Source organism: Ammospiza nelsoni, chromosome 10, assembly GCF_027579445.1.
Source record: "Ammospiza nelsoni isolate bAmmNel1 chromosome 10, bAmmNel1.pri, whole genome shotgun sequence".
Lineage (NCBI taxonomy): Eukaryota > Metazoa > Chordata > Aves > Passeriformes > Passerellidae > Ammospiza > Ammospiza nelsoni.
In genome coordinates, this window is record NC_080642.1 from 9440578 (window position 1) to 9562473 (window position 121896).

The 121896-nt window shown below is 46.9% G+C and overlaps 4 protein-coding genes and 3 non-coding genes across 8 annotated transcripts; 5 read left to right on the forward strand and 2 right to left on the reverse strand.

Annotated features, from left to right (window-relative positions):
- Window positions 1-3669: 3669 nt before the first annotated feature.
- On the forward strand, window positions 3670-6791 carry NMUR1 (neuromedin U receptor 1). The gene is made up of 3 exons (XM_059479654.1): window positions 3670-3843; window positions 4284-5180; window positions 6400-6791. The coding sequence occupies exons 2-3, from the start codon at window positions 4286-4288 to the stop codon at window positions 6789-6791; spliced, it is 1287 nt and encodes a 428-aa protein (XP_059335637.1). The 5' UTR covers window positions 3670-3843; window positions 4284-4285.
- A 17898-nt stretch (window positions 6792-24689) lies between these two features.
- On the forward strand, window positions 24690-32456 carry NCL (nucleolin). Its single transcript, XM_059479772.1, has 15 exons — window positions 24690-24919; window positions 25637-25744; window positions 26330-26600; window positions 26928-27080; window positions 27456-27647; window positions 27788-27871; window positions 28119-28254; window positions 28490-28626; window positions 28965-29091; window positions 29308-29441; window positions 29787-29910; window positions 30017-30162; window positions 30647-30773; window positions 31220-31440; window positions 31678-32456. Exons 1-15 carry the CDS (start codon window positions 24902-24904, stop codon window positions 31758-31760), a joined length of 2061 nt encoding a protein of 686 aa, XP_059335755.1. The 5' UTR covers window positions 24690-24901; the 3' UTR covers window positions 31761-32456.
- Window positions 27970-28039, forward strand: LOC132077895 (small nucleolar RNA SNORD82). The gene has a single exon (XR_009419156.1). It is a non-coding gene; the product is annotated as a small nucleolar RNA SNORD82 (small nucleolar RNA).
- On the forward strand, window positions 30263-30339 carry LOC132077896 (small nucleolar RNA SNORD20). Its single transcript, XR_009419157.1, has one exon. It is a non-coding gene; the product is annotated as a small nucleolar RNA SNORD20 (small nucleolar RNA).
- Window positions 30957-31097, forward strand: LOC132077892 (small nucleolar RNA SNORA75). The gene has a single exon (XR_009419153.1). It is a non-coding gene; the product is annotated as a small nucleolar RNA SNORA75 (small nucleolar RNA).
- Window positions 32457-34096: 1640 nt separating the features above from the next.
- B3GNT7 (UDP-GlcNAc:betaGal beta-1,3-N-acetylglucosaminyltransferase 7) lies at window positions 34097-41754 on the reverse strand. The gene is made up of 2 exons (XM_059479317.1): window positions 41608-41754; window positions 34097-37477 (listed from the first exon to the last, which is right to left on the reverse strand). The coding sequence occupies exons 1-2, from the start codon at window positions 41616-41618 to the stop codon at window positions 36277-36279; spliced, it is 1212 nt and encodes a 403-aa protein (XP_059335300.1). The 5' UTR covers window positions 41619-41754; the 3' UTR covers window positions 34097-36276.
- Window positions 41755-58841: 17087 nt separating this feature from the next.
- Window positions 58842-117825, reverse strand: ARMC9 (armadillo repeat containing 9). Of its 2 annotated transcripts, XM_059479563.1 has the most exons (26): window positions 117721-117825; window positions 117084-117171; window positions 116448-116567; window positions 115796-115966; window positions 114628-114783; window positions 112864-112956; window positions 112210-112234; window positions 107334-107491; window positions 105411-105509; window positions 98948-98983; window positions 93854-93888; window positions 92608-92719; window positions 91594-91686; window positions 90342-90432; window positions 89311-89434; window positions 87660-87799; window positions 86799-86875; window positions 85833-85907; window positions 84682-84772; window positions 83314-83372; window positions 78612-78716; window positions 77446-77561; window positions 73066-73190; window positions 69576-69699; window positions 65991-66160; window positions 58842-61959 (listed from the first exon to the last, which is right to left on the reverse strand). In XM_059479563.1, exons 2-26 carry the CDS (start codon window positions 117132-117134, stop codon window positions 61937-61939), a joined length of 2469 nt encoding a protein of 822 aa, XP_059335546.1. In that variant the 5' UTR covers window positions 117135-117171; window positions 117721-117825; the 3' UTR covers window positions 58842-61936. The 2 variants fall into 2 exon arrangements, with proteins under 2 accessions (XP_059335546.1, XP_059335547.1); XM_059479564.1 differs by lacking the exon at window positions 117721-117825 and having other exon boundaries at window positions 117084-117277.
- Between the last annotated feature and the right edge of the window lie 4071 nt (window positions 117826-121896).

Here is a 121896-nt window from a genome sequence, read left to right on the forward strand (position 1 = left end):
TTAACCCCCTGGTGCCAGCAGGGGCAGGCTCTGCCCTGGGCTTACAAAGGGAGCCTCACGGTGCCCTGCTTGTCTTCTTCCAGCCTAACCCAGAGGTGCTCTGGCCATGGACAGGGCTGGGCTGTGGCAGACCATGAGCAGGAGCAGGTTTTGGTGTGCAGCTTTTGGTGGCCATCCTCCCTGCCACCTCCCCAGGCAGGGTTAATATAATAAAATCCCTGATCAGAGGAATAGGCTGAAGGATCAAGCTCCAAAGTGCAGTTTACCCTTTTTTCAGCAGTGGGGGAGAAGTAGAGGAAGAGGGGTTGTCACCTCCTGGTTGTTTTGTTTATCGGAAAATTAAAACAGAGAATGGATCATTCTAAAGGACTGTTAGATTTGTGAGGACTTAGAGGTGGGATGCAGGAAGAAGGAGACCCAAGAGAAAGAAGTGATAAGCAGTCAGTCCCTGAGAGCTGCCAACTCTTCCCAGAGAGATATGACAGCAGGCAGGGTGGGAGCAGCTATTGGGGCCACAGTTGTGTGGGATGCTCCAACAGGCTGATGTGGGTGATGAGGGAAACGAGGAGGCAAAGGGAGAAGGATCCCAATGTCCTGTGATTCTGGTGTCCCACAAAAACTGGGGCTGCAAACGGGGCAGAGATCTGCCACCACCTGGAATTCTGGATCTGGCAGCCTGGTGGGGATGGAGGGACTCGTGGGTCATTTTGGAGAGAACCAAGCTTTGTCTTGTCCTTGCTCCTTGCAAACCTTCCTTCCCACATCCCTGTTGTCCTCAGGAAGGAAAGGAGGGTTCAGAGAAGCAGATGTTGAAGTTTATCAAGAGCTCAGCAATGTCTCCACTGCTTTGTTCCAATCCAAGCAACCTCCAAACACGCTGGTGACTGCAGATATCCCCTCATCCTCCTGGGAGTGCAGGACATGTGGGCTCCTGCAGGGACAGGGACAGAGAGCAGAGCTCAGGGGGCTCCCCAAGGGCTGCCTTGAGGCAAAGCCTGGACAGAGATGAGGAACAAGAGGGTTGAAGGAATTGTGTCTGTGTGCAGGGAACAGCCTCTGCCCCAAGGATGGGGAGGTGGCTGTGTAACAGTGCCCAGAGCTCGGGGAGCACCTGGGACTGTGCTGGAAGCTGTGTGTCACTGTGCCCAGAGCTGTGTGTGACTGTGCTCAGCACCTGGGACTGTGCTGGGAGCTGTGTGTCACTGTGCCCAGAGCTGTGTGTGACTGTGCTCAGCACCTGGGACTGTGCTGGGAGCTGTGTGTCACTGTGCTCTGGGAGCTGGCTGTGTGTCACTGTCCTCATCGGGGCAGTCAGAAAACAGAGGAGGAATGGAAGGGAGCAGAATGCTTCTTTCCATGCTGTAATCCCTGAAGTGGGCTCATGCTGAGGCTCCTTGTGCCTCTGCACTGGCACAGATCTGTTCCCTGCCTCAGGCATCCCCCAGGGAAAGCAGCCTGTGCACAGTCTGGAGGCAGGGGAAGAAATCCCTGCCTCATCACTTACTGCTTGTAGCTCTGCCACCCAGGGGCTGTGACCTGACATGTACCACTTCCCTGGCATTGTCACCCATCCTGGCATCTGCAGAAACAGCCCTGCTGAGCTCTTGCCAGCATCATCCTGCTGCTGTCCCTGTGTCCTGTCCCAGCTGTCACCAGCACTGTGCCATAACCCTGTTTTACCGTGTCTCCATCCCCAGAGGGGATGAAGTTTCATTTCCTCACTTCCATAGAAGCAGGCAGCAACTCTTCTCCCTCTCCCTCCCAGTTTCAGACACTGTTTCCAGTTTGTTGATTTCTTCCTTTGAGTAATGTCTTGTTTACACTCATTTACCCTCCAGGCCTTTGGCTTCAGCAGTTCCTCTCCTCTGGGGGAAGAGATGGTTTCCTGAGGAAAGTCAAGGCTCAGAGCAGCCACAGACCCTCTGTGCCTTTGGAGTGTTTGCTCTGCCAGCTCCCCTCTGATTGATGCTTTTGTGCTGCAGGGAGCAGAGGTAGGGCCAGCCCAGGGCTTTGCTGGCCTTGTCCTGTGATCCCTCACCTGCTCTGGAATTTCTTTGAGCAAAGTCAGGGGGAGGGAGCGGGGCTGCTCCACCTGCTGTGTGCTCTGCATCAGGAGGAGCACTGGGCCGTGCAGGACCCAGGGGCTGTGTCCTGGTGCTGGAGGCCCCCAGATCCAGGGATCTCCTCACATCCTGGCACAAGCACCAGGCAGGGCAGTGCAGCCGCTGTGCAGGGCTCAGCCGTGTGGGGCTGGCAGCAAGGGCTCTCCTGGCAGGGCTCTCCAGGTTCCTTCTCCAGATCCCTGGGGGAGAGCCCTGCTGGGGCTCCTTCAGCTCAGCCTCTGAGCAGGTGGGATGTGCTGGGACAGGCAGAAGGAGGCAAGTCCCGGGATGTCCCCCCTGGGGGGGACCGGGTCCAGCTGTGCCCTGCCACCCTCGGGGGGATGGAGGGGCCGGTGCATGTCCCTATGCCCAGGGGCGCCTCCCGGTCCCGCGGGGCGGCAGTGCCACCAGTGGAACGACCCCGCATTCCCCGCATCCCCTCCCCAGCTGCGGGGCTGGGGCTGGAGAGCCGGAGCCGCGGAGCCCCCACCCCGCAGGCGGAGCGGGAGCCCGGGGGCTTCTCGGGGCTCGGACCGGGCCAGCGCGTCCAGCACGTCCCGTGGAGGAGAGAGGAGCCGCGGGCGGAGCGGTGACACGCAGCCTTGACACGTGTCCCTGGGGCTCAGGAACCGTGAGTGGGTCCGTGTGTGTGCGACAGGTCCGTGTGTGTGCGACAGGTCCGTGTGTGTGCGACAGGTCCGTGTGTGCGCGACAGGTCCGTGTGTGCGCGGGTCTGGAGCTCCCTGGCACGGGGGTGTCCGCACGGAGGGCAGCGGGAGCGGACACACACCGGGCTCAGGGAGGACAGGAGGGAAGGGACAGACACCGGGCACGGGATGGACAGACGGGAGCAGACAGACAGACACCGGGCACGGGGAGGACAGACGGAAGCGGACACATCGGGCACGGGATGGACAAACGGGAGCGGACGGACAGACACCGGGCTCAGGGAGGACAGACGGGAAGGGACAGACACCGGGCACGGGGAGGGCAGGAGGGAAAGGACAGACAGACACCGGGCACGGGGAGGGCGCTGAGCGGAGCACGGGGCGATGCTGCGAGCGCAGCAATTTCCTCGCACCCAGGCGTGCCGGGAGTCGCTGGAGGCACCGGCTCCACGGGCCAGTGATTCGGGTGACCCAGGGATGGCGCATCTGGAAGTCGGAGACCTCGGGAAGCCGCTGGGTCCATCCGCACGTCCCCGGGATGAGCCCGGACAAGCGGGCGCTGCACAGGCTCCCGTGCCGGGGCTGATCGATGCTTCACTCACCAGCGAGGCCACGCCGATGACAAATGCCGGCGTTGTGACGGCTGCCGGAGGGGCAGGAGACGTCTGTGCCGCCCTCCCCTGGGACTCTCAGAGTCGATGGAGTTTATTACCTTAACGTTATTTCCTCTCTCTGAAGGGCAGCTTTTGGGCAGCGCTGCCTTGCAGATAAGGAGCCAGCCCCTGTCAGGGGCAGGGTGTCGGCACCGCGATTTCTTTGGCCAGCGGTGGGAAGGGAACCCCTGGCACAGCCCCCAGGCTCTCAGCTGACAGCGGACCAGAGGCAGAAGGTGGATACGGGCAGGCGGCTTCTCCGAGCTGAGCTCCGAGGGGAAACCAGCGGCAGGATTTCGTTTGCCTGCCTCTTAAGGCAGTGAAGTCTCCATCCCCTCCCACGTTCCCTCCCCAGCCCTGACCCTGTCCGGCGCAGGGGTGGTGGGACCTCAGCGTTCATCTGGAGTTTCCCAACTAGCCGTAAGTCTTTATCATGTTGGAAAATCAATTTTCCCTCTGGCTGTTTTATTGGTTGCCCTGCCAGCCCTTCTACATATCCGGTAGAATTGCTGCCAGGAGAGATTTTTGGGGCTGTATGCCGCTCTGCTTACAGAGCAGGCAAAGTGGACAGCCCTGCTGGCATTCCCCTGATGGGGCAATGGGGCTGAGGTGGACTGGGGAGCTGCCAGGGGTGTTTTTGGATGGGAAATGGGGCAGGAAGCACTTGGGAAGCCTGAGGGAGTTTAGGTGGAAGTTTTGTGTGGTTTTGCAAAGGAAAGGCGGTGTCTGGGGCAGGATGGGTGTGGGAGTGCAGAGCCCTGGTGATCAGCACCCTGACACCAGTGGGGAGAGGGACAATGGGAGCAGGGGGAGCAGAGAAGTTGGGAAAGCATCCCACAAACCTCTCCATCTCTCCACAGCCATGAATCCCTATGTCAACTGCTCTAGTTCCGAGTTCCCCCTGCCTCAGCAAGACTTCTCTGTGGAGCCCATCAGCCCTGATCTCAGCAACAGGACTCACCCAGAGACCTTTTTCGACCCTAAGGATGCCAACCTGACAGAGGAGCAGCTGCGGGATAAGTACCTGGGACCTCGACGGTCCAACTTCTTTGTCCCAGTCTGTGTCATTTACCTGCTGATCTTCTTGGTGGGGGCTGTGGGCAACACGCTCACCTGCATCGTCATCCTGCGGCACCGCTTCATGAGGACACCCACCAACTACTACCTGTTCAGCCTGGCCGTGTCTGACCTGCTGGTGCTGCTGCTGGGGATGCCTCTGGAGCTCTATGACATGTGGAGCAATTACCCCTTCCTGCTGGGGGCCAGTGGCTGCTACTTCAAGACGCTGCTCTTCGAGGCTGTCTGCTTTGCCTCCATCCTCAACGTCACGGCCCTGAGCGTGGAGCGCTACATCGCTGTGGTGCACCCGCTCAAAGCCAAGTACGTGGTGACCAGGAACCACGCCAAGAGGGTCATTGTCACCATCTGGGTCTTGTCAGTCATCTGCTCCATCCCCAACACCAGCCTCCATGGGCTGCAGCCTCTCTACGTGCCAGGACGGGGGCGGGTGCCCGATTCAGAGATCTGCACCCTGGTGAAACCACGCTTGACCTACAATCTCATCATCCAGGTCACCACCATCCTCTTCTTCTTCCTGCCCATGGGGACCATCAGTGTCCTGTACCTTCTTATTGGGCTGCAGCTCAAGAAAGAAAAGATGCTGGAAACCTTGGGAGCCAAGAACGGCAGCAGCCGCAACTGCCACAGCCGCCAGGGGCAGAAGAAGGTCAAGAGGAGGCAGGTCACAAAGATGCTGTGTGAGTCTGGGCAGGGCAGAGCCAGGGACTGCCTCCCAAGGCTGCATTGGGAGGGTGCTGGGGGGAAACTGAGTCATGGGCAGTCCAGAGCACCATGGCTGGGTCATCCCAAAGGAAAGTTGTGGGTTTGGCTTGTGGGGTGCTGGGGCAAAGGCAGATCTGGTGATTCTAGTCCAGCAGTAAGGACTGCCCAGCTCCCTCCAATCTATACTATATCCCCTCCTTGAGGGAAGTACAGGGTGAGAAAGAGAAAGGAGGTGGGTTGGGATGGGGAAACCCACTCCCCATCCCTCCACCCAGACCTCAGATGCTGGTGGCTGTGGTGGGGTTTCCCAGAAGGGCAGCACTTCTGCCCAGCCCCACAGCCTCTGTGACTCTAATGGGACAATGACCCAAGGCTGATTGAAACATCCTCTTTCCCACTGCTCTTCACTCTTGCTCCCTCTCCACCATGGTTCCCAGAGCCCCTGGTCCCTTTCCAGGAGTGGGAGCTGCCTGCCCTTGGGTAGCTCCTCCACACGCTCCCAGTCCCATGGTAGCACAGCCGTGGCAGATTGCCCAGCCCAGTCCAACAGCACGGCCGAGCTGCTTCTCTGCCACCTCCCAGACAAGGGGTAACTCTGCTTTCCAGTGCTCCTGGGCTGGGGACAAAGGGGGACGTGCCCTGCATGCCACAGAGATGCATTGTGGCATGGGTATGGCAGAGGACCCCAGGACTACCTGTACATGTACATACCTACACCCTTTCCTTTCCATCAGCAGAACTGGGTTACAAAACAAAACAAAACAAAACAAAAAAAACCAACCAAAATCAAAACCAGAGCACAAGGAAAAGTCTCAAATAGCTTGTGCTCCTTGGACTTTGCTGGTGAAGGTGGCAGGTTTCTGGAGGCTGGATGCTAACTGGGGAGTGAGTTCCCCAGCTGTGCTGCATGGCTGTGACAGGCCCAGCTGCCTGCCAGTGGGGAATGGAGAAGTGCAGCACAGAAGTAGCACTGGCAGGAGATGGAGGGAGGAGATTCTGTCCAGACCTCCAGCCCTTCCATGACAAGTCCAGAAGGCACTGAGGGGACCTTTCCCCTCTTCTTCTTCCTCTCTCTCGTGCTTCTCTGCTGTGGCCAAATCTGAAATGGGGCAGTGCTTGGCCAGGGGCTAGAGATCTCTGTGGGGTTGGCAATCCCCATGCCCCCAGTAACACCAGCTCCTTGTCTCCCCACAGTCGTGCTGGTGGTGGTGTTTGGCATCTGCTGGGCTCCCTTCCACACCGACCGCCTCGTCTGGAGTTTTGTATCCACCTGGACCAGCAGCATGCTCCACATGTTCCAGTACGTCCACATCATCTCGGGCGTCTTCTTCTACCTGAGCTCGGCCGCCAACCCCATCCTGTACAACCTGATGTCCAGCCGCTTCCGGGAGATGTTCCGGGAGGCGCTGTGCCGGCCTGGGCGCCGCCCGCCCTGGGGACACTCGCCCAGCGTCACCCGCACCGCCAGCCGCAGCACCGAGTGCGAGCCCGCGCCCGGCGCGCTGCCCCTCGCCCACGCCGAGGAGTACGAGCTGCAGGACGTGCAGGGGGGCCAGGCCAGCAGGCACGCACTGTCCCTCTGCTGAAGAGTGGGAGGACAGGGACTCTGGGGCCAGCTTTCCTCACTGCTGGCTTCCATCTGACTGTGGCACTCAGGCTGTGGTGGGGAGCACGGCAGGAGCAAGGGGGGTCCCTGCCTCTCTGTGCTGTCCCACCAGGGACATGCTGGCAGTGACCTCGCTGTGCCCTGGATGCACAGAAATGCATCCTCAGCACCAGGCCTGGGCATCCCTTGTGGTGTGGGGACACTGACTTCTGTCAGGGACATGTCAGCAGTCCCTAAAAATATTCCATCCCTCCTGGCCCAGTGGGGTGAACCCACAGGTATTGGAGATGGGGGCTTAGGCATCCCAGGCTGTTTTGGGACACAGGGATGGATGGGTGCCCCCAGAGGTGCCTGCACCTGGCCAGAGATCCCAGATGTCTGCATGGGATTGTGGAAAAACCCCATTAATGGGGGAAAAATGGTATGTGGGTGCCTTCCCCCTTGAGACTCTTCAGAGCTGTCTGGCACCAGTGTAACCCTGATTTTGTGGCACATCTCCTCAGTGGTGCCAGCTGGTGCCTGGCTGCAGGGTGCTGGTACAGCTCTTTGCTCCCAGCCTTTCCATGCCCTGCATTCCCACCCTTTGAGGGCAAGGGAAGGAGCACGGCTGCTCCCTCCAGAGATGGAGTCCAGGGGGGACAATATGGGACAAAGGGATCTCCAGGCTGTCTGTAGTGCCAAGGCAGAGCTCCATAACTGTCTGTGTCACATGAATATGCTCCCCTCTCCCCTCTCTGACCAGCATGTGCTGGGTGCCAATCTCTTCTTCCTCTGCCCACCGTGGTCACCTGAACTTGTGGGGAATGTGGGGAGCCTTCCTCCATCCCTGCCCTGCATGGGCTGAGCCTCACTGAGAATTAAAAAAGCCACTGGCCTGATTTGTGCCCTGCTTGTGTCCCTGAGCTCCCAGCTGTGGTCCCAGCATGGGACTGAGCCCAGGCCATGCTCCTGGGCAGGGTGGTGGGTGAGCCATGTGCAGGGTGATGGACACCAGGGCTGCTTCACCCGATCTCCCTGGGGCTCTGCTGCTCTGTGGGTCTGCAGGTCCAGGGACACTGAGGGCATGGCAGGGAGGGTACAAATGGGATACCTGCACCCTTTCTGAGCTCTCAGCTGAGCTGGGGCTGGGGCCTGTGCAGAGGGACAGCTGCCTCTGGACCTGTGGCCATCAGTCCTTGCCCAGACACTCAGATTGGGAAATGTCACGAAAATGCCAGGGAGCGTGGGCTGGCTGGTCATGCTCCCCAGGCTGGAAGGACCCATTGATTTCCTGCCTGAGATCAATGCTGCTGCCTTCCCTGTGCACACCAGCTCCTGCAGGATGAAATATTGAGGATCTGAAATGGGAGCTGAGGGACCACCCAAGCAGTTTGAGCTCTTGTTGTGCACTACTTGCTCAACCCCAACTCCCTCACAGCCAGCTCTGGAGGCTCCCCTGGCTCAGCATCACATGGCCATGCCTCTGGTCAGCATGGGCTTGCCTGGGGCTTGCTTGAGCAGAAATACTGGATGGGCAAGCCCAGGCAGAGCAGTGCCAGCTGCTGCTCTGCTTCCAGCCCCTCCTAAGCACATTGCATGGGACCACAGCTGAGAAGAGGCAGGGTCTGGGGCTTACACACTCTCTCCTGCCCCATCTACCCAGTGCCTAGTTCAGAGGCAGTGCAGCTGGCTTCCCCTGCTCCCCATCCCACAGCCAGGTCTGCCATGGGCAAAGCCCTTCCTTGGCCCTTGAGGGGTCCTGGTGGGTGCTGCAGGGTGAGGGTGGGTGTTGGGCTGCAGTAACTTCATGTTTCAGGGTCCTGCTGACTGCTTGCAGCCTCTGGAGGAGGTCAGTGTGACCGAGGGCACTGAGATCTGTCTGTTTCATCTTCTGTCTCTCTCCTGTTGGTGATGGTCCTGGCAGGGCACAGCACCCTGGCAGCCCTGTGGGTGGATGTGACTGATGCCTCCTTGATGGCCATTACTGCCCTGTCTCACTTCACCCAGCTGCTTCCTCAGCCACACATCTCCAGGGAATGGCTTTTTAATAGGCAGTCAATAGTATTTTATAACACAGTGACAGACGCCCGTGTGTTTTGGATCCCTTGTGCTGCACGAGGGCAAATTTGTCCTGCTGTCCCTGAGCAGGCAGGCTGTGCAGGGATACAGCTGCAGCTCCAGTGCCTTGGCCAGTGTCAGACTGTGTCAGAGTGTGTGTTCCCAGGGCTTTTCTACAGGATCCTTGGTTGTGGCACACCTGGGATGGGGTTCAGAGCAGCCACAAAGGTGAGGCACTGCCTTGGTCTTTTCCCAGCCTTGTGTTCCCAGCTGCCAGAACCTGGCACTCCCCACCCTCCTTGGTGACCCCAAATTCAGACATCTCCTGACCTGGGACTCCCCATCCTCCTTGGTGTCCCCAAATTCTCCTCTCTGAGACACACAAGGGGAATATGCAGAACAAGCCCTGATATATTGGGTGGTGGTGCCCCACCATGCACTCCACGTGCACAGCTGGGCCAGGATCACCCTGCAAAGCATCCCAAACCTTGTCAGACATGTAGCTGCAGCATGGCTGGTGGCAATTCCTGGGTGGAGATGTATTTGCTCCCCTGGCTGGGTTTTGATGACTTCCTGGGTACCAATGCCAGCCGGGCTCCCAAGAGATGCTGGGCAAGTCCTTTAATCCTGTAATTAATGAATGCATGAAACCTAATAAAGAAGGAACTGATCTCCTCAGGGAGAATGGTTTCATGAAGAGCATTTTACACCTCTCCACCACTGGGAAGGCAGTGGTTGAGGAGTCCTTCCTGCCTCAGGCTCACTGCAGCCCCTAAGAAGGGAATTAGGGAGCTTCGAGAACAATGCTCCCCACTGCCCTGAGCCCTTAGGGCCAGCCTGACCCTGCCACCTTCCCAGTATAAATGAGAGGGATTATCCCTCCCAGGGAGGTGATTTAGAAGCAAAGGGCCCTGTGGGATGGGGAAGGAAAGGATGGGCAAGCTGTTCCCACTGCTCCCACCCCTGTAACTGGCCTGGGGGAGTGACTGGTGCTTCAGGATGGCTGGGCAGAAGGAGCATTCCAAAACACAGCCTGGGAATCCAGTAAATATTTCAGAGCCCAAGGGACCCCAGATGGGCCAGAGTAGAGGTAAATTGAGGGGCCAGGAGATGCAGGGAGTGTGTGCATGCCATTGCTCTGTGTCTTTGCTCAGAGCAGGGAGAAGCATCTCTCTGTCCCTGCAATATGGAGCACGTGGTCAGGTTGGGCTCCTTGCCACCATCTCCTCTCCAAACCCTTTGCTTCTGAAGAGCTGTTCCCCAAAACTTGCCCATCTGTCCTCCCAGACTTGCAGCAGCTTCTGTCCCACTGCCAGCTGCTGCCCAATCACCTGCTCCTGGAGCAGGAGCCCTCCTGCCCCCCGTGCCAGCTCAGCTCCCAGAGCTGTTCCCCCCATGCTGCTGCATGCCCTGAGTGACACCGTGTCTCCAGAGCTCCCAGGGAAAAGATTTATCACCAGAGCTTTGGGGATTAAAAAGCAATTCATCTATGAGGCTGCCCCAGCCTTGTAAGGCTTTTTTTTTGTGCTGTGATTATTTGCAACAAGCATGGGGTGGGATTTTTTTTCCTTTGCACAGCCAAACTCAAGTTCTACAGCAATTGCCTTGTATATTTGTAGCCGTGATAAATGGCTCCAGAGTGTGCCAGAGGATTTTTTGCTGCCCCTTTTCAAGGGAAAATGGTTTCAAGGGAAGAGTTGTTTTTCCTTTCCTTCACATAGCCATGGGATGGGGAAAACTGCTGCAGTGTGAGTTTGGCAAAGCCCTTGTGAGCCTGGGAATGAGCAGTCCTTGTCTAGGGCTGTGCAGGGGGGCAGGTTTGGGCTGCCCAGCCACGGATGCAGCACAGCAGCCTCTCCCAGCAAGATCCCAGCCTTTGTTAGGGGAGGAGGGAAGCAGGAAAATGTAGGTGTCAGGAAATTGTGCTGGGTTTGAGCTTAGGCTGCTTTTTGAACCATATTTCATTTGTTCCCCTTATTCCAGGCTGGTGGTGGTGGTGAAAAGCCAACACATAGTGCCTGCAGATGGTGATGGGCAGCACAAGATGGGCAGGGACACAAACAGACAGCAAGAAATCACAGAATCATGGAGTAGTTCAGGTTGGGAGGGACCTCTGAATGTTTTTTAGTTCAGCCCCTGGTGTGTATATATAGAATTTGATTCTGCTCCTCAGGGACACCTTTGGGCTCAGTTTTTAGGCCCAGATCAGAGGCAGCCCCTCTTCCTGGCTGGCTCCTCAGTGGATTCTCACAGCAGTCTCTCAGCTCCCAGGCAGGCCCTGCAGGAGGCTGGGCAGGGCAGGGTGGGGAGCACAGCCCAGCCCAGGGCCCTGGAGGAGCTCAGGTGCAGCTCTGGGAGCTCAGGCTGGCTCAGCAGTGCTGCACTGGGGCTGCCACCTGCACCAGGGACAGTGTCCTCCATGTCCCAGCAAACCCAAGAGCCCTGCAGGGGTGAGGCCACGGGCAGGGAAGTGGTGGGGCCCTTGCACCCCACCTCTCTTGGGGCACACGGGGTGGGAAACACCAGAGCCAGAGGGACAAAGGGCATCTCCAAGAAGTGAAGGACTGTGTATGGTCCTGTGTAAGAAACCCCACTGGATTTTCCACCTGCCAGTCCTGCTGGCAGGGTGGGGGGAAGGGCACTGTGCATGGCACCACTGCCCTTCCCACAGGCCAGCAGGGACAATTAAAGCCACTGGGCACCTTCACAGTGGGCAGGGTTAAAACCCCACCTCATTGGGTTAGAAGAGAGAGAGGGATTAGCCCACATCTTCTCCTGTAGCAACTGTGGTTGCTAAAGATGGCAGGATTTATGTCAGAGAAGCCTGTGTGATGCTTAATTTTGTTCATGGGGACACTTTGGTTAAAAAATGAAAGTGAGGAAAGATAATTAGCCTGGCAGTAAGTGGACTGAAGCCGGCTGGATGGCTGAGCTCCGGGGCAAGGGGCGCTGCTCACAGCTGGCTGTGAGTGCTGGCAGGACTGAGGGATTGGGCTCAGGGCACTGACCCTGAGGACAGCAGTCTGCAAGGGCTTTCCTACAGCCCCACAGGCCGTGCTCAGGGCCCCAGCACACACAGCCCAGGAGCTGCCCGGTGCCCTGGCTGGGATGTGGTGGATGAGGGGGCATCAGCCCTCCAGCTCTCATTGGGGTGCAGCAAATTCCAGAGTGAAGAGGAAGGCTGGGAAGGCCAGACTGGAAAAAGTTAGCTTTTATCTGGTGTTCTGTATATTCAGGACCAGTGAAAGTGGTCCCTGACCAGTCCCTGTTGTCTCTGCCCAGGCTTCTGAGGACAAGGTTGTATTACCTCAAGGGGAAATGCCTCCTTATGAAACTTGTGCTTTTCTATAAGGTCAGATCCTCTTCAAATATGGTTCTGAGTGTGTTTACTTCTGCAAAGGACTCCTCTGTGTTACAGCCAGGAAGGGAACAGCAGCCACTCCTGGCTCCTGCACTGCTGCATGCCCAGATGGCATTGCCCTCCCTCCTGGCACTCAGCGGTGCTTGGGCTGAGTCTCTCCAAAGTAAGTTTGAATGAAAACAAGTAAAACCCAAGGTATGGACCCAGGCTCAGGGTAGGCTCCAGCTGTCTCTGCTGCAATGTTATTGCAGTGGCAGACTTTAATTACGTGGGTTTATCACTCTTTGTGCTTATCAGGGCAGTCAGGGCGAGTTTGTCTTCTCAGCTCAGGACTATTTAATGTGGCACATTGGAGAAAGCTGTCTGAGACGACTGGGAGGCCAAACTCATCTTTCTTGTTATCTTTCCTGGGCGGGTGGAGTGACTGTGTCACATTAATGACCATCTCACATTGAGGATGCTGAGACTGAGCCTGAGACATCCCCTCTTGCCCACCCCTGAGCCTGCACCAGGCACAGGATGGCTCCAGCTGGCCCTGGGGCTACCAGCCAGGTCAAAAGCTGTATTTCACACAGCAATCAGCCTGGGGCTGCAGGATGGGAGCACACAGGTTCCCAGCAGGTATTTGGCAGAGACTGATGGACTGGCTCTCCAAGATTGTCTCCATGCCCTGGCAGTGCCTCAGGGCCAAGAGCTGCCAACAGGTGGCAGAAAATGGAGACACAGATCTGTTTGTCCTCAGTTCCTGTGCCTGGCCTCTTCCAGGACAGCTGATAAAAAATCCTTGCTGCCTGAGACCTGCTTGTATCAGCTTGCAGAGAAGCTCAGCAGCACTGTCCTCCTTCATCCCCAGGCAGGGAATGTTCCTTGGAGGGGGAATCCCTGAGGGGCTCCCATGTGTCCTCTTGCATGGCAGCAGCCTCAGCACACACAGGACTGTCCCCTCTCCAGACAGACCTGACTGTGGCAGGCACCTGCTTTTCAGTGTCCTGCTTGCAGGGAGAAGCACGAGCCCTGAGCCCATTTCTCCCTTCCTGGCATTTCCAACCACCCCCATGACCCCATCCCCATCCCCATCCCCATCTCCATCCTCATCCCCATCTCCATCTCCATCTCCATCTCCATCCCCATCCCCATCCCCATCCCCATACCCATGACCCCATCCCCATCCCATTCCCCCTCCTTGTCCATCTCTGGCCCAAAGCACCCCCTCCCCTGCACACCAACCCCTCCAGCACTTGGCTCATTTAATTCCTTTTAATTTCTCATCCCTTGCTCAGAGCAGCTGGGGCCAATTTGCTGCTGCTGTCACCAGAAAGAAATCAAGTTAATGATAAGAAAGACATGATAATTTAGGAGACCCATCAAGCCTCAGTGCTGTATTAATAAGGAGCAGGAGGATATTGCTGCTGCCTGCTCTGCTCTTATCTCCCACACCTCCAGCCCCCAGCCATCCTGGGAGCCAGCCAGCAATGCCAGGCTCAGGATGACTTTTTGCCCCTCTGGTGTTTTCCAGTGATTTCTGCTCTAGCTAAAGGAAGATCCACATCTCTCTACAGCTCTTCACTTCTCCAAACTTATCCTGGCATCAGCTCCAAACCTCTCTGTATTTCAACAACCGCCCTGCACAGATGGAAAAGCAAATGGCTGAAACTGGGTTTGGTTCCTATTTTTCCGTGGCAATCCCGGCCGACAGGCGGTGAGTCCATCTGGCAGGACCCTGAAACACAGCAGCAAGTGCTGTGCTTCAGCATCATCTGCAAGATGAGGGCTGGGTGAGGACTCCTTCAGCCCTTCCCATGGAGCAAGGGAGATAGATAAGATGCATTTCTACTGATTCAGTCAAGGATGGTTGAATTAGATGTACAGCAGCAAAAAGCTAAAAGAAATAAACACAGTAAGAGGTAATAATAGGGCTGAAAAGCACCCATTTGCACCCAGTGGGGTGAGGTGAGTGTGACACGAGGATTTAAAGGTTTTTCTCTCTAGTGCGATTTTTGTCTCTGTGCTGATTGTCTCTGGGCAGACATAGCCAGGAGATATAACAGTTTAACCCTATTTCAAAAGCCAGTGGTTGCAGTAGGAAACCACCTACCCTTGGAACTGAGATTGCTCTGGAGGGGGAGCATCTCCTATCTTATCTATCTGTATCTGTGAGCATCTCCTCAGTTGCTGGGAGAAATTCTCTGTCTCCTCTTGCTGCCCCTCCCAGTTCCTGGCCTGCTTCCTTGCCCCAGGAGTTCAACATCTCCCCAGCCCAGCACCTACAGAGCTGAACAGGTCCTCTGGCCAACACTGGTACAATTTTATTCTGCAGGTGTGGGAGAGGCTGGGGTCAGCAGTGAGGCATCCTCTGCATCATCCATGGTTTTCTCTCCAAACCTCCTAGAAACAGGTTTGGGGGTCTTCAGCCCCATTCAGGATGTCCCAACACTCAGCTTTTCTGTCACAGTGATGATTTTGGTCACTGTGCTCGAGCCAGGAATTGGGAGAACAATTTAAAACAACAGGAGAGACCAGGCCAAGCAATCTGGGATCCTTTTGATTTAATAGCCAGAGGGAGCCAGAGCATGTCCAAGCACAGACATGGTCCCACTGCAGTCCTGCTCTGCTCCAGCTGTGTCCCCTCCCCGCTGCTGAGGGCAGGTCCCCTCCTGTGCTGCAGCACCAGAGGGGATGATTCATTCTGACCTGTGACCTGAGCTCACAGGTCACCCCACAGCAGCTGCCTTTGGTACCTGGGACACTCATGAGTGTGCTGTGGCCAGAGGGCACTGTTGGCATCCTCAGGACCTTCTGCTCTAATTGTCCCCCCTCCAAGAGGCTGCTCTGTGCCCTGCAAAAGCAAGCTTATCCCACAAGTGAAGGATTTAAGTTTTTTTCCCATAAAACCTTAAGGCATTTTGCTGTGAGCCCCAGGTAGCTGCTGTACCTCTGACCCCCCCTGTTCACTGCCTTCACCCCAGAGCAGTGGTGGCAGGAGCAGGATCTCCTTTCTGCAGGTGAGAGCAGCAGAGGTCAAAAGATGGATCCTGATTTTGTGCCCCTTTGGTCTGAGGCACTGGGCAAAAGAGAGGTGGCTCAGTATGAGTGAGCAAAGTGTGACTATTCCTGCTCGGTGCATTTCTGCACCCTCCAGTCATTTCTGTGCTAAATGCACCTTTCAGTACCAAGAGGGTTGAAGCTCAGGCTGCACAAACCCTGCAGTCATGACACAGTGTGGTGGGGCCAAAGAAAACCCATTAAAACAGAGAAATCTGGCACCATTGTGGCTGGAAATGTTTGGACTTTCCCTTAAATTTCCCATTTTTCTTCTGGACCTTTCTCCCAGTGAGATCTCCTTTTGCAAACAGGTTTGCTCCCTCCCAGGCTGTGGCTCATTCACTTGGGATCTTTTATCACCTTCAGGGTCTGGAGGAGGCTGGCCCTGCAGCAGGAATCACTTTGTGTGGAGCAGCTCAGTTTCCCTGGGAGTGATACCCAGAGCAGGGTGAGATCAGGCTCAGGATGAGCCCCAGCAGGTGGCAGGGCCAGTTTGGGCACTCCCCAGCCCAAAGGCACAGGGTGATGCCACCTGCACCAATTTCAGCAGGTTTAGGCACAACGCTGTGAGGCTCCAGCCCAGAGGGTGAGGGTTTGGCACCCATAGTGGGGAGGATTCATTCTGCTCCTGAAAATGGGTGCAGAGCAAGCCCTGCTCCACAGCACAGCCCCCAAGCTCTGCCCATCACTGCACAGGCACATCCCAAAGCCTCAGAGCAAAGCACTGGAGACAGCAATGTGTTCCCTTGCCCTCACAGCATCCTCAGGAAATGCTTCTTTCCTAATAACCCAACAACAATCCCTTACTGAGGCTGCTGTACACACATATGTACCAACATAAGTGTGTATTGTCAGTCTCAGAGAGGCTTTTCTAGAGGAAATGCAGCAGCTCACCCAGCCAGGGCTGCCTCACCTGGGGAGGTGGGACACTGGGAGCACCAGTGCTCCTTCTCCCCAGGCTCAGCTGTATCCAAGCACCAGAGGCACCTTCTTCCTCATCCCTGAGGCTGTAAAAAAAGCACCTTCCCTTCTTTCTTTCTTTCCAGACTTATTTTTCTTAAGACTCTGTAAAGAAATATACTTAGAGAGGTTCAATTTCAAGCCATGAATCAAATGTCTGGGAGAATTGCAACCTCACGAAAATAAATCAAGCTACAAACAGTGCTCAGAGGTTATTTACCCCACTGACAATGACTGTAAAATCCACCTTTTCCAGTCGGCAGTGTACCCAGGGAGCCCGCCCTCCCAGACAAGGCAGGAGGTGCCAACTACTTGTAAATTATATTCCTGGACCTTTTATTGGGCAGATGCTGCATTATTGGACTATGGCACAGGGCAGAGAAAGTAATGAAGGCAAATGGAGCAGAGCCACCAGAAAAACAAATCAAATAAGGATTTGACAGCATGATCTGTACTTGGATTTGCTCAGAGAAAATTGCAAGTGCTTTTGGTTTTCATGCTGCAGGTCAGGAAGGGCTGTGTGGGCTCCCCTTATCCTTGGGCAGGGGGTTGTTGACACGGGTTGGAGAGCTTAGGTGGAAATTTTGCCTCTGGTGGCTTTTTAGGCCATGTCTGTGTCCCTGAGGTGGCTGCAGGTGGGGAAACCCAGCGTGCCATGGCTGGAGGGACAATGCCTCGATCCTGGGGAGGTGGAGAAGAACTCAGCAGAGGATGGTCTTGAGAAGGGTTGCTCTCCTTGTGATGCTGCAGGTCCTTCCTTCCTTCCTTCCTCCATCCTCTATAAATGGCCCTCGAGCATCCCCCCTGTCCACGGGAATGGGATTCCTGGCCTGTGCTGGGCTCTGAGGTCCCTGCAGGTGGGAGGCAGTGCAGCCTCCATCCTTCACTGGTGACGCCTCCCCTGGGGAAGGGCACTGTACCCACCAGCACAGCACGTTCTGAGGGCTGACTCTGCCTCTCCCAGCAAGCAAATCAGCCTCTCCAGCTTGGAGCAGTGCTCACTCAGCTCACTTTCATGTGCTTAGTGCCAGGCAATGTGTAGGCTCTGCCCTGTGCTCCACATCATGTGCATAATAAACAGGCTAAAGCAGACGGCCAATTACCGGGAATGGAGAGCCCGGCAGGAGGCGGGCAGATGTTCTCTGCCTTTGCCATGGCTTGTTATCAAAGGCTTGTACTGCTCAGATTCATCTTCCTGATCCCATGGCTGACAACACCCCGGAGCTGTGCTGGGGGCAGCACTGATGCTCAGACTCCCCTCCCACTGCCATGGCCGGGGCATTTCCCTGGGGTAGGGGCTGCCCCCTCCTCCACGGTCCTTCTGGCCCTTCCCTGCTCCCTGGGATGACTCTCATTCCTGAGGCTGTCACGGCACTAATTCAGTCCCTGAGGTTTCTCACTGTTGCTCCCACCCCATGTAACTCTGGTGCTCCTCAGGAGCAGCTCGTGCCCCTTCCCAGCCATGATATAAGTGATTATTAATGCATTAGTGTTGGGCTGCTGAACCATAATGTCTTTATAGTCAATAGCATTAAGCATTTAATTACCCAGCGGGATGAATCGATGGGCTGCTTTCTTTGCTCTACAATTAAAACTGAGCAGGAGAGATGCAGTGCAATTCTCAGTGTAATTTTCAGTCTGCTTTAAACTTCCTCTGCCTTTTTGTACACAGGGAGATGAGCTGATGGCTTGCACAGGATGGGAAGGAGAGGACTTTTCCCCAAGAAACCATGTTCTTGCCTCCCTCCCAGGATGCAGACATCATGATCACAGCTTGCCCAGCTACATGAGACACCACTGGATCATTCAGGACTAGGTTTTTCAGGTCTGAGGCACCAACAGTGGGGAAATTATTGCTCTGAGTCTTATTTTTAACTTGGTAATAGGAAGTTTCAAAGCAATGGTTTCATCTCACATCCTGCAAGTGGGAATTTCTGTGGTGAGAGCTGGTAAGTGAAACAGCCCAGTGTGCTGCTGGGATGAGGCACAAACAGTCTCAGAGTGGTCTGGGCTGGAAAAGCACTTTCAGCAATTACTTTTGACCTCCTTTTGATGGAGCTTGCTGCAGGGGGGCAGAGGGATGGTGAGATCTGGATGGGCTCAGTCTCCCCAGCTCCCAGGCTCTGACCTCCCCCAGGCTCACAGGTGCTCTGTACACCTTGACACCTGCCCAGGTCCCTCAGCTCTGCAGGCACAGTCAAGTGCAAAGTAACCCTTTCCAAAAAGCTCAGCCCATGGCTGGACCATGGAACCATGAGAGTCCTTGGGGTGGCTGCTCCCTCCCAGCAGGAAGCTGGGACAGGGCCTTTGTAAATTCCGTGGATGAGGCTCAGTGGGAAACTTTAGCTGGGAGAGCACAGGACAGAAGCTCTCAGGGGGAATGATAGAACATTTTCCACTGAGCTTAAGAAGCCAGCCAGCATTTCCCATTGGCACTGATGCCTGTTTCCTAGAGTAGTTTTGGCTCTTGCTCCCTGGCAGAGGCTGGGACATGCTATCCGGGGACATGTGTGTGTTTGTGTGTGTGGCTCTGCTCTCCCTGATGTTATTTGGCTCTGTTCTGGGGCTAGAGGTGAGCACATGGGGCAGCCCCAGATTCACCATGCCATGCTGCCCACTGCCTTTGCTGAGGATGGCTCCCAAGCAGGGATGAGCTCACCCCCTCACTCAGATACAAACACAAAGATAAACTGATATCACAGAACCTTCTGAGTTGGAAAGGACCCAGAAGAATCATTGAGTTCAGTTGTTAAGTAAATGGTCTATATGGGGATCAATCTGGTGCCCTTATACGGGGAGTGAGGAGAGACTCCTGCTTTTCCAGTTTGAACTCAACAAAGATATTCCATTTTTTTTCTTTTTTTGATTGAGAAGGGAAGAAAAGGAAAAAAAATCCCCTGGTTTGGGTTTGTTCCAGGCAGACCGTCTGCCTTGCGCTGGCCTTGTGCCCAGGAGCTGCCGTGAAATGGAAATAGCCCAACACAGGCCTGGGAGCAGAGGGAGCTTCCAGCAGGTAAAATGGGAACAGAGACAAAGCCCCAGGTCACTGCTCTGTGGGGCTGTGCCACGGGGCAGATGTGCTGAGCCACAAGAGTGTGCAGATGTTTTACCTGAATGCCTTGACAGCCATCCCTGGAGACCCAGTGCTTGTCTGGGTTCTATTCCCTATTGCCCCAGCTCTGGGAGATGAATAGGATGCACAGAAATGCCCATGCAAAGAGGAGCTTCCTCCTCTGGGCTGTCTCCACAGAGGTCCTGGAAAGCCTTTCCAGATGCTGCAGGGCAATGCAGGAAGAGTTGCGTGGAAGTGTGATGTGTTCTGGCTGCTGGCCTGGCATTGCTGAACTGGGATCACCTGTAGCTTCCCTCCAGATTGACCTCCCCTGGCTTATAAAGGATTTGCATGCATTGCTTTGAATGCCTGCCCATTCCCATCTCACTGACTTTCTCCACTTGGAGTTTCTCTACTCCAACGGAGAGAGAAGGGTGCTCCCAAGGTCTCCTCTCACCACCCAAATTACTCCACATTTCCCTGGTTTGTCTTTATCTCACACCTACTGCAAGTCCTCTTCTGGTCCCACTTTTCCCTCACACATCCTTTTTTCCAGGGCTGCACTTGTCTCCTGTTGAGCAGATCCAGAGGGGAGCCCACCTGGCTGGGGGGCTCTGGGTGGCTCTGTGGCCTTGCTGGGGGCTCACAGGAGGACCACACGATCCTGCTGCCAGCTCCAGGCAAGGGGTGTTGGTGAGAGGAACTGCCCTGCCAGAAGGGAAATCTTAGGGGAATTGGCTCCTTCTGGAAATAAACACCTCCTTTTCAGTGTACCAGAAATTATCACTACAGGGAATACTTGGAGGTCACGTGGAGACTAAATCTGCATGGACAAAACTCCCTGTGGGAGTCACCTGTGGGCTTCCTCGTCCATGAACCCCAGGAAATGGCACAGTTATCACCCAGCATCTGCCAGAGTGACAATGGGCATGCCTGGCTCCAGGGGCCCATGCCAGTTCCTGCAGCATCCCACCTCAAGAAAGGACACTTCCCAGAGAAGAAATCCCATGCTCTGCCAGGCACTGCTGACTTTCATCTCTGCAGGCCAGCGTGTCCCAAGCTGCCCATTTCAAGGCAGAGGACATGCACTTGTCTGTGACTACTCGAATTAAGTGCCATTTGTCACAGCAAGCCCTGCACCCACTTCATACTCATCATCCTTGAGGACTCTTCTCTTGGCACAGATGGGGATAATGAAGAAAATACTTAATTAGACTGCTACACAGCCCTATCTCATTTTCTGCCCTGCATTAATCAGGGCCTGGGGAACTGTGCAGTTGGGAAGAGAAAGGCCAACTCTGAGTGCTGGTGCTGCTGTGTCACCATCCATCAGCTGTGGTACCTGCTGGCATAGGAGCACCATGGTGGGGTGAGGTGGGCACCAAGAGGAGAAAAGTATCTGCCACTGGAACATGGGGCTGTTCAAGAGGTTTTTGAGAAGCACCCAGACCTGGGATTTGTAAATTTGCTTTTATAGTGGGTTTTGGTGGTTTTTTGGTTTGGGTTTTTTTTTTTTTTTTTTTTTTTTTTTTTTTTTTGTTTGTTTGTTTGTTTGGTTTTTAATATTTTTTTTAACCTTTGCCGTGCCAACAGATCAGGGCACTGCTCAGACCACATAGCAGGTAATGTCAGGTTGGGGTGCTCAGGGACAAGTTTCATTGGTTTTCTCGCTGGTTTCCCCTTCTCTGAGCACCCTCTGGGTGTTTCCTGGTGACAATTTTTTGGCAGCAGACGCCTGCACCAGCCACAGGTAAAACTTTTCCCCTCCCGCCTGCCCTTGGCTGCTGCTCACACCAAACGCACCCCGGGATGTCCCGGCAGGTTCGGAGGAGGCAGGGCGGGCTGTCCCGCTCCGCTGCGCCCCGGGATGCGCTGGGGGAGCCGGGTGTCCCCGGGTTCTCACTGGGGACACGCAGCCTTTTGTCACCATCTAGTGGGGACACGCAGCCGCGGCCGGCCACAGGCTGGGCAGGGCGTTTGGGACTCACCTCATCGGTGACTCCTGCGGGGCTCCCCCTCGGGCTGCCCACCCAGCTCTCCTGGCCTTGGGGGCCGCGTGTGCCCCGCAGCCCCAGCCCTCGGCAGCAGCAGCAGCCGGGTAAGGCGCTCCCAGCGCTGCAAGGCTCGGGAAAAGCACGGGGTGAGCGTCTGCCATGCCAGAAACTGAGAATCCACAGCAAATCCCTCCTGGGGTCTCCACTGAACCAGCTAAATTCTCTTTAACTGTGGAATTTTGTCAACACTCCCAAGCCACTGACATGCAACAACAAGAGACGGCCATAAAAGGACCTGAAGTATATTTACTGCACAAATAGAGCTGTCAAACCTGCTCTTTTGGCCAAATTACCCTTCTCACTGATGCTCCTCTGTGAGACTCCCCTCGGCCTTGAAATTCCCGGAGCTGCCTGCAGAGGAGCTGGGCTGTGCAGTGTAGAGAGCCCTGCAATGTGGTGTGTCCCAGAAAAAGGCTGGCCTTGCTCCACTCTGGCATCATCCTGCCCAGTGCTAGGGCTGAAAAATCCTGGCCACACGTGGGATACAGGGAACAGCCCAGCCTAAATCTGGCATCTGCAAAGTCCTGGCTGCTTTCCTCTCTGCAGTATCCTGGGCCCTTTTTGGCCATAACAGCAGCTGGCAGGGCTGGGCCATATCCAGACCTGCTCAGTGGTGTGTGGATAACAGTGCATGGATTGACATGGAGCATGGATTGATGCAGTGCATGGATTGATACAGAGTATGGATTGACACAGTGCATGGATTGACACAGAACATGGATTGATATGCAGCATGGATTGATATGGAGCATGGATTAATCCAGAGCATGGATTAGCACAGTGCATGGATCAACACAGATTATGGATTGACACAGTGCATGGACTGACATAGATTATGGATTGATCCAGAACATGGATTGATCCAGAGCATGGATTAGCACAGCCCCGAGGGCAGTGCTGGTTCTCACTCTGCAAAGGGTGCTGTGCTCCTTCCCCCAAACCCTGGGTTCTGCTGCAGCCTCAGAGATGCCAGAGGCAAGGAGAACCTTCCAACACACTGCTGGGGAAAGGCACAGAACACAGGCCATGCTGAGAAATCCCCTGCCAGGTTTGGGAACCAAGACTGGCCAGCTGCCAGCCCAGCCCTGTGCAGATCCCACTGCTGGCACTGCTACTGGACACATGCAGTGTCCGAGCTGCCAAAACTGCTCCTGGCTAAAGCAAAGCAACAGTTGTACCTTTCTCATGACAAACCAGCCTCCCACAGCACGTGGAGGAACCAAGGCCAGCCCCAGCACAGGCAGCAAAGCTGTTCAGGCAGTCATGGTACAGATTTTGTTGCACTACATGCATGGTGAGGAGAGTGCAATCAGCTCTTGCTTCAGACAGTTAAAAATCACTTTCAGGTCTCTCTGTCTTCCATTCCATCCCTCTGCATTCCCTGGGGCCACACCTGGTCTGTGTCACTGCTTCCCCCATGCAGGGTCCCCACCTGGGGACAGCTCCTGCAGCACACAGTGGGACAGGAGCCAGGCATTGCTGTTTCACAGGCAGGGCCCAGCTGCCCTACACCAGGGGTTTTCCCAGGTGGGATCCCCATCTCCTGCATGCCTGTGACCAGGGCTGGAACAGGGCACTATCCCCCTCCATTCCAGCTCCTCCCTCCCCATACTGGCTGATGGTGGCAGGCTCTCCACAGGCTTGGCTTACTCCTGGAGAGGCTGATTGATCCCATCACCTCTCAGTGAGGTGCCCTTAGCTCAGCTTGCCTGGAAACTGCCTCTCTTACCCAGCAGAGGAGAAAGAGGCACCAGAACAGCCTAGGGCCAGGGATGTTGCCTCACCCACAGTGTGTCCCTTGCTTCAGGTGGCACTGAACAATCCTGGGGTGTGCCCTCAAGGACAGCATTCATTGAGAGTCTGCATTTTTATTCTAGGGCTCACCAGGACCTCATGCTCCCCAAGTCAGGTGCTTATCTCAAGTAGGCCTTGGAAGAGCAAACTGCTCGAGTCACCCCTGGCTGAGTCAGCAGCCCCCAGGAGCTGGCTGGGTGCCCAATCTGAAGTGGTAGGGGAGGTAAGGCACTGGGGAAACCCCAGCAATGGAGGTTGCTCTGTGTCAGGCAGGGGCAAGGCAGCACCCAGCCCTGCCAACAGTGACAAGTGAAACAGGGGTACCAGTTCTGCCCTGGGGCCATTTCCATCCCGACTTTATAAGCACTGGGAAAAATTTCACGGGGAGAAAGGTGGTGTCTTGCAGTGACTGAATTCGAAAGCATCCATCAGGCAAGCACAGGCTTATTTTTTTCTACCACTTTGGGCCTTTTCTCCCAGCCTGAAGCAGCGCAGGCTGGCAACTGCAGAGCGCTCCTGTGCCAACTGCAACCTCAGCCGCAGCAGCGGCAGCAGCACACTGACACTGACCGGCTCCTGCGGACGCTTCTTTGAGCAGTCCACGGCGGCTCAGGGCCCAAGGGTCGGGGAGGGGACGCGGGGCCAGGCGGAATGGGTGGCAAGCAGAAAGGGACAGCACCGGGACAGAGACAGCGCCGGGGAGAATCCAGTCCCAAAGCGGAAAGCAAAAGCGTGCCCGGGCACAGTTGCACGCCAGATGCCGAGCTGCCGCAGGGCCGGCCGGGGCAGCCGGGACTGCCGGGGAATGGCAGCGTCTCTGCCGGCGCCGGGACCCGGCAGAACCCCCGGGACCCGTCACACTCCCGGGTCTCTGCCCGGCTCTCGGGACCCTTCACACCCCCGGTCCCTGCCGGCCCCCGGGACCCGTCACACCCCCGGTCTCTCCCGGACCCCAGGACCCGTCACACCCCCGGTCCCTGCCGGACCCCGGGACCCGTCACACCCCCGGTCCCTGCCGGACCCCAGGACCCGTCACACCCCCGGTCTCTCCCGGACCCCGGGACCCGTCACACCCCCGGTCCCTGCCGGACCCCGGGACCCGTCACACCCCCGGTCCCTGCCGGACCCCAGGACCCGTCACACCCCCGGTCTCTCCCGGACCCCGGGACCCGTCACACCCCCGGTCCCTGCCGGACCCCGGGACCCGTCACACCCCCGGTCCCTGCCGGACCCCGGGACCCGTCACACCCCCGGTCTCTCCCGGACCCCGGGACCCCCACCCGGCCCCACCACGTGGCCGCCGCCCGCCACGTGCTCGCCCTTGGCCCGGCCACGCCGCCCAATCAGCGCGCAGGCGCCGAGCTGCCTCCGTCCCATTGGCTGCGGCCGAGTCTTCCCGGGCGGGCGCTGCGTCCCCCCGTGCTCGCCCCCCGCCGCACGGCCCCGGGGCTGGAAGGCGCCCTCCGGTTGGCCGATCGCAGGGCGCCGGCCATTGGCGCGGCGGCTCGAGGGGCGGGGGCTGCCATTGGCCGGGCGGCGCGGCGCGCGCGGCGATTGGTCGGGGCGGGGGCGGTGGGGGCGGAGCCTGGCGTGGGGCTAGCAAAGGGGGCGGAAGGGGCGCGCGCTCGCTCTTTCGTGTCAGTGCCCGGCCCGGTCGCCCGCGCGTCCCCGCCGCTCCCGCCGCCTGCCCGCGGCCCGATCCCCCCGCGCCACCGCCGCGCCGGACGCGCCCTCCCCGCTCCCGACACAGCTCGGCCGCCGCCCCTGCGCCGCCAGGCACCGCCGCCATCATGGTGAAGATTACCAAGGTGAGGGCGTGGGGCGGGGGGGCGCAGCCGCCGGGCGGGCAGCGGGCGGACGCCGCCATGACGAAGCGGGCGGGTGCGGACGGCGGCGGATCGGGGAGGGAGCCGGGCCGCCTTCTCGCCGCCGTGCGCTCGGGCCGCGCGGTGGCTCCAGGCCTGCTTTCGCTCGCCGTGAAGATGGCGGCGAGGGGAGGGGCCGCGGGCCCGGAGGCAGCGGATTCAAACACCCCCTTGTCCCGCTGTGCTCCGTGCGCCGGCTACGGGCGGGGGCGCGGGACGGGAGGGGAGCGGGCGGCGGGCAGTGGGGAGCGGGGTCCGGGGTTCCGGCGTGTGAGGGGCGCGGGTGGGCCCCGCGTGTGAGCGCGCGCGGATGGGGGGGCGGGGCTACGTCACGGAGCGGCCACGTGGGGCGCGGGGACAGCGAGCACGTGGGAGCGCGCCCTGCTCCCGGGAAAGGCCCCGCGCTCCCGGGAAGGGCCCCGCGCTCCCGGGAAAGGCCCCGCGCTCCCGGGAAGGGCCCCGCGCTCCCGGGAAAGGCCCCGCGCTCCCGGGAAGGGCCCCGCGCTCCCGGGAAAGGCCCCGCACACTGGCCGGCGCCACCCCGCAACCACCGGGCGGCCCCCTGAGCGCCGCGGGGGCCGGAGGGCGGCCACGTGGTGGGGACAATTGCCCGCCGGCGTGAGCACGGGAGCTAAACTTGCTGCTCCCGCTCTCTTTCAGACCCCGAAGAATCAGATCAAACAGAAAAAAATGGCTCCTCCCCCGAAAAAGTTCGAGGAAAGTGAGGAAGAGGAGTCCTCTGACCTAGAGGAGAGCAGCGGAGAAGAGGTGATTAATCTAGAGATTGAGTCAAAAGGATGCACGTGTTACAGAAGTGTCGTGGGGGTTGTGGGTTACACTGTAACAGGGTATCAGTAAACTGTCCGTGTTCCTCACTAAACTGTGGCTAAAGAATAAACTGGACTTCTTAAGGCTAAAGCTGCGTGAGGAAAAATAGTTCAACTGCTAAGTCTGTACTTCCAGGCTTTTGGAAGTACTGGTGGGGTCTTAAAACTGTCCTAAAGCAGATAAGCAAGTGGGTACCTAATTACCCTAGTAATGAGCAGTATGATATTTGTCACATGTGGTTAATGTGCAAGTGTAAAAGTTCCAAGATGCTGAAGGCTAATATGCACCACTGGTCTTGGTTCAGGACCAGGGAATTTAGAGGTGCTTTGATGTTCCCTAAGTGGGCTCCTGAAAGCATGAAAAAGTTGAGTTTGAGCTTTATTGATTCATCAGCGTGGGCATTTGAGTTAACTTAAACTGGCAAAAGGATATTCTTTAGATTTTACTGGCTGTATGTTTGTCTCATAGTGAAGTAATGGTAGATTAAACAGGCCAGCATGAGTTTTACATTAATGTGTCTTTCAGATGATCCCCCAGAAGAAACCACAGAAAGTTGCTGTTACCCCAGCCAAGAAGGCTGCAACTCCTGTCAAGAAAGTTGCTACTCCTGCAAAAAAGGCAGTTACACCTGCAAAGAAGGCTGTGGCTACTCCACAGCCCAAAAAGGCTGTTACTCCAACTCCTAAAAAGGCTGCTGTCCTAACCAAAGGAGCAAAAAATGGAAAGAATGCCAAGAAGGAGGAGAGTGAAGAAGAAGATGATGAAGATGAGGAGGAGGAGGATGAAGAAGATTCTGGTAAGTTATCTTTGAGATACACATGGACTAAATATGGTTCAATCAAGTCATTAAATATGAGTACCTTAAAAATTTAAAGATTTGTTTGATTTAATACTTGAGGGGGTGTTCAGTGATTAAAGAGGGGTTATGAAGGAGAGGTGGGCAATTGGTGAAGTTTGGAGGAGAGCTTGGGCTGCAGCTGCCTTACACACAGCCTGTAAAACATCTCCTAGTTTCTTGATTGCTCTTTCCTGAACTTTTGGACAAAATTTGGGGAATCTCTCAGTAGTTTTTACCTGATTCATTGCACCTTAGTAGTAATGACTTGTGGTACTGTTGGTGCAGATGAGGAGGAGGAACCACCGATGCCTGTGAAGCCTGCAGCCAAAAAGCCTGCAGCAGTACCAGCCAAAAAGCCTGCACCTGTGCCAGCAAAGCAGCAGGAGTCTGAGGAGGAGGATGAGGATGAAGAGGATGATGAGGACGATGAAGAAGATGGTATAAGATGTTTATTATTAAACACAGGGACCTGGGTGAGGGAGGAAGCTCAAAGGATTGTGGGAGTGATGCAGTGTGTGCTCAGCTGGTTTTAGGTGGTTGCTGTTGTCCATGTTGCTGAATGGGTGTTAATTTCCCTGTTGTCAGTAAAACTTTTTACTATTGGTGAACGGGTTTTGTTTGGATTTTTTAATGCAGTAAAATCCAAGGGAAAGAGACATCTTTTGTAAAAATCAAGTGTATTAAACTTTTTTTCCTAAGAGCATACAAATTTCAGGAGGCATGAGAACATTTGGCTCAGCAGCATTTTGTTATCTTAATTTCAAAAGGCACTTAATGTGGAACTGTCTAAATACTGTGCTCATCTTGTTTCAGAGTCTGAAGATGAAGCCATGGACACAGCCCCTGTTCCAGTGAAGAAAACCACTCCAGCCAAGGCTGCGCCAGTGAAAGCCAAGGCAGCAGAATCTGAAGATGACGAAGATGAGGAGGAGGAGGAGGATGATGAGGATGACGATGACGAGGAGGAGGATGAAGAGGATGCTGAGGAGGAAAGTGAAGATGAAAGTGAGTTAAAGTTTAAAATCTTACAGCTGCTGAGTAACAGGACGTTTTTTGTATGACTGGTGTAAAGATTAATGCTCCTGTGTTGATTCAGTTTAGGAAAAGTTCTGTATTTTTCAGTTGTGTTTTGTTTTGTGGCACAGAACCTGTCAAGGAAGCACCTGGAAAGAGGAAGAAAGAAATGACCAATAAAAGTGCACCAGAGCCCAAGAAAAAGAAAACAGATGGTAAGTGGTGTGGGATCATCAAATGATGTGTGTTTATTGGACTGTGTTGCATAGGAATGTAACTGTGAAGGTCCAGGATGTCAGGGGTGGGGTTTCTCAGCACAAATGATGATTATAAGGGACTTAATACTGAGATATGATGTTACTTCTGAGCAAAAACTGATGTGCTAAGGCTGTCTAGACTCTGGCTCTCAGTTTTAAAAACCGCCTTTAAAAAAATTCCACTTTACTGTCTTTTCATTTAAAGGGCCCACATCAGCTTTCTCTGTATTTGTTGGAAATTTGGTCTGCACCAAGGAGTTTGAGGAGCTGAAGACTGGACTCAGAGAATTCTTTGGGAAGAAGAATATTGAAGTTGTAGATGTCAGAATCGGTGCTTCCAAGTGAGTTCATGAGTAGAATTTTGCTGCTAATTTTCTTTTATTTGGCACTAATTTGTTCATGGGGTCTAAGTGTGCTGGTTCTGGTTCCCCTCAGGATGCTGGGATGGTTGCTTGGTAGTGGTGAGGGTTTAACTTGCCTGGAACCTGACCAGCCAGGACCTCTCTGGTGTTAGGTTTGTGTTTGTGGTCTGCTGCCAGAGATGGAGCAGAGACCTCAAGGATGCTGTTCTTTCAGGCGGTTTGGCTATGTGGACTTTTCATCTGCTGAGGATCTGGATAAAGCTCTCCAGTTGAATGGAAAGAAATTTATGGGTTTGGAAGTCAAGTTGGAAAAAGCAAAGAGCAGGGAAGCTATGAAAGAAGACAAGAAAGGTATGACCCAATTAAGAGTTTCTAAGACGCTTACATACAGATGTACAAGTTCAGACTGGAATATCTGCAAATGTGATCCCAAGAAATAGTGTGTATTGGGAAAGCTGAGGAAGAAATAGGTTTCTTTCTGAAACTTTAGGACCTGTTTTTTGAACTTGATGCCCTTAAGAGAAGCTCAGCAGTTTCATTAACTTTTGTTACAGTTGCTTTTGCGGCTTCTGAAAATGGGAATGCTTGCTGTTAATTTCTGCTGGATCAACTTCCTGAGTCTCACTGAACTGGCAGTGTAGATGAGGATGGATTTTTAGCTGATAACCAAAAGTAACTTGCCTTTGCAGTGAGAGATGCCAGAACGCTGTTTTTGAAGAACCTGCCCTACCGCATAACCGAGGATGCCATCAGGGAGGTGTTTGAAAATGCAGTGGAGGTCCGGATAGTGATGAACAAGGATGGGAGCAGCAAAGGGTGGGTAGCTGAGAGGCCTGTTCTGTGTTTGCTGTTCCTCTAGCTCTTGGCATATTCTGATAAGCTTACATGTCCTTTGGCTACCTTAAGGAACCTGCTGCAATAGCTGTCCTACTTTTTGCAGCATTTTTCTTTTACATCTTCCCCCCCCCCTCATTTGCATACTTTGTTGTTCTTTGAAGGAGGCATTTGCTTACATTCTTTTCTGTGTTGCAGGATGGCCTACATTGAATTTAAAACAGAAGCTGAGGCAAACAAAGCTCTGGAGGAGAAGCAGGGCACAGAAATTGAGGGTCGTGCCGTGGTCATTGACTTCACTGGTGAGAAGAGCCAGCAAGAACATCAGAAAGGTACTTTCCATACTGATACCATGCATACGGATGGCATTCAGGATTCATTTCCACTTGCTTCACAAGTTCCTGGGGGTATGCCAACTTAAAACACTGCAAGAAGATTAAGATACCAGATCTTTTGCCTCACTTGTGCTCTGCATCCTATGCACTTTGTCTCTACTGCATGTTTCAGGCAAGGGGGGCAACTGGTCTTGGTGAATAAAACAGGGTTAGATTTTGCTTTGGGCTTCACCTTGAGGTGAGGAAAGGGCAACAAGTATTCTTAATCTCTTGTCAGAGTCTAGAGAACAAGAGCTCTCTCTCTCCAAACCTGCACTTAACAGCATTGACTTTTCCCCATAGGAGAGTCGAAGACCCTAATTGTCAACAACCTCTCGTATGCTGCTACAGAAATAACTCTCCAAGAAGTGTTTAAGAAAGCTTCTTCCATCAAGGTGCCACAGAACAACCAGGGCAGGCCTAAAGGGTAGGTTGTGCCTTCCACCTGACCCACAGGCTGGCATTGCAAGTGACTTGCCTCCAAGGTGTCCCTTGTTGTTCCCAGGCTGACTGGAATCTTCTTCTCCACACAGGTATGCATTTGTAGATTTTGCCACAACTGAGGATGCCAGAGAGGCATTCAATTCCTATAACAACACAGAGATTGAAGGCAGAACAATCAGACTGGAATTCAGTGCGCAGAAAGGGAACGCAAACGCACGAGGAGGAGGATTCGGTCGTAAGTGTTTCATGTTTGATCTCCAGCTGTGGCAGCATCCAGGCAAATCTGGGGCTGCTTCAGAAAAAAAAAACATGCCAAACATTGTAAGCAAATGTGCTGGATATGATGACTGATTATCTGAAATGCTGATGAAACTATTGTTAAATTCCTCTAGATAGTCAAGTGCTGATCCAGCAGTGTCTGTACAGTTGGTTGTTGTCATTGCTGATAAGGTCCAAGCATCTATTTTTAAAAAAGGAGTGGGGCAAACTTAATTTGGCAATATCAGGTTGGCTGATGGAAATCCTTTGATGTCAGGCTCTAACTACAGTCCTAAAAAAGTTTCCATGGACTCCAGGTGCTTGAGCTGTTCCTTGAAAACAATCCCTTTATCCCTGAGAGCTGTTCTGGGAGCCAGTAATGCAAGCTGGATGTGATGTTATGAAGCTGAAGGCTGCCTTTCTCAGGCTGAATGAATTCTGAATGTGCTCCCTTTTCACAGAGCAAAGCAAAACATTGTTTGTCAGAGGCCTTTCTGAGGACACCACAGAGGAGACGTTAAGAGAATCGTTTGAAGGTTCAATAAGCGCAAGAATAGTCACAGACAGGGACACTGGATCATCTAAAGGGTGGGTTAAACATCACCTGGGCTGGCTGCAGGTGCTACAGAGCACCTCACTTTAGCTGATCTCTGCAATACAGGGTGTTTCTCATGCTCATGTGGGTGGTTCTATGGAGCTGGTAAATGGGGTGGGAGCAGAGAGCACAGCTTTGGGTCCACTGGTGGAGGGCAGCACGTGCTCACTTCTCACCTCTTCTCAATGAGCTCCTCCCTGCCAACAAACCTCTGTGGCAGCTGATGGATTCGCACGAGAAGAAAATTACCTGTACAGTACTGGCAAACTCACAGTGGGGCTCCATCGATTGTGATTAGCCACTGCTGTCCTACAAGTGACACATCTGTGGGATGCAGAAGTGCTGGTGTTTGATTCCAAAAAGATTTCTGTCAGGAGCCTGCAGGTGGTGCTGCAGCTCGTGAAATGTGACTGACTTGGTCTTGCAACCGGTTTCCTAGGTTTGGGTTTGTGGACTTCAGCTCTGCAGAAGATGCCAAAGCAGCTAAGGAAGCCATGGAAGATGGAGAGATAGATGGAAACAAAGTGACCCTTGATTTTGCTAAGCCAAAGGGTGACTTCCAGCGTGGCGGTGGATTTGGTGGGCGTGGTGGCAGAGGAGGTGGCCGAGGAGGAAGAGGTGGATTTGGTGGCAGAGGTGGTGGCAGAGGTGGATTTGGAGGTAAGAGGAAGCCAATGCTGCTGTTTGGGGGGGGTGTGCTCCAAAATGAACCCAAAGCCATTCTTGGGGTTATGGTGTAGAGCTACTAGGGAATATTGAATGTGAATTTATTTTCTGTCCTGTGCCAGGATGGGTTTGGAAGGGCAGTGGTATAGATATACCACTGCAATATATTTGTGTGCATTTAATATAAATACTGTAGTGGTAACTCTGCTTTTTGCAATAATTTCTTTCTAGGTAGAGGAGGAGGTGGCTTCCGAGGAGGCAGAGGAGGAGGTGGAGATCACAAGCCGCAAGGGAAGAAGATCAAGTTTGAATAAACTTCCCCTTTCCTTTCCCCTTTCCTGCTCTCCGAGACTATCTGAAAGGACTCCGGGGGTTTTTATTCTCCTTTGATCTTGGCGGAGCCTTCGGAGGACATTCCAAGAAGCGAAGCAGTACTGTGAGCCACTTGGAAGATAAAATTCTCATTTCAAGGAAGAGAGAGCAAGCCATTTTGACTGCTTGCCTGTTCAAACGAACTTTTTAAAACAAAGAGTGATAGATGTGGGAATTTACTCCTTGTCTGTGAGTTGTCTTGAATTTATAATGTTTTACCCATGTAAAAATTTTTTTTTTCCTATAAACTTCTGTAGCATTTTTGCTGTAAAAATGCAGAATGTTTTATCATTTGTGCTTTAGCACCCTGTCTTGGACAGATTAAAGGACCTAAACTGGTTCGTGTTACTTCTGTGCCACTAAATGAAGCCAGGCTGTGAGAAACAGGCAGTCTGTAGCCTTCCCTCTTTTGGGTTAAGGTCATTGGTGTCACAGCAGCAGCTTCTGTCCTGCTCCGCTCCAGCAGTGTATGCATGCTGTTAGCAGGAAGTAGGGGAAAGGATTATGATGGCCAAGGTAAGCTCTGTAACCACTTTTTTTTTTTTTAACTGAAGATGCTGTGATGGTGCTTGCTAGCCAGTTGCTTTTCTACTTTCTTTTTAAACAAAGTAAATCAGATCTTGTACTAAGGCCCTGCAGTTCAGTTGCTCTCTCCTACAAGTATTTTCTCTTGTGCTTCATTTCAAATTGTCTCTTCTTGCCCCTAAGTGTGAGCAGGAGTTTAGGCTGAGTGGCTGCCTTGTTGTAACCAAATTCAGGCCTCCTTTGTTTCCTCATGCCAAGGTCTGCAGTCTGGGGATGAAGGGCCTCAGTCCTGTGGCATGGTCACTGGCTGGTTTTTCTAGCCAGGCACAGCGTGCTGCCATGCAGTGGCAGCTGTTAAGTTTTACATGGTTTTCCCAGAGTGCTGGTTGCAGAAAACAAGCCCAGAAAGCGGGGCTGTGTACCTGAGCCTTCCTGGGCATGAGGTCCCTTGATGTCCTCTACTCCTGCCCTGGCATTTGGTCCGTGCCAGCTCCAGCCGTGGTCAGCCTGTTCCACCCTCCTGGCACACGGCCGCTGCTGTGACCTTCCCTGCCCTGTCCAGCCGCTCATGCTGCTCTGGCTTCCCAACATCGAGCCCTGCCAAAGGCCATTCCCTGTGGTCAAAACTAACCCAGTGGAGTCTGGGGTCGTTTCAGCTGGTGAGCTGTGCGGTTTGCGTGCCGTGTGTCATCCCCCCCCACACCCCTTGCCCAGTCTCTCCCGGCCCTTCGCCATCGGCCATTTTGGAGCCGCACCCGCGCCCCGGCGGCAAATGGTCGGAGGGGCGGGCGCGGCCGCCAGGGGGCAGCACCGGCCCGCGCTCCGCTTCCTTCCCGCCCTGCGTGAGGGGGCAGCTCTGAGGACGCTGCCGGGGAGCCCCGGCCGGAGCCGCCTCCACACCGCTCATGGGCCCTGCTCCTACCGCCGGACACGTGGCACACGGTGGCATGTGACAGCGTGCAGTCCCACTGGAGAGAGAATGGGCAGGAGTGTCCATGAGTGCCTCCACTGAGCGCTTGTGTTTTGTCCATGTGTATTAAATTTTTGGTGCCCTGGGGAAGCCAGGCCCAGTGAGATGGCCCAGCCTGCCAATACAGTGTGTCCTGGTCCCCTTTGCTGACCTCTCTGCTCCCCAGCACCAGGAGTGTCCAAGCTGGGTGCCAGCTCTGGAAACAGCCCCTCGGTGCCCAAAGGCCAGAGTGAAGACCCATGGGTTCACCTGTGGCTTTCCTGCTCTTCACCCCAGCCAGGCTGGAATCTCATGACCAGGGGCTGTGTTACCCCATGGTGCTGCTTGGGCTGTGGAAGTGAGTAAGGTCCTGCTGTGGGGAGGGTAGCAGGGACAGGAGTGCCCATCTCCTTCTGCACAAGGAGAGGATGCTCAACAAAGCCAGTGAGTTCCCAGCCCTGCTGAGGTGGCTTTTGCCACAGAGGTTGACATGAGAAGCTCCTCCCTGCAGGGCACCAGGAGGATCTGAAGTTTAGTTTGACATGAAGGTGGAGGAGTGCATGAAAGAGAAAAAATACCCACCAGCCTCGTTACCGTGCCCGGCTCCACAAGCAAGCTGTGCCAAAAACTGGAACAGGGCAGCTTCAGTCCCAGTTGCCCATTCCAAGAAGTCAGTTTTGTCAGTGTAGCACTTTGCTAGGGTTTTTTCCCAGCAGAAACTCACTAGTAATGACATGAGGTGAAGGCTTTTAGGATTTTTTTATTCTTTTAACCTTTATTTAGAAACTAGAATATTTACCAAACTCTACAAGGTTTCTCTGTACAGGTCCCACCAGATGAAGAACACTGAGAGATGTCTGGACACAGCCCTGGCTCACCATGTACATTGCTACAGAGAGCAAGAGCTGACCCTGCATCCAGGATAAATGTACAGCCTAAAGTACTGTACTTGACATAAATTATGGAGGTATCAATTTGGAAAGTGTTTCTGAACTCACTCCTGTTGGAAAGAGGGAGGAGAAGGGAAAAGTAAAGAGTTGTGTGCTGCCTAAGCCCAGTGAGTACCAAAAATGCCCTCAGGACTCTGCTGAGGGACCTGGTGCATTGTACATCCAGTTTCACAGTATCACCACCAGCTGAGCCCTGGGCAGCACTGGCTCTTTCTCTTCCTTCTCTTCAAATCTGCATCTCATCTGAACAGGACCATTTTAAGAGTGGTGTGGCTTGGCGTGTGGGTGCCATTTTTGACTGGTTTATGCTCTTTTAGATTTTCTAACCTGGGAAATGTATTTGGAGTAAATGAAACAGGCCTGTTTCCAAAACGCATTAAGAAAATAAGAGAAAGGGAAAAAAAAAAAAGGCACTGCACAGGGGGACCTCTGAGGTAGTAAAATATTTTTCCTTTCAATGTCCGGCACCAGAGAGGGAGAGAGAGAGTAAGGGCGTCTGTGCTCGTGTTTCGCTGTGCGTGGTCAGGGCCATGGGTGTGGCTGTGTGTGTCCAGCCCCTGCAGGGACATCTGGGCATGCCAGCCCTACACACAGGGACATCTGTGCGTGTGGAGCCTGTGCCTGGGAGCACGTGTGTGAGCATGTGTGGCTTTGCACATTCCTGTGGCCTTTGCTCATGCCTGCAGTCAGTGGCTGGAGAGCATCCGTGGCCCTTGTGTGGCCACATGTCTCTGTGTTGGGTGGTTTCCACCAAAGCAACTAGCCCAGGGCTCCCCTTGAGAGCTCGTGGCCCTTTCAGCCTGAAGAAAAAAGGCAATGTCTTGTGACCCCATTTCCTGTCATGCTCCAATCTCAGCCTGTAGAATAAATACTGCAACAACCCTGAGAGGAGCAGACTTGTGAAACACCAGCTTTTCTTCACTTTGTCCCTTTGAACCCTGCTTCTCATGCCGGAGCAGAGCCAATTTCTCCAGCCTACCCTGGAGCATCACAGTTGCTGACAAACCAGGCTGAGCCCAAAGCAGCCACACACAGAGCCTTTGGGGCTGTTCTTCCCCTGCAAGGCAAAGCCATGAAGGCAGCTGTGCAGCACGGAGAGGGTCTCCCACAGCACCCCCTGGGATGCCCAGGAAGTTGGGTCCCAGAAGTGACAAATGCCCCCCTGGGGAACTCCAAGGGGGATCACCGCTTTTCTCCACCTCTTCCTTGGCCACAGGCAAGGGCAGCTGGCCTAGTCTCTTTCCTGCCAGGAGGAACAAATCCCTGAGGAATTTCAGCTGGGTGCATTCCTCTGAGGACACATGCAGTAAGGCTGCAGAGGGGCTGGGGAGCCAGGCACAGCCCAGGCTGGTGCTGGGAGCCACCACTGCCTGGGACACTATGACGGGGACAAGGACCCCAGGTCCCCACCTGCCAGGCTGAAACCCTAACGGGGACTCAGGGCTGTTGAGGGCCAGCCTCGGAGAAGAGCCCCTTTCCCCAGCTGCATATGGGGACACACAGGACTTTGGTGGGGTGAACCCAATGCACACAGGGTCAATGTTACCAAGACCTTACATAGAGGAGAAATTTGAGATAACAAAATCCCATGATTTTTGAGTCCGGGGTGGTCGATGCTCTTGTAATTGGCTGAACTCCCTTGGAGCAGCTTCCCTGGATAGCCAGACCCTGAACATCTCCAAAAAATGCCAGTGCCACATCCCTCCCTGCCTCCCTCCACTCCTCATGCTGCTGTGGAGGAGGTACCTAAAGCAGAGCACAAACCTCTTTGCCCTCTCTCCATTTTGTGCTAGACTTGTCATGTTTTGTTGTTTTTTTTTCTCTTTTTCAGCAACCCCCAACCCAGCTGGAGATACGTGAACCACAATACAGTACAGGAACAAACCCTGCCCGTGAGTGCAGTGTCTCTGCCCCCCTCACCCTGGAGGGCATTGCCCCTGAAGGATTTATGTGCCCCAGCGGAGGCTCACCCCACCCCAGAGCAGGGATCGGTTGTCCCAGCCCCTGCAGTCCCAGCTCTCCAGAGAGACTGAGCTAAAGGACATTGAGTTTTCTTGAGCATGTCAAGTTACTGTGGACCAAGTCCCACATTTGGAGCAACTCTGGAGGCAGCAGTTTATGAACCACCAACATACTCCGGTAAAAACATGGCTCCTTGTTCATCTTGCTGTTCTTGTTTTTCACAATACCAAAAGTCTTGAAGCCCTCGTGCCCAACAGGTGACACTTTAAGGACCTCCAAGCACATCCCTAGGAAGACATCATCGATGGGGTACAGCTCCAGTGTCTCTGAGGCCTTATGCAGCCTCTTGGCCAGAGCTCCATCCATGATGAAGCCCCCACCCCCTGCGTAGGGTGGGTAGATGTTTTTGTTGTAGAGGGCACTGGGGATGTAGTATTTGTTCTCCTTCTTACGGATTGGCCTGGCCCTGTGGAGGACATCCCCCACAAAGAGGTCCTCTCCCTCCTTCTTGTCCTCCAGGAACTCCAGGATATTGCTGGGACTCACAAACACATCGTCGTCACCTTTGAAGATGAAGTGGACATTGTCACAGTAGATGTCGACCCACTTCAGGAAATGGACCTCTTTGAGGGTGAGGTTGAAGAAGCTGTCCAGGAAATCCCACTGCAAGATGTCCCCATAGATGTGGTTCTCATAATCCAGCAGTTTTTGGTGGTTGGCTCTCTCCTCCTCCTTGGAGGCGGTGCCCAGCAAGAACAGCGTCCTGATCCTCTTGCCCTCCACCTCCTTCTCTTGGCCCCAGGTCCTGCGGATGGCCTCGCGGCGGTCGTGCTGTGTGATGATGGACTTGACCACGATGAGCAGGTAGACATCCCCACTGCACTTCTCTGGGTGGTTGATCAGCATGGGGAAGTAGCGGCAGTGCCGATAGAGCAGGAACTGCTGGAAGTTGGGCTCCAGCCCTTTGAACCAATCCACCTTGCTGAAGTTCTGGTTGGCTGAGCAGTTGGTAGTGGTGACATCCCAGGATTTTGTTTGCTTTGCCGTCACGCTCTCCTCCTTCACAGGAGCTTTCTCCTTCTTGGTCTTCCAGAAGCTGTTGCTGATGGAGAAGGCGTTGTCTCTCTTCTGTGATTTCAAGGGCTCTGAAGGGGGCAGTTCTTTCTGCTGCTGGCCCTGCATGAACTGGTTCGGGGCCATTCCACGCTGCAGCACCGTTACTGTAATGATCAGCAAGAAGGAGAGACAAACTGTTTTGTAGATGGTCTTCTTCCTAAAGGGAAGAGACAAGGGGTTAAGGAGAAGAATATACAGGCTTAAAGAGGCTTGTCTGCAAAAGCACTTTCTTGAGAAGTCATGGGATGCTCATAATCTGTGTTCCATCACCTTTTGAGGAGTAAAAACCTTGTGGGAAGAGCTGCAGGACACCTCAATGCATACTCTTCCCAGGTGTATCCTGCTTGTGGGGTGGCTTTGGGGCCACACTTAATTGTAGGGACAGGCACAAGGTATGTGGGGGTGATTGCAGTGTCCTCTGGTAACCCCAGTACGAAGATCAGGGAAGGTTTACAGAAGAAATTAAAATGGGCTGAGAGAGAGAGAAGTCAGGATGAGAGTTTCAGCAAGGCAGCTGTTTCAGGAGAAAATCCCAAGAGAAACTGCTGTTTCAGCCATCTGAAAATTGTAGTTTAGGACAAGAGCAGGAGGGAATTATCTTTTCCATAAAAGCCTTAGCTGCAAGACAGACATACTGTCCATGGCCTAGACTGGCATCACAGGTTACACAGCACTGAGAAACCAGAGCTGGGAAGACCATAAGAGTCAACAGGAAACTAGCATTGCTATTTAATTTCAAAATGGCACATCAGGACGAAAAAAGAAAGCCATTTGAGTAAAATTTCATGGTTCAGTGGGAAAAAGACATCCCTAACCCTACAACCACCTTGGGAACCAGTATTTCTGGGGGCACTCCTGGGCATTTGGGCAGCTCTTGGGTCCCATTGCTTCCTTTGTGGTGATAAGGAGCAGTGGATGGAGGGCAGATTGGGTGGGCAGATTTTCCCAGCCTGTGACAATCCAGGTGTCTGCATGTCCAGGGTGTGCAGGGCATGAGTAGATCAAACCCAGCTCTTCCTGGGGCCATCCTGCTGCTCTCCTCTGCTGCAGACCTATAGCCCTGGGAAGCTGCTGGCTCGGACAAGCCCTGCATGGAGGTCATGGGGAGCTTAAGCAGGATCCTCCTGAGGTCCTTGGGACTGCAGGAAGGCTGGACTTGGAGATTATTGATGCACAGTTCCTCCCCAGCCAGCTTTTCCATTCAGCTAAAGGTGGGTTTCTCATCCCCCTGGCACAGAGGAGGGGAACTGCTCTCTCTGCTCAGCTGCACAAAGTAGCTCCTGAGCACTCAGCTTCTCTCCACAGCTTGCACACTGCACCAGCTTCCTCCTGCCTCAGTCCTGCGTGTTCCAGCTGCCTTGGGCCATCTCCCTGGGGCAGATGAGCTCCTTGTCTCTACTCCTAACAGCTTCCCAAGGGCAGCCCCATCTCTGTCTGCTCTGACACAAGGTGCTTGGCAGTCCCTGAACACCCTTTTCCTGCCACTGCATTGTGGAGCTGATGGAGACAGATATGGCACTGGTCTTGGGATGCCCCTGTGCCTGTCCTCTTCATGTCAGAAGCACATCCCAGCCTAGGTGACACCCACTGGGGAGACCCCTCAGCCCCCTCTCCTGTCAGAGCCAGAAAAATCCAGAATCATCTCTAGCAGGCAGATGGCACCTTCACTTCAGGAGACACAGAGAAGGAGCTTGGGGCTGCAATATGAAACATTTAACCCAAGTATTTTCCAGATAGACAAAAAAATCCCAAAAAGCCGAAAACTCTCCTAGACTGGATTGTGATCAGAACCACCATGAAGCTGCTGGAGTTTTCCTCAGGCTGCACCAAAACACCTATGGGACACTCCATAGGTGATCAGACTCCCCAGGATAGGAGACAACACTGTGCTAGGGGATTCCACTCACCCTGAAATGCAGAAATCCCAGAAGGGAACCAGGAGCTCCTGTCTCTGGCTTCGCTCTGAAGCACAAAGAACTTTTGAGCTCAAAGTTGTCGTGGGAAAACTGTGATCACTAGTGTGGACTGTGGGAGCCAGCGTGGAAATAAGTAATTAAGGATAAATGGATAGATATTCCTCATCCGGTTTTGTATGTGGCCACTCATCTGAGACTGATGAGGGAGCAGTTCTGATTAGATCTCACCATTCCCTTAACCCACTCCAGCCCTGCCTGCACAGCTCTGAGCTTATTCTTACAAACCCTTCAGTTCTAATACAACTTTACTCCAAGCACAGCCAAGCAATGCTTAAAACCTCTCATCTATACCCGGCAAGAAAATGCTGCAGAATTTCTGCTGCAGAAATAACCCCTGTCACCCTGTATAGTAATTTTATTTGCATCAATCCCATCCCATCCTGTCCTGTCCCACCACATTCTTACACTCCCCACCATCCAAGGACAACAAGTGATAAAATACTCAGCCTGAAGGATGGTCAAAAGTTACCCAGAAGCCAAAAGACAAGGAACTACTGATACAAATTTTAACAATTTGCATAGGTAGGGCCGTCACTAACTGACATAGACGGTCCCAGCCTTGGCAGACTCTGCCTGACAGTGTATGGGTGCACTGACGCCCATTACTCTCCTTGGGACAGAAGGTTCTGACCCAGGGCTGAGGGGACAACTCCAGCTTTTATTAAAAGGTGGAGTGTTAAGTGGCCTGGGTATGTTTATAGGTGAGGTGTTGCACAACAGCACAGAAATTTATTCCTCCTTCCTTCAGTGCACCCTGTTTCCTAGTTCTCACCAGTTCAATTTCTTTTTTGTTACAAGAACCTATTTGGGATTTTTCTTACTGGTCTGACTGCAAACCACAGGGTCCCACCAGGTCCAGCAGGAACCAGGAGACCCACAGCCACCTCTGCCCTGCAGAAACCCTGTCCCTGCACTGCCAGGAACGCGGCGGGGACTGGGAGGACCCTGAGCCACAACCGCAGGCAATTCCCATATCAAACCAAGGATTTGGGGGGGCTGCCATCGGTGCCAGTCAGATCTGTCTGCCCCAGCTGCTGGTGTTGGTGCCATCAACAGAGCTTTGAAAAGGTCTTAACACGCTCCTTCTCTTCCCTTCTATCCAGCAAGGAAACTTCAAAAGCCTCCTTGTGAGGTGGCTTTGCCACCAGGCAGTTAAACATAAACTCCAAATTAGAGGTGGGCAGTACCCCTTTCAGGTATTGATGCTCGAGGGCAGATGAGGCCCCGGGAGACAGGGGCTCCCTATCCCTATCCCTATCCCTATCCCTATCCCTATCCCTATCCCTATCCCTATCCCTATCCCTATCCCTATCCCTATCCCTATCCCTATCCCATTCACTTCGGATTCGCGTGAAAACCTTTTGGATCCGCCAGCGCTATATATTTATGTGATAGGGGCTTTTGCTGGCCCCTCAGTTAGACCCAGTCACTGGAGGCACCGCCAGTATAGAGTCCTGTCTGTTGGCAGCGCCAAGGATCTTATAAAGGGGCAGATGCTGGGCAGGAAGAACCCAAATGTCCCCAGAAGCAGCCTGTGCAATAGCTGGGGACAAGCACCAAGCGGGGCCGCAGCTCGCCATGCGGGTGCCCGGACATGCGTCCCCTCCTCATAAAAGTCTGGTTTAAATACAAGACCGTAAAACCACGCTTCTGGGGAAGGGGCAAGAGCCGAAACCCCGAGTACTGCCCTGGACGAGGACATCTGCCCCCAGGCTGGCGTTGTTGTGGGACGGGACCCCACCGGGCAGGGCTGGAGGCCCTGCTGCCCCCGGCCCCTCCACACAAACCAGCTCTTCTCAGGGAAAAGCTGGGAAAGGCATCCCCAGGGATTGGGGGGCACCAACCGGCCGCCCCTGCCCGTTGCCCTCGTCCTGCCTCCCGCCGGGCCGGAGCTCCGGTGGCCCGGGATGGAGAGAAATTCGCGTCGGGAGCGGACCCGCAGGGAGCCTTCTCCGGGGTACCGCGGCCAGCGAGACCCGGCCTGGGAGCCCCGCGGAGCCGCGGCGGTCGCTCCAGGGATGGGGACAGACGGACAGGGGACAAATGACACACTCCGCTCTTAGTCGCTTCCGCATGCCCACCGTCCCCACCAGAGCTGTCCTTCCCCGGCCGGCCACCCCCGGGGCGACGAGAGAGAGGGAGCCGGTGGGGAGGGACCCTCGCAGTCCCCCGGCTCCGGGCAGCGCCGGGACGGCAGCGCCGGGCAGCGGGAGCGGAGGGCACGGGACGGCGGAGCCAGGGATACCGGGACTCGGTGCGGGAGCGGCGCAGGAGCGGGGCTCGGGCTCCGCGCTCCCCGGAGATCACTCACCACTGGAACATGCTGGGAGTGGGACGGGGCGGCCGCTCCGCTGCTGGCCGGGCTGCCCGCGGTCCGGGCGCTTCTCTCTGCACTCTTCCTCCTCCTCCTCCTCTTCTTTTTTCTTACTTTTTTTTTTTCCCCTACTTTTTCTCTTTTCCCTCCCCTCTCTCTCCGAGGTGGAGCCTAGAGATGGATGGCAGAGCAGGTAGGTTAACTCTTGCCCTGCCCCTCTGTCCCGTCGCCCCCGCCCGCCCCCGCAGGCAGACAGACAGACAGACACCTCCCCAGTGCTCCCAGGGCAAGGAGTTTAAGGGTGACACCCCACACGTCCCCCTGAGGACCCTCCCCACTGCTGATGGCACTCTCACCAGGATCTGGGGCGTCCTAGCCCGGCTCCTGGTGTACTGTGCCCTCTCTGGGGTGCATTAGCTCTGCCCCAGAGTCTTTAATGCGCCTCCCGGGATACCCACCTCTCCTGAGACCCACCCTTCCCCTACGACGCACATCTTACTCAAGGTCCACACCTTGTCAAGGGCCAATACTCTGTCCAGGACTCCAGTCTCACCCAGACATCCATGCTCTGCCCAGCACTCACACATTTTCTAGGAACCACAGCACACCTGGGGTTGTAGGGAGTTGGCAGGGAGTTGCTGCAGCAGGAAGATTCCTGCTCAGCATACTGGGACCTCTCATGGGTCAAATTTCCAACAGCATCACAGCCAGGTGAGGGGTCCTTTCAAGCTGTTCCTTCAGCCCTTGTTCAGATGCATTTTCACCAGCATTCCTGCTAGAGCCGAATCAGTATGGGACACCCCATTGCCCATTAAGAAGCAGATTAAAGACCTTATTTTCCTTTTAAATGTAACATTTCAGTTGCAGGTGTTTTTCAGCCATAAAAATCAGTCCTTCTGATTTCTGATATCTCCCTTTTTTGTCATCCTTCCAATCCCACCAGCTGCTCATGTTTGCCATGAAGCCAGGCTGGGAAGCCTGCAGGAAATTTGCAATATTTCCTTTCCTGTCCAGCAGAGATATCCCAGCCCCTTTCTGAACAGTTCCTCTGCATTTTTCATGATGAGGGTCAGGGTCTCCTACAGCTCTCACAACCCCCTGGACACACTGAGCTTCTTATGGGAAAGGCTCTTCTTTCAAAGACTGGACATGTAGAGGGACCCACAACCTCTGCTACTGAAACAGCACCAAGAAAAATCCACGTCCAACTCAGTTTTGGGAGGAAGATTGCGCTGCTTTCTCCAGATCTCTTTCTCTCTCCTTATCTCAGCTTATCGCTTTCCCAGGTGCCCTGCAGCTCTGTGTCCTGGGGCCTGTGAAAGCTCCCCAGGAAACATTGCCCAAACAGGCTGCACCAGCTCTACAGCATCCCATGTCCTTATCATCACCAAAAGTCCATACATACCTTTCCTGATTCCTTTTTAGCCTGTTCCCAGTGCCTATAGGAAAAACTGTATTTGTTGCATTCATGGCCCCAAGAAAACCATGGCCATGAGATTCACTGAGCATCAGCTTGACCAGAATAGGCTGTGAGAAGGACAGCCTCATCCCTGTAGCACAAGGGATGGTTTGGTGCATGCCCGCCCTTGGCTGGGAATTCACCCCGCTCTGCAAGGAGGGGCTCACAGTGGAGGAGGACCCCACTGGAGGATGGCCCTTGCACAAAGGGATGTGAACAGGAAAGTCCTGAGAGCACAACAACCATTTCACCCCTGCAATTTGCCCCGGGACCATGATGTGGACAGGGATGGCAGCATCCACTCGTGGGGAGCTGCAGGAAATCCCAAACCACAGCTTGGGGTGACTGCTGCCCCCCTGGGCACCCTGTGCTGTGGGTGTGCTGCAGTCTCCCAGGGCGCTGTGGATGCCCCAGCAGCAGCACATCCAGCCCGTGCTGCAGCCTGCAGGCTGTGCTGTGCTGCTCCAGCATGGAAGGGGCACTGCTGCAGGGTGAGGAGGGCTCCTGGCAGCCTGGGGCAGGGAGCGGTGCCAGCCCTGTGTCCCGCCTCTCCAACGGCTGCCTCCGTGCAGGAAAGCTGTAGGGCTGCAAGCATAGCACTTCCCGGATGATTCCATGCTGCTGTGCAGGGTTTTGGTTCAAATAACCCCCTACTTCCCGCTGTGAGGGAAAAAGATGCACATCCCACTGCATGGGTGTGAGGGCTGCACAAAGCTTTACCTCTGATAATCATTAAAGGCTCAAATCCTGACAGGTCTTGGGCTTCTGATGCCTGGGATAAACACAGAACCGGGCATCCCTGGCACCACCAGCTCCTGTTTCAAGGATGAACCCAAAAATGAAGCAGAATTTTTTATTATTTTTTTTATCATTACATAAAAAAGTTTAGGATGGAACCAAGTTTTCAGCTCTTCAGATTCACCCTGGGAAAGCAGAAAAGCAGCAGGAAGAACAAAATCCAACTAAAAGGATATTTCTTTTAAAAAGTCTTACTCCACACACATTCCCTTTATCTCTTTCCAGCACCCAGCAAGAACAGGTTTCACATGAGCAGCTACAACCACTCTGCTGAGAATGAAACAGGAAAAAGAGAAACCTGAATATTTTTATTCACCCCAGCAGACTCAGCCAGCAGCATATCCCTGCCATTCCTGCCCAGCCCTGCCTTCAGCAAAGCAGCTGAACCTGTAGCCTTGCCCCTCCTCTGCAGCACCCATCATCTGTATTTCTTAGGTCTCAGCCATTAGACTGAAATTTGGAGGCACTAGGTGCCTTTTTGGCACTGTGGGCAGAGCTGCAGATTTCTGGATTAGTGCTCTTGGGTGGCAGGTGCTGCTTGAACATGCAAAAGCCGAGTTCCTCTTCCTTGCACAACACCAGTGACATTGAGGTGTGCCAGGCCACTGCAGCTCTGGGAGAGCTGGCAGGGCACCTGTGAGGAGCAGCACTTGGACACGCTGGGTGCATTGGATGAGGATGTAGATGGGAAGGCAATGCATGGATCTTCCTGGGTGACACCCGAGTGACAGCCAGGGTGACACCAGTTCCTGCTGGCAGCAGCCATCTCCACATCTGATGGCTCCTGTGACCCATTTGGAGAGAGCCAGCCCCAGTGCTACACACTCACTCGCCACCCAAGCATTATCCCAGCTGGTGGCACTCCAGAGATGGGGAGGGTGACCTGTAGGGACAACAAGGCTTTGGAGCTGGCATCAAACAGGGCTCCAGGACATTGTCTGGGTTAAGGGAAAGGACAAGGACTGGGGTGATACCCAAGTGGCTTATTTAGATGTTCTCAAAGCTAACCACAATGGTTTTTTTGTTGTTGTTGTTTCAAGAATCTCCTTTCAATTTCAAAGTGGACCTGAACTAAAATGTTTTATTTTTAAAAATAGTACAAAAAAATAACTGAGCTTTTTTTATTAAGTTTATGTAATCCCAGAAGACTGGCTAGTGGCATATTGACCTAGCCAGTGTTTTCCCACTGATGGTTTGGAATTTGTTTCACTGGGGAAAGCTGCACTGGTTTCTTTGATATGGTTTTTTTTGTGTGTGTGTGTGAGTGTTGTTTTCTGATTTATTTTCATTCCAGCAAATTATACATACACAGAAAAAAACTCTCACTTCTTCTTCCAGGAATTCTCACACCTCCTGACCACTTGTGCCAACACTGTGGTCCCTGGGCTGGGTTTCCCACACAAGCCAAGGTCCCGTTGCCCTGTGGAGACACACAAACCAGCCCTCTCTTCCCCAGACCTCTGAGTGCCTGGAGCAGCACCAAGGGCTCAGCCTGACCCGAGAGCAGCTGCACAGGGTGGTCACACTTTTAGGTTTTTCTTTGTTAAACCACTCACCTGTGGTGTACCCTGGAGCAGGGAGGGAGGTCAAGGCTGCAATTTGTTTGGCTGAGCCAAACTCGCACCACATCAAGACTTTGCACACACTCAGGAGCAAACATCCTGGATGTGATAGGACAGGGAATGTTCCTTTCTCCTTCCATGTTTGTTTTATAAGCACCTTTCATGATGCTGTGGTAAAGAGCAGCTCTGTGAGACTCACCCATCATTGTGGCTCTCACATGGAGTGCTGGGAGCTGGGAGCGGGACTGGCTCTGCCTCAGTCCCAGGGAAGGTTCCCCAGGCAGTTGGGATTAATTATTTACCTGATTTATTGCTGCGTCTTGGAAGGTGAAGCAGACGTCACGGGCTGACCAGTCTGACGTGGGACACTGGGAAAGACATCCACCCCCGCAGAAAGCTCCCTCTGTTTGCCCATGCTAACAGAGCCATAAACCAGACCCCAGGCAGGGTGAGTTATTTTACTCATTAACCCCAGTGCCCCGTGGCTGTTTCCATCCCAGTGCCTCTGTCAGAGCAGGACCATGCTGGCACCCAGGATGCAGGAGGAGGTTTTATGCCTATCCACAGCCAACTGCTCCATCCCACTCCATTGGCCTCAGCACCTCACACACTGAAACACTGAGGGCTGCAGAAACACCTTGAGCCACAGCTGAAAGCCACACCCTCTGTCCTGCCTGGAATCAAACACTCTGGGATTTGCATGATTTCTTCCAAAAAGAGGGGAAGAGTGTAAGCTGCTTTGCAGGGTGATGGCTGGGCCAGCCCCCGTGCTCTGGGGTCCCCAGGCTGCTGTTGCCCTTTGCAGACCCAACTGTGGGATGCAGCTGGGGCTGGTGGGAAGTGCTCTCCTGGTCACTGTGCCAGTAGCCACAGGAGCAGGGCAGAGGGAAGCACTCTGCAAACCTGGGTGAGCAAATCCCAAACCCAGACCCACCCAAGAGTTTCTGCCCTTGGGCTGCCCCTTTCTCATTTTCCCCAGTGAAAAGGCCCCCTCCAGCCTCAGGGCTGCTGCCCAGTGAGGATGCTGTCTTCTCTTCCCACGGGATTTAAACCCCTGGCACACCTGGGTGTCCTGGGAGCCCTGTGTGGCTGTGCTGTTGCTTTAAAGCAGCAGCTGGATCCAGCTGTGACTGCAAGTAACCCTCACCGCAGCCTTGCCCAGGCCCTTTATGCATTTTCCAGTGGTTCCAGAGGCGCTTGGCGGCAGCCGCAGGGGAAACCGGACTCACTGGCTGCTGGCGAGCAGAATGGGAGGGGAAAGGGAAAACATTTCCCTTCCCAGAGGAGCAGGGGGAGCCCAGAGCTGCAGCTTGGGCAGCAGGCACAGAGGGGGCAGGCTCTGGGGCATGATGCAAACAGCCTGAGGCTGGGCACAGTGAGCCACAGGCCCTGGCTTTGTCTCTCCCAGCTCAGTGTGCCCCAGCGAGAGGTGCTGACCCCAGAGTGCCTCAGTTTCCCTTTTGCAGGAAGCCCCAGGGTCTGGGTTTTTCCTGATAACCTGTGGTAGCATGGCATCCAGGCACTGAAACAAACAAGCCCATGAGGACATAAGATGGAGAAATCTTAGGGGACATGAATGTGGGGTTTGAGGTGGGAGACACTCTCATGCTGCCCAAACGCAGTAAGGAAGGAGGAGGATGGGGTGCTTGGCCTTGGGAAGGGAAAGACCTGTCCTGGTGCTGAAAGAGAGTCATTTCCATCCTGGACCCTCCAAAGAGGTGGAGAAGAGGAAATCAGGAGTGTTAGGAAAGCAGTGTCATGCCAGCAGTGAAATCAGGAGCCCTGCCTGTAGAGATGCTCCTGCCCATCTCAGGGACCATGGGCCTGTCCTGCCCAGCCCTTGCCACCCTGCCTTTTCTGCCACACCATCTGTGGGCACAGCCTGAAGGTAAAGCCCTGGCTGGGCATCATCTCATGGAGCCGCTCTCCCAGCTCCAGCCTGGGAAGAGCTGGGCTCCAGGTGCCAGCACAGCCCTGGGAAGCTGTGCTGCCTGGGGACTGGCACGGGCCCAGAAGCCATGAGCTGCAAGGAGACAGGAGACGTGTTTTCCGTTGGGCAGCAGAGCACTCGCGACGTCTCTCATGAGTCAGATGGAAAGGACGGCTCAGGAGTCACCTGAGCCCGGCGGCTGCCTGCCCACGGCCCCTCTCCAGCCCAAGTGGAAAAACATACAGCCCCATCCATGCCTGCTGAGACCCTGAGCTCTGGCCGAGCCCCCTCCTAGGCTGGCAGATGCAGAAATGCTCACATTAGCCTTTTTTGGCCAGATTGGTTTAGGAGAGAGGCAGAGACAACTCAGAAGTCCCTGGCTCTGTGGCTCTGCTCAGCATTAATCATCACTCTGCTGCTGCTCGGCGCCAAAACCTGGGCTCTGCTACAGCCACTGGTGGATCTGTCTCCAGCAAGAGATGGAGAGAGGGAGAAGGAGGGCATGTGGAGTGCAGACTTCCCCTCTTTGGCTGGGGCTACTGGACTGGAGCCACAGCAAAACTCCCTGCAAGCGCACGAAGGGAGGGCAGCGCACGCGGTGCCACCCCCAGGCAGGCACCCCCCGGGCACAGGGGATGACCCTTGCATGGGCACTGCTCCCCACCCCAGCTCAGAGAGCTGGTGGGAGAGGTGACAACAGCAATTTGCTAGCCTGGGAGTAGCTGAGACATAAGAGAGCCCTCTGGAGAGGAGAAGAGAGTCGGCACACCCAGACGCATTCCTGAGGTTTGGTTTCCATGGTGGGATGTTCACCCGACGGTGAAGTCATTCTATGCTGTGAGCTGAGATGGCCAGTGAGTTAATGCATGGATCCAGCTCCTTCCCTGATTCACAGCAGGCGCAGCCACAGCCACAGCCCCTGCCATCCCTTGGGCTGACGGCTCTCACGTGGCTCTGGCATTTCCAGTGGCTCGGTGCAGGGAGGCTCCAGACACTGCTGCTGGGTTGATCCCTGCCTCACCATGGGAAAACAGTTCCTGCACAGGGTGGAGGACAAACCGATGGCTCTCCTGGGTCCTTCCAGCCCATTTGTATCATCACCCTGTGCTCCCCATCGTGGTTTACTTTCCCTTCATCCTCCTGCTGTCACTGGTGACTACAGGACAGAAATGCACCACCCTAAGAGGTCATTCCTGCAGGGCCAAAGCTTTGAGGATCTGCCCAACACTACAGAGAGAGGTTGGGAAGGATGGACAACTGGGCATCATGGAAGGAGCAGGATGGAAAGCCCATCAGTGCTTGGGGCGAGGAGGCAGGGACACTCCCTGGCACAAGCAGTTCATGGTGCCAACACCGAGCACGGGGGTGCAGAGTTCAGCCAAGGGGCTCCACAGATCAACAAACCAGAGGTGTGATGGGTGAACTAGCCCTGAAATGTCAGCCAGCAAGTTGATAGGATTATTCCCAGCCTCTGGGGTGGTTTTCTGCAGGTCTGCAGGCACAGGGATGTGGCCAGGCTGCCCAGAGCCATCAGCTGCCATTTGATCCCTCTGCTTTGGGCCACGGCTATTTGTGCAAAAGGGAAATATCTCTCTGACTTTTCATCAAAGTTCTACTCCCTCACAGTCCAGTCAGCTAAATCCCATTAAAAAGCATATCCCTTTAGGATGCATCTCCTGATCAACCACCACTGCAAGGGCCTTTTGCACACCCTCTGCACCACTGGTCCCCTCCTGCTCTCCCCAGCAGATGTGGGCTCCAGGACAGGGGAAAGCTGAACCCCAAGGGTTCTTCTTGCTGGTGTCTTACACGAGCACATGATGCCTCTGGAAGACAGCAGGACATGCCTAATCCTGAGATACATGATGGGGGACCTCTCTGGGTGGTAGCACCACCATGTGCAGAGCTGTTTGCTTTTGAGATAAAACCAGACGTTCCCATAAACGCTTGCATCTAATCTAAACCAGAAATCCCTCCGTGCTTCTCATCTCACATGCAGCCAGGCACAGAGGTCCTAACTGGGACCACCAGGAAGCCACTGTCCCTTTGGGGCTGCCCAGAGCTATGAGCAATGTTGCCTGCTCCAGGAAGTGACAAACCTCCTGGCTCTGCCCCTGCAGGTGACATCCCTGGGGCCCAGGAGCTGATACTGGGATGTGTAAGGTGCTGGCACAGCCCGGCAGCTGCCTGGGTGTGTGTCAGGCAGAGCGGGAAGTGCAAACTGAGCCAAAGCAAACCGGCACTCCAGGGATGTTTTACACCAGCCAGGATGGAGCCCCAGCCCTGCAAGCCAGTGCTCGGGGCACCAAAATGTGACACAAGCCAGCTCCATAGCCCAAGGACCCCAAGGATCTTCCCAGGGCTTTCCCAGCCCTTGCCCAGGCTTTGACTCCCAAGGTCACATCAAAGTCCAGTGATGGATGCAGACAGACCCAGCCTCCACTGCCCCTTCCCGTTCTCATCCCCGACCCCTGGCAGACACCCAGGTGTGGTGCAAGGCTCCTCAATCCCTCCTGAGCCACCACCTCAGCCTCCCTCCTTGCTCGGGCCCTTTGCCTGCACTCCGCGCTAATGAGCTCCATTTCTCCTCCTTTCCCGGGCAGCCGGCCCCTCCTGCGGCAGCTCTGCTGCTCCTCCCGGCTCCCAGCTGCCCTCCGGCCGGGCTGACTCACGCTCGGCGCACACTGGGCCCTTTCAGAGCCCTGGGCCCCGAACACTGGCCCAGTCTTCCCGCGCCGCCGGGCCCGGCTCCCGGCCAAGGGGAGCCATCCCCGCCCTCAGAGAGCGCCTTTCACCGCCGGGAGCCAGAGCGCTGCCCCGGGAGATCGGGGCCAGGATGGGGCACAGGCGGGAGCTCCACCGAAAGGGATGGACACACAGACCGGGTCGCTTTGAGCAACGGCCAGCAGTTAAAAAAATAAACAGATGTGTTTGAGAAGAAAGAGGTTTACAAGCTTCTAATGTGACCATTCTTGGCTTGGACAGATGAAACCTGTCAGGAATCTTTTCCTCCTTTCTGCCTTGCCCAAATTTCCTCCGACCAACAGCGGGGCTCTGTCTGTGCGGGGATGGGGCCGGAGAAGGGGCTTCTCTGTTCCCAGCTCCCAAACCAGCAGGGGCGTGGGCACCGCCATCCAAACCGCCCCTCACCTGAAAACCGTGCAGGATCCTCCATCTGAGGAGCTGCTGGAAAAGCCACTTGCACGTTCTCAGAGCTTGGGCTGTGCAGAGTGGGCTGGAGCCACTCTGTCTGCAGGGCAGCACCAACCCCTGGGCCCTGCTTGTGCAAGGGGACATGCTGGCCCTCCCCAGAGTTGTGTCTGATGGCCAGGGGTGCTCGAACCTGGGAAAGCCCATGCATGGAGTTGTAGGGGAGGGTGGTGCTCAGGTGTACCCCAAAAGGAGCCTTACCAACCTGCCACAGCCTAACACCAGGGCTTTTCAGCTGCCAGGGCCTCTCCAGCAAGGCGTGCATGCCTCAGGGGACACAGAGAGCAAGGTGAACTCTTGTGACCCTGGGTGACACAGCGGGGATGTGCACGGACACAGCAGCAACCTCCGGGCATGAGACAGCACAAGTATCTTCTGCCTCTTTCCTTCCTGCCTCTTGCTGTGGTTTTCACCTGCCATTTTCTGCTCAGTTTGCCAGAATGCCCAAAATACCTGACAAAACAGATTCCTCTGTCTGTCCAGGGAGATCACCTTTACCACAGCTCTCAGTGCAGATGACACAAAGGGGACAAAGGTGTGTCACTCACCCTCACACCGTGGGCAGTGTGGCAGGGTCACCAGTGCAGCTGAAGCTGTGCTGATTTACACCTGTAGAGCATTTGGACCTGCACCAAGCTCAGCCCTGGGCTTGGGAACCCTGCAACCCTGCCTGTGCTACATGCAAGAGGCAGCTGAACAGGCTCAAGGGGAATCTCCCCCAGGAGTTTGCTACTGACTGCCTGACAAACCTCTGCTCTTGCCCAGGCATTTCTCCTTGGAGGGTTTGTTTGTCCTCTTCCACAAGTAGGGCCAGAGAGAGGAAATCTCAAAATCTTGGTGGGAGGAATGCAGTAGCTGAAGGGCTGAGATGTGCATCAGAGCCACCCTCCCCTCTGGGCACTCGCCAGGTTTCGGTTGCAGTGAAGTCCCTCTTCAGCTCCTGAAATGAAACTGCAAATTAAACCACCACAATAAACAAGTGAGTTTTATAAGCCTGGAAAGAGGCATGAGGTTTTGCAAGCTGTGCTTAACCTGTGAAAGGTCACCTGGGAGCTGCACTCGTGGCGGTGTGGGGTGACGCTGTGTGTGTGGACAGCAGCAGCTGCCCAAGGGGAGGGACGTGTCCTGTGCACGATGCTGTGGTGAGACAGCCCACAGGCTCAAACTGCCTTGGAGCAGAGAGAAGTGCTGCTGCATCAGGCTGCAGAAACCTTTTCCTCTCCTTCTCTCCTCAGTTGTCCTTCCAACATTGCCTGGTTTGGTTAAGAAGGAGGGGGATGGATCCTGTGGACTCCTTAGCACAGCCCAAGGACTGTGTGGGGAGGACAAGACCCAGCTTTCAGGGAATGGTAGCTGTGCCAGATGTTGCGATGCTGAAGGATGGTGATGGCAGCCACGGGGGACAGCTCATGGATGATGTTTGAACATATACAGAGCCCTGGGATTCCTAGAGCCCAGAGGAACCCCATTTCCCAGGCCTAGTGTTGCTGGAGTGGAGGAAGGGCCAGTGAGCATTTCCCACGCCCAAGCCCTGCAGGGGCAGGGCATTGTGTGCTGGGGTCAGCAGGGAAGGAGGGGAGCCCTGCCCCTGCAGGCAGCTCTGTTTTGGGCTGCAATCTGCTCACAGGGCTGACACAAATATCTCCCCTGCTCCTGCTGGCCTTGGGATCACCCATCCAGAGGCAGAGCCGTGGGCCAAGCCATAGCTCTGCCAGCAACATTATCTCCACTGCTTGCAAAGGGAGAACCAACACATTGCACACCCAGGAAACACAGAGATTCTTTTCTCAATAATCTGCGAAAGCAATTGATATATGTGTGGAGGAAGGGGAGAGGCAGAATAACGTATTTATGGAGCTTTATTCGTCACTGGTTCCTGCACGGCCAGGCTGGACAGCTCTAACCTGCTCCAACCTGCTCCTTTGTGGCAGAACACATTGTTTGAGTAAAACCCAATACCAGCAAACTCACTGATGCAACAGAAACCTGACCAGATGCTGCCTACACAAAACAATGCAACTGGAAAGAGTAAAATTTAGGCTCAGAGGGAAATGAACAGTGCATGAGGAGATGTGTAGCACTGGTATTTTGCACCCCATTAACTGGGGTGGCAGAGCAAATGAAAACCTGGGCTGGGCGTGCACAGCCCCAGTCTTTGGCCTTTGGTGGGGTTGCACGTTCGGTGGATGTGGAGAAAAAGTCAGATCCCACATAACAGCTTTTAGCTGATGTAGGCAGAGCATGGGCTAAGTTTAAGCAGAAGCAGGATCAAAACTGTTTCAATTTCACTGTGAAGTTAATAGTATGTAGGAGCTTCCCTCCTGAACCACACCAGTGGGGGAGAAATGAGGCTGTCCAGACAAACACCGTCTATTTCTCACCCTCAGGGTCATGCACGTTAGCTTCAAACTGTGCCTGGAAAAGAAAATAAGAAGAAGCCAGTAATGATCATGTTGACATTTTAAGTCTCCAGACAATCTCAGCAGCCCCCATAAACACAACACTGCTGCTGTTCCCCAGCTGCAGCCTCCCTATTCACAGAGCAGTTCTTGCATCCTCACCCTGCCCAAATAATTTCACTTTGCTGCAAGAACACAGGAGACAGCACTAAGGGATCATAGGAATCACCCCTACCACCAAGAAATGGGACCCCCAGGTTAAACAATAAGGATTAAAACAGGACCCTTCCTAAAACTCACCCTCTGCCTTTTTGGGCTGCTGGGCCCCGCAGCCTCCCAGCCCCGCTGCCCACACTCCATGGAGGCTCAGGGGGCAGCCCCACATCTCCCCTGCTTTTCTCTCCCAGTCTCCCATCTCCCCTGCAGCAGATGCAAAGCTCTCTCTTGCTTGAAGGAGTTAAAATAAAGAGACACTTTTAAACTATTACATTTGCATTTGAGACAACGACCCACCACAAAGGTTTTCTTCAACTTCTTTGTGATGTGCAAGTTCTGAAAGTAGGTGTGGTGGTGGTGGTAAAGTTTCCATTCTGGAATCTTTACAGGCACAGCTTCAATTTCATAGTGATTCAGCCTTTACTGCACCAAGCCTATTGTATGACCTTCTCCATGGTTAAGCCCAATACAAACTGATTGGTATATCCACACCTGAACGCTGGTCAAACTCCAGGTTTGAGCTGCTGTAAGAGAATCCTGAATTCAAATAGCTCTAAATAATAACCCAGGCTGAAATGCAGCTGGATTGTTGATTTGGTGCTACTTTAGCAAACCAGAGGTTTTAGCTTCTTTTCTCTCCCCTTCTTTTTGCTTCAGAGCCCGGGGCTGCACAGAAAGCCAGGCACAGCAGCAGCTGTTTGGGGCAGTTACAGATTATGCATCAGTTCATGATGAGACACAGAAGAAAAGGTCTTAGTGATTAAAAAACTGATATCCTGATCCATGGGCTGAAAAGGAGCCTGCAACAGCTCTGGCACAGTCAGGCAGTGACAGCCTCACTTGGAAAAGCTGCTGCAGTAGCTTGAACCTTTCCTGAAGTGGTGAAAAGCAGCAGCTCCCAGTTCAGGATTGATTTCTTCCCTGCTGTCCAGCTGGGGGTTTAAAGGTCCCTGCCAGCAACTCCCTGGAGATGGAGCAGATGATCAAGAGTCTCCTTTCAGGGTTGTATGCCACATCTCAAACACTCCCCAAAAGTGTTCAGAAAAACCCAGTTTCTACTCTCTAACCAGTTTGTGTCCAGTAACGGGGTGCCAGCCCTGCTGCCACCACCCAGTGCCATGCAAAGCACCACAAGAAGAGCCCCCTGCCCTGCCTGGGGCCAGGCCAGAGCTCCTTCTCTCTCGAGCAGCTGCTGTGGGGCTGTGTTTTGGATCTGGGAGCAAAGCAGAGCTGATAAGGCAGGGGTGTTTTAGCTGTTGCTTACACAGCACAAGGCCAGCTCTGTTTCCCACGCTGCCCCAGCACTGAGCAGCCTGGGGGACACAGAACAATGAGGAGGGACAGAGCACAGAGTCCAGCTGGTCAAAGGGACAGCCCAGACCAGGTGCCAAAGTGCTCAGCAATAAAACCTGGGAGAAAGAAGGAGATGTCTGTATTCCCAAATAAGAGTCATGCAGGATGGAGTGACTGTTCTGGCTTTCCCAGAATGGCTGAACACCTGCCTGCCCGTGGGAAGCAGGCATGAATTCCTTATTTTGCTTTGCTGGTGCACACAGTTTTTGCTGTACCTATTGAACTACCTTTATCTCAATCCACAGATTTTCTCACTTTTGCCCTTCTGTTGCTTTCCCCCATTGCTCTGGCGAGGGGGAAGCAGATGAGGCTGTGTGGGGCTGAGCTGATCCCCAGGGTTAACTCACCACACACCCCAAAGGTTGAGCTGGTAACACCCCCTCCATCATCTCCCACATGCCTAAGCAAGAACATGTTTCCCCAGGAGCTGATTTCCTAGCAAGGACAGGGTATTCCCAGCACAAACCACACTCATAGCCCAGAGAAAATTAATTCAAGGCAGCACGTGGGTCACACCAGAACCTGTGCCAAGCTGCAGGACCAGTCAGCCCTGCAGAAGATAAGGAAGCTTGAGAGTTTACTTCTCTGCCCAGGACAGCTGTCTGTGTTGGGAGAAAGAAGCAAAATATGCCAGCTCATGTGTCCTGACACTGTCCTGTTCCTGCTGCCCAGAAATGTTTGAGGGGTGTCTCAGGAAGACCAAGGTCTCACCTCTGGACAGGTGACACTGCAGGGCTGAGTTGTCCTGAACTTTTCTTACTAGGGAATGGCTTTGCATAAAGTCCTGACGTTAGCAGGTAATGAGAGATTTTAATCAGCCCCAGCACAAAAGGAAGGGAACTCCTGCTAATACCAGAGACTCTAATTTGGGATCTTTTTGGATCAGGTCTGTTTGCAGGAAGAGGCTGTGGCACAGATGAAATGGGCTACAACCAGCAAGCACCAAACACCCAGCCAGTTCTCACAGAATTCCAGCTTGAGACAAGCATCTTTCAAAGCCTCCTTTGCCTCTGTAGTGCATGAACATGATCCTGCTCCATGGAATAATTCCCATTGCAGGAAAAAATAAGGCAACCCCCACTTCAAACAAAACAAAAAGAGAGAGGGAAGGAAGCAGAGACAGGAAAGTGCAAGGACACTCTTCAGAGAGGCCACTGCTGCAGGATAAAGGGACAGAATTTAATGAATGTACTGAGGTTCCCTCTGAAACTTACTTTAGGCACCTGAACAAAACTTACCAGCTTTGTGCAGGAGTTTAAACAATCCCCTGCTGCCAGCAAGGAGCAAGTGCTTGTAGAAAAGTAGCTGCTTCCTCAGAGCTGCCTGGGGGAAGCTGGTCGGGGTTGAAACACAGGAGATGTTTCCATCTCACTAGGAACAAATAATGAAACAATGAGATGCAGAGCAAGAAAATCTCTTTTTCGGATTGGGCTTGCCAGACACAAATGCGTTACTGCCACCAGAAAGGTGTCAGATCACCTGGGTTGGTTTTGGTTAAGAAGCCTTGGTCTCTGCCCTGTTTATGGACGTGACCCAGGAGCCAAATCACTCGAGATGAAATTGGTTCTCACTGCTTCTCACTTTCTGGGTGACTTAAGCAGTGACACAATTGCTGACACTGCTTTAGTTGCTGTAATTGAGGTTTCAGGGAACCTTAGGAGCCCCAGCATGGTCTGAGATTTGTGGAAGTTTACAGTCCTGCAATGCTGGCATGGAGCTTTTGGTACAGTTAGGGTGGAAATTCTGGCTGTTTCAAACAGCCCAGTTTCCACAGGCCTTGAGGGTGGCAGGGGCTTTATCGAAACAGAATGGTTTTCCTCAAGTCCCAGAGCTGCCACATTCCATTGCCCAGCTGCTCACTTGGATGAGGAAGAAATAGAAAGGAGCCAGTTTCATGGAAAATCATGGTAGGCCACAATCTGCAGAATTAACAAAGAGATGTCATCTGCTTACCAGGAGCCAGTCCCCTACAATACTGCAAATTTGATCCTGGGGGAAGGCTGCTGGAGAAAAGAGTAAAAATTTCAGGGAGACTGTGCTGCTTGACAAAGAATTCATTTGGTGCTAGTGGTTCTGCTTCTTGCAACAACATGAACCACGCTCCCAAAAGGCAGTGCATGAGCAGCCAGGAACAATAAAGTGATTTGTTCTCAGGAAGGATTCAACCTCTGCCAGCAGGCAGCCGGATCCAGGCGAGGGCTCGGACACAGGCCGGCACACGGCAGCCCAAATGAGGAACTCTATCACTTGGCACACAGCTGCTATTTCCAGCTCTTTCATCCCATCCTCACTCCAGCTCGACTTTTTCACTCTTCAGAGGAGGAGAACTAAATCTGGATCTACAAAGGACAGAATTTTTCCTTGAGATCAGGAGAAGGAGGTGTCCTTGAACTCCTAAAATCCCTCTGCAGGTGGTCTGATCCTCAAACGGCCTCAGCATTTGTAGCTGTCAGTTACAGCCCAATGTAAAAGGCACCTTAAACATTTACAGAATAAACCTTATTGTTTCAGGTATTCACTGCTTTTATTTGTCCTGTTTATTTGGTTCCTCAGAAGAATTAGCTCTCAGCATTATTAAAGGAAAAACAAATAAAATGAAGTAACACTTTAAAAGTCTTTTAAGATGAAAGCCAGCAAGGCATATTGAAAACCATTTTTGAAATTAAAAGCAGTCCTAGGTCACTCACATGCAGAGTGAACAAAATAATTGACACTCCCAAATCTGTTGCCTTAAAATTATATTAGAATAGCATTTCCCATACTTGAAGATAAGAACAAAACATTAAAGTTGTCACCTGGATTTCTTACTGCTTATGTGAAGCATTCTCGCTTTCACTGCCATCAATTACTGCCCTAGTTTTTGGAAACTTGGACCATATGCCAAGGGCTGCTGACAGAACTTGTACCAAAAGGAGGACATGTTCCAGAAAGTTATTAGATGTCCTAGGGTGTGCCACTGAGCCTGCTGCTCAGAGAGCACCAGGTCCTCAAAAAGTGGAAATTTGGATTATGATGCTGTTACTGAATACAATGTCACTGCAGGGCAGAAAGGAACCTGGAGCTGGGAGGAAATCTGCTTTGAAATGTCGGATCCCAACTCCTGACAAGATGTCAGGCTACAGAATTACAGGTCTGGTTACAGTAGGACAATGTTCTACCTTCTGCATTCAGAAGTTGGTTTCTTTTTAAAATCCATTAGCAGCAGATTGCCATAGCTTGGCCACAACAGTCTGGTCTTAGTCTCTTGTGTTTGTCTTGAAACATCTTGCTATTTTCCACCTGTCAATAAACTCTCAAGAGTCTCCTCCTTTCACAATTTCTATGGATAGGTTGGGAAAGTGCAGCCCATCCCAGAGAAGTCCACCTGGTTCAGTCACAGAGGTAATTTGGCACAGGGTTCCCACAGGATCAGTGGAGGTTTGCAAGGCTGTATTATAGAGAAATCCTCTATTATAGAGAAATTATATAGATATAATAGATATCCTGCGTGCTTGCCATGCCCACACCCCTCCTCGGGCTCACAGAGCACAGGAGGTGCCCAGGGTGCCTGGCAGGGCTCACACACTCCTTCCTTACATTCAAGCAAGGAGCACTCCCCAAGCTCTCCCACATTTCCTCTCATTGGAAAGTGCTTGTTCCAATATTCAGTCAGACTGCAAGCAAGTGTGAGGATGGTCCAAACTGCCAGGAGGTTCTGTCTCAAAGATAAACTCAAGCCCCCAGCTAAAAGTAAGTCTGATATACTTAAACACCTGTAAGGAAGGCAACATGTTTGGGTTTTGGCTACCACCACACCAAGATGTGCATGAATACCATGCAGAGCTCCTTATCTCAGCACTGCCATCTCCCCCATGATTTATAAAGATTAGTGAAACTTTGTTTAAAGGGACAACTCAAAGCCAAACCAAACCACTGTCCCTTCCCATCACAGCAATATTTTCCTTCCAGAGAACTTCCTTGCTTGTCCTCCCTTACACACTTAAATTGTACAACAAATAATCCTTCTGACAGCAACCCAGTGTGGCTGGTGGCATCCCACATGCCTGGGCTCTCCTCATGAGAGACCACAAACAATGAGTGGTTCATGGCTGCTTTGCAACACTTCTGAGTAAACACCATTACCTGTGCAGAGGCAGGCCAGGCTGAACTGAAGGCAGCTCAGTTTCCCATCAGATATAGATAAAAACTGCTGGGGACAGAATTTATCAATAATAAACCAGAATGAAATGTAAAGAAATTCATACAAAAAAGATGTATGACCCCCAAACCAAATATATCAGAAAGAGAAAGAAGGAAAAAAAAACCACTTTAGGAGCATTTTTATTTAGTCATGGAAAGATAGTACAGAATGGGCCCTCTATGCAAACTTCAGTAGCCTTACAGAGACTCAAATAACATTCTGCATAAAGAAAATTACATTGAATATACAGCAGTTACATCCCAAAGGCATGGTAGCATCACTTGGGACTTTGGTCCCAGAAAAACTTTCCTTGCAGATCTGTGGGTCGTTTGCAATAATTTTATTTGCTCTTTGTGAAAGAAATTACAGCCACTCTGAGTGCAATCACACCCCTCCCACAGGGGCAGCAATTTCCACTGCTCCTGTTATGAATTTCCCAGGAAGGTGTTGAATCTTGCAGCTACCTCTTCATGGCACATGCAAAAGACACCCAGCAACTTTTCAGAGTGAGGTGCTGAATTTGCTATGTGTGTGCTACTGACCTCCATTCAGGGACCTTCCCACCCCAAAGAGTGCAGTTCTATGAACAAAGGCAGAATTGACATTTTTTATTAGCTTCAAATCTCCTGACTGCCATCACAGGGGCTTTTTTTGTGAAGACAGAGGAAAGGAGGACATGTTACTTCCTCAGCTTCTCAAATTACTGTTCAGCTGATAACTTATTTCTAAGCACATCCATAGTTTTTCTCAGGTATTTGGAAAATCAGGATTCTCATGCATTAATATAAAAATAGTCTTGGATTTCAAGCTCCATACTCTCACAGCTAAGAGAACATGGGGAAATATAGAGTTCTGCAATGCAGCAGGCCTGAGCAAGAAACACTCGAGCACACACACTTCAGTTGGTTCCTTTCAGTCCAACTCAGCAAGGTGCATTTTGGTTTTCATGAATCTTGGTCTGCTGGAGCAGCTGCCACACCTACCAACCACCTTGGGGTGTCTGGCAAGGGGTGGTGAAGCTTTACCTCAACTCACAAAATCAGTGAGGTTTTGGGGTTGTTGTTCCCCACCACCCCAAAAAAATTAGTCTGCTCTCAGCACTTTTCAAAAGCTGCTCTCCATCTTACATGATCAGATCTATCATGAACACAGCACAGATCCAACATGAAACTCAGCACTGCTGTAAATAAAAGGTAAATAAAACTCAGCTGCTGGAGCATTCTGTTATTCATGTATGCAAATGAACTGCCCAGCACTTCATTCACAACTTGGCTGTTGATACTACAGTGCTGGAAGAAAAACAATTTCAGAGGAAATTCTGCCTACCCTGGAAAGCCAGAGGTGAACTTTTATGGCTGTTTTCCATTACTGCCTTTTTGTGAACCAGAGGACATTTTCCCATTAGTTGTGTTTATCAGCTCTGAGAGGAGGCAGATGACTCTAAGCAGAGTCAGAGATTTTCTGTGACTCCTTTGTCTGGCAGGGGGATCTGTGTGACAGAGGCTAGCAAGTGTCCGGAGTCACTTCATGTCCTGAGCAGTCTGGGAGCTAAAGCAACACCCATACTCTGCCTGCTTGGTGTTACTGAGTAGTAAATGGTAACTTCCACATGAATTGACTGGATTTCAAGCTACAGGAGGTTTTCTCCTACAAAACACCCCCATTCTGATTTAATGTCTATCCAAAGGGGTTTCCTGAACCTGTGTGTGGGAAACACAACTTTCTGCAAACATTTGACACAGCTCACTGATCTCAGTGGGTCTGAAGCAATGACATCAGTGGCCTTGGCTCTCCAGTTGCCACCACAGAGCAAGAGGCCCAATTCAATGTCTTGTCAGAAGCACAAAGCTTTCTTCTGGCTCTACAGAAATGGCTTTACAACTCTTTACTTTAGGGGAAGGCACTGTCACTACAGGAGTTGCTTTACCTTTCAGGCTGTGTTCCACCTGCTTGCTCTCCAAAACCAAAGCCTCACCTTCCCCTTTTTCATACTCATTCAAACATTTGTTTCTGAAGTGTGACTATGGCAAATACACTGCCAGCTTTTGCACATCTCTGCCTCAGCAGGAGCCAAGTCCCAGTGTAAACTGCATTTATGTGTCCTAGCAGCTGTGACGTGAAGGGGTGTTACTCAAAAGCCAACCCCCAGTGAAGACTTCAGTGTTTCCTGGTCACTGTTACTGTTGAGAGAAAGAACAACAAACAGCACTGGCCTTGTAATTCACTGGCAGAACTAACTGCTGCTTTTTATTTAGTGGAAGGATTCCTGATATCTCTTGTCTAGCCAGCACTTCACATGCACCAAAGACCAGCACAAATTCCATAAAGACATAAACAGTCATTGCTCTGAAGTGAGGAACATAAAAAAGCCAACAAACACCAAAGATGATGGAGCACAGTTACATGTAAAGAGAAAGTTGCTTCTGATCTGTTCACATTCTCATGGTTTCTTCTATGAATGAAGAAGCAAAGCTCTTCATTCCAGGGAAAAAAAGGAGATTTTTCATTCCACAGATGTTAAACAAAAAAATGCAGAAAGAAGTAATAGGAGTAATCGCTGCAGATAAAGAGCTCAGAGGTGAGCATGGATGGTGCCTTGGGCACTGTAACAGTGTTTTTCATCTGCTACAGGTCAACCAGAAGCTGATAAAATACCTCCTCTTCAGGGTCAGGAAGATCTCACCCCACACAGGAGTGCTCTGGGCTGCAAGGCCCTGCACATGTGGCAGACACTGTCCCTCTTCACACAGATCCTTTGGACACAGACACCGCCCAACCCAGTCACACGGGCAAAATTTTAAAAAAGCAATTGGCAGGCTGCTTCAGGAAGCAATAAGTAAAAAATACAGTTTCTTGGTAAGAATCCTGGGCTGAGCCTACATTCTGTTTCCAAAGACATTTACACTGACACAGAAGGTAGAGAGCAAGAGTTCCTTCTCAAGGTGGCAATGTCACTTTAGAGCAAACAATCAGAAAATATCCATGTCCTCTGTCAGTCCTGGGCTGCTGCTGAGACTCAAATTCGAATAACAAGGCCCTTGTCTTAGGCAGTTTTAGAGGCCACAGACACATCCCATCAGATAATCCCCAGTCCCTGTGCAAGGCCTGCAGTGCCAACAGCCTCACTCTCCTCTGCAGGTCACCAGTGAAGCTCATTACAGGAAACTGGCTCTGTCCTTCAGCAATGTGACAGGTGATTCTCGAGGAAAGGAACTGTTCTCACTTCCTGTAGGACTGGCTGCCTGCAGAAAAACATCCAGAAAGGGTCTGTCAGCTGAGAGCAGGATTTATTTACAAGACAGAAGCTGCCTGAGGGCAATGCTTGTTCAACTTGTACAGGCACACAAACATCACAAAAAACATTCAGAGAGGCACTTTAACTCCTTTAACTCCTGATGCTGCAACTCAGAACTGCAGAATGCATTTATGGCAGCCCCTTTTCAGGGGATACTGAAAGAACTGAAAGGCATCACCAGGGCCCAGTTACACTCCTAACAAAAAACATTCCCCATTCTTCTGGTAGAGATTTTTGTACTGCCCTAGCTGCAATGTGCCTTGGTACACTGCAAACAGCTTCAGCACACCCATGCTGAGCTGCCTGGAACAGACAGAGAATGAGGATCAGAGTGGATTAAACCACACAACCATGTCCACATGGAACACAGTTGAAAAGGTCTACATTTGGAGGTACCTGTGCTCCCTGTGGAATTCTATTTTGCAGCCATGCTGTCAGTGTCATCCCTGTACCAGCCTGGAAGTGGAAATCACAGAGGATCTCAACATAGCTGATTTTATTTCATATTTATTATATGAAGAGCTTGCTTTTGCTCTAGAGTTCAGCTAACAGCAGGGGCTGCATCTCAGGCAGGAATCTGGCCCCAGGCCTGTAGCTGCACTAAGTACCTGGGCTTCCTCTGCATTCCTCAGGCATTCCACACACTCCATGCTCCAAGAGGAGCAGTCCAGTTGGTTCAGGTAGGTTTACATAAAATCAACTTGTTCCCAGAAAACACACCTGTAATAAACACTAAAATCAAGCTAAAAATGTGTCTCTAAAATAAGTGAATGCAGCGAGTAAAATCAGAAAGTCATCTTTTTCTCATCATGTCCATCAGCTATAAAAACTTGCATTTCTTCAGAAATACTAAGAAATCCACAAATTAGTCTTCCACTGGAACAGAGTCTCTTGAGATGTAAAATTCTACATAGCTATGCAGCAGGCAAAAGGGAGGCAGCAACTGCTGGAATCTACTGATTGCTGATATCTGTGCATCTGATACCATTTTTGACCTACAGATGAGTCAGCTAGGAAATTAAAGGAGCAGTAAGCACAGAGCTTTACTGGGGAAACATTAGGGGCTCACTTGCTTCAGATCTCTTCCATGCATCTCTAAGTAACAGCTGAAAATTACCTTTGAGAAACTCAAGTTTCAGTGTGAGTGCTTAAAACCCTTTTTAGTCCTTAAAAAATCTGGTCCTTACAACCTTCATGTAACTCTTCCCACCTATAAACACCTGTGAGAAAGTTCCTGCAGGAAGGACAAGAACTAATTGGTGCTCTGTGACAAGAAGGCTGGACACATGTACACAGAGTGAGTGGAAGATTAGTTGTTTGCAAAATAATTTATTTGCTATTTTTAGCAGGAAGAGCTTAACATTTAATTGCTGACACTGTCTCGTGGCACATGTGGACAGATAGAAAATGATAGCCTGGATTCCCCAGCAAAAAACTGGGAGAAATGGTAAATGGACCATAGCAAGTTGGAATGCTTGCTATACATTCAGCATACATTCCCAGCAAAGAGGTATAGTGTAAAACAAATAAAACAATAAAAGTTAGAAGAGCTCAAGTATCTGGACTAACAGATCACATATACTGAATCCACAGAGGACCCCAAGTGATCTACTTTAGAGCAATTTAAAAATAAGATATATTTAACACTGTGTCCCTGGAAAAGGATCTTGCTCCAGAGCCTCCTGAAAGCAACACTGGTCTGTCACATCTTTCCTAGGACACTCTCCCCAGGAGTGCAAAGCTGCCCTGAGAAACCAGAACATGCAGAAGATTTTTTTGTACACACACACACACACACACACACACACACACTCTGTACTTTTCCTGCCCTCACTAGGGCTTTCTTTTCCATGGGCCAATGCTTTTGGAAATGAACCGAAACAGGAACCAGGGACAGACTCCTGGGTGTTAACACCAATTCCAGTCAGGGCAGAACAGTGCTGCTGTCACGGGAAACAGAGAGCACTCGTGTCAGAGGTAAAACCCAGGGCACATGCAGCAAAGGTAAAGCTGAAAGAGCTGCATTACCTCAGCACAGGAGTGTTGAAGCAAGGAGCCTCCAGGTCAAAACCTCCTTTCGCCACCGAGAACATTCCCTTCCAATGCCTCACCTGTACTCCCTGAACGAAACCACAGCACTTCTCTGCATGTGCAACTGTGTGGAACAATGAATGAGCAACACAGAAGGCTCAGCATGCTCTTCCCAGCTCTGTTACTGGTTTACTGGGTTATTTAAACTCTCTTCATTTCATTTTCTCTATCTGTAATGAGTAGCTAATGATATACACACATTTCGAGTATCTTGGGAAGTTATTGACTTACTATGGTTTTGTCAAATGTTTCAAGGTAACAGTTACAGCTAAAGAATAGAGCTAATGTTGCATTGTGATCAAATAATCATCACTAAACTTGTTATGATGCCACGTTCCTGCCATTTTCACTGATGATGGACACAGAGTTGTATTGGAATCCAGTTTTTCCTATCCACACACCTGAGAAAAAGTTTGTTCATTACTGAAGAATGCACTTTTCTTCCCCCTCCACCCCAAAAAACTCCACAGCTGACACTCCACACATGTTTACTGATGTGTGAGCATCCAAGATCCATTTTTCCTCTCTACTGGGCATGTGTTGCCTGGCTCAAAGCAAGAGTCCATCATTTTCCTCCATCCTCACGTCGAAGCCACCCTCTCCTCTGAACCCCCCACAGATGAAGTCCTTCTTATAAACTTCTGCAGGCCACAGCATGGCCACATGGCTCTGGAGTAGCAGTCTCCAGCAGAAAGGAGACTGCCAGAAGCAGCACACTGTGCTTGGCACCCTGCTTACCAAGCTGCCCTGAGCCATCTCCTGGGCTGCCTGACATCTGCTCTACATTCAGCTGCAGTGCAGACACACCCAGGGATCCAACTTCAAGTTACACCCTAACCCTAACCCTAACCCTAACCCTAACCCTAACCCTAACCCTAGGCAGGTAAAGCAGCCTAGGGATAGGGATGGTCCCAAGGAAAAAGCTTGGAATAGGGCTTTGTGAGATTTAATGACCAGTCTGCAAATCCAGAAGACACAAAAAACCTGAAGAAAAAAATTCTAGATTTCTTAAATGAGAAATTTTTAATCACAGTCTTGAAGTTCAGCTGCTACTAACCAGCTTCTCATCTTATTACTGTATTTGCTCATGCCTCTTGTTCACATCAGCATTAATTTAAAGATTTAGACAGTGTTATGCCACCATCCCTTCTATCTCTACAGGAATAAACTTGAAATACTTCTATGAATTGGTTCAAGCCTTGAAGCAGGTTCTGTTACAATTCCTGTCTGGGTACCCTGAAATAAGTTTGGAACACTGTACTTGATGATCTGTGTTAGCTGGTTAAAGTCACAAGTGTCACACCAATGTGCTTAGAGGGAAAATGTGGCCTACTTGTGATTGCCAACTGAAAATGTCCTGACTCATATCTGGAAATTTCACTCTTGCAAGTAAAAGGGCACTTCTACTGCACTGATTGATCTCTAGGTGTTACTGCCACAGAAAATATCTGCTCAACTTTGCCAATGGTAAAACTTGCCATAGAACTGCACTTGGAGGATGCCCATAGGCAGAGCAATGACAGATTCAGGTCCATTCAGTGTGATGAACAAGTGTCTAAAGTAAAGGAAAAACTCTGATGACATCTAGAGAAGGTCTAATCTGAGACTCATAAGCTTCCCCAAAAACTTCTGAGAATTTGAGGCACTTTTCTCCACCCAGAGACAGGGAAAAGCATGTCTTTTAACTGCTCACATGACAGCCTGGAAATAGGAGCAGTGTTCAGCAGGATATAATTACATGGTTGTACATCCTGCAGACGACAAGCACGATGTCATATACTCCTGGCACATTTGTAGTCTACCACTTCTTTCCTGAGGAGTTTCTACAGCGCTCCCTCCTTTCCCACCCAAGGAATGACAAACAGAATGATGGCATTTTCCACTTACTCTGTCTACTCCTTGCAGATCCTGAGGAGCTTGGATGGCTTGCTTGTTGGGGTCCAGACTGAGAGAACTGGGGGGCAATGGCCGGGACCTTTCCCTTCCTGGGGCTGCTGCTCTGCCCGTCAGGAGTGCGCGGGATCTTGGGTTTGCTGGTGAAGGCCAGGGCAAAGTCACTGGAGGAGGAGAGGGAAAGGGTCAGCAATGCATGGAGAAACACATCTGCATAGTGAGGCTGCAACCAAGTGAAACCTGCAGTACGTGCTGGGACAGCCTGGCAGGTGCTCAAAGCTCAGGGAGGCTGCAAATGGAAAGGAGCATGGCACCCTGGGCACTGCCTGGGCCCTGTGCTCACTGCACAGCCTCCAGCCTGGCTCTTGACCTCTCCATCCTGCCCAAACCTCACTCTGCACAACAGGAGGGAACACGGGCACTTACATTCCCTGCAAACCAGGAACTGAGCTTCAGCTTGTTTTCTGTTGTGTTTATCACATCCAGTGACTCGTTCTGGGGTGCAAAAAATACACAGATATGCTACAGCACAGGAACACATCCTTTTAGGGCACAGACACCAGGATTTCTTCCAGTTACAGGGCAGTCTTGGCAGACATAGGCAGCCTCCCTGGCTCCTGTCTGAGATAAGATTTGTAGAACGCCCTGAAGGCTTTGTCAAGAGAGCAAAAAGCTGTGATGGCATCTCTAAAATAAATTCCTTAAACACACAGGTTCCTTGCTGACACTGAGAACATAAAGCAGGTGCTGCTATTTCACAGTCTGCAAAAATACCATTCTTTAAAATTTTGTCAATAACTGTGTGAGGATACACTGCCCTTCCTTGCCCCCAGCATAAATATAGCTTTTCACAGTTAAAAAAATGTAGGCTACCAGGAAATAGCAAGTCTCTAAAATAATTCTGAATCTAAATTATTGTTTGCACTAGTGAGTCGATTTTCTCTTAAAAGGAGAAAAGGTTAAACTAAAGTAACTGCTACATGAAAACTTCACCATATTTAAAAACGGAAATAAAAGAGCCAAAGGCAGGACATGGAAAGGTGCTGTCTAAAAATCGGCGATTCAAAAAGAAAGTCCCCGTGTTATTAGCTCCATCAAAAGAACCCTTTGTGACCATCAGAAGGGGTGATTAGGGAGATTTTCAAGATATTTGATCTCCCCTCCTCCCCTGGGAATGCTGCTGAGTCAGTATTGATTAGCCCTTCCATAGCCCTGCTTCACCTTGCAGGGAGATTTGAGCAAGTGTTCCTTTTGTATTTTAAATAGCATCATTGTCTGTATTTCGCATATGTATATGCTGCTGTTGAGGGCAGAGAAGTGCTAATTGCTCTGCTAAAACCATCTCTGCAGCCCTCTGCCTATGACTATTACAAGTGTTAATACTTGTCTCAGCTTCAAAGGAGGAGGTGGCAGATGGCAGCAGAAACAGATTGGTAAAACAACCAAAAAATAAGACTGCCTAGATAAAACCTCAAGGCGTGGACCACGGAGATATTTAAACATCTTTAGCTCCATAGAGCAGTGTCATTGTTATTGCTTATTTTGTCATTTAACTCAGTTTGACCTGCATCAGTTGGAACAATCATTTGTTCCAGTGAAAATAAAACAGCTGCAGCAGAAATGTCACTACTAAGATCTCATTCTTCTCTCCAATTGATTTTGCATCCTTTCACTCAACTCTGTGGAGTTAAGTTCCCAATTTACACTGCTAAGGAAGAGGGGAAAGAGAAGTGACCACTTCCACAGCCCGACTCAGCCCTCCTTTTCTCATACATACCTCTTCTAGGAAGGTCTTGGTATTTGCCAAACAGGTATTTGCCTCCAGGAAGGAGGCAATTCTTACAGTGGACAAAACTATGAGCAAAGAAGTGATTTATTAGTCCTATTTGTTTTGCAAACAAATTATAGTCTGCGTCCAGGAGTGAAAGAATGAAAAGGCAGGTCTAGTTGCAGGTATTGCAACACCAACATATTAACAAAAGACCCTTGACACAGAAAACCCTGTGCTCTCTTCAACTGAGAATGGCTGCATTCCTGTATCTGTAACTCAAGGCTGTGTTTGGAAATCCAAATTACTGCATGCATGCTGAGGAAACACAGGGTGAAAAGATATGATCTTCCTCTGCAGGACACTGCACCCGTGCCTTCACTCCTATAAATTCCCTCCTGAGATTTATACATATGATTGTGAACAAATATTAAAAATTACTGGGAACACACCTTTTAAATAACAGGTTATGTAGAGAAGCAAAGCATCTCACTAAGGTGGGGGACAAGATGCTGCCAATTTTACTTGCTTCCTGGAAACAAAGCCTGAAAAAGAATATCCCTATCTCCACCACAAAGCAAACAATTTGGTCATAAATTTGTATGGTCTATTTGTACTTCTATTATGTGCTTAGCTACTGTTACAAGAGACAACAGAAAAAAAAAGAAAAACAAACCAGCAATGCTGGCCCAGAGGTATGACTCCTAATCACTTCAGCTGAAAACAGTATCAGTTTGTTGACAATGTATAATTGCTCAGATCTCCCCATGGAAACAGTACAACTGGGGAAAAAAACCCAACCAAACAACCAGAGCCCCACCAGTCCCCCCAGAACCCCCAAACCACACACTGGCATCTGTAGGCATGAAGGAAACAAAGTTCTAGACACACAATCTTTCTGAAGTGCTAGAGCTGTAATTGACACAAATAACCAAGCACTTCTGAAAAATCAGATGCATAAAGAGCTTTAACACATCTCCACCCATTCTGTGTTTTAGTTCTGGAACATATTTGCTTTTAAAATTTGTCTACACTATTTAAAACTTGGCCCAATCTAATTAGCTATAGGAAAAAGCTGTTAATGTCTGAAGGACAAATGCAGGCTCTGAAAACTTTGGTAGACTTTAGTCCAATTGCTAATTAATTCCTTGTTCTCATCCAAGATATAACATCACAGCTGTACACGTGACAAAGGCTTCACAGAGGGCCTGAGGTGAACAGGATAAGCAGGATAAGGAAAGCAAGACCTTTCATTTTACAGGAATGATTTCAAGGAAGAGTTGAAACCCATTGCTGGGTGACCTCATAACTTTGCCTCCTTTGCTATACCCATCTAGTGGATAAATGAAGGACTCTGGTGAGCAGTGCTAGCAACTCAGCATGTTTAAGCACTCTTCACCCACTTAAATGCTTCGTTTTTCTTCCTTCTGCATGTTAATTCCTGTCCTGTCCCCACAGTCCTCCCTATTTCTTTACTAATAAATGATTTTCATGGACTACTGTTGAGTCATATAAGGAAGCAATCAGGAAGTTTTATTTTCAGAAGGCTGCATTGAGCATACATGTGAAGTTCATTAATAATGTCTTGCTTGAGACTTCTCTCATTCTGAACCAGATGCTTAGAAATTGAGCAGCTGCCTCTGGCACAGCAAAGGGTATTTTGTTTGGCAAGCACAACCACAGCTGTCTCAGGCCAGACTACATCACACATCAAGTAACTTCACAGATTGTCTTTACAGCAGCATGGAATTAGCTGGTAAACCCTGTCAGACTCCTCTCACAATTTTAGGGATTCTCTGGATAGATCATACCTGTGTGATGGACCATTTACTTTGTCCTCAGTGAAGCCAGCAGATTGAGAAGATAAAGGATCTGGGATGCGTTTGTCCATTCTATGGCCTGATGCAAATGCTTCAGATGACTTCATTTCAACTGCTGCTTAAAAAAGAAACACAGTTCAGTGAGGAGTTGTCCCCTTACAGTTTTATTAGAAATACAATCAAGTCTCAACTCCTGCTGTATGAAGGAAACTTTGAGGTTTTGGCAGGCTACTGAGTTTGTGTGGCAGAGTGTATTAGGGCTCATCACCTGAGCAAAACAGCTGCAAGTGTGGCAATTTAAGCCCTCTGCAGTTGGAAAATAAAACTGGCTGCACTGTGCACTTGCAATGGGATAGGAGCATGCAGACCTGCAGTTAACACCCATCAGCTACATCCAATACCCCATTAAAGCCACAGGAACACAACCCCTTGCAGTTGTCTGTACATATCCACAGTAACGGGGCCACTGCAGGCAAAAAGAAATGTTTTACACTTCTGTCAGACTCAATTTCTGCCTTACACTAATGGGGAAGTGAAGGACACTCAGTTTGCTTAGAACCACAAGGCTACAAAGATGTGCAAGTTCAATGAAAGTTTAGGGAAAATCCCTAGCTCCATTCCTGCCATGCTCAGGACAGGCTGCTGTCCTGGTTTGCTCTCTCATGCTGATAAGAATGCAGATCAGGTCACTCTCAGACAGGCCTTTTGCTGCCCAACACATGTTCTGTCTGGCATTCAGCATAGTAAGTATAGGAAGATGACCAGAGCTCATCCTTGGTCCACAAGTTTTCTGCCCACAGGAGACAAAAAAGAAAAGAGTGCAAGAATTATTGATTCTTAACAAAGGATAAAGGGGGAGAGGATGGACCCAGACAAAATCAGACCAATTCAAGAACAACCAAATATTTCTAGGAGGACATTAAAGAACGATGGTCATTTTTGGTAAACAAAAGAGGATCAAGGTTCCTTGAGGCTAAACTTAGCCTCCTTGAGATAGCCCCTTGAGGATGCTAATTGTTCACATGAAGTTTTATTCTGTTTTTTTCACTCATTGTCTCTTACTATTAATTTCATGACTTGGCTGCATGAAACTCTGAGTCCCAAGGTACTCATGTGATGCTGGGAAACAAATATTCTGAAATAAGCAGGCTCCTGGTACTGCAGAATGACCATCAGACCAAGATCAGAAGTCAATAAACAGCGTATTTATTGCACAGCAGAGATGTTTGGCAGAGCATCATGAAAGCCTCTAGAAGCAGTACCATTATTTTTACACATTTCTGTTCCCTACTGTATCTTAGAAGGCAACAGAAGAGAAAGGGCTTATTTTCCATTGTCTTCAATTAAAGCCTTTTTAATTTAAATATTACAATCCCCAATGCCTTTTGGAAATGTGGAGATGTTCAAAGACCCAGCTCAATTATCATCCTGCAGAATTAAGTCCTGTCACTGACATAACAACCAGGGGCTCCAGCAGTGCAGTCTCTCTTTTCTCTTCTTTTTTTCTTCCACCTCATTTCTAAATCTCAAAAGATAAGAAAGACAAGCACATATGTCACTGCTACTTGGAAAGACCCAAAACAAACCTCAGGCCATCTTTCAAGCAGCTCAGTGTTATTTAATAGCCTGGATTAATGCTAGAAAAAAATTTCCTCTGTCACAAACAAAAAATTATTTGTGTTTTTACATGTATAATGCATATAAAACTAGCAATATGTTGTATATTCTGACCTCAAAGATTTTTCTACAGGAAAATAATAAAATCTAGTAGTCTTATTAGTAGCCACCTGCATATAATTTTGACTGAAAGCAGCTAACAGAATGTTTTAAACAGAGGCTACAAGCAAAGTTCTGACAAAATGAAACATTTAAGTCGGCAGAAATATCTTCATCATGAACACTTTAAATCAATATTAACAAAAACTAACAACATTTGCTTTGCTGACTGATCCAGGCTGCCTGTTTAAACCTCTTCACAAATCTCTACAAAACAAACTATCAGACAGCATCAGTAGCACAGCAAAAGTGACAAAGGTGAGTGCATGCATCTCACTGGAAAGAGATCAAAATCTGTTCACTTGGGCTCTGGATGGCTGCAAAATGCCTCAGGAACTGCATCCAGTTACACTTTAAAACACCAAATAGGAGCACCCTTGATAACTACTTGGCTTAATTTCCTTTACAAAGCACAGGTATGTTCTTTTTTTCCTTCTCTGCAGGAGCACTGCCAAGTCAGTATGCTTTCACTTGGTTTACAGCCTTTGCTGGTGTGAGTTGCTGACCAAGGGCAGCCAAACCCCCTGAGCTGTACTCAAGGTGTTACTGTGCACAGTGAGGCTGAGAACAGCAGCTCCCATTGCTGCACAACAGCAAGAACCCAAGAGCCCATCGCGGACAGGAGCTTCTCCTGCTCCTGTCCTCCTCTCCTTCAGCATGTTACATTTATCAGCTCTGGGCATTACGCAAGTGAATTCCTGTCTGCAAGACCTTGGTTACTTTTCTCAGAATCCTTTTCATTTCCTTTAGGAAATTTAAAAAAATAGAAGAGAAAGTAAAAAGTATGCTATTCCTTTACTGCTTCAAAGCATATTTTTCAGAAAAGAAAAGGCACACTTTGCCTGAACTTATTAATAATTCTGTTCCGGATATGCTGCAAGATCCTTTATCTATGACTGCTGAGCAAATTGCCTTAGATCTGTAATTGCAAATGTTAATGAATCCCTGCAGGAAGGTTGAAATTCTAACATCCAAAGGTGCAGGATCTCGTGGATATCAGAAGTTTAGCAATTGAGTATTTCAGAAGGCTATAACCTTTTAAATTCCATCACACGTTTCTGAGCTCTCAGGCCCAGCTGAGTTTGCATTCATTTCTGCTGAAGCTGCAAGGGCAGAATCTTTAGCAGCATTACCCACAATGCAGCCACACAGCACCAGGCTGCCCATCCTCCACAGCCCTGGATGGTCTGAATGCAGTTGCAAATCTCAGCAGATAACTGCAGCTGCCTTCGGCTCTAACACTGAGATCCAGCCAAGAGAGCCCGCAGGTGCCAGCAGACAGTGATTCATTTAGATCCAAACAAGGGATATTTGATCAAGCCAGGGCCTTTGCCTGTTGGGAAGTGCACTGCCTCTGGCTGCAGCTCCTTCCCTGGGCAGGGGACACTGCAGAGAATCCTTCACACAGCGGAAGCCCTGGGTCTGATCCTTGGCACTCCCACAGGAAGCAAGATGGAGCGAGGTAAGTGACACCATTGGTGTTTGCTGGCCACACGTTCGTTCCCTTCTGTGGCCATTCTTCAGCTGGAGCTGGAGCCTGCTGGGTGCCCCAAGGCACAGTGACCCAGGCTCTATAAACAGAGGGCCACTTCCACACTACACTAAGAGAATCCCCAATCTACAACACACAGTCCAGGCCCCCCACACCTGCCCCAGTCAAGGAAGATGTCAGCAATTAAGAACAGCACCCACAGGCCATCCTTACATGAGGGGGAAATGCAGAAGTCAGAAATGCTGGACTGTCTCCCACCACAAGTGGAAGAGGCACCACTTGCTGGAGACTGCAGCTTCTCATCCCTGTTGTGACAGGAACTGGAACCGTTTTCTGGCCTGGAGGAGAAAGGAGAATGCAAGGTGAAATAAAAAGTACAATATAAAAAGTTTACTCAGAGTAAATTCTAATTTCTTCTAATTGCCTGTAATGACATAGTACACATTGAAGTTATTTTAATTTCATATTGCAAACCAGTATTAAGGATGTAATTAAACTGTTTGACTGTAGTTCCCCCAAACCAGCTGACATCAAACATATCTGAAATTAACATTTTTTCCTACTGCAATAAAAGAACTGAGGAAAGGAAACCATAACTCCCTACAGTCTGAAGACCCAAAATACCACCATGACACTTACAGAAAAAGACTGTAAAATGGGCCTGAAAGATCTTCAATACTCAGCTTTTTCAAAGATTTAAGATTTGCTTCTGAATGTTCCAAGGATTTCACTTTAAAGAGCAATATGCAACACTGACTTAAAGTAGGCAACAAACAGAACTTTTGATTTCACAAGCGAAGTGGATCAGTGGGAAACTGAAGCAGCTGAAGGACAGAACAGGGACACAATTGCTTACTAGTAAGCCATAAAACACAGCACAAGTGAAAGGGTGTGAAAAGTGTGTGAAAAGAAGAAAGAAGTTGGCAGACATGGAAAGTTTCCCTGCCCAGGTTAAGGTAACTAAACCACATTTCTAGTAAAAAAGATGCAGTCCAAGGAGGCAGTTAATGATTCCACAGCTAAGGAAATAGCTAGCAGAATATTAAGTAGTTCAGGCCCCCTTGAGTGATCTCAGCCAGCGAGTCTTTAAAGAAGGAGGGAAAAATGAAAAAAAAGAAAAAGAAGGCAGCTTTCCAGTATTTCCTGACTCCCTCAGCTCCATACAGCAAGAGCTTGTCCATACAGGGATCCCATGACAATTCATCTGAAGTAACTAGAGCCTTGTCTGCACTGGGAAGTCATAGAAAAATTAGCATGAAATGGCTGCTTCATGTGCAGTGGCTATTCTGCATTAATTTTCTGTGTGAATACTTCTATTCAGCACTAAAGATCTTCACCCCCCTCCCTTTTTGGAGGTATGAACCAACAACTCAAAGAGACACGTTATAGTATCTCCTCAACTGCTTCCTCTTTCATGATGTTTTTAAATGGAATAGATTACATTGAGTCTCACATGAAGAACTTCAAACAAGTTATATTCACTTCAATTTTGAATGGCAGCATTTACAAAAATTTTTAATGCAGTTTAACCACTGTGCCGAATACGAGACTCCAGATAATTCAGATGAACTGTCCTGGATTGTATCTGGTAGACAAGCTGTGTCCAGGGCAAAAGTGTCTAACATTTTTCATGAGATTTCACATGATACAAGCCACTTAAATTACTTAAACTACAAAATACATCCAGTTCAGATATTGCTTTCAAATTAAGTCAGCTAAGTTTTTATTGTCTTCCTCCTGCAATAATTTCCAAGTGAGTATTTCCTTATTTTGGTAAATGAATTTGTACTAAAATTAGAACAGCATAAAAACCATCAAAGCTTGTCGTTTTTTGCTGCAAAATGTAGTTTGAGGATGTCTTCATCTACTCACTGCAGTTTCCTGCACACAAATTAGTTAGGTACAAAGGACAAACTTCTCATTCAGGGTGGTACTGCTTGTTTCCTGTTTAAAACATAGAAGCATCAAACACTCATAGTATTTTCACCATTTGGGCAGAGCAGGAGGGAAATTAATTTTCACGTATTTTCACAGTGTTGGATTTCTGCTGTTTATATTTCTCCTCTGTAGTCTGCATAGTGAGGCAATCTGTAAAGGCTGCTTCACACCATCAAACTAACACTTCTCTTAGACCAAGAGCTACTAGAACCAGCATGATAGAAATGTGGTTTTAATTTGTATCCAGCAGTGACCTGCAGCCATCTTGCAGAGGCACAAGCTGCGCAACTGAGAGGATTCAAGTTGTGCCAAATCCAAGACTCGAGTCACTCCAGGATCCTGGGACATTTAAGTAAACACCCTGCCTGGGTAGATGGTGCTAAAGAGAGGCAACAATCACTTCCAGAGATTATTTCTGATGCAAAAATTGCAGTGCAGTACACGACATAGGGAAATAAAAGGCACTCCCATGGGTTTGACACAATTTTTTTGTGTTCATTTTCACAAGCTTGGTTTTATCTCCACTTACAAAGCAAGAATGCAAAGTTTAGACACTCCAGTGATAATGATGAATTATTCCTGAAAATATACTTTCTAAATAGGCTGTAAGGCTGCCTGTTAGGGACTAAAATGGTTCATGCCTTAAACATTGTGAGGAAGGAGTTTTGCCCTATAGCAAAAACAGTTTAAAGACCTTCCCCCCCCCCCCCCCCCCTTGAAGATGCCTGGCTGGAACTTTGAACCCTGAGTTAAGTCACCTAGATAAGATAAAGAGATGTTCAATCATCTCAGATCTAGGGAGAAGCAAACAAGGCTGAGAGCAAGGAATGCATTCACAAGAAAGCCAAATGCAGCAGAGAATCATCCCTGGCTGGGTTTGGGGTGAAGGAGACCACAGCCCACAGAGGCCAGGTTTACAGACTCCCCTGAAACGAGAGGGATAGTGGTTTTGGGTGTAGCCTCTGGTCAGAGGCACTGAGCACCCATCCTCACTTACACAGACTGTAAAACCCCACAGGCCACATCCATGGGACACTGATGTGGGAGGCAGCTGAGGGGGTGTCATAATTCATCCAAGACCCCCAAAGCATTCCTCAGACTCATTCCTAAGGCCTTGCACCACAGGACTGCACGTGAGGCAAAGTGATGCAACAGCCACAGAGCCTGCTGCAAGAGACTGAGTCTAAGTGTCACCCCAGGGGAGGTACCTGGGCATTCCCACCTGGCCTGGCCATGTCCTCAACCATTGCATTCCGAGCTTTTTGGGGCACCCTAAGCACCAGAGCTGGAGAGGATCAACAGAACGTCCTTGGGATCCATGGAGTGGTGAGACTTTCTTTAATCTGCCACTCTCTTTCTGTACTCCCACCTCTTTTCTGTTTCTTTCTCTTCCTTCTTCTCCCTCTCTCTCTTATATTTATTATCAAATAAAATGCACAATATTGACTTTGGCATATTGGCTCATTAGCACATTAATTTAGGCAGAGGAATTTCTAGTAACTTTAAAGACTGGACTGTAACACTGCCCTAACAGCCAACTCCAGAGAATCAGTCCAGGTCTCCAAGCCCACCATAGGTAAAAGTGGGGAAGTGGGACCTTGAACTCTAACACTAACCCCACAGTAAAGTGGCAATGTCTATTTAGGCATAGATAGCCAGTGTATGTATATTTAGGCATAGATTAACCAGTCTAGATTTTTAAGGCCTGCGGTTCTTTTGGAGAACTGCATGAAAATTATTCGGTAATCACTATTTTACTAACATATTAATTAATTGCTGCTTTCTTCTGACACACAAACACACCTATTTAATATATATGGGGAGAAGTCTTGCATAAACTGTGGATGTTGTGGTGGTGCAAAAAGTTGGCCCCCGTAAGAAAGGACCCAAAATCAGAACTCCAAATCCACACGATAAACATGCCTGTATCATAGCTACCTGGACTTGATCAAATCCAAAACTATGCAACTGAAAGTTAAAAAATAATTTAAATTTGGGATCTCATTGGCATTTTACTTCCTCAGTCAGGACAGTGAACAGAACAAATCTCATCTCAGAAATTAAGATATACTTGTTCTAACAGAAAGCAGAGAATATTCAAGGAGCTCTACATGGTAAGATTCCTCAATTCCATTTACAATAAGCCTTCTACTCTGACCCAAATCACACCAAGAGCAAAGTGCCATACACACTTCTGATGGAAAATGTATTTCTTCCAAAGCAGGGAAACACAACATAAGAAGATTTTTATCCTATACATTTTCTTTTTCATCTGTCCTTTAACAAACCAGCTCAGAGCAAATACACTTTGTTGCTTGTGAAGTGGAAGATCCCAGGCATTGTAGATGTTCGGTGCAACTTTCCAATAGAATATTTTACAGAAGATGCAAGAACACATGGGATATAATCTAAATTCAAATCAACCTGATCAGTATATATTAATTGAACTATTTTAAGAATGTGACCTCAGCCAGTGGACCTTTCTCTGTGTTTTGCACCTTTTTTTGAAATTATCCACAATGAATGACAATGGCAATGCACTTTTAGATAGAGAGGGTTTAGCTATTAGGCATTGTTATGGGCTTCTTTTCATTGTTGTTATGCTTTCTAAAAGAGCTTAAAAAACCCAACGTGGTCTCATTTGTTTGGACTTACATTAGATATGCAGGTCTGTGATAACCTGGTGTCACAGGTCTCTGGAGTGGCTCATCTATACCCTGATGGACACCAGCAAATTGCTTCTTCTTAGTTTTTGGAGTGTGAGTCATTATCTGATATACAGGAAATGAAGAAAAAAAATAATGCAGTGCAAAACCAAAAACATGGTATTTGAAGCCATAGAGAAAATTCTATAGAAACACTGCAGCAGAAACTTAATTGCATTCTGGTGTCACTGCATAAAACTTCCTGGAATCACTGAAAGCTCTTTCATAACATCTTCTCTCAGGTCACTTTTCCATTGCCAGGATTCTGGACTCTTGGATCCAGAAGGTGCACATTTATAATAGAATGGGTTGGGTTGGAAAGGTTCATAAAGACCATCCAGTTCCAAGCCCCCTGCAATGAGACACTTGTCACTACATCAGGTTGCTCAGGGAAGAATTTTCTCCTTATATATAATCTAACCTACCCTCTTTCAGTTCAAAGCCATTCTCCCTTGTCCTATCACTACATGTTCTTGTGAAAAAGATCCTCCCCAGCTTTCTTGTAGACCCTTTTAGGACTGAAAGCCCACAATAAACTCTCCCTGGAGCCTTCTCTTCTCCAGGCTGAATAACACCGCTCTCTAAGCCTGCTTTCACAGGAGAGGTGCTCCAGCCCTCTGAATATCTCAAATTAGTCACAGCACACTAAATGGCATTCATACATACTTTATGCTTTTTTACTTAATAGCTTTTTGCTGCTTGAAGTAAGGCAGACAATACTTGATCCGGCACAACGCCTGCAGGAGCAGTTGACTTTTCAACTTTTCTTTTTTCTAAAATAATTTCAGACCAGCAGAATGTTCCAGTTATTAACCTGCTCAGTACTTTGCTTTGTGTGCTCAGAGTCACTGGTGTAGCACCAGAACCCTAAGGCTGCCTGTAGCTTATTATTAAGCCACAGCCTGACCACCCCCTGTGAAAGGGTAGCTCCTTCCTCACACTGCTTCTGCCTCTCCTGAGCAGCAGCTCATACACAGACTGTGAAAGATCCACACTGCTCTGCAAGTAGCACCTGCCTCTTCAAGCAACAAACTGAATTAAGTGGTGAAACTACTGAAATGAAACCCTTAACCCAGGAATTTAATTTATTTTAAGATTCTAAGGAGTGGTACTCACTCCCAAGTACTCCGTTGTTAGCAGCTTCTCTCCGGAAAGCTCCCCCAGCTGAGGCAGCAAAACCTCATCTTTGTCCAGATCAGGCTCCAGGATGTCATTGTCCTCCTGCAAGGCAACAAGAAACTCACGTGTGCAAGGAAGCTTTAAAGCTGGTAATTTAAAAAAAAAAACCCAAAAGCTGGTACAAAAAGCTTGGAATCAGTATTTCAGGATAAAAAGATCATACAACAAGGCAACAGCCCTCTGTTGATTTTATTCCAAAAACCCAAATGTAACCAACTTCAAGTAAAAACTACCAAGAATTCACTCTCTGGTGCCTATTTCTAGAATAGCTATGGGTGATTCATCTTTCATGGCAGCTCTGCAGCTTCTACACATCAAAAAAGCCAGGAAATTTTGAAGCTTGAGGGATTCCTCCAGCAAGCCAAAACCAGTAGTACAAGGACAAGACAGTATTTTTGCTTGTGTTTTGCTACTAGAAAGAATCCTCTTCTGTCCTGCACACGATATCCTAAGACAGACCCACTCCAGATGAAGAAAATGTTCTTTGCTTTTGAAACCTGTTGTGACAGTAAATGTAAATGACCGTCAAAACCAGTAAATGAGAAAAAGTAAAGGAATAATTATAAAAAGGTATATTGCATAGTTATGTAGAGAGTCTGGTATAAATTCCACTAAAAACAATGTGCACTGGACTCTGGTGAACTCCAGAGCACAATGAAAATGAAAAGCAGTTTTACTTTTGTGAGATTGAGACTCAGTTTTAAATAGTCACAATCAGCTCTTCATTACCTGGCAAGCTGTGTGAAAAATAACACAGATGATGGCAAAAGGACAAACACTTGTAGACTAGGCAACAATCGTCTGTACCAAGCAAAAAACAACCCATCACCTGCCACCCCCCACCAAGAAACCACACTCCAAAGTCCACAATATGGTGTATTTTTAGGGGAGGGGGGAAGTTGCAAAGATAAGCTCTATAAATAGGTCTGGGGGATTTTTTTTTTTTACAAGGTTTGTTAATGCAGCCAATCCTGCTCCCTGACATTATTTAACCTGCCAGGTAACCGAGCCTGAAAGTGTCCCCCTGTCCTCTGCCTCCTTGTACAAAATAAGGACTTTGCCCATGTGCCATCACTCTGCTGCTGAAGTAACACAATTGGTGCCCTGTTCCCCACTGCTCACAGGCTGCAGCAGATGTTGGAAGCCAAGCCCTTCAGGGTAATGGCTGGAAGCCCTGTGATTAAGCCCTTTCTTTTGATGTGCTCTGTGGCTGAAGTGGATTTTCACACACAGCTCTCTGATTTTATTGCCAGGTGCTGAGTGACAGCGGATCAGAGGGTGTCTGATAAATCCTCACTGTACAGGCACCTCACACAGCTCCAGCTTGTAACCAAGCTTTGGATAACAGCTACAATATCACATATTCACTTTAACAAGCAGCTTTTCAAGATGGTCCAAGTCAAATAAAAAAACAAATGCAAAGATCAAATATTGAAGATAAATTAAGTTAGTATTTAACAGACCAGTCAAGAGAATGTTGAGCACCAGGAAATACACACTGTGACTGTGGGTGTCAACACACCCCCGAAGGTTGACATCTCAGGGCTGGGTATGTACTCCAGGAGCCAGTATATCTTAAGCTCTACACTAGTTAATTTAAAGCTTACCAGCCAAACACAAAAGCCAATTTATTTCTGAATAACAGCACACACAGAGACATTTTTTACATGGTTACATGCTCCAGCGTTACACAGTACACAGAATCTTAATTTTCTGAACATATGATGCCCTTAGAAATCCTAGAATTTTCCTCTAACAGGCTCAACTGCATCTTAGCTACAGTGTTTAGGAGAAAGTAGTCATTACCACAAGATCTGCTCAAAGCCAGGAGAGAATTCATCAACTCTAAATTAAACACAGATAAAAGCAAAAAACCCCCATGAAAGGTAATAGTAACAGCACTGGGAACATTTGCAGGCTCTTGTAAACAATTAAAGCTGGAGCAAAACCTCCAAATTAAGGCTGCATGAGAGTGTTTTTGTTGTTTCTTGAGTTCTAAAGGTATAAATAAAGGTATTGAGCAACAAATTCTAACATCAGTAAGCAGTCTGAAAGCATGTCACTAAATTGACAACATTGGCAATATATGGACATATACTGAAATGTATTCAGTCTGTAGTGGTTTAAAAGTTACATAAAAGCAAGATTTTGGATAAAATTTTTCAAAACTTTCTGTTGCCAGATCACATCAGATGTTATCACAGAACACCATTGAAAACAATAACTCACTGCAATTTTAAAATACAAAAGAGTTCCAATTATTGAGGTAGTGAGTCAACAAATCTTTGTTTATTTAACAAAGTAACAACATTATGCATTACTGCCATGATATTTGTAAACTATATTTTCTAAACTGAGGGACTAAGAAACCAGATGTCCTTGTAGCAGAACAGAATTATAGTTCCCAGCAGCAATAAGGATTCAGAATGTGTTGCAATTAATGTTACACTAAAAACAGTTTCAAATTTGGCTTTTCTTTTTAATATAATGGCAAAGCTAATGAAAAACTGGAATTGGACACAAAAGCCTGCTGTTGTTTTTTGAGTCAAATAATAAGAAATGCCAGAAGTCCATCTTAATCACATGATGGTCCAGTGGCAAAAATACATTTCAAAAGGATCTGACCTAGAGCCTTTGCTGGGACTGTAAGCAGCAGCAACTCATTTAGGGGGTAGGACTGAACAGGAGAATTCACCTTCCTTTCATTCCCAGGAGCAGGTGACGTGATGGAAGTGTTGAACATTATCATGCAATTCAATACCACACCTTTCAGGAAGGAGCTCCTTATCCATGTGTTTTCACAACAAAACACAGTATCCTTTAAAAAACTATACTGAAGTTCAGGCAATGGTATTGTCACCTTGGATTCTCACCATACACCCAAGACACTCAAATCCTTGAAATGTCAGTTAAAAGGAATTAAGCAGAATTTTAAGCAAAGGGAAGTTTTAATGATTAATCTCCAGGAAGCCCATCTTGCACCACAAGCATTGATTTTCAGTTGGAGGGGTGGAAAGATTATAAAAAACAGACTTCAGGATTGCAGGAGGTGAAACAATTACAATAATCTAATCCTACAAGAAAAGAAAAGTTTACTGTATTCCCTTAGAATTAACTTAGAACTCTCCCCTTAGAATAAAAATGGGAGAGTTGATTGTCAAATAAAACTTATTTTCTAGCTCTAAACTTAGAATTTCCACATAGCTCTAACTTTAGGGAAAGGGATTATTAGTTTACCACCTATTGTGCCACAACACAAAAGGTATACACAACACAACACAAAAAATGAATAAATAATGCAACCAGTGCAAGGCTTCCCTGGATACTGGCAGGCAAAAGCTGCATCCTGCATGATGCTGCACCTCATAGCAACTGAGAGCACACCACACCTGTTGCAGTCAGGATATTTGCATTTTTATCTGCTCCCACAACAGGAAAAGGTCAATGTGCACTAGAAAATCCATTCTGTCACACTGCAGTAACAGGAAAAATTTTAGATTTGGTTTTCCTCAGTCATTGTCATTCTCATTAATGTGCAATGAGCTACTAGAATGTGGACACAACTACGTTTTATCTGTCTTATTCTCCATTGGTTCAGGACAAAAAACTTATATTTAGTCTAAAAGCATGGTTTTCAGTGAATCTGTTCTGCAGTAACACTTCTAATACAAGAACATTTTGCAGTTCACTCACTCTCCATGTCACTGACTTGTTCAGGGCCCAACACATGCTATGAATGTATTTATTTGCACACATACACACACCGAAGCATGCACAAATACTGTTTCCAGGACATCTACTACAGCTGTTCTTTTAAATTTCTCAAGCAAGGCTTCTGAATAAAATAAAAATGCAGAGGGGTAGATTTCCTCAAGATAAAACTCCCACATAACTGCTGACACTGTATTTTCAAGCTTCCACTGTGCACTTATGGCAATGCAGAAATGGCAACACCACAAGTGAAAACTGGGTATAACATTTCCCTCACAAGATTTACATATTGCTTTAATTTAGGTGATCCAGTATGTTGTGTTGTCTACACCCATGGCTCTATGAAGACAGCTTCTTAAAAGATATTGAAATACTGGTGTAGAATACATTTATTAGCAGAGAAGGAAATGCAAAGCTGATCAGCTTATATTTACTATGATATAGTTTCTCATGCTTATTTTATTTTATTTTCTCACGGGACTTATTTGTAATAACCTTTTCCCTTTCTTACATTCCAGCAATTTAAACAACAAATAAAGTCACACCCTGAATAGATAATGATACCTTAAGAAAAAGTGATAACCTGTTTATAAACTATTCTGGTAATATACTTTTTTTTAACTGCATCCAATAGATCTGCTTGAAAGCAAGATTCCTACTTCTACAGTAACTCCTCATCTCTTCACTTACGTCCAGTCAATCCTTTAATTATCACAGAGGTGGTGAGTTACTAAAATAAAAGAGTAGGACTTCAAATGAAAAAAAGGTAATGGAAAGAGATCCAATTTTCTTGTTAATGCAAGAATAATTAAGCAAACGTAAAAACCAAAACCAAAACCAGAAAACAATGTCTGGTTTATTGACACAAATATTTTCTTTCTAGAAGATTAAGGATTTTTCTAAAAGGCGCCAGAAAGCTTTTACTTACTTCCTCATACTCCTCTTCCTCATCATCATCAGACACAATATTGTCATTGAATGGCTCTTCTAGAAAGAAGCAAAACAAAATGGTGTCAGATAAGTTGCACATGTACACCTTGACAGAATCTCATTATTTCCTCAGTTTTACAGGAGCAAGATTTAACCTGCTTCTCATACAGACATGTCTTTTTCAGGACAGCTATTGTAATAATTTGATCCTAAAAGCATTCTACTAGAAATCACTGAATTCAATTCATATTTTGGAAAATGGCAGAAAGAGAAACACTCTGGAATAGTTACTTTCTCAGAAAATCCACAGTGACACCTCACTGTATTTACTGACTAGACATGAAAGTGTGTGCACTTGCAAGTTTGTCTATTTTTCAAATATTTTTGAATAAGAGACTCTACTTCTCCCTAAAAGTACTTTAATATTATACTGCTTTTGTACATAAAAAGTTAGTACTCCTGCAGAATACTCATTGTAAGTTTTGGACAAAATTATTTCCTCAGGAAAAGAGTGGCCAGGCTTATACTGGAAATCTGAATCATCAATGACTCAGACAAAAGCTCTTAAAAATGCCATTTTCAGGTAGAAGAGGAGTGGTTCAAGAACAAAACCATCAAGAACAAATACTGTATAGTGGCAATACAGTACTTAAATATTTTATTTGTTCTTTTACAAGGCAGAATTAGTAAAAGTTCTAGCTTGTAAAAGAACAAAAAAAAATATGACAGGCTCTGTTCTTTCCAAAAGCCAAACAGAGCAGTTCAACTTGTTCTATGTTTACTGTACAGAAAGATTCAATCACAACTAATCTCCTTTTCATTATTTGTTTTATCTTTTTTCAGTCTTCCTTTCAGTCACAGGCAACAGAAAATGGAATTCCACCTTTTCAGTCTGTATTAACAGCATCTACCACTCTGATAACCTATCAACATCCTCTCCAAAAAGGATGGTCTCTGCTCCCTATTCAGGATAAGCCATTTCACATAAAGCTACACCTCAATACAGCAAGAGACAGATCTAGTTCCTAAATCCTATTTTACAAATTTCTATTGCATTTTTGCAGCTGGCAGCAGTCTCTCATTACTATCAGACCACTGCCATGAAAGAAAACAGCAAAGGTAATTTTATTTATGATCCCCAAACTTTGGAATTGTGTCTTACTCAGCCTTTTATTTCTTCTTTATTACTAGAACATAAAGGAAAATTTAAAATACATTACTTTAAAATCCTGACTTTCATTATTCACCCTCTCTCAGACCATCACACTATTTTTATTCTTTGAGGTTTCCAATGCCAAGTAAAAACATGAGTTTTTTATGGTTTTTGTGAAAGATTTAAAGCTCTGATAGCTGCCTGTGTTCTGACCTGAATTGAGTTGCTTGATAACAAATTCCATCTGTCGAACCATCTCTTCATTTCTTTCCTTGATAAAGCAGCGCAGAATTTCTTCCATCCCCTGGATGTAGCAGAAAACATTGGAAGATCAGTGTTTCATGTCACCACAGTGACAGAGATTTGTTAGCTAAAATTTTTTTTTTTTTTTTTTTTTTTTTGTTAGGGAAGACAGAGTCAGTGCGAAGCAAACCACAGTGTCCAGCTCCAAGTGTTGCACAAACAAAAAAAAAAAAGTTTTCTAGATTGCTTTGAGGCTTAAACAGAGACACGTCCATGATGAACAGCAAAATTTTACAACAGATCTGTTGCTTTTGCCTTCTGAATTCAGTACACAATAGTCATCAGAACAGGGTAAAATTTACATCCACAGAGACAACAGTGCAAGGTTCAGAGAAAGGAAGCAGAAAACAGAACCAGCTTTAACTTTAAACTTGGTCTCTCTCTTTATGGCTCCTTATAGCCTTGATGTTGTGTCTTTATGCATTTATGATCACTTGCAATCCTCTGTGAGATAGAACATCTGATAACAATTATGTCTCCATAACTCTCTGGGTTAGTTCTTAAGATACAAAGACATGCTGCTATCCCAGGAACAGCTTCCTCAAACACAGAAGTTGAAACACAGTCATTACCATTAGACTAACTTTCACAGGAAATCAGTTCCTAGTTCTGATACCTTCCTCCTGCTCCTTCCCCAGATAACCATGTCTACAACAGGCAGAAGGAAAAGCAGCAAGAAGTCCTTTCAGTGGCTACTCACTGGTGCAGAATAAGGGGAAGAAGTAGCAGGTGAGATGAAAGCATCTCCTGGGACCACAAGGAGTCTACAAAATGCTAGAAGGACACACAATTCTAAAAGAACACCTTTAATTTATAATTCAGACTGAATCCTTCACTCTACTGGGGCTCCACTCCTGGGAAAAAGACCTGGAAATTTGGCAGAAGTGTTTGAGAAATAATTCATACTTCCCTGAGGATCAAAGGGGAAGGGCCTCTTGTGGGTTCCCTTCTCAAAATGCTCCCACTTCACAGCCCTGCTGTGCCCTGCTCAGCAGGTCCCTGTCTGGGCCATCTCTGGTAGAGATGTTGATTTTCACGCTCTGCAAAGCAGCACTCCTTACCATTTCTCTGGCTTCTTCTCGGACAGAAGGGATGGCCAGAATACTGTACAGTACTCCATTCACATATGACTGGACCTAAGAGGAAGAAATAATAATACCATGAAGAAAAACTCTTCCATTCCTCCTAGCTGACTATCAAAATATAAAACCAAAAGTATAAAATTACTATACTTCAAAGAGTTTAACCAGGCTAGACTGGACTTGCAAAAATTCCCACATGGGAAGCAGAGAACTTTTAGGATGCAAATATACTGTGATATGGTTGATCTAAACCAATGTGCTGCATGCCAATTTCCCAAACAACCCCTCTGTATCTGATAATGTATTCTTGCAAATTGACCTAGGCATAAGAAAGAAAAAAAAATAAGAAAAAGAAAGAGAGACAAGCAGAAAAAAGGTTAATTTCTGACAAACACTAATAGCAGTACAAAAAACAGGACAAAGAACAGGGAAAAGTCTCTGCCAGCATGAACTCAAGACAGACTTCAAGCATTGTAGCCTCAGGCAGGATGATAAAGCCAAAGCAGCTTCATGAATGTCACAAGTCTTCTACTTTCTTACAGCATTCCTTAAAACCACAGCAAATGTGTTCCCCTGCACCTGATGTTTTGCATCACACATTGTTCATCTCATGAACAGTCAAGCTTGAGATGAATTGGTGTATGACATTCAAGCAGCATCAGAAACTGCAATCAAGGCACATGGACTGCATGGTAACTGCATCCAAAGCTGCCATTCTTAGCTGCCAATGTTTGTTAAAGCAAGACGTGCTTCTGTCTAGAAAGATCTCTGCTCACCAAAATAAAATATACGCATTTGTGAATTTTAGGCAAAATTCATGCAACTTAATTTACAAGGATCTAATAAAGGAAACAAAACCCATTTACTTTTTACATTTTTTCCTTTCTTATTTTTTAAATTTTTCTTTCCACCTTTTCATTAACCCAAAGTTTGATGTACAAATACCTTAGGATTCTCGTGGTCAAGAAGACCAGAAAGAACTCTGAGCATGGCGTTTGGGATACTTGCACATATTTTCTTCCCTGCAAAGGCAGAACACATAAATATGCTTGAAAAACAGAACAGATAAGAGCAAGTTTCTTTTTTATTTTTTAGAATCAGTATTGAATATAGTTTGCACAGAGCAATATTGTTTCTTGTTCCTGACAAATGCTGTTCAGCATAACTGAGTTCAAATCACTGAAATTACTCTGGATTTATGCAGTTGTAGTCTTGGACAGGATGCAACACAAAGGGGATTTAAAAATTTACCAAAGGCATTTTTTTGCTTACAAGAAGCAGATGATTTTTCACCCTTACCTTACTTTCCTTTTCAAAAGGAAATTTAATTTATGCTCTTTTTAAGTCTCTTGGACACAGAGAGGATCTTATTTTCTTGGGGGGAATGTCTGCTTTGTAGAAGTCAAAGCAAGGTGAAGGTTAAGCTCCTCACTCTTAAGCTCCTCAACCCAGTTCTGTCTGTTTACAAAGAAATCTCTAACACAGAGTCTGTAAGTGGACACAAACAAAGTGTCCTTTGAAAAGTGGGCCTGAATGTAGCAATGGCAGCCTTCACATGCTAATATAAAAAAAAAAATCAAATCTTAAAAGGGTGCCATTGCTTAATTCTTTAGAATTCCCATAGCTGGAATTCTTGGGAAAGGAGATTTGCTCAAAAGCATTGGTTATAACACTCAAATATCTCTGGTTGTTGTTCCTGCTGCTGTTTGTAGCCACTTGAAAGACTCCTGGTAAAACAGGAGAAAAAGATTCACAATCTTCTCTATCTATTTCTTGGAATAAGGTTGTATTCAAAATGTAAGACACCTGCACTCCTCAGACAAAGATTCATGAGCAAGGCAGCACAATACTCCAGGTTGTAATCAGACAGGCAATCTGGGTCTATTAGAACATCAACCAGCCAGAAAATGAGCCCATCCTGGATCATTGCTGACTGCAGTGTGCGCCTAGGATTAAAAAACAAAAACAGATCAAAAATCACAAATGTCAGATCCCAACATAAATAGTTTTCATATACATTTATAGCCAGTACAAGCACATTAAAAATACAATAGCCTGTCCAAAAAAAAAGAAAATCCCTAAACTACCTGTTTTGGCAGAATCACTAAACCAAGTAATTAACAAAGCCTGAAGAAACTGAAGATGGAGATTCCCATATGGTTATAGGACTAAAACATTGTTGGATAGATTGGGAGGTTTTGTCTTTTGTTTTATTTTGTTCTTTTTAAACCTGTGAACTGCTGAGGTAAATTTCTTCATTGTTTTCTAGGGCTTCATACTCCAGCTAAAATGGCATTTTCAATTGTCTTTTTTAATTGGTTTAAAAAGGCAGTTACACACAACAGATCCATAAAACAAATTAATTACTTCTTCTGTCACAGGCAGCCATAGCACTGTAGCACTTTTGTACTGCCAATTTGACAAATGATGTTTTTTGCTTGAATCTATTTGCACTTTTCTCTAGAGATTCTTAAATCTCATGCTCTTTTAACTCAACTTGTAGTTGCCCTCAGAGACTATGGTGAATAAAATGCCAGGTGGCCAACCATGGTCTACAATAAAAATTCTACACCTTACAATACAAAAAAAGAAGTATGTACTGGTAGAAAAGTCTTACTGAAGAACAGAATTTTTCATAACATTGTTTCCAAGAGGCATTATATTTAAATTGCAAAGATCAAAGCAGGTGCTTTCCTGGCTTTGGTCCTGAAAGTTCATATGTTTCTTAGTGCTGGATATTGCAGCAGGTCTGTGGCATGGACTAAGCAAAAGAAGGGAGCATGTGACCACATACTAAAAAGTTTCCCTTATGTCAAGTATCTGGAATTAACCTTCTATAAGATTGTTACTTTTTAGAAAATAAAAAACTTTCACATTTTCAATATTCTTCCTGCCTGCTGGGAAAACAGAGCTCCTAAGATCATACTTATTTGATAACTAGAGCACACCCTTTACTGCTTTTGTGTATTTCTTTTGGGGTGGGCACTTGAGTCAGACTGCTAATATAAAAGTAAGAAACAAGACAGCCTGTGCATAGACAGCTCCAGGAAAGGGGGTCAACAGGATAAAGATGAAATCCCTGAAAAATGTTTGCAGAAAGGATAATGAAAACCTTATGCTTTGGAATGTAACACAACTCTTTTTTCCGTGTACAATTGTCAGAGCTTTCTACATTAAGATTTTCACTTTCTTCAGTTAAGGAACACATACAAAGCACACAAGGCTGTGGCAGGAGATGCATATTTACTTGGGCCTTGACAGCTGGTAGGGAGTCAGGTTAATTCGGTCAGCAAAACTGAATTCTCCTCCATAATAAGTGACATTGCTTTCATCAGCCATCAGAGGTTCTGATGATTGTTATGGGAAAATCAGGTGCTCTTCTTTCCTCCCTGAACAGAGCCTAACTAGCCTGCATTTCCTCCCCTGCTGTCACCACCACACGCTGTACTTTCATCACCTGAGGCTGAATTTCTGCAGAGCCCCCAGAACATTCTCCCATGTAAGGGAATCCTTGTCTTCAGCTTTCAGTCTGTCCTCCAGCATTTGCAGCAATGTTGGGTTCTGAGAAAGGTAGGCACGACCTGGTGCAAAAAGCGATGAAAGAACAGATGCTGAGATAGCAGCTATGACAGAAAACCTCCCTCTCTTTGGAAAAGGTAAGCAGGATTGACCTCAGTTTCCTCTTGACAAGCCACAAACTTGTGCCAAGATCCAAACAAACCTGCACAAAGTTGTGTAGCAGACCAGTTGCATTCAATCCAGACACTTGGGGTATTAGAGGTCCACAATTGCAAATCAGTACCACACAGAACCCACTTTCAGTATATGCTTTCTGATCTAGCAGTTTTGTACAATCAAGAAAAAGAACAGAAATGTCCAAAGAGCTTGGGAAAGTCAGGTGCCCTCCTGCTACTGACTTCAAATGAGATTTCAGCACCTAGTAATACTTAGCTCCAAAAATAGCAGTAAACCAAGAGCTAATTTGGGACAGGCAGAGATACAAAGCTGGATATATATGCAGCTGGATTGTTAGCAGTGATGCACAAAGATTTATTCAGGTGAGGACCAGGAAAATGCAGGAGCCACAGTAGTTACTATTGCACAACCTGGTAGCAGGTCTGCCCACGGGAAACCTAAATAATGGGGGAAAATTAATGGAAAAGAAATCCCCTGATTAATGGGGATTTTTCGCTTTAACCCTCATGGAGAAACTGAAGACTATATTAAAGGCAGTATCTGAGTAAGTTCCCACACAGATCACAAATCATCAAAACAAGTCAGAAATACTGAATATAGAGTGTCAAAATGAAAACATTCCAGATACTGAAAAGCTGTTTTGAATGCATGCTACAAAAGATAGTGAATCACTAGAAAAAGGGTGCAAATAAGGCTCTAAATTACCACATGCACTGACATGCACTTGTAAAGCACCAATAAGAAAGCATTATATGAAAATATTATCTTATTTTTTTGCAGTGAATCATTTACCTTCTATCAGTGAAGCAAAAGCATTGATGAGCCTTGCCATATACTGTCTGACTACCTCACTTTTAGAATATAATAATTGGAGGACACTTCTCTGAAAAAGAAAGCAGATGTTAATAAATGGCAAAGAAGGAAAACACAAAAGTTTGTCTTCTATAATGTTTTAAAAGCTTCATTAAACTTACACAGGAAAAAACCAAACCCTTTGAATGCATACTGATTTGTCAATATGATGTACAGTTTCTTTTTTTATTGGCAGGGGGCTGAAGGAGAGATGGAAAATGAACAAATAGGCAAATTACAGCTTCTCATCTGAGTCTGTTAAAACTCCATTAAACTTTATGGTGTAGAGTGGAAGTTATATTGAGCCAACATAGTCCAGTTAAAGCTGGTACCTAAAATTAATATTCAGTCAGTGACAAAAAAAAAACCCACAAACCAAACAACTTAGCTTTGTTGATAAACTTAAATGCAGTAACATTATCTGAACAGGAATGCTTTTCTTTGACAATGAAGAGTGTGGCAAGCAGCTCAGTAACTTACCAAAACCACCACATTGAAATTATTTCTTATCTGTTTTATTTCAGGCTTTACATATAACTTCCCTCTTACAGAAATTCAGAGGGAGGAAAAATTGATTGTTGATTTAATAATCCTTTACATTTCCTAGTGGTACAAGAAACTGTTGCAAAGACAATAAAGCCACAATAAACCAAGTAGGCTCAGTGCCTCAAACCCCTGGGAAACTCAATTATGCACAGAAGCCACTAAAACCAATGAAAGAAGTTGTGCTTTTCTTAACTCTGGCTTATCAGGGACTGAAACAACTTTCCAAAATCAACACACCAAAATTCCCCTTTCTAAAGAAAGGTGTCAATCCACCTCAAATTCACAGAAACACAGTTGATCACTGCAGTTGCACAATGACACATTCCATGGCGGCATTGGGACTGAAGTCCTAATTTAGTTCTTATCTTTGATCAGTGAAATGAATTGAGTGTATTATTTAACAATACACAATCACTCAAAAAGAGGCACAGCATCTGATAAGCAAGACTTAGAGGGCCTCAGGCTTTGGTTCAACTCACAGAAGTGAAGCACAGGGAGCTAAATGTGTCACCCAATTTTGGCACTACTACCTTTTTTTCCTTCTCCTCTTCCAGAGAACAATAAAATTTTATGATTAGCACTTCATATACCCAAGTGAGCAATATCACACAGAAGTTGGACAACTGACAACTCAGTTTCACCTGACCTGACAGTTGCTGTGGCAGTCCAGGAGGTCATTATTGATGTAGGCTTGCATGATAGTGTCTCTCTGTTCACCAGGATATGACGTTGTCAAGCGCTAAAACAAATAACAACATAAGTAAACAAGTCAAGAACATAAAAAGCCAAAACTATGGATTGATGACCCCTGGAGATTTTAAAGGTGTTGATACTCTATAGCTGAGAACCTCTTTCATGGGGAGCAGTAATTCAACCTCAGTGACATAAGGGAAAGAGATGAAACGAACTGACCTGACCTCAGCTCTGTGATCCAGTACAAAATTGTTACTTGGGAGCTGTCATGATGTCCATACAGGAAAGACACAGAATTACTTCCCATTAAGTTAAAAAAGCCCCTCTATTAGTTACAGATGTGATGCTTTTCTTAATCATTAGAGACAGAGCATTGGGCAAGAAGTACTTTTGGTTAAAACAAACAGATTGTTTTTATGTGAAAACGGACAGTGAAACTTGATCAGAATTTCACTGTTATCAACTTTCATGACTGTCACTTTGAAGACATCAGCTTCCTTTTCAGCAGGAAAATGTAACTTCCTGTTGTCACCTGTAATTTTTCTTAAATGTCATTACATGACACAAGTCAACCAAAAGGTAGGTTTCTGTAAAATATTGATTATAAAGGAAAACTGGTGATTAGAGTCAGGTATGTCTTGGATACAGCAGTATTTATATAAATATAAACCAAAATGATATGTGGAAAAGGGAACTGCATAAAACAACAATTTATTTGAAAGCACATCAGAAATTATTTCCTCTGAATATCCCAGAAATCTGGGAAATCCTTGTGTGAGAAATCTGTCTCTCCCCAGACGAGAAGGACACTGCTACAGTACAAATAAACCTGCCTGGGGTGCCTTCATCATCTCAACAGCCTTAGAAAGCTTCACCAACAGGAATTTGCCTGTCATGTTGAACTCATCACCAGAACAACCATCTTGTTTGCTAAATGGATCTTAGTTTGGGTGCCTCCTGTCCTTACCCAGCGCAGAGCCTGCAGTAGGAGGGCCTTGAGACGATCACTGCCTGTAATCAAATCTTTCTTCAGCTTCTCATAATCCAGAGAGGGCAGCAATGGCACATCCTGCACCTTCCTAAAGGAAAAGACATTCATCAAAACTCTCTCTCCTCATTCAGTGCAGCTGATGTTACTGAGGTGAGAAGAGCCAAAACAGGAAGTCTGCTTCAGGAAAAGAACTTCCACATTTTCACACTTTTATTACTTTTGTTACCATTATAGTGTTAGAACAACAGACTTGTTGAATTTGGGGTTATTTCTTTCTTATGCATGCAGCTTGCTTACCATCATAACTTGCAGACAGTAAACTGACAACAAGACAGCTGATGATCTGAGATTTTTACAAAACAGTACAGTAATACCCTTTTTCCCCTTCTCTACTGGGCCACAAGGGCATGAGGACAGTTAGATGCAGTAAAAAGCTGCAGCTCCATCTCCACCTCCAAGCCCTTATGCACACAGAAATGTCTTCTCCAAGGCAAAGGTGGTGTGGGCTGAGTGGGTTTTTATAGCCTGGAGTATGCTGACTTAATATGAGACTTAATACTGGACTACTTCCTATGCATCAATACTATCTTGCTATTTTGAAATTTAACACTGCAATAGAAGTTTCTCTTAAGAAAACTGCTTCTAGTCAAGTGTTTCAATCTTAATATTTAAATATAATCCACTAAAATGTTTTAGTATCTTCCCATCCTACCACTTTTCAAAACAAATTTTATGTCCTATGCATAATTGCCCATTATCTTGTAAACAGGATAAAAAGTGTCTCAAAAATTTAATAGAACTTCACCTTGAATATACAATTTCTATTCAGTATTACAAGACAAAATTAATTAAGTCAGACACAAAAAAAATTAAGTTAAGGCACCCAAAAATCCATATTAGTGATTCCCCCTTTTCCTGGATTTGTGAGAATCAAACCAATTACAACAATAGGACTGAAATATGTGGAAACACTAAAAATACAGCAACAACCTCACATGTGTGGAATGGCAGATTTACTGGATTAACAACATTCTGCTGAAATTAGAACGTTACTGAAGCTGCTCAGCAAAAGAACACAGATCACACAATATTTGCATCAATGTTCACTGAGGTCAGAGGCAGCACAGAGGAGAAGTCCCACTTGAGGACAACTGGCAATGTGTACTTCAGTTTACAAACCCTTCTCTACAGACAGAAATGGAGCTCAACAACAAATACTTACATAGAGGATAAAGATGCTCTTAACAGTGTGGAAGCCTGAATCACAAAAAGAAAGAAAAAAGGAAATTACAGCATGTAAGTCCAAATTTCACATGTTATTAATGAGGTCCAAAGTGAATTCTTTCACTAAGATTCTGCAGTTCTTTTCCTATAAAAACCTGTGCTGTAAACCAGAAACACAGCTGAAGAAAGAGCACTTCAGTGTTTATCTTTCTTTTCCCTAAAGTGTTTTACAGGTCAAAATCTCTTTTGTTATGATTTGGCTACATTACCCTCACCCACATAGTCCAAAAATACTTTGAAACATTTTAAAAAATAATAATAAATAAATTAATAGAAACTACTATCTGAGCCCACTGAGGAAGATGAAGAACTTGCTAAGCACATTCACTGACTTCATAAATTGTCATCTCTTTAAAATTGCAATAATATTTCATTGGAGACCCAGCATGCATTCCTGCATATAAATTTATTGTAATTCTTTGCTCCAACACTAATGTTATCAAGTGTCTGCTGCTACCAAAATATATCCCTATATATAATTATTAATATGTAAAGACAGGATTATGTATTCTAGTATGGATAAAACCAATATGAAATAGTGTGCCATTTCTTAGTGGTTCTGCCTAAGATATTATAATTAAATCCTGGATATTTCTGCTCTGATGCAGGGTGACACAGTGCCAGTGCAGTACCACTGTGCAACAAGGAACACCAACACCACACAAAAGTTCCACATGAAAGTTGTCTACGTCAGTGAGCATTTTTTGCTAGATTTAATTGTAGGTAAGCAAAGAAGCAGCAATTCTGGCATAAGAATGCTTCATGTCATGCATTCTGATGTCAACTACATGCTGTATTTGCAGAATATTCAATGTCATTTCCTTGTGCTGATCTCTCAGCTAAAAATCTCTCATTACCACTTATGCCTGTAAAACTGGTCTTGTCTCCTAACTGAGCCTCTTTCAATGGGAACTATATAATCAATGTCTATTGTCAGATTTAAAACTGGGATTTAGGAGACAAAAAGCATGAAATACCATAGAGAATATTGAATTACACCAGCTGACATATTCCTGAAAACAACCTCGTGGGTATCCTTGTAATACAAGGAACTGCTCTATTAGATGTGAAATAAGCTTATGTGCACAGTGGAAAGCATTTTATATTATGTCAATGAATGATTTACAAGTCATACACCTCAAAAGTAAACTGTCTGGACCAGCACTTCTCACATCACAGTTTATCTTACACAATACAAAATTCTTTCTAAGTATCATATCTGCCCCTAGACTGTTTTGCCCTCGTTCATTTTCCTTAGCATTTTCAAAATGTATAAAGAGTTAATTTTATCTAAACAAAACTGTTTTCCCAGTCAAAACCTAAAACCTTGTAGCTGCATGTGCAAAGAAATCACAAATCACTTTTGTTGCCTCTGTCAGCACCTTTCTCCTTTGTCCATTAGGGGAAATGGAAGAAAGTGACTACAGCACTTAAATGCAAAAGAAATTGCAGAGCCCTTGGAGATGGAAGGTCAAACAGAGAATAGCAATGTGGAAAGAAACAGAGCAGGGCACTAGGGCTATATAGATGCATATAAAGATTCTATGCTTCTCAATAAAGGGTTTTTTTATGAACTTCTTTGCTGTCTTAGAAAGAAAAATGTGCTCCAACCAAAATCTAACCAGAGGATTACTGGTTAAGATGCACATATCTCTCTTCTACACAAATAAAACTTTTTGGCAAGTGTAGGATTTTGCAAGCTTCTATAAAATTTCAAACTACAGAAAATTCAACTGGAAAACATTCAGATCAAATGGGACAATTCCCATATTAATTCCCAAATTATTTTTTAAGCCAGCAGATGGAGCACAGCAAGGTATTTAGTATGGTTTCCTTCTGTATTCTTCCTACACCAAAAAGGCACCAGAGAGTGAGGCAGGCCCTGCACTGGGGCTCTGAGGGCAGAACCACTGAGCTGGAAAAAATTCTGGTGATTTTGCTGATCAGACCCAGTTTATCAGTCTAGAACCTGCATAGGAAGAAGGAAGTTCTTTCAGGCTTTTGGTGTTTCTGGGAAAGCAGCAAGGATAAAGTTCATATTATATCAGGTTCAATTGTCCAGGCTAAACAGGAATGAAGAAAGTTTTGGGGGGCTAGTTTGTTCTTCACTGCACTGTCATTTCTCAATCTGACAATGGTCAGCACCACTGATAAGCAGAAAGAATGCAAGCATGTTACAGGCAGAGGTTTCCTTTCTTCCTTTTCATCTGCATGATTGCAATTACTCATAAATAAGCTAATCTGTATCTGTGGCATGCTGAGTAAGGCATTGGCTCAGGACATACACTCCTAGTCCAGATTCAGACACCAACTGCAGACAGAATCCAAACACATCATTCCATGTCTGTGGGCCTCAATTTTTTAATCTGAAAAGCAGATATATGCATCAATCTCTTTAACAAGCTGGGTTTTGAGATCTACCAATGAATGGCAGAGTGCAAGAGCTAAAAGTTATTATTTTGCTATTAAACAATTGAATGCTTATAGCACAGCCACCATAAAAAGAAATTATTTAGTTGCTTCTCTTCTCATTTTTCTTAGATTACAATATTTATTTCCTCAGCATTTGCTCCCAAGCCCTTCCCCCAGTCTTTCCTGGAACAGGTTAACCATTGATTTTAACCTTTTGAGTGACAGTATACCTTAGATAGCCAATGAAAGGCAGAGTGTGAAGAACCTGTGGCAAGGTCCTACGTCCCAACACTCATAGACTTCATCTTGAATAAAATACATTTCATGCAAAACCTATCTTGAGGGAGGATCATTTGTCATGAATGAAAGACATGCAGAAGCTCAGTGTCTTAAGGAAAGAAAAAGAAACACAAGAAAAACAGCCCAAGCATAGCTCATTCTGGTACGATCATGGGTATGACTTATGTTTGTGTTGGTTCTTGCCAAAGCCAAGCCAGGTGCCACATTAAGTCAAATAATTCTGTCACAATGCACATTAGACACAGATGGCATCCCTCTATTTTTGAACAAAGACAGGCATGAATATGAACAGCATGGAATAAACCAAAGAAGTTCAAAGGGGAAAAAAAATCAGTATTTATAAAAGAAAGCAGATGCACTTCATGTGCAAGCCAAAACCACAACTGATTTTATCGAATACTGCAGACCTATATTCAAACCATATCCCCTTTGCTGTTTGATGTATATATTCATAATATGCTGAAGGCAAAGCTGAAAGTCAGATTCTGTCCTCAGTTCCCACTCTGAAAATGTACTGCAAGAATTTAGTGCAAATTCAATGCAGATTCAGAATTAATAATCAAAGATACGTGACGAATATGTGAAGAGTAAAACCAAAATTTGAGCAGATTTCTACAAATCATCAGAACTCACAAATCTATGTTGAGTTCATTTGTTATAAACTAATAACAAGAAGACTGTTCCACACAGCCTGTGAGGGTTTGACCCCGAGCTTGTGTAACCTGGAAGGTCTACTGGGGATATGCAAAGTATTATTTCATAAGTAGATCTGCAAATGTTTTTAATTATTTTTTTTCCTACTTATACTAGAGATATGCTGTTATGAAAACTTCCCACTTGCCATATAAAACAGGTTCTCTAAGACATCTGATGTGTACATTAAAAAGTCACACAGCAATACTGTGTGATAATGTAATGACAACACAAATGTCAGAAAGAAGTATAAAATACAATACATAAACAGTGAGGGGAGCTGAAAGCTACCCACATATTCAAGAAATATTTCAGAATCAGAGTCAGACAGCTTTGCAAAAATTTTATAAACAACTCTGCACACTAAGCTATTACATTCTACATTGTATAAAGTTACATTTAACTAATGCTTTATACTAATCTGTATAAGCAAAAAGTTTTTCTTTAGCAAAAATAAGTTGATTCATCTGTCATGAACCTTTCTCAATCTCAAAACAGAGAATTATATGAAGGAACAAAATGCTTAACATCAAGCAAAAAGTGTCCATTATGAACATTCATGTCACCAATGGGAACAGGTTGATTGATACCGGTGATCTTTCACCATAGGTGGATGTGGGTTGTGTTCTCTACATCAAGATAAAAATAAGTATGTAAGGAATAGTCCATTGCATTAAATATTTTTATGACTATTTCTCAAAATAAAATGTTGTTCTAAATGGAAAGTTGAATGCCCACAAGAGTTTACTTCAATTAGAGGTGATATATATGTTTGAAATTTGGGCAGCTTTTCTTGAAAAACAAAATCTAGTTTTACCTAAAGAAAGTGATAAAAATATAAATAAGTATTATTTGAAATTGACTGGCATCTTTCAGAATTGGTGTCAATCACTTTTATGAATTGATTACATACTGAGTTACTTAGAAGTAGACTCATTTCCTTTCTTCACAAAGAATGCACTGACTACAGGCAAAATTAGATACTTATGGTGTACTTGTAGTATTGCCAGAATACAAACTTCCATCTGGGTTACAGAAGTCACAGGCAGTACAGAGAATATAATTTTGTGTTTTCAGTGAAAGAGGATCATTTTAACTGTGTGAAAGAATTTCATAATCTTTACTACAAAAAGGAAGTTTGACTTTAGGAACAAAAAATACAAATATGCAGAATACAACACCCCTCTGCAAAACATGAATCAACTTGCTGAATTATCTTGAGCAATAATATTTATTTGCTTTGTCAAAGGTGTTGTGGGGTCAGCTGGTTTTGGCACACTTCAGAGAGAATGTATACTATACACAGATGATCCCATGGAAGAAACAATTGCTTTCTGCATGCTGTAAGAAGCTGAGTTTCATGTGAAAGTTGTGGACAAAGCTGCTGTTATGTTGACATGCTGTGTTAAGTGCATTATGAAGCCATAAGGTTACCCAGAACATCTATTCCATTCCCCATGCAGAATTCCCAAGCCCTGTACATTTTCTGGATCTTCATAAACCACACAGTTAGTGTCATGACAAGTTAAAATGCAGGGAAAATTGCTGCATGTTGTGAAATAAAGAGAAATACAGACTGTGACAGACTGAGCAGGCAACGTGAAAGGAAATAAAGATAGACACTTACATATCCGTCATCACAAGGGCTCATAGAGTAATATCCCTTTATAGGCAAACAGACACACATTAAAATAAAGAAGATTAAAAAAATAAGTTAACAGAAATAAATCACAGAGAAATGCACAGTTCAAAAAGAAAAAAAAAAACAACCAATAGAAATCAGCTAAAAATTAACAGACTTTGAAAAGAAAAGTATAAACATGTTCTCCCAATCCTCATACTTGTATGTCATAGAACTGAAATTGCTGTGTCTCTCTTGTGATATATTTGGAAGTTCGCTTCTCAACACGTGGCAAATACACCTCGTCTGCACATTGTTCCACACTGTCAGAGTCAGAACATCTACACACAAAGCACTGACAAACTGACAGGAATATATGACCTGTGCTGCTCACTCTGCTGAGGCAGCCAAGAGAGAAATCCTGAACATGGCCTGGATCAAAGACCTCAGCTCCTGAGAAAGCCCCTGCCACTATTCTCCACACTTGCTTTGACTGGAGTTTCTGACCAGCACATAACAAAGACTGACAGAGACAATTTAAGGTGTTTCAGCAATGTTATCAATTCTTCATGCTAAAAGGTTCCAGGGATAAACTAAGAAAGTCGCTGGAAGGAAACCTAGTATGTAGTTACTAAAATAAAGAATGGTGCTAATTCATGGTTTGAGTAGTTTAGTACAAAAGATGCCATGTTCTCCTTAATTAGACTAAAATACTTAGAACAGCTTGGTATCTAAAAAGAACAGTCTTAATTAAAAATAAAGGTACACAGTTAACACAATGAAATAAGACCAACATTAATTATTTGCCTTTTTGTGCAAACCTGCCAGTACTTACTTCAGAGGACATATTTGTACAGATGAATAAGCACATAAACACTCTATTTAGCAGGCTGCTCTTTAACAGACATATACAGCCTTACACAGAAGACATAAGAAACTTGCCACTCTTCACTATGAGCAGAAAATAAAGTTCTTTTTATTCTTTAACAAATTTTAAAAATCTGACATTCTTCTTTTTACTACTATGATACTTAAAATTCCCTGATGCGAATGATTATTTTAATTTTCATGGTGCTATACACACATACAGAGAGTTCCTGGCAAAGACAACTTAAAATTAAATTTAAGACAAAAGATGACATCAGTAGAGACCAATAATGAGCACAAGAAACCAGGAGATAAACTGCATCATGATGAGAGACATTTCAACACATGCACGACCTGAGCCACTGAAAAAGGATGTAGGCATCAAGACAAAAGATGACATTAAAGTTTTAACATTAAAGGAAATCACAAAAGGTTGGACCAGACAACCTTTCAAAGTCCCTTCCAAACTGGGCTATTCTATGATTTGAGGACAGTAACAAGAAAAGCTTGTGGAAATCCCTACTGAAGGCAATACCTTACCCTTAAAGAGTTCATATAAACAAAAAACCTTGCAGTGAAAAGGGCATTATATACTGTATCAGCAGGAAAATATGAACTTCTCCTTGCTTACATGAAGAGGTAGGCTTGTTTCTTCTTTTCCATACATAAATGGGAACATATAAAATAATCCCAGGGACAGAGATGTAGAAAACTGATTATGCCATCCAAAGAAAAGTTCACTTAGGATAGATGCTGTTTGCTGCAATGAGCACTTTATTTTTAAATGAAAGAGCAAACATCTGCATAATAATGCCTGGTGAATCCACTCTGAATGGTTTAGAGAGTGATTAAAAAAAACAAAATACAAACCTTCTGTTACCCTAATCTTAGATTTCATGTGGTCTGCTGGTGCAGAAATTTCATAAGTAAGAAATGGAATACTTGCCACCAAGTATTACAGCTTGATGGCAAGTGTACAGTTGCAGTAAAAACCATGTTTGAGGAAAAAAGCAAAGAGCACAAGAAAAATAGGAGCCCACAGTAGTCATTACAACTATCCCAAAAATAAAATTTAAAAAATCTTTCTTGTTCATAGTTTGTAAGTGACAGTTTAACTTTCCAGATGAGCTGGTAATTCTGTCCAGTGACAGAACTTAAAAAAACCACCCCACTAGTTTTCCACAGCTTCAAGAGTGGTAGAGACCCACCCGAAGAGACCCAAAATTTGCAAGGGACATTAATTCACCTAATTGCAGCTGCAGGTAAATATAATCAGAATGAATAGCAGCAAAAACATAATGGGCATTTATTCTATTCCATTACACAGGTGCAATACATGCAAACAGTTTTAGAGTTTTCAGGTCACAGAAAGATTCTCCAGTGGTTTACACCCATCTCTATTACTGACAGAAAATGCACATCTGAAGAAGCAGTTCCTGTTCTGCCTGTAATCCAAAACTCAGAGAACCTTATTACCTTATCCCTAATTCAAAATATTCCAGGAAGGTGTACACCTTACTTCAATAAAAAAAAACTGGTTTTGGGTTTCAGACCTGAGCCTGTGCTACTTTTGGTGGAGTGTGAATGCACTGTGTTTGTGATAAAAAACCAGAATCCTCTTGGCTTCATGATGTGTATTGAACAGAAAACTGCAGGCATCAAAAACTACAAACTCTGCTTCTTATCCACCAGACAAATCAAGACTAGAAAAGGAAAATGGCAAAAAAAATTAAAACTTGACTTATCTCAAGAGTGTTAAAATATAAGGAACTGTGATAGTGCTGTAATAGATTACTGTATTTGAAAGTATACTTTTCAAATTTACCATTACCCACATCAGCTCCCTATCCAAAGGAACACTAAAAAGTCAAGAATCTATTAACTCCTCAAATAAATGTTTTCTTCAGCTTGTCAGACCTGACCTTCTATTCTTAAATCCCCACCTTCTGCTCTGACAATTCTCTCAGGTTTCTTATCTCCCGATTCAGGACCACACATGTCAAATGACATGATGGAAGGTGGAGATAACATTCAACTGCAGCTAAGAGAAAAACCTTGGGGTGAAACAGAGCTTTAGAGGCCTTGCAAACATCTCCCAGCTGTAACAGTAGTGTGACCTCTCTCCCACTGCATGCAGCAGATGCATCCTGTTCATGGATTGTACATCAGGCTCACAAGCTGACCCAGAAGTCACAGAGCAGGCAAGAGACATGGAGCTGTTCTGCAAAAGAATGAGATCCAATCCAGCCCACCAGAGAACACAGAGCTGACACTAGAAGTCCTTGCTAAGTAAGATTTCAGGGCATGATTACAATGGAAAACTCTTTTGGCTGTCATTGCCTCAGGTCTTAAAGCCAGCTAGTAAGACTTGCCTCTGGGATTTTTCTCCTGATCCAAATTTCTTCCAGTTTGAAAGGCCAGGCCTTCAGCCATGGGGGAGGGCAGGCCAGGAATGATGTTTGCACATCAACAACTGATACAGGTCACCTTTATTGTAATTTCAAAGCCTGAGACGTCACAGCTTTCTACTACACAATATGACTTTCTTCAACATTAAAAGTTGAGCAATGTACTGGGAACAAAATCAACTCTGCATACAAATAATGCTACCTAGGATATAATCCAAGGTATACTCCTTAATTTCCTTGGACAATACTTCATTTTGGTTACAGTACTAATATAATCCTCCTTCCCAGTGTAACTAAAAATTACCAGTGTAGCTGATTTAACAAAATATACTCTAAAGCTCAAGTACAATTCTCAGAGAATGATGCAGTTTTAGCATTTTCTGCTCTCAGAACCTGACCCAAAACCTGGACTGCCCCCTGAGCTGCATCAGTACAACTGGCTGTGAACTCAACCACCTCCTCTTTCCAAACTATGTAATGCATCACTCACACCTTAAATAACAGTGGTGAAAATTTAAGGCTGCATGACAGCACAAAAAAAAAAAAAAGTAATTTCCTTGCTAATGATTCCTTTTTTCTGCTCATTTATGTAAAGATATTGATCCAGCAGAAGCAAATGTATTTCACGGCCTTGTCCTGACATTGGTGATGTCAGTGGCACAGGATCATCCTGAACACTCAAGGTGAAGTGGGGGGAAAAAACCTAACAACCAACAAACCACCATATTTAATGCCTGATAAATCTCTTTAGACAATGGCTGTTTTTTAAGCTTCTCATTCATCTCTCCTACAGAATGAGGTAAGATGATGGTAAGGTAAGGATGAACAAAGTAGCTGCCCCTCTGCTAGTCTCTTCTCTCTGTAATTATGCAGCTGGCTGCCCCTTACAGCAGGAGGTTTGTGAAATGGAGTAGCTGGAAAGACCACACTCTAGTGACTCCAAGTAGTTATGGGCAAAATGTGAATGAATCTTGCAACACAAATCCAGCACAAATGCTGTGAACTCGTGCTGCTACTTAGTCTGGGTCACGGTGCCTCCAGCTTTATTCCAAAACTTATGCAAAAACCTGAAACCACTTAAGGGTAGAACAATAACATCTGAGTGTATAACAATGAAGTACTTGAATCCTTGAAGAAAAAGTAATGGCATGCCTGAGTGGCCTATGGCAAATAGTCAGAATTTTAGTTCATCTCATCTGGCTTCCTGTATCAACAAAGCCAGGGAGTGGTCAGAAATATTCTGGGATGAGAAAAGAATCTCATTTTTCCTTTCATAAGAAAATATCTATTTTTTCTTCTAACATTTATTTGTGTTTCTACATGTTTGCTATTAATATAAAACCAGAACCCTTTACGTGGGAAATAAACAAGAAAATATGATCAAGAGGGGACAAAAGGATAAGATGAGGAAACCTGATAATGATGCAGTTAATGTCTATTTGCAAAGACTGTAATTAGCCCTCCAAAACTTGGCTAATGCCTCAGAGAGCCTCTGTGGATCTGCTTATAGAAACAACATGAGAGTTCAACCACAGTAGCTGCTAGAAGCTCAGTGTCAAGGCATGACCTAAACCAGTCTAGAAACCCTTAATCTAAATAGTCTCAGGGCTATAATTGGACTGGTCCTTCACTAGAGAGCTTGGCTCTCACAGCACCTACCTCAAACAGTGTGGATAAATGAGCCACAAAGTCACACAGAAATAGTTCTGCTAGCAAAGCCTAGTACAAAAATAGATACAACTGGGCCAGGAAAACACAGCTTTGCTCAGGTTAACCTAGTTAAGGGAGACAAAAATGTACTTCCAGCAGGGAAAAAAAATCCACCACCAACATATCCTCTTTCTCTAACCTATCTGCATCGGTGGAGATTGTGACAAAGTGGCCATAGTGCCATAAGTCTAATGGCAAAGGTGCTTTTGGAGCAGAAATGCTTTTAGAGACACTTTCAGGGAAGCAGAAATCAGAACCTTGCTTAAAAATGACACTTCCCTCTGCCCCTTTCCTAAAAGGGTTCAAGAGACTGGAGGATCAATGTATGATAAAAAGAATAGAAATAATAAGCAAAACCCTGGGCAAATGGAGCACCTTGAAAGCACAGGAGAAAAAGAGAAGTCTTGATGCAAGCAGAGAGCAGGAGCAGAGAGAAGAGGGCACATGGCTGTACAGAATGGGTGATCTCAGTACAGGGAAGAGAAACACACACAACCTCAACATCAGATGGCAACAATACAGAAGACTACTGAGGTACCTAAAGCATTATCTCAAAAAGCCACTGTCAAAGAAAGAGCAAAGACATCTGAAAGTTGTTGGTTAGAAGAAAGATGGGGTGGGAGGAGGGACATTACAGAATAGGAGATAAGCTATGGATATGATATCAATCTGAAGAGAGGGGAGCAGCAGACAGCACCTAATACTGAGGTAACAGACAAACAGATGTTGGTTCCTTCCTGAAACCCTGAAATAGCAGCTTTTGGAGGCTGCATAAGAGTGCACCTCCTAAACTCATGGCAGGTCAGAGAAAGGAGTTCTGACCATTAACAGGAAAGTGGGGGTATTTAGATCAGCCTGAAGAGCAATGAGGAATAATACTTATCTCTGAAAATACCAGCACATAGAAAAGAAAAGGAAGCATTTATACCATCTCCTTATCTCTCTGTAGCAAATTTTCAAGAAGAACAAAATGTACCCATACCATCATTGTTATTAAAGACCTTGGCTAGAATAAGAAGCAGGAATTTTATTTTTTTCTGCTTTTCCTTTGACACTTCACTAAGTTCTCCTGCTACAAAGTTAAGTACACATGAATGCCTGCCATGGCAAAAACAATAAGAACAGTTCATGATTTTGGCTTGTCTTTGTACAACAGTGGTATACAATATTTTCTTACTAAAACATTTTGATGAACTTTTATGATTAATGTTTATTTAAAGCATTTTGTTAGCATTTTAACAGACACAAATTTTACTGTCCTCACAATAACAGAAGTAACCATACTTACACAGCTATAACTACACAATCAGGTCATTGACCAGCATCTGAGATCAACAAAACAACGTACTGCCATATTCTTCTACAAGCTTGAACATATTATGTTTTGTCTTTCCCAGTACAGAACATTTATTGTTCTATATGTAGCTTAAGTAGTATTGTCATTTGAGACAGTTACTGTAAAAATCCCAAACATTTATACTTACAGTTCCAGGCCTTGTGAAGTCAATGTTGTGTGTTACAGATTGTTTCAAATGATTGCTAAACAAGCAAGCACAAACATTTTGAATATATTCTGGTGTAATCTAAAAATTAGGAAACAAAATGAGAACAGGATTACAAAAAACTTACACTCTCTACCAGACAAGTGTTTCTATATTAAAGGCTGTTTGTTTGGGTTTTTTTTTTTTAAGTAAGAAATCACACACCTGAGGCTCACTGACACAAGCACAAGGTATATACTGCAACTACCATTCTGTACAGAAATTTAAAAACTGTAAATTCTCTTTATCTGGGAATGGTTATGCTATTCACAAGACTAGTGCTAAACACTTTCAGAGGGTCTAGGAGAAAAACAGATTTTTTCACACCTCTTTTTGCATACAGATTTTTGTAAATCAAAAGGTTCAAAATCCAATCAATTTAAAAAATGAAGCAGTTTTGAGCTTGAAACAATGCTGACATGTTGTTTACCTAAGGAGTAGAACTTACACAACTGTCTTGTAGAGCATAGAGAATAAATATGAATTACACAGTATAGAACTTTATTTTTCAATGTAAAACATCTCAGTGGGTTTAGTGGTTTTGTTTTGGGAAATCTACAGTTCAACAGAACAGCTTAATTTTAGGAGAGTTAATACCTTCCCCAAAAGAGAGATGAGAGGACCGAGATTATAGAAATTCAACTGGGGACACTTCCCAGACCTTCAGCAGGACAATGAACCCCTTCAAATTCAGAACGCTGTAAGTTCAATATCACTTTATTCAGTACCCAGCTGCACCTTGGATTCAGAACTGCCAGAATCCAGGATCCCTAACGGAAGAGCACCCTCAGCTGGACACACCTGCGAAGCACCAAAGGAGTGCCCCGCTCAAGGCTCACAAAGGGAACTGAACAACATCCGCGACAGAAGAGCCAGCGTCCGGCTCCCGACCACGGAGGGGAATTGGATATCGCTGGAGGGCACGGAGGTGTAAATGGGAGGCAGCAAATGAATGACTGTTATTTTATTGTTGAGCAGATACCTTCCCTAATCTGCTGTAAAGCATAATCCACCCAAAAGCAAATTCTTCCCGGCAGTAACAGCAGCAGTGATCCCAGAGCAGAGTAACAAACCATAGGGTGTTCATGCTGGTGACAGCAGGAAGGTACATATTGACTTTTCAGCAGGCTGCCCAGGAAATGCCAGGTCATTCTCCCTGCTAACAATTCACAGTTCCTTTAAAAGCACCTAGAGGCCACTAACATCTGCCATAGGAACAACCTTCAGATTACACAGAACTCATGCTTCCAGAGGTGCACAACACTTGAAAAAGACAATCAACTTCACACAAAAAATACTCGTAAGAAAGTTGTACCTTCTCCACTTACATACATGTGGCTCATTCCACATGATGAATAACTCATTCACTCCTATCTCCCTGTTCCCTTTATCAATTAAATTAACAAGTCCAGTTTAGCAGAACAGAGAGCAAATCTTTTCCTCACCAAAATTTTGGATAAGAAGATTGTTTCCACTACCATGGAATTTAAAACATACCTGACTGAATTTTTAAATACACAACAATTGTTGATGGGCTGGACTGCAATCAGTAATCACCAAAATGCCCTTCAATAACTGCTGCTGCCAAAGCTCAAAAGGGGACTTGCACAAGAGATCTGAGATGTCTTGTGATATGGTGATAATTTTTTCAAGATTTCTAAGCCAGCACAATTCAACCCACTTTTTGCATTTTTTTCATCCTCCTTCACCAGGGCAATGAGAGAACAGCTCACCCAAAGTGCTGTGCTTCATTAGTAAAGGGCCACAGCTCTAACAGAAATGCTCATAACTATGAAGCTTAATCCACCCTTTGGTCTCCATTTTCTGGGGGTGTGGAAGCAAGTGCACATCTGGGTCATCTCTTACCATCTTGCCAGTGACTGTGGCCTCCAAAGAATCCACCAGCTCTGCAGTGACTTCAAGGAGACCACGGTAGTCCATCTGCAACTTGCGCAGTCGTTTCAGGTTGGTCATGTACCTGTGCTCACGCTTCACTAACTGCTGATGAAGGTGTTGCATCATTTCTGTCAAGAGAATAATAAAGAAAGAAATAGCATCACCTATTCAAACAAAAGGACAAAAGAACCCACAAGCCTTTTTACTGCTCTGAAGGGACAACCTCAATTTCTGAGGTGTGGAATTTGCCTACAAGGATAATTTCATGCCTCTAGCAAGATTCCATTTCATTGGAACACCTACCAGTATTTATTAAGCCTTAATTGCCCAAAGAACCAACTGCTTCACAGTTACAGTAGCAACACAACTATAAGGCAGTAAACATCACTGAACACATTTGTGAAGGGGATGATCCATTACTCAGTGATTAATGGTAAACTCCATAGCTTATTTTTATTATCCTAAGTTTCTGAAAATTTGTGAAGAGGATGATCCATTACTCAGTGGTTAATGGTAAACTCTACAGTTTATTTTTAATATCCTAAGTTTCTGAAAATTTGTTTTTCATTTCTATCTGAATAATAAAAAAGTTACATTTCTGATACACTTTGTTCCTTCGGGTTCAATTCCTTTCGAGACAAAAGCAAACTGAGTACCAGAATGTGTGTACTCCACCCCAGTCTCAGACCTAGCCAAGCCAGTGTTCTGCATGGAACTGGGCACTGAATCTGGAGCTGCAGTCCACAGTGCAGATTTCTGTGACCAGACAAAACCATGAAGGAGGCACAATAATTCTGTTGTTACAGCTGATGCTGTGTATTTTGCTAGAACATTATGTTTTAAATTAGTTTGCTGAGAAGCCAGCACTGCTTCAGTGCTGTGAAAGTGGCATTGGGCCCATCTGCAAACAGATACAATATTTACCATAGGAGGTTTTGTTAAACAGTGGGAAGGAAAGAGCTTGACTGTGGAGTTTCAGACAAAAGTAGGATTCCCTCTCACAGATTGAGAATCTTTCTGGGTTTAAGTGAACTGTTCTAAACAGCCCAATATGACACAGTTTATCTTACTGATGAACAATAAGCCACAGATCCTGTTCAAATCCAGCCAAATGCACTTAAAAAACTCCCAGACCAATTAAAAAACCACCACTAGAACAGTAAGATTAAGCAATCCTGCTAAGCTTTTTACAATTCTGGAAGCTGTTACACTAATCTCAATTTCAATCAATATTAACTCAAAAATTGTAGAATTAAGATGACTTCCAAAGACAACCAAATTATTCAGCCTTGATGATAATAATTCAACTTTGATTTTGTTTTTATTTCACAGCCATTACTGTTAAACTGCTACCACAGCTTTAATATGATACAGCTTCAAAACAAGAACATTTTCTAAACTAAAAAAAGATTCTGAGAGCAACCACTGCACAAAACTAGCTACTCCAGCACTTTATTCTGTTGCCTAGATGAGCAAATGGGAATATATTTTTATTTAACTGTGACATAACACATTCAATTCGTAAATTTCCAATGGACGTATCTAGAGCATGACTTTCACTCAGAGGAAAGTTGGAAGCACCAAATCACAAAGCATAAACCTTCTCAGAGTTTGCTTACTTTTCATAGCCCAGTGGGTAAAATTTCCAGTGATGAAAATATGTGTTCCAACTTCAGTCAGCAGGAAAAAACTACATAACCAAAACTCAATGCAGCTCATGAACACTAGTCTTGGAAATTCAGAAATAGGGTCCAATTTTACCTCTTGGCTGTTAAATGCAGGGATTGTCAATAATAAACTGAGAAAAGGGTGTCAGAAAGGAATCACAAAGTCTTGGCATCTCTTGCAATTTTGTATCACTATCTTCTCACACATAAGTAATTTTACTGAAAAGGGGAAAGCCTTTCATGACAGCTTCTCCTGCTGAAGATCAGGAAGCTCTCATCACTGTACAGCAGCAAGAAGCTGTTCCAAGTTCAGACAGCTGCTGGAAGAGCTGGTCCTGTGCTGCCCCATTCCCTCATTGCACTCTTGCCATATCCCTCTAACAGCATTCATTTAGACAAATCAGGGAGCTACCAGCTAAAAATTAGTATTAAATTCCTTGTTTAAAAAGTTAAATCATTATCATTCCAGTCCAGATTTGGTAAAAGAAAATGGTACCTTTCAGAGGCATTTCAGCGGACATTTATGTCATCTTGCAGCAGTGATCCAACTGCACCATTACAGGAATCAGAGTAACACTGTGGCTTCTCTCTTTCCCAGACACAACTCCCAGCACTGACAAATGCTTTGTACATATGATAAGCTTATCAAGGAGGAAAAAAAAGCTCTGGACCAAACACCTACTGGAAACATTATTCATATGTCAATGAAAAGAGGAGAAAATACAGCACAGAAGACTTAACTTCCTGGTGTAGGAAGATACAAGGTACAGTAAAGCTTGTGACTCTGCCAAATGAAGATGCTGGCACTGGGTATCATCTTTACTGCATGTTTCTACCAGAATTCTTGCCTGCCCTCTCATGTGTGTAATTGTCAAGTCTTCTAACTCCAGTTCCTACAAGCAGCCAAGAGTTACACATATGCACTTAATTACCTGATAACCTTTTCTCTCTAAGTGAGAGATTCCTTTACACTTACCTACACTGAAACACTTGTTTCCTGAACTTGTGCTTGCTCTGTCTCTTTCTGTCTAATCTTAGCCCACCTTCACATACTTGTCCAGAAGCACTGACTCCAACCAGCTGAGTTACTGCACAAAGCAGAGCTCTGAGCAGAGGAGCTGCAGGTCTCAGGAGCTGCTGTTGGACACTGAATCTTTCTCTCAGGACAAGCAGGAGTCTCCTTCTTGCTTAAAAATGACTACCCATACTCTAAACTGACATTTTCCCACATAAATAGTCAGGCTTTAGCAAATCCTCACAGACAGGTAGGTCACACTCCACCTTCTCTGGTGTAGGAGCCTGACACACTTCCACCACTCTCCCCCTACCCAAAACAGTGGAAGAGTGGCTGTGAACTCATCCATAGGTTTGTAATGAGGCAGTGAAGGGAACTGCAGCTTAACACACTCCCAAATACCTCATCCCCTCAGCTCCTGTTAGCAGAGAGGCCACAAAGAAGGTCTGAAGCTCTCTGTGCAAGATGCCAACCATTCTGCAATTTTTTCCTTTCCAGCCAAACTGAAAACATATGGGAGAACTGTAAGTTAAGCACAACTGCCACCCAAATAGCTTTGGAAGTCATACAGGAACTGAAATTTTTTAGCAAACGGGTAAGAAGCCAGGTAAAGGCTGGTAAAGGCCAGGTAAAGTTTACTGTAGCAGGTAAAGCAGGCAAGGTAAACACTATGAACACTTCAGGCCACCCTCAAAAGCATTTACACCACCCCACCCAAACTTGAAGTATTTCAGCATGTCAGACTGATGACTGGCAACTATTTAAAAAAGGTGTTTTCAGGATTCTGCCATACTGTTCTTCATTCATGTGTTGCCTATAGATTTCCTTTGCATTTCCCCTTCACTGATAAAGTAAATATTCTCCAGAAGCGAGTAAGTGCTGTGGATCCCATGTGATGTGAGCAGGATACTGCAAAAATAACCTCTTGGATAGAAAACCTTCATATAAGACAGCCCTCAAGTAACCTTTATGAAAAATCCAGAGTGACTCAACCTCCAAGGCACATAACAGATCTGCAAATTCAGGCTAACCTGCATGAATTGAATTCCATGACAGTCCCTGCACAAAGCACAGAACCTGCCCAAATTAAAACTAATTAGGGCCCAAATAAGTCAGGTACAATTGGGTAGTTATTTCTTTTTAATAAGAACATGGGATTATTGCCTTCAGGAAAGTCCTCCACAAGGAAGAAGTGTAACTTCTGGAAAATAAAAATCCAAGAGACCTTTCTATTATTTAGTGAAAGTCTAATGCATAAAACAAAGCACAAAACAACAAAGAAAACACATGGAACTCACACTGGGAGAATACTTAACTTTCTGCCTAATTCAATCTAAAAAGTAAATCTTCAGAATAAACCTACAGATAAAATAACTCAAGAGGAAAAGTAGTTTTAAGAGTCCAACTGATCTCATAAATCCCTAACTAGAAAGTATATGCAGAAAGTGAAAAAAATCAATGAAAGGTAGTTGGAAATCCTAAATTCTGTTTATTGAACTGATTTTTGAAATGCACATGTTTCGAGTGTTACCACCATCTAACAGGATTCTGAGCTGAAATTATTATTTCTAAAGGACCACAAGTCACACACACACATTAATGTGTGTACAAGCAGCTCACCTCAAAATGCAACACATCAGTCAATCACACTTAAATGAACACATTCTTATTCAGGATATACTAATATGCACTATTTTAGGAGGTGCTATTTAAACAAAATGAGTAAATAGGAACAAAAATCAACTTTGTCTAAGATCATCAGACAGTCATCAAAATAGCTGAATGAGACATAAAACCTGGAAGCAAGGGAAAGGAATCTGAGGCAACTTACCTTCATCAGAACTAGAAAAGGAAAGCTGGTATGCACTTTGTATGGAGTTCTCCCCTTGTTTTTACCATGTTTCAGAACAGAATAGATGTTTAATACAAATCCCACTACTAGGTCCTTTCCCATTTCTAGTCCATACTTATTGATACTTATTGACTGCTTGAACCTTACTGAGCTTGGAAAGCTACAAATAGCCATCACCAAAGCTGGGACCTGGACTTCCAAGGACTTTCTGCTATGCATCACTGGTTTCCCCACCCCTGCAGGTAAATCTCCCACTACCTTCACAGCCCCTGACAATTTTACAGAACATCCTTACCACAGCCCAGTATTTACCTTTGTTGCACTGTCCACTCTCCTTCTGTTGCACGAGTAAAAGCAGATCAGGAAAATGTGCACCTTTTCAGTGTTTGTTCTAGAGACTCAGAATGAGAACCTCAACCAAGCCAGGTATTCCTACTATCCCAGCAAACTGGAAGTGCCTGATGCTCTACAGAATACATAATCAACAATAAATACATAAAATCTCATAAGTGCACAACTGCAATGTTGCTTGGGGACTTGAGATCTTTCGCTGACCTATGAGTGATGAAATAATTTCCCCTGCATAATTTGCTCCAAATAAAAGCCCTGGAAAACTTTCAGCTAGTCTCTGAAATAGCTAATTTAAAAGACTAACAGCTTTAGAAATGCTAAGGAAGAAGTCAGGTCAGGTTGGTGCCTTTGGGTATCCTGTATTTATACACGGAAACAAAGAATGATCACATAATAAGCGTGGAGGTTCATATGGATCTGGACATGGTCTTTATATGACCTTTTCAAAAGTTTGTTTTTGAATGTGGAATATAAACATTTCCTGTCATAAAAACACTGAAACTGCAATGTTACTGCAATTCTGCAATAAATCTTATCAGCACACTCTTGCAATAAATTATACTGTCTCTTTACAGTATTTCTAATTATCTGCAAAGTGTGTTCTTAGAAGGATACAAATATAGTGAGAAGCCGAGGAGTCTGTCTGGCTTTGAGAGCCAGAGACAGGAACGTTTCCAATCTTGTCCTTAAATCCAGTGTCCAAGAATCCTTGAAAAGAAAAACAAAGAATGACAGTTGTTCACCAAATATGTACACTCTGCAGAAAGTACTGCTTGAATCACAGCAACTTCCCACAAGGCAAAACAAGGCAGCCAATACCGGATTTAAAAGATTTTCCCTTCACTGTTACTGATGTGAATGTGTTTGCTCAGTCCCCATGAAAGCATACAGAAGCCAGAGGGGAGTTCAGATATTATTATTAAGAACTCTTATTCCTAGATAAGAGTTCTAGAAACACAATGTATCTTTATTTAAAGTACAAAACTGTCACATAGTGTTGGTGGCTTATATACACACACAACAACTGCCCTGAACTGCCCTGAAAGTAAAAGCACCTTTAAAGAACAAGCAACTTGAGAAAAGGATAAAAAAATATTTTCACATGTATTGAATAGAGTACAAAATTCGTAATTTTGCACTGCTCAGCTTTAATTCGTTGCTCCTAACAAGATCTGGGAATTGTAAGTTTTGTCAATAACTACTGCAAGCATCATGACATGACACTGGTGGGTACTAAATGTTTCAAAAATAAGGATTTGGAGAAAAACAGCCAATGCAGAAAAAATCTACCAGAACAGACTCAGAGCACTAACTGGAATGCTGTCCTCTGCCTGACGTAGTGTCTCATACTGACAAGGAAATAACAGTTAAGGGAAAAAGTCAAACTGCACCTAGGAATCCACCAAATACTCATGCCTTCTATTTCAAGCTTCAGTGAAGCTGGTTTCTGCTTGAGGAAAAGCCAGCCAATGAAAAAACTTGTCATCCAACAAGTAGCTCCCTAAATTTACTGCTGTATATATATGTTGCAAGCTGTTCTCACAGCTCAGATTTGCCCTTATTTCACCATGCTGGAGAGTGTACAGAATTTACTTGCTGCATTTACCAACCCATTATCCAGACAGTGGTGTACCACAGGACACTGTATATTACCAAAGGAACCTTGTCTCCTGCAGAGAAGAGTGCATATGATTTTTCAAGATGTATTACACAAACTATCAGGAACTCCAGCTATATAAAGCATCAGATGCCTGAGAAAAATATATGCCATAAGAACTCTGCTTTGTAAGCTAGTGACTCACGGCTGCTCTTTCTCAAACATAAAACAATCTGTGTTTCAACACTAATATGGAATGAGTTGAACAATTCCCACAAGAAAATATGAGTGAGTGTGGACTAAGAGCTTGGGCCCTGGGTTACTCAGAATAAACCTGAGGATCTCATCTTAGATAACACATTTTAAAAAAATGCTGCTAAGTACAATTAAAAAAGAGTAGTCATATTCCATCTCTGAGGTCAACCATCTATCTCGTTATTTATAGCTAGTCCCAAAGGAAAATAGCAGGATATGCCTTTTTTTGGTGTTAAACTGGAGCTCCTCAACAGCTGGTACATCCAAAGCCAGCCCTAGGGCAAGTATCACTTAAGCTTTGATTTGGTATCAAAAGCAGGGTGGCAGCAATGCAGGCTGAAGACATCTCCTGGCACCAGAGTGGCTGCCCACAGCTGCTCAGCCAGGCAGCACAACTGGCCACATGGTCAGGGAAGCATTCAGAGCAAGTAACTCTAAAAAATACCAAAACATGCTTTACAAACAAATTTGTGTAGGTATGTCAGTGTAAGTCACCACAAAACCATCTCTGCCACACAGATACTTACCTGGAAAAGTTCTTTAAAGGAAGGATGTACCATGGGGTTTGGAACAAATGGCAAAGCATAGAAGGGAAGAAACTCTGTAGTCTGGCTCAGTGCAGCTCCTTTTGTTTCTAGGTATGCCTTGAAATAAGAAATCCTTTCATCAAGTTCAGCTTTGTCCTAGGAAATAAAGCAGCATTTTTAATTTAGACAACTACCATTCTAAATGCACTGTAAAGCTGGCAAATTAAAGAGACCCAAGTATATTAATACCAAATTTGAAATTCCAGTATATTTGTTATCTAAAAATCAGTATTTATTTAACTAGAGAACATACTGCATGTTTTCACCAGTCATAAAGGAAAATGTAAATTAATGCTGTTGTTTCTCTCATCCAGATCCAAAGAAAGAAGAGACATACAATTGCTTTTGGCATGTAAATTATTCCTGTTCACTTCAGGCTAGACTTTTAAAGAAAAATGCCATTGCTACACTCAGGACAGAGAGAAAACACACTTTAGAGATGCTTTATTTCAGTGGTAAGAGCAGAAACAAAAAAATCCACTTGCACAGCAGTGAGAAGTGGAGCTGGCACACAGAAAAGAACAAAAGCTCCTTAGAGGCTGGAAAACAGACTGCAGGCATCCAAATACTCCTGAAGCAGCTGACAGGTGAAGGCCAGGAGCTATTAAGCCCTGGCTCATCTGGCTGAATCCAGGCTACTTAAATGTCTCTTCATCATAAAAGCCCCATGTAACAGAGATTTTGCTTTATAACATCTTGGGATTTATATTTCTCAGCATGATATATTGAGCTGGTCAAAACTGAGCTTTGCCATTTAATCAGAAATTACTGTATTTCAGCTCACAGTTCCAGTCCAAACTCCAAGCAAAATAAATGTTTTAAGAATCTGTTATGATCTACAATCACAAGTGTGAAAGTATTGCCATTTTGGTATTTTCTGAGTTGAAATACTTCAGGAACTTTGGGATAAGGACAGCTCCAACTTCCATCTCTCTACTCCACAATACAAAGGATCTGGCTGAACTAAAATGCAGACTGTGGCCAAAACTGGATACATATTCTTGGAATAATTCTTAGAAAACATCCCATCCTCATCCACACTAAAGACAAATAAATGAAGTAAAACAAACAACAGCAAACAGAGGTCCGAATTGTGAACTAAACTTACAGGCTTTCCCATAGTTTGTTTCAAGAGGAAGGTGGCAAAGTAGATGTGGAGATAAAACTCGAGGTTCTGAGCAGCTGGATCACTGTCATGGAGTGAAGACAAAATATGCTCCTCCCAGAGCTGGAAGAAAACTTTCTGATCACCATCTTCAAATGCTGTAAGCATTTCTTCCTGTGAAAGGGAAAAGCATCATGAAAATCCAAACACAGAAAAGCCACATATTCTTAGCACCAGGTTAGTGAATGAAGAGTTCCAGTGCCATCTGAACACTTCCAATTAAAAGTTTTATTCACAAATGTCCCACCTTTCAATGACCACCCAAATATTCTTTCTTCACTTATCTTTAGTAACTTTGAGAGCCTGAATCAACCATTAATACAAGAAGTAAAGCCCATATATTCAAGCATATCAGTAAAAACTTAAAAGTAGTGTAAATCAAAACTAGTGCCTTGAGTTCAAAATGACTGCAGTTGTGAAAAAAAAATAACCCCAACCCCAAACTTGAAGGTTCTTGTGCTGGAAGAAGACTAACAGGAGATTTCTTCAAATAATCAAGAATCTGTTCAGACAATTCACTGTTGTAATAACTCACGGGGTGGATAGAGACCTCAGTTTTCATTCTTACTCAAAGTAAGTGCAAATTCTGTATTACCTGAACAGGCAATGAATCTTCTGAGGAAACATTTGCTGGTTTAGGTAGTGGCTTCCCTTTTATTTTACATTCCTTTTTAAATACTTTCACTGTTTCTTGAAATCCAGCAAAATCCAAGTACTGCAAGATAAAAACATAGAGGAACAACATTTGTTAGATGATTATTGCTTCAGTAAATGATTAATCCTTTTTTAAGTGATTAATACTTCAATGAATGGCCCATGAAATGCCAAAGTTTCTCTGCAGGATGGTTCACAAATGCCAAAGACTGCAAAGTGATAAACCAAGAACTGATACTTCATGGCAGGAAAACACCATCTCTCAATTTCCTTCTGCATCCTAGAGACAACTGAAACACCATCTCTCAAAGAATGATGTCTCTTGCTTTAGCCAGTAATTTCATTCAACCAAAGAAGAAAATTTATTGCTGCATTTAATGGACATTGAGCCTTTTGAACTGACAGGGCATGACAGAAGTCAGCACAATTTCAGAGTGTAGCAACACTCAACCAGATAAATAGCTCCAGAATTCAGGCCTCAATTACAATGCCTGGCTCTGAATGCAAACACTGAGAAATCTTGCATTGCAAGAATCATTAAAAAAAAACACGAAAGAAATAAAGAGAGAAAACCAACCTCTTTCACTAGTCCAAGTAACTCGGCCTCATATGCTAAAACATCACCCATTTCTAATGGCTGCTGCTACTTCTCATTGCTGATAAAGCTGGAAAACGGCAAAAAAAGGGTGTTAGTGCAGAGCACAGGGCTCACACAGCGCAGCCCATCAGCCACGGCACCTCCAGAGGGCATGAGGAGAGACACAGACAGACAGACAGACATGACAGACATACACAGGAGCCCACGGTCAACCTGCCCCACTCTCACCTGCACCACATCCCACTGCCTCCCATCCTCCGTGTCCCAGCCCCTCCTGCCCCACATTCTGCCTTGCCCCAGTCCCACCCCTCCCACATTCCCACCCCAATCCACCCTGTCCCTCAACTTCCCCTGCCACAATCCCCCAATCCCCCACTCCCACCCGCCCATTCCCACGTGTCCAATTACTCCCTCTCCTCCATTCCTCCCTGTTCCCCATTCCCCCTGTCCCCCATCCCCAGGTGTCCCATTCCCCCCGTCCCCCATTCCCACGTGTCCCATTCCCCCCGTTCCTCATTCCTACGTGTCCAATCCCTCTTGTCCCCCATTCCCAGGTGTCCCATTCCCCCCGTCCCCCATTCCCCCTGTCCCCCATTCCCACCTGTCCCAATCTCACCTCAGCCGCCGCCGGTGTCGCCCCGGCAACCGTGGCCCCGCCCCCGCGCCGCGTCCCGCGCACGTGACCGCTCTCAGCCAATCGCCACCCGGGACTGGCGCGTCACGCGGCGGGGGCGTGCCCGCGGCGGTGGAGCGGACAGCGCCCTCTGTGGCGCGGCGGCGGAGCTGTAGCGGCGGCCTGAGGTGGCTGCGGGGGCTCTGGGGGCGGTTCGGGTTTGGAAATGACGAACGGCCTCAACCGGGGCTCTTGTCGCCCCGCTCCGCCTTGGGCCGGGAAAAGCCTTCCCGCTTGGAAGTTTCGTCTGAAGGAGATGTCGGGAGAGGAGGGCGGAGCTTTGCAGAGAACGAGCGGAACGGGAGGAGGCTGAGCCCGGCTGTGGCGCTGTGCGATGAGCCGGAGCCGCGCTGTCAAGTCTTTGCCTGATGGAAGCCCCGCCAAAGCAAAGAGGAGGATTGGCCAAGCTCCTTATCGAGTCTTTGTGCCTTTTCAATGAACAGTGCTAATGAACTTTTCCCCACTAACATCAGGTTTTACCCACACACATCAGGTAGCTGCGCGCTGTAAGATGGCGTTGTATGATCAGTTAGGTGCTGCCCGGGTGTGAGAGAGCTGCTTTCCAGTCACAGCAAGGCAATCCAGCCCAAAATGGGAGAAAGGAAGAGCTAGAGATGCTCCATTAGAAAAAAAGAATATGGACAAAATAGTCTGGGAACTGGTTGCACAGAAACAGCAGGGCAGAGAGCTTCATCATCAGGAGAAACATCCCCAGTCTGGTCTCACTGCCCTCATCACACCAGCATAGCTTTGGTGCTGCCACTGACACAGGCCAATGGCCTGCCCAGCCGCTCAGGAGGAAACTGCAAAACCTCCAGGCCTGCAAGAGAAGCAAGCATCAGATTTCATCTCTGAAGGAGCCCATGAACTCTGCTGTCCAATGCAGATGTTTCCAGCAAATTCTTTTCAGCTGCTTCTTGTCCACCCTTGAACCCCAGATTTCATGCTTAAGCTAAAAATAAAAAGGACCTTGATGTGAGGTTAAATTAAACAGAGAATTTGCCCAGCCCTGCAGGAGCTATCTCAGTTCCTCTTCTGGGAGGGCATGGTGGGGAGACAAAAAGTTAATCCATCTTGGTTCTCATTGACACAGAATGGAAAAAAACAATGAAATGGGAGAGCCACCCTAAAACTGAGAACAAAGACACTGCACCAATATTTCAGGCCCTTTTCCTTCACTCTGAAGGGGAAAAATTTGTTCATGCTTCATCCCTTGCAGGTTATCTTGGGAGGAGCAATGTCCCCATAATTTGTGCTGACAATTAACTTTGCCTGTGCAGCCATTCTTCCCTGGGTCACCAGAGCAGCTATTTATACCCTTGGCCAGGGATGCTGTTGCCACCAAACCACTGTCCTTCCCCTTGGCCAACCCTGCACCCAGGCAGCGGGCAGCGAGCCTAGGGTGTCCCCCTAAGCACTCTGCCCTGCTCCCCAGGACCTGCTTCACCTGGACCCTTACTGGGTAGACCCTCCTGTGCCCATTTTCTGCTCATGCTCTGCAAACACAAAGAAAAAAACCCAGACATACACATTGCTGAACCAAACCCTGTCGGGCAGCAGGGCCCATCAGAATAAGTGCACTGGGCAGAGATGTCTGGGATTATGGTCTTGAGTCACCTCTCTGCTATATGTGGGTGACACTGATTCCCCAGTGGCAAAGGCACTGATGGCTCACCTGAGCACCTGCACAGGTATTTCTTCTAAGCAAAACCCAAAGCTTTAGCTGTGCAACCAATGCCAGAAACTGGAGTATAGAGCTCAAAACTAAACTCCAGATCTGGGCTGCTGCCAGCTGGAACATTTGCCCACAGAACAGGATTTCAGAGGCCAAGTCAAGCCAGTTCCTAAGGCTGGGGCAGCATCTCCTCCCAAGACACAGAGCATGGGCCAGGCTAATCCCACAAGTGCTGGAGGAACACATTGAACTGGGTCTGCCCCAGCAGTTTCTTTCACTGAGGGAGCAAAGACCCTTGCTTCCACATAAAACCACCTGGGCAAAGATCAGCGCCCTTGGTTGAGGGCCTTCAGGCCCATTGGTCCCATCAGAGGTTACAAGCAAACCACACAAGGCTTTCACAGTTCTGAAATGTTCACGATTACCAGCTCTCCCATCCTGCCACTGCTGCAGGCTCAAGGTGGCCCATAGTTGGGCTGAAAACCCAACCCATCACCAATGCCAAGAGCAGCAAGCAAGGGAAGAGCCTGGGGCTGGCTGGCATCTGGCAGGGTTGAGGGTGGAGCTGCCAGGATGCAGGAGATAAATGGCCAACATCATCATTATTATCAGCAGCGCCCACCCTTCTCTCTGAAAGGAGGAAGAGCTTTTCCTGGCCCTGGAAGGGGAAGGAAGGGGAGAGATAAGGGAGGGTGATGGGGAGAGGTGAGAGGATGAGGCCACTGAATGCCTGCAGGGGAGGAACAGCAATGCTGGGGGGCTTGGGGCTCTCAGCCCCCTCCTTGAAGACCTCTTGCGTTGGGAGCTTTACCTCCAACATCTCCACCACCACTTCAGTCCCAGCATGGTGCCAAGCAGGGGGCTTGCCCGAGTTAAGGAGTGGAAAAGGGAGGCTAAGGAAATGTCCAGGGCCTCCTGGAGGGACTCTGGGATCTGTCAGAGCAGCATGCTTTAGAAGTGATTTAATTTTCACTAGGGTTAATTGAGATGAAACCCATTAGTCAGGAGGGACAGAAGCAGCTTCCTGACAGCCCCGCCTCTCCCTCTGGCAAAGTCAGGAGTGTTTAGGTCCAATTAGCCCCTGACAAACAATCAGGGTGGGTCCCTCTGCAGCATCCCCAGACAGGCCCAGGAGAGCAGCACTTCCTCAGCACTAATGAGTCACTGAAACAAATGACGTTATTCAAAGCACTGAGCCAGTCCCGCTGTTATTGGCTTTCATCTGCCTGAGAGAAACTGGTCAGACCCCTTAGCACGAGGGCAGGATCCCACAGGATTCCAGAGCCTTCTCAGAGGTTTTCTAGCACCTTTCCAGAAGATTTCTGGAGATTGACTGGCCATTTCATTGATACTGCTCTAGTCTTTCTGGAGGTTTCCTGTTGTATCTCCAGTACATTCCTAGACTCTTCCTAGAGATTTACTAAAACCCCCTTAGGGTTATATAAGCCTCTTTGTATTGTTTTCAACTCTCACAGGTTGACCATTTCCAAATTTCCCAAGTGGCACCCTGGAAATTGAGCAAAGCTCAGCACCTCATTCAGGCACCACACAACCTCAGGTGGTCACAGAGCAGCACCCTCAGCAGCCTGATCAGTAAACTGAGGGATTATGTAGAAATTTAAAAAAAAAAAATTGCATGTGTGGGATCCTTCTATAATCTGGACATGTTTTGTAACACAAACTCTCAAAAGAACTCTGTAGGAGCATTTCTAGTCCTGTCTGGAGTCTTTTGAGCACTGTCCTGTAAGGAAACAGCCTGAGTTACACACGTGTCTCATGAGACACAGACCAGCATCTTCCTGTCCCAGGAGGAAAAAACAGCAGCTGAAGGAGAAAACAAAAACAGTGGATGCTTTTCTATGAGTGCTCTCAATCCTTTACACAGTGAGAGAAGAAACCACAGAGTGACAGAGATGGGGAATGAGGACAGGCCAATTCCCAGTTCCCTCCTGCTGTCCCCAGTCTGGCACACATGGCCTTTTCCTTCCACAGTCACCAAGATCTCCTCTAAAAATCTGTGTGTGTAACCTTACCTCATGGCCCCAGAACAGCAGCTCAGAAATCAGTCTGGGACTGAGGTTTTGACATTTGCTTATCCTAAGGGAGCTCTGGGGAAACATCACTGCCAGAGCAGTAGGGATCTTACAGGCACAAGAGAATAATTTAGCAAGAATCAGGAGTCCTCCTCCATGGTGCCCCAAGCATACCCAGTGCCATGGTGGGAGCTGCTCTGCACACACAGATTTACACAGCCTCACTGACGACCTGCAGCAAGCATCAGGTATGTTTGGATTACCCTGAAAAATGTGTTGCAATTAGAAAAGTGTGGCCAAAAGTCCCATGAAAAGCAGCATTGTTCACAGCTTGGCCAAAGCACCAATGCAGGACTTTAGGTCCTTCTGAGCCAGATGTTCCCAGCATTTCTACTTGGACCATAGAAATCC

Bases quoted from the DNA above. Each gene is read 5' to 3' on its own strand.
- NMUR1 (XM_059479654.1), top strand. From the start codon at position 4,286: ATGAATCCCTATGTCAACTGCTCTAGTTCCGAGTTCCCCCTGCCTCAG. The intron at 5,181-6,399 runs GTGAGTCTGGGC...GTCTCCCCACAG, and splicing joins GCAGGTCACAAAGATGCTGT to TCGTGCTGGTGGTGGTGTTT.
- ARMC9 (XM_059479563.1), bottom strand. From the start codon at position 117,134: ATGGGTGATGTTTTAGCATATGAGGCCGAGTTACTTGGACTAGTGAAA. The intron at 112,957-114,627 runs GTAAGTATCTGT...TTTCTTTTCAAG, and splicing joins CCTTTAAAGAACTTTTCCAG to GATTCTTGGACACTGGATTT. The intron at 92,720-93,853 runs GTAAGTATTTGT...CTTTTCCTTTAG, and splicing joins AGAGCATCTTTATCCTCTAT to GAAGGTGCAGGATGTGCCAT.
- NCL (XM_059479772.1), top strand. The intron at 28,255-28,489 runs GTGAGTTCATGA...CTGTTCTTTCAG, and splicing joins GTCAGAATCGGTGCTTCCAA to GCGGTTTGGCTATGTGGACT. The intron at 29,092-29,307 runs GTGGGTAGCTGA...TCTGTGTTGCAG, and splicing joins AAGGATGGGAGCAGCAAAGG to GATGGCCTACATTGAATTTA.